This window comes from Ornithodoros turicata, chromosome 1 (assembly GCF_037126465.1).
Source record: "Ornithodoros turicata isolate Travis chromosome 1, ASM3712646v1, whole genome shotgun sequence".
Lineage (NCBI taxonomy): Eukaryota > Metazoa > Arthropoda > Arachnida > Ixodida > Argasidae > Ornithodoros > Ornithodoros turicata.
This window is the reverse complement of record NC_088201.1, coordinates 3,949,472-4,092,348: the sequence shown is the minus strand read 5'-3', so window position 1 is coordinate 4,092,348 and position 142,877 is coordinate 3,949,472. Positions and strand designations below refer to the sequence as shown.

The following is a 142,877-nucleotide window of genomic DNA, read 5'->3' as shown; positions in this document are numbered from 1 at the left end:
CATCTTGCGAAACAATCGGCCGTTTTCTTCTTCTTTTTTTTCCGAGATCGTGGATTCCGGGAGAGCCGGAAAAAACGTCCCCGGAAAGAATGTCCCCGGAAAAAATGTCCCCTGTGGAAAGGCTACCTAAAAAAGGGACATTTTTTTCCTACACCCGATTCCGAGATGGGTCCCCTGTTGCTGGTTATTGCAAATTTTTCCAGCTCTTATTAGAGGATATATCATTAATAACGGCAGAAATATTCATAACAATGTTCAAGTTTTGCGTTGCATTGAAAACAACGTTGTGTCGCCGTTAAATTAACATTCGGCATATTCCCTCTCTAAGCCTAACTATGATTGATTTTTTGGCAGTGTTTATTTTGCGGGCGTGGATTTTTCAGCGATTTATTTCGGCGTGCACCTTTATTTTTAGATGACAGTGACACATCATTTCGTGTTTATATCTTAGTTGAAGGTTGATTCTGGGACGAGCGAAAACACTGGCACAAAGGAACTGACAAACCTGTCGGAGAGTTCATTGTCCAAGAAGGGAAAACAACGCCACTCTTGATGAGATAAAAATACACCGTCAAGGGCGCCTATATACTGTTCGACACCGCTTTCTTAATACGTCTTTCGACGACTGCTATACTACAGGGTGTTATTTATTTATTTATTTATTTATTTATTTTATTTATTTACACTACCTTACTGCTCCACCTAAGTGGCAAAATTAAGTTTCAAATTAAGTGTTCAAAATTAAGCTTTCACTAGCACACTATAAATAGGCGAACAAAAAGAAAAATGGTGCTATTTTTCTGTTCCTTGAGTAAGAAACAGGTGCTACATAATTAGCAACACCTGTTTCTTACACAAGTAGCGCAAAGTTATCGTTCGGTTTCCTGTCATCGCTGTGTTTGCGTAGCGCTCGTGAAAGCTTAATTTCGAACACCCCGTATATTATTGGGTACAAAAACGCGGATAAGTTGTGATAAGCGAAGGCGTCCACAGCAGCAGTCGAGAGCTCAAGAATTTCCATGTTTCAACGAGTCTGCTACCTCGGTGAAAAACGTCACCACCACGTATAAGGCAACGAGGCTGTCCTGCGCGGGAAGCAGGTTATCTTTATGAGACAGAATGGCGGAAGCTGTTTAGATATGCTGGTCGATAGGAGGCATTTCGAGCAACTGAACGAACTCGTCGACTTTTTATGAAAACTGCATCTTTACGGAAGGTGTCGCTGTGAGCCCAACCTAGGTAACGTTTGTAGAAAGGAACGGGAAATGCACTTAGCTGCTCAGAGATACTAATTTGCTGATATAATTAGTAAAACCTCCCTACCTCGGACACCTCCCGGTGGTGGTGGACACCTCCCCACCAAGATGGATGGTGTCGGATGATGGATGGTGTCGGATGTCGGACAAGATTTCATTGCACGGGCAGGCTCCCATTGAAATTCTCTATGTCGGAAGTAGGACAGGGTTTTCCTTGCTAAGTCGGACTGAGCCAAATTATCTCAATCTCAGGCCATCTTTGCACCAACTTGAAGGACCCAAAATGAGCCAATGCCCTTGACTTTCACCTTTTTTTTTTTTCCTATGCTGGTCTCATCATTTTGTTCTCTTAGTTTTTCGAGAGGGGTCAGAGAGCACTCTTAAAAATGAACTTCACCGCATGGCACGGTCCTAGCCAACCATAATCTCGAATGATATAGTTATCTGCCTTGATTTGCTGAAAACGGGAGGCGTACGCCTTTTTTATGACACTTATGCTGTTCATAATTGTCACAAAAAGGCGTACGCCTCCCGTTTTCAACAAATCAGGGCAGATAACTATATCATTCGAGATTATGGTTGGCTAGGAGCGTGCCATGAGGTGAAGTTCATTTTTAAGAGTGAGGGGTACTATATCAGTCTACATTGTAACCATTCTTTAGTGTAAGCACTTGTCTTCGTTTTGTCTCGAGCCTTTGAACGTGCACTGCACCAAGGCAATGAAAACTGAGCTGTATACACTTGGGAGACAAGTCCTTGAGTGGGTTTAAGCACGCTGCTCGAAAGGCTTCAAAGGCCATTGAGTGGAATCCGCACGGAATTGAATCTATCAAAATCAGCAATAATTATCGGCGAAGAGTGGATATAGACAGGTACAACTAATGACCACGAATTGAAGAAGGAACACATTTCTGGCAACACAGCTATGTTCTTTTCCTTTTCTTCTTTTTTTTTTTACCCTTGTATTCTGTAAGTCGGACACCTCCTTAAGTATAGGACACATTTCGGGAGGTTTCACTGTAGTTTTTCAGATGGATAGTTGTTTGTCGTGGCCCATTGATTTATCCAGACCCACCCCCCTACACCCCCCCAAATGTTCAGTGACACCCCCTAACTTTTTCACCTATGTACCCTCTACAGGGGGTGCCATTGCGATATTTCAACTTTAGACACATGTCGGTAAGGATATGTTAAGCTGTAATGATGTAATTATAATTGAACCTCTGTATGCAATAAGGGGATAAGTCGATTTATCCCCTTTTTTTTGCAATTTTTGCTGCAATGACATCTACATACCAGTATATGTACCTGCCAAAGAAAATTTAGGACCGTATTGCAATCTAATGGCCCGCTACAGGAGGGTAAGAAACGGGAAATGCATGCGTGTCAATGGGACGGACAATCAGATCAGGCCTCTTTTCTCGGTTTGGGATTTTTCGACTTATCCCCTTATTGCATACAGAGGTTCAATTATGCCCCCCCCCCCTTAAATTTTTTCCTACAGCCCTCGATGCTTGGGATTCTGGATAAACCATTGCCGTGGCCTGCTGTGGAAGTCGTCTTCGAAGAAGTGCACGAGCAACAATTTTATCGGACCCAAATGGCAACCCGTGTTTATACGCCTAACCCGATACCAGCAGGAAGGCACGAACGCAATCACGTGGGAAAGTGAAACGTGCCTTTCAATACACAGTGCCGTGTCGGTGCGTGGGCAACTATATAGAGCTGCCCTTATCGGGTCACTCAACAGGAGTCCGTTGAGGAATGACGAAACGGAAACTGGATGCACTATACCCGAATCTTACAGTTAAGTTTTGGGTTGACGGGTACCGTGGAACATTGGCCGGAAAAGCTGAGACAGAATCGTGAATTGAATATATCGTCCGTTATCGGAAAGGGGAAAATATTTTATCAATCGGCACCTCGAAGCTTAGACTGATGTGCCACTATGCTTTACTTTTCTCACTTTATGCAGCACCTATGATGATCCACCTTGACGAATAACGGCAGTATTCATCCAGATGTTTGTTGGATTGATAACCTCAGTGTGAAGAAGAAAAAAAAAAATCCAGTTTTTGGTTATTAATTTTTCAGGCACATGACACGCATGTGGCAAGATTACTTTTGGAAGTCCCAGGAAATATCGGATCAATTCCCATTTAGTGGCTTCCCGGAAACTAGAAACAAAGACAGTTTGATGAAAAGGACCGCCATTGTTTAATCCGCAACCACAACTGGGTGTTTCCTCAGCCACGTTACAAAACAAGCAAGTTGAACTGGAACCTAGCGAAGAAGCGTATAGTAGCGAACTCTGTCAACATTTGTCTTATCGCGATGTAAACAAACAAACACAATGAAACCCTGGGGTGAACTTTGCCTTCCAAAAGGTCACAGTAGCACCTAGATGGTCCTGAAAATACCCTACGGTATATGCTGTGTGCCGAAATTACACTGACGATAGTTGCGTCGCAGATTATATCATTTGCAGACGACACCTCGGAGGCACTCCAATGGCAGACGACAGCGTAAAAGCGTCGTTGCTCAACGCACTCCGAAGTAAGCATACGTGGGTAAATTACTTCTAAAATGTAATTAAATTACATTACTCCAGTTAGAATTTAATTAAATTACATTACTCCAGTTAGAATTTAATTAAATTACATTACTCATTATTGCAATTGAAATGTAATGAAATTACATTACACTGACGATAGTGGCGTCGCAGATGATATCATTTGCAGACGACATCTCGGAGGCAGTCCAATGGCAGACGACAGCGTAAAAGCGTCGTTGCTCAACGCACTCCGAAGTAAGACTAACATCCACTCGTCCAGTCAGTGGCATCTCTGCAAACAAATGCTCGGAATGCCTGATCGCTTCTTACGGGCATGCCGAAAAGCACGCTTCCTTTTCTTTACACGGGACGATGTCATGTCGCGAAATTCCGTACATGTCAAAACGACGGGGCAAAAGTCGTTTCGTCTGCCGGGCTTTGCAAAGAGATGAAGTGAAGTCATTGAAAGCCACCTGGTAACATTCCACGTCATGTCAAGCATGAAGATGCTCTGTATCCAATAATGTGTTATTCCGTCGTTAAATAAATATCCGTCGTTACACAGTCGTTGTTCCTACTTTAGAGAATTGAATGCAGCGATATGTGTACTATTTACTGATTTAAAAAAAAAAAAAAAGGATAGATTTTTCAACTTGTCTGTTTGCATTCACTCGTTCCAGGAGAGAATAATATTCATACATAAAATTTCGGAGGTAAACGAGATTTTGTATGCAGGATTTTCCCAGATAAAGTGCTACATTTGTTACCAACAGAAAAAAAAGAACAAAAAAAGAAAAAGAAATCCTGGTAAAGCCGACGTGGAAACTTAAATCGTGCAAATCATCTGCTGTTTCACTCTATAGAGGCATATATATGTACTGAAAAGTGCTTCCAAACTGTAAAAGAAGTGAACATCCAAATAAATTTTCTAACAAAGTTAACGATGCTACGAAATGTGTCTTTTTCAGGAACAGACCTCTTCACTAGTTGGGCGCGTCAGTCGAGACTTTCCCGAGATCGTGTCGGCGTCGTCAGCATTCGCATGTCCGCACAAAACTCTTATCTCATCGTTATCTCATCTCATCCCAGTTTACAACCGCTATCGATGGAAAGTGAGATAGCTGAGTGAGGTGGCAATGACTTCAACTTCTATCACGGAAAGGCGAATATCGACGGAACTTTGGAGGACGAATTTCATGGACTGCAAAAGCACCGTCTAACGCACCATCACTACGCAGAGCGTAGAACAACTGTAGACTAGCCCCACTCGTTGACACTCGCAGCACTAAATGTACACTCCGTACAGCTCCACGCAGAAGACGTTGCACAGGACTATGGCCTCCGTAAGACATCACTAGGGCCCGGAATGCCCGACATTTTCAGGGTTGCTTGCCCCTTTTATCGACTCTATTGAATTGTAGCCTTTTTGAGCATTTCTAGACGCCATAACGGCCTTCTTTTTTAGAGGCGCAAGTGCGAGTGCAACCTTTCAGTCTCACGCTGAGTTCTGTATTTCGCTTTTCGTTTCAGTTTTTTTTTTGCACCTAGTGTCACTTTTTTTTTTTTTTTTCGTTTGGTTTCCTTCAGTACTTTGGTTTGCTGGAAGGGGCTCATGTATATTTGAACAAAATATTTGGCCTTTCGAGAACTTCGAGGGCGGAGAACTAAAAGTAGTATTCAGTATCGCGTAGTTCTATAGGCCGCCTCAGCATTCGTGTAGGAGTAGTCAAAGCATGAACGGTACCGTAGCCTATTTTCCTGGATGGAGCATTCTGAAGCACCAACAAAGTCAAATAGTGTACCGGATTAACGGGCCTATTTTTGTGTTTTATTGCCTATTTTGCTGCTCTTGAGGGCCTATTTGCCTGTATATTTCTACACTCTAAGAAAAAAAGGAGTACTTTTACTCCTTTTGGGGAGTAATTGCATTGCCACAAAAAATAGTCCCTTTCGAGAGTAAATGCACGGGAGTAAATGAATGTCACAGAGTGAAGACCGCATTTCACGCGCTGTTGTAAGAGTCCCAGGTACATAATTGGTGCGCATGCATGAAAATACTTTGAAGCAAACCGTCAACCGTGATATATCGAGCGATATAAAATCTCGCGCCATACTAGGGCATAATTTGCGAAGAAAGATGCGCTAACTGTTTCTTACTCTCTGTGGCTGGAAAATTGTTACGTTGTCCGAGTTATACAGCCTTATGTCGTTCAAATTGACCAAGGGCACATATTTACGTAGACTGTCGCATTCAGGAGACCATTCGCAAAGTTTAGCGACAATTTGCAGTCCTGGGGAGTAAATGTCGGGACTAAATGTCGGGTCAGGGGACTAAAATGGGGAGTAATTGCAGACTAGGGGAGTAGAAGCTGCAATTACTCCCCGTTTTACTCCTTTTTTTTCTTAGAGTGTATCATTTTGAAATTTCCGGGCCCTAGTCACATCACTTCTGTGTCTTTCCGAGACGTGGACGAAGAACGGAGAGACCGAGATAACAAGTCGACGGCTTCGAGTGCTGCTGCGGGGCGCGTCGCAGTGGCAAGGGCAACCGAGCGGCCGGAGTTGCCATTTACCTGCGCGCCGGAGTAGAGCCCTGCGCGGATGAGTTTTTTGGCATCCGCATCCGACCCGCATCCGCGCAACCGTTACCGCATCCGATCCGCAAAATCCGCACGTTTCGAAGGACGCGTAAAGACCGCCGGAAGCATATGTTGGTATAATTTCGGATGCCTCCATGCTGTCACGGAACGACTCACGACGTCAAGCAAAGGTAAACATTTCAACAAACGCGTTACGGAGAGCCTTCTGTAACGCGTGGAACGCTACCTCGTCGGTGCTAGCGCGGTTCGAGACGCCAGAATGCCTTCTCTCCCGTCTTGGCCGTGCATGGTCAAAGGTGAACCCGAGCATTCGCTCGCTGTCGCAGCGCAATACAAATAAATTGCTGGTGGAAAAATTATAGCACGCGGTATATCCGCATCCGATCCGCTACCGATCCGCTGCCTTCGTATCCGCATCCGATCCGCATCCGACCTCGCGCCATCCGCATCCGATCCGCACACCGCAGAAAGTTCTGAATTTTCATCCGAATCCGCAAGCATCTTGCGGATATCCGCGGATATCCGCTTCCATCCGCGGATGGTGCAGGGCTCTACGCCGGAGTACTGGCTACAGCACTTGAAGTCATCACCCTTCCTGGAGACGACGTCGGAGGCATTTGTGCCGTGCAGCCTCCCACAGGGCCCGTGGTGGCTACGTGCTACTTCTCGCCTTCCGCCGCACCGGAACGCATCCGCGACTTTATCGTGTATGTACTCGCGCCTTACCGCACGCAAAAGCTTCTCGTCTTCGGAGACTTGAACGATGGCGTTTAACTGGCCAAGAACACCACTTTCCTGAGTGATATGGCCGAACAACTGGGCCTTCCGCTGTGCTCCGACCACGACCTACTAGATTATAACGACCACGTTAGGCGCACCCCTCCCATGCGCCGCATTTTTGGAAGGCAGCGGTGGCGCTTCTGATCGTCCTTGTTATTGCTTCCTCAACTTCTACAATACTTTGTACTTCAGCTTACCTTAGTATTTCTGTACAAGCTGTGGACTTCCACAGATGTTTAATTCTGAGGGTGATTATTATCATCATTCTACGCGTTTTCATAGGAGCTATCGCTGTCGTCTGCTACGGTTGTCGTACATACGCTTCTGCGAGTTCAGAATTCAAATTTCCATCGTCCAATCGTGCGCCAGTCTGCCAGGGCGCGTCAGTAGCGCCCCTGGCGGATCGTGCGGACAGGCACCTCATAGGGTTTGCTGATTGTGACATGGTCGTTATAATCTAGTAGGTCGTGGCTCCGACATCCACCAACCCCCGACTACACTTTAAGAAGAAAAGAAGGAGTACTTTTACTCCTTTTGGGGACTAAATGCATTGTCACAAAAAGGTATATAGTCCCTTTCGGGAGTAAATGCACGGGAGTAAATGAATGTCACAGAGTGGAGACTGCATTTCACGCGCTGTTGTAAGAGTCCCAGGTTCGTGTGCATGCATGAAAATAGTTTGAAGCAAACCGCGAACCGCGATTTTATAAAATCTTGCGCCAGCACAATAGGCGAAGAAAGATGCGCTAACTGTGTCTTACTCTGTGTGGCTGGAAAGATTGCTACGATATGCAGCCTTATGCCATCAAATTGACCAAGGGCACATATTTACGTAGACCGTTGCATTCGGGAGACCATTCGCGAAGTTTATAGTGACCATTTGCAGTCCTGGGGAGTAAATGTCGGGACTAAATGGCGGGTTAGGGGACTATAATGAGGAGTAATTGCAGTCCAGGGGAGTATAGAAGCTGCAATTACTCCCCGTTTTACTCCTTTTTTTTTTCTAAGAGTGTATTGACGTGGCTCATGCATATAGACTCAGTGTTCCAGAACAGCCCCCTTCGTTCAGGACACCACTCACTTCGCCAACCATTTCAGTGACCACAAATCAATACTCACCAGTTGGTGTTAGCCAAGCTCGTGCTGAAGACTTGGAGGTGCTGGGTTCGAACCCTGTCGTCGGATGTGCTGTCTGAGGTTTTTCCCTGGGTTTTCCGAAGACTTTCCGGACGAATGTCGGCATCAGTTCCCCCTGAAGTCGGCCCAGGACGCACACTAATCCCCTTGTCCCCCACTCCTTCCCGCTGTCCTCTCTCCGCCTGTCCACATCTATACGCCGCTCATAGCCATGTTTGATGATACTATGATCATCATTGTGCATACATATATATGCAGTGAAGTCTCTTTAGTCAGAAAGGCTTAGCTCAAACAAACTGTGATGCATCATATACTGTAACTCAATCATAAAGTGCCATGGGCCAAATTACTGCCTAAGTCAAACAAACCACCCTGGAGACTGAGTGTTTGAGTTGAACGTACGTGAATTACGTGTAAAGGAACATCCTCAGAAATTTAATTGAAGAGCTTCTGGGAAGGGGCTGCCCTCCTTCGGATGTGTGCCCCCCCCCCACCATATCACCTAAACAAGGAAAAGATCATCCAAAATTTCCATGGATGATTGATTGATTGATTGAAAGAAAGAAAAAAATGGGGATTGTAGCCCTCATCACGAGGGCCGGCTACCCCAGATCACCTAAGGAAAGGAATTCCAGACACATCCACCATCACCCACTGGAGATGTCGCGAAGCGGCGACGAACGCCACAGACAGGTCATAGCCCATCTAACAGCTTGGTGTCCCTTAAAAACTGTGTAACGGCTCGCAAAGCTGGCAGTTGAGTGCTCATTGGCCATGGGCCCAGCACCTTCTGCACTCCGAAGGGTCGATTGTCAACCCGGCCTAACGCGGCTACAAGTCTGTCACGACACTCAGAGTATCTTGGGCACGTAACTATAATATGTTCGACGTCTTCGATTGAGCCACAGACTGGACAATTAGGAGAGTCCGCCTTCCCAAGCCTGTACAGGAGTCTTGCACTGTATGGTACATTGAGCCGGAGCCTGTGAAACAATGACGTAATCTGCCGTTGCATGGATGTTGGGAGGACCAGAGCTAGTTCGGGATCAACCCGGTGCAGAAGGGAAGATCCAGCCTCGCCACAAAACCATTGATCTTTTGACAGCTTATGGCTCAGAGACTTTAAGGCACTCTTGGCGTCCACCTTCGTGAAGTAAACACTGCGGAATGTACTATTTCCATGGATGTTTATTGCCGTCTCACTCATTTCCTCATCGATTTGGTCGAATCACTCCACAATTCTTTCAAACATGCATGGGTATACACCTATAGTGGTGAGTATTGGTACCGTTGGTGAGTTGGTGAGAGAGAAAAAAAAACGTATACACCTACGAGTAGTACACACATATTTTGACATACCACAAGTGGCAGTATGGCACAGAGGGTCCAGTTGTAATTTCTACGTAGCAAGTACAACCCAGCTGTTTTGTTCGATTGTGGTATTTGAAATGCGACATTCAGGTAAAGACGTGAAGGAAAGAGGTGCTTAGCATAAGAATGTTCAAGTCCCACTACTCCGCTATGTACTTGCGTTGCATTTTGGAGCTACATCTTACCCCTGGCCTATATACACAAGAGCACTATACGAGTATTAATTATGTGCCTGTTCCCCTGTCGTGTAATATACAAGGGCCAGGTTGTCGCTCACAACAAAGAAACTGTCTGTACGTGAAACAACATAAACTTGGAAATGCCTGTCAAACTCAACACTCAGCACTTGACGTATACTTCGAAGATGATCTCTCTGTCGATGGAGTAGATGTTGCAGATCTCCACGAACTTGGGTAGGTCATCAACAACGTTATTTTGACTTTGGAGAGTGCGGAGGTCCATCGCCAGAGGCGATACTTTACCCCATTGCTGGTGGGAATTTGGGAAATAAAATAACGAGCCCCTTCACAATAATGATCGAGGTCCGAGGCTTATATATCATATAAGATATCATATCAAGATCATATACCGGGTGTTTCAGTTAAATCCCCGGGCTAAATAATTCGCGAACGGGTGCACCAATCCACGAGCTTTCTTTTTTACAAGTATCTGTCCGATACCACCTACAAGCTGCACACCGTGTGGATTAGTGGGAGGCGCTCATTATTAAAATAAAAATGCAAATAAGTTAAGTAAAAAAGCGTAACTTCTAAAGCAGGGCGCTGTCGGCATTAAAATGGGTACTACCCCTTTTGGGACCTTCAGTGGACACCTTTTAGAGAAAAATCTGCCACCGAAGCGGGTCATTTGTTGCAGTAATTAATTGGTTTCGGTTTACGTATTTTTGTCGGGGCTTGTCGCTGCGAAGCACAAAAGGACGCTCTTTCACTCCCTTATCCATCAATGAATTACGTCCTTACACCAATGAATGACACCAATAAATTACACCAATGAAATACGCCTTTTTGCGCTTCGCCGCGACCAGCCGCGAAAAAAATACGTAAAACCGAAACCAATTAATTACTGCAACAAATGACCCGCTTCGGTGGCAGATTTTTCTCTGAAAGGTGTCCACTGAAGGTCCCAAAAGGGGTAGTACCCATTTTAATACCGACAGCGCCCTGCTTTAGAAGTTACGCTTTTTTACGAAACTCATTTGCATTTTTATTTAAATAATGAGCGCCTCCCGCTCATTCACGCGGTGCGCATCTTGTAGGCGGTATTGGACAGATACTTGTAAAAAAGAAAGTTATTCGATTGGTGCACCGGTTCGCGAATTATTTAGCCCGGGGATTTAACTGAAACACCCTGTATATTCCGATGGGGAAACTCGGGTAGGTCATCGTCACTGATGCAGGACGGCAATGTCATTCCAGGCTTGTATAAGTGATGCTGCCGCTTCTCATGGAAGTTAGCGTGGAAACATTTGTCGCTTCAGTAGTCTGTCTCACAAAATATCTGACCACTTCTGGCAGATGTTCCATCAAAACCGGCCGACTTCCTGTGGTGGAAACACTGTTCTCTTTTGAGGCTTCAGACAGGACGTAGGCATGAAGGTATTGATGCCTTATACTCCTAAAGTATATGTGACGTTCTTGAAGTTGTGCAGTTTTCGTGCAAGGTCTTTGAAGTATTGATGTTTTGACTCAAAGCGCATTGCCCAGAGGTTAATTAAGGGCCCATACTTATAAATGCATGACGGATAGTGAATCAAGTAATGTACTTTACATGGCACCTTGACCTGTGGAAACAGTGCTTCAAAGTCAAGACAAAAGAAATGAATGAGAGGTAGGGCACGTAACCACTGGGTACACTCTTAAAAATGAACTTCACCGCATAGCACGCTCCTAACCAACCGTTATCTCGAATGATATCGCCATCTGTCCTGATTTGTTGAAAACGGGAGGCGTACGCCTTTTCTGTGACACTTATGCTGTTCATAATTGTCACAGAAAAGGCGTACGCCTCCCGTTTTCAACAAATCAGGACAGATAGCGATATCATTCGAGATAACGGTTGGTTAGGAGCGTGCTATGCGGTGAAGTTCATTTTTAAGAGTGTAGCTTGCGGGTAACGAGGAGCTCTACTATCTCACGCAGTAGTGGGTACAGTTCCCACACGCTATTTCCAGACGACACGGAGTCACCCACGTACAGTGGAAAGTGTCGAGAAAAAAATATTTGTGAGGCACTGCCCTTCATTCCTTTTTTCCTTTTGAGGGCATCTCGGGATACCGTCTCTGGTTTATTCTTCCAGTCACTCACTTCATAGTTGTAGCTTTCAATATACTTGTTGGGGTGACAGAGGGAAAAGAAGCCATTGGACACCAGGTAATCAATTATGCACACCATCACAAATGGGGTCACGCCTTCCAAAATGTCATGCATGATGTCAGGTGCACTCTAAGAAAAAAAGGAGTAAAACGGGGAGTAATTGCAGCTGCCACTCCCCTAGACCGCAATTACTCCCCATTTTAGTCCCTTAACCCGACATTTAATCCCGGCATTTACTCCCCAGGACTGGAAATTGTCACTGAACTTCGCGAATGGTCTCCTGAGTGCAACAGTCTATGTAAATATGTGCAATTCGTGATTGTGATGGCATAACGCTGTATAACTCATCCAACGTAGCAATTTTCCAGCCACAAAGAGTAAGAAACAGTTAGCGCATCTTTCTTCGCAGAGTGTGCCGTATGTATGGCGCAACATTTTATATGATTCGATATATCACGGTTGACGGTTTGCTTCAAAATATTTTCGTGCATGCACACGAATTATGTATCTGGGACTCTTACAACATTGCGTGAAATGCAGTCTCCACTCTGTGACATTCATTTACTCCCGTGCATTTACTCCCGAAAGGGACTATTTTCTGTGGCAATGCATTTAGTCCCCAAAAGGAGTAAAATTACTCCTTTTTTTCTTAGAGTGTGGAAAGGTTCCGTTGGATGAAACCCAGTGAAGTTGAAAGTGCAGGGCTCCCGAACACCATACAATGACAAAGTATAGGTATGCCGCTCTTGAGCATATCGAGATGATGAAGGTGGCCTTCTGGAGTCAGCTTCGAGGTGCTTATTACTGACCCCATGCCGTAGTGGCAAACACAAGCGGCATATTCTTCCTCCGCCGAAGTTCCACTTGAAGCCCCCGAGTCTGTGGCATGAGAGATTGTCTCCAGTCACTATGAAGACCGTTACCTTCAGTGTTTGTCCATTCACTGTTAGCCCCCTCATTTTCCAGTGATGCAACATCCTCCATCAAGGGAGCGAAAACTCTGGCCAGGCCATAGGCTGAGGCATGCTACACTCTAAGAAAAAAAGGAGTAAAAAGGGGAGTAATTGCAGCTTCTACTCCCCTAGTCTGCAATTACTCCCCATTTTAGTCCCCTAACCCAACATTTAGTCCCGACATTTACTCCCCGGGACTGCAAATTGTCACTAAACTTCGCGAATGGTCTCCTGAATGCGACAGTCTACGTAAATATGTGCCCTTGGTCAATTTGAACGACATAAGGCTGTATAACTCAGACAACGTAGCAGTTTTCCAGCCACACAGAGTAAGAAACAGTTAGCGCATATTTCTTCGCAAATTGTGCCCTAGTATGGCGCAAGATTTTATATCAGTCGATATATCACGGTTGACGGTTTGCTTCAAAGTATTTTCATGCATGCGCACCAATTATGTACCTGGGACTCTTACAACAGCGCGTGAAATGCGGTCTTCACTCTGTGACATTCATTTACTCCCGTGCATTTACTCCCGAAAGGGACTACTTTTTGTGGCAATGCAATTACTCCCCAAAAGGAGTAAAAGTACTCTTTTTTTTCTTAGAGTGTACAAGTAGCACAAGGTGAATCCGCGAAAGTGAGGACCTTGTTCTTTGGGGAAGGTTCAGAATGGAAAAGTAAACACCAAGGAGCTTATGCTTTCCCCTCTCGCTTCCTGAGCGATCGCACGTCTCGAATGAATTCATCTGCGTACAGCTGTATGCAAATCATTTGTTCATCGCCCTTGAAGTATATGCGTGATCGCGGAATGCTGTCCCGTCAAAAATTGTTTTGAGGTAGCCATCTTCCCTGTCTGGACAGCACAAATTGCTGTACATATCTGGGACTTCTAGCAGGTTTTTCAGGACTTCAAGTATCGGAACGTAGTGGTTCATCAGTTCCACTCACTATGGTTCGAGGCTCCACAAATGGCAGGCAAGTGCTCCAGTAGTCAGTTCTGTCTCCCTTTGTAGACAACATCTCCATGCCATCGCCAACAGAAGACAAAATTTCTGCCCATTGTTGTGCTGGTTTTCTTGATAAGGTCTTCTGTAAAACCCTGGACGTAAGAGATGACATCATTGGAGATCTTATCAACGGTTCCTGAAACTTGAGTATAACGGTCATTACAGCTGTTAACGGTTATTATTATAACGGTTACATAGCAGATGTAGCTGACATTTTTACTCTCAACATCACGCAGCCGAACAAAAATGCGTATTATAGTAGTGAATGAATGAATAATTCAAACATTATCAAACGCGCAACGTGTCAACCTCTCAACGTGCACTGGATCGTCCCGTGTGGCAGCGGGATAGCTTTAATGGAGCTCGATATGTTCAATGACCATTGTTTTCAAGCAATGAGGAAAGAATCCTGAGGCCTTTCCCCACCGCAGGGAAATGTGGGAGAAGCGACTTCATTCTGTGCACTATACCAATGGGGAAAGCGCGGGGTCGAGGAGCGACCGTTGCGCAGCACGGCGCAAATATTCTGAGAGGCGGGCGAAATTAACGGAGCAATCGCTCATGATCCTCGTAGCAATTTTCTCTCTTTTATAATGCGCCAGGGATATGATGGCAAGAGGCAGCCCAATAGGACAGCCTTGAGCAGCTCTCCCATTGTTTTGCGAGATGAGCTCAAATATAGAGCGCTCAGACGGGTTGGATGGCGGTCTGAATGACGCATATGAATGCCGTTATAGAACGGCATCCTGGGTGGCCTTTGGCAGTGATTAAGTTACAATGAACGCTGCATATCTATGATGGATTCGTTAACTCACACGTAACTGTGACTCGTTACTATTTTTGGTGCAAGTAACTGTAATTCATTTCCTCAGACAACACATCACACATCAATGTCCGAACGTCATTCTTGACAACTCTTGGACGCCATTTTTTTTTTCTATGGAAAAGGACTGGGAGCTTACTGACTTGGAATTGTGAATGTATGTGCTACAATAAAAATGTTCAGAGTTGCAGTTGCTTGGCTTTAGTTTCTTAACAGGTAACAGTATGACTAGCTTCACTTCAAAAAGGTTACTATTTTCCATGGATGGGCAATATATTTAAATACGTTGTAATTGAAATACTACATAAAACGTAAATACGTGTATTTATATTTTGTATTTAAATATAGACTCTAAAAATGCGTTCATAATTATAGTTTAAATACCAATTGTTCGGTATTTATCCTTGTAAATACTTTATAAATACTCCTAAATACAGTATATGCTGACTCATATCTTAAAGTTGCCCTGCATTTGATCTTTCGGGATGAAGGGCGAATTTGGGGTGCAGTTATGCCATGTTTGCTCTAGCATGCGCATGCGACAAACCATCTTATAGGGGGCAAGTTTTTCACTGTTGTTGCGGACAACGGTCGTGACCACCCAATTACCTTGTTGTACGAAACATCTTGGTCAAATTTAATACAAGCATTTGTTCATCGGCACCTGTGGAGATGATGTTCTCCCTTGCGAATCTGATTGTATATATACGGCCGAACAGAAGATGTCTAAAAGATCCTGTCTTCGAGAAACTTCTAAAACTTCGAGAAATCGCCACGATAATCTAACAAATAAATGCTATTGTTCCTCGCTGATTTGTTGTTACGATCATCGTTATTTCCGTAAATCCGGATGACATTTTCCTCACAATATTTATGGTAGTAAGTTACGGTATTTAAATACTGTATTTTTATTTTCTATTTAAATACGAATGTTGAATATTATTTATGAAGAGTATTTAAATACCCTTTTCGACAAAGTATTTCGTATTTATATTTAAATACTCAAAAAAATGTATTTATGCCCATTTCTGCTATTTTCACGAGCAATCTTTGACAAAATTTTGTTACTCTCTCAAATAACTTACCCGTGGCTTGTAGACACTATCGACTTTTTTTTTGTAAGAGCTTTTAACAAGCTGCATACCACACTAGCGTACAGTGTGTTATGCAGCCCAGTTCCTTGTTTTTTTGAGTACAGGGAAACACCCAGAACCCGGGATCCCTCCCAGTGGCATCCCATTGTGTGGACTTGAACCCAATGAAACCCCGGGGATAGTAGGTGCAAACTTGTCAATGAAACTCCCACTGTTGGGACTACTTTCTGTGTCGGCCACAGAAAAAGTGACGTTAACCGGCCTCGATGGCTCAACAGTGATCCCAATATTCCCGTTTTGAGCCGACGACGCCAGATGATGGCATCTTCTGCGAGGGTCTCTCAACAGCATGTGCTGAATTAGTGGCCTCGGGTGAATAAGTGAATCCAGGTAGACTCAGGCTACCACTGTGCGTCATAGTTGTCTCCTGTCATCCAGAGTTATTAATCAATCGGCTGCGTTCTATTGACGCAGGTTTTGCGGAACCTGAATTCCTCGTATAACTGGTGTCGTCTCTAGAGATGGTTACGACTGCTGGGTCTTGTACGAAGGTTCCATGTCTACATAAAAGAGTGCGGCCATCGTGTGAAGCCCTTTCGATACTGACGCCGAAGTCTTCAATAAATTATGACTTCTTGCAGCCTTTCCACAAGTGTCACGGAGAAGGACAAAGAAGGACCTGCTGTGAAGTCAATTGACGAACAAGCGTGCAAGATGACGGGACTCCAAAAGGCCTATAGACCAACAGAGCGGCACCACTGACACCCAGATGGCGTAGTGAGTGAGTGTGTGTGTGTGTGTGTGTGTGTGTGTGTGTGTGTGTGTGTGTGAGCGGGGTATACGATGTTTCCCTTTACCTCCATGTTACCACCACGAAGCAAGTGTTGCTATTGACATATGGATTAATTTTGATGAGAATGATATGAATGATGAGATGGATGAATCTTGGAAGTGACTACTCGTTTTTTGGGCACACGGGGAATGTGTTATCCCCGTGGACAACGTCATAATTTTGGGACATCTTTGGGACATCTTCCGGAGATGTTGTACTTGCGTATTCTCCGTGACGTGGCTTTCATTAAACGGTGCACGTATACGGTCCCACTCGCGGACATACGGCGGCCCAGTCGGTGGTGGTGGTGAAAGGGCTTGCCGTTGTCGGCCTCACGTATGTGGGCAACGTCACGACGGACGCCCTGGGGAAATGTGCGTCCTGGGCCGACTTCTAGGGGAACTGTGCCGACATATGTCTGAAAGCGTCTGAGGAAAACCCAGGAAAAACCCCAGACAGTACAGCCGGCACCGGGGTTCGAACCCGGGAACGGCGGCCCAAAGTCCTTCAGGCGGCAAAACTACCCTTTGCAGTTCGGCATCTCCCATGAAAGAGAGGACACAAGTCGATAGATAAGATGTGCAGTCATATGGCTAAAGGCATCGTCAGTGTTGTCCGTCTTGATGATCGCGTCCACGGGAAGGAATTCTGTGCTCGCGCGCGTGCACGTGAAGTGGCGTGAAGGCTCGAAACTGAGCCATGCCGGACATGATTCGCAACTGAAAGGAAATTGTATCTAAAGGTAAACGTTCGTTAAAGAAGATCACGCTTATGACCAAGAGGGCTCTCTGCAGGCGGTTCCTGAAAGACGAGGATGGCCTTACCTCCTCCCCCGGGTGCCCCGGTGATCCCGGGATCTCCTGGGTTACCACGGTCACCTGGGATGCCAGGAGCTATGGGTTCTCCGAGACCAGGGTTCCCTCCCGGACCACCTGGCTTTCCACCTAGGCCCATGTCACCGGGAGCTCCTCCAGGTACGTTCCCGTCAACTGCCGTTTGCTGTTTTTCTGACTCACTTTTGTAGACGAGCGCATGAGGGTGACTGTCGCGTTTGTCACATCTAAAAACCTTACATCCACTCTATACAAACACGTTTAAACTTAATTCCACAAGTTCCGTACAAGGAAGGGATTTCCTGTGGTCGTCAACGCATATGTCACCGCCCTCTGAAAGTGTCTTTTGTTTGTAACCAAGTATGTGTATCGCCACCGTCTATATTAAACGTGGCGTTTGTTAGAACTAACGTCATCTCTAGGATAGTCCCCACCGCGAGGGTCAGATACACGAAATCATTGGGTTTTATCCTTTTGGGCAGAGTTGCGCGGAGAGCCGTCTGTAACAGCAGACGATGGTGAACGCTACCGTCTGCAACGATGTCGATATCACATGTGACGTGCACACAAACACACATTTTACAAACACGTTAGATTCTGAGGCCACATGCCCCTGGCTGTGTAAAACGTAACATATCACACCGGATCCGGAAGTAGACGTGACCAGGACCCCAAAAATCCGCACAACATGGGGGAAAGGCTATACACCATGCTGGGCCATCTTGAAGAGAACCCATTTCTGTCCAGTCATGTCGTCCAGCGCTCTTGATTTGTGTCGCTGGTGGTAATCTGGGAATGTCCCTGTGCCACAACGTGGAAAACATGCACCGGAGTGTTTTTAAATGAACAAATGAACATATTTTTCGTGTCTTGTAAGCTTATCACGTTGGCGCCCTTCAAACCGGACTTCCCGCCTTTACCCCAGGACCCCCGAGCGGCTTGGGAAGTCCCAGGCCTCCAGGATTCCCTGGATCCCCCGGTGGAGCCGGTCCTCCCCCTCCACCCCCCGGTGATGCCGGCGCTCCTCCGCCCGCAGGTGCATCCCCCGCAGGTGCTCCACCGCCAGACGCCGGTGCAGCACCACCCCCCGACGCTGGTGCAGCGCCACCCCCCGACGCCGGTGCAGCACCGCCACCAGACGCCGGAGCTGCGCCACCAGCTGATGGTGCCGCAGCGCCGCCACCACCAGACGCCGGTGCCGCACCACCACCGCCACCACCAGCTGCGCCACCGCCGCCTCCGGCTGCGCCACCGCCGCCTCCAGCTGCGCCCCCGCCTCCCGCAGCACCGGCTCCCGCGCCAGCACCGGCTCCCCCGCCAGCACCTCCGGCAAAGGAACCCGAAAAACCGCCCGCGGAAAGCAAAGCCAAGGCATCGGATTCGAAAGAGCAGTTACAGGGCTTGATGGACAAGAAGTTAAAGTACTGGGACCAGATGACGCTCTCGAAGCTTGAGAACGAAAGACTAGAAGCCCTTAAGAGAATCATCGAAATTAATCAGAATGAACTGGAGCTCGCAACACGTGTCGGACCGAATGAGAAGCTGTTGGACCTGGCGGACACCAAGCGTAAGCTTTCCAAAGAAGCTCCAGATGTTCCTGGTGACGAGTGGGAGATGGGCGCCATGCACGACCTGAGAAATTTAACAAAGATGGAGTCTGAACTAGCAATGCGGCTAGCAAAGAGAGGAATGATGCCACCGGAGGACGAACAAAAGAAGCTTCGTTCCATCGTGGACCGAGAGAATGAGCTGACAAAATCATTGCTCACGTCCGCTGAAGGTAAGCAGGGTGCTCGTTCAAAACTTCAAAAAGTTAGCTTGCTGGAACTCGAGGCTCTTGGTGGTAAAGAACCCAAAGAAGGTGGACAGCCCTGCGACGATAATTTATTGAAACTTCACGAACTGGAGTTCCGAATTGCGAACGACATGCTGAAGGGCAAATATAAGGGCAAGAAAGGTCGTGATTTCACTCCGAAAGAACTCAAGGAAAAGTTACGTAGGCTGTGCGAGCTTGAAATCCAGATCGCCGACGAGCTCTTTGGGCATGAATCTGAAGGATCAGCTTCGATTGAAGTCGGGGAAAAAGAGCCACCATTACCCTTACCTCCCGATGAGCCAGCAGGTCGAGATGATCGCAGGAGCGGGCGACGAGACAGCAAGGACGATCGGCGAGATGATAGGCGTGACGACAGGAAGGACGGCAGAAGGGACGACAGGAAGGATGACAGAAGGGATGACAGAAGGGAGGACAGAAGGGACGACAGAAGGGACGACAGGAGGGACGACAGAAGGGACGACAGAAGGGACGATAGAAGGGACGACAGAAGGGACGACAGAAGGGACGAGAGAAGGGACGACGGAAGGGACGACAGAAGGGACGATAGGAGAGATGAGAGACGGGACGAGAGAAGAGATGACAGGCGGGAAGAACGTCGCGATTTCAGACGAAGCGACCGTCGACCATGTCGTGAGAGCCTGGAGGACTACCCGATTCGAGCTGGCTATGATCCTCGGATGCCATTACCCCCAAGTATGGATGAGTATACCCCGAGCTACATGGACGGTCGTGGGGATTTACAGATCACCATGCGACGCATGCCACCGATGGGCCGTATGCAAGAAAGTCTGGAGTATTCCCGTAGAGATAGCATAGATCCCCGAATGATGATGCCGCCGCCGCCTCCGCCGCCCCGTTACATGCCAGAGATGATGCCACAGCCACCTCCGCCGCTTCCTGTTCCGTCGATGCAACCGATGCCGCAGTATTCGGCACCGCCACCGCCTGCTCAAGAGAGCCCGTCTGACGTAGACAACGAGATGGTACGGCATCATGAAAATTTTGAAGTCTCCGGTGACGACAGCTACCCTGCTGTTCAAGTTGTGAAGCACATTACGCGGTCTGAAATTATTCAGGATCCTCCGCGTCCTCCCGAGCCACAGCAGAGCGGCGGTATACCGTCTAAAGCAGTTATGATTTCACCTCCCGCGAGCACGGGTTACACACCGGGAGTGATGACGGTTAAGTCGTTGTTTTCTGAAGAGAATGTGGATCCTTCTCGAAAGCCTATCATAACAACGTTCGAACAAGTTACCGAGGATCAAACAACAGTCGTCAAGCTAAAGACAGCGATCGACATCGAGATCATTCCACAAAATGGGAAGCCTCCCGATGACGGAGATAATGGCGAAGAGGACAATAATGGCGACCAGGCTGAAGAGGAAGAGCCAGCTCCTGAAGAAGCACGCCCTCAGCCACCGACGCAAGTGAACAGTCAAATACTACTCGTTGTGAACGAAGCACCGCCTCCAAGACGCGCACGTGTGACGCTACCCCGAAAACCACCTGAAGACGACGACGGCGATGACGAGATTCCAGAGGACGACGTTGGCGGTGCAAAGCGTCATGAACTGATAGACCGTCGTGTAACTGTGGACGAAGACATCCCTCCGGGACCTTCCTTTTGGCAGTGGATCTGCCAGAGCATCTACACGCCTCGAAAGCAAGCCGAACGACGCTCTGAACGACAAGAGCACAAGCACCATAAAACTCATCGTGGAAGGTCGCGAAGCCGAGACCGAGAAACCCGTATACTGGAAAAAGAAGAGGAGTTACGCCAGCTTATAGAGAGTGTGATTCGGGTGTCTCAAGACGTCATCATGGCTCGACGTGCCATTCAGCTCGGTGGGATAGGCGAAGAGCGCTGCGTAGGGAACATGCTTGAAGCCGAAGGGAAACTTCGTAATCTCATCGACCTCGAAGTGAAACTTGCGAATGAGCTAAACAATTTTCGCAACTCCGATATGATTATGACCGAAGAATCTCGCATGAGCGTTCTCAATGCCGAAGAAAAGATTCGGAAGCTAATCGACGTTGAAAACAGGTTAGCTGAAGGGATCAGCGCAGAGCGAAAGTCTTCTGTGAAATCAAAAATTGACGATGCGTCCAAATCGACGTTAGCGTCTGGACATGCGCCCAGAGCTCCACCAGCTCCTGGAGCACCTGCGTCTATGTATCCAGGAGCTGCTCAACCAGGATACGCTCCTCCAGCGCAACCAGGAGCTGCTCAACCAGGATACGCTCCTCCAGCCCAACCAGGAGCTGCTCAACCAGGGTACGCTCCTCAAGCACAACCCGGAGCTCAGATGCCGCCGGGAATGCCTATGCAGCCTGGCGGTATGCAACAGAGGCCTATGCAGCTTGGTGGCATGCAACAGAGGTCTATGCAGCCTGGCGGAATGCAACAGAGGCCCATGCAGCCAGGAATGAACATCCAACAAGCAGCAATGGCGCATATGCAACAACCGCCATTCGCAGGTACAATGCAACAGCCAACGCAACACCAGCAACCGATGCAATTTCCACAAATGCAGCAAGTGCAAATGGCTCAACCACAAGAATCGGTACGACAACGGAGGGAGCCCAAGAGATCGGATGATGGAAGCCGGCGTAGCGCAGGACCTGATGATTATCTCCGGGGCCGCAAAGCTGATACCTACATGGATGACATGTCTGTTGTTACAGACGTCCGTCACATACGGCGCAGGAGACGCGGTGACCGTACTCCAGACAGAGACGACTCGGAAAGCCGGAGGAGGTTGTCGGACGACTCAAGTCCTACGCGTGTAACACCAGGTCGACTCGCTGGTGTGCGAAGACTACCTCCAAGCGGTGACGACGGGTATTCCGAGGACTCACGGCGCAGGACACGAGACGATTATGATGACAGCCCGAAGCGTGGCCGCAGGGGTCGCCCTCCGCCACAGGAGCCGCCCGATAATGACTCATCGCCCCGTAGAGGCCGTAGAGGAACTGGCGACGGCGCACGGCCGTTTCACAGGGGTCGCCAAGATGATGATTCTTCACCACCACGCAGGGGGCGAACGGAGGACGACGGCCCTCCGAGACGCGGACGTAAAGACGAGGAGAAGTCACCCGAACGGCGAACGAAGAAGAAATTCGTCCTCGAACAAGAGTTTGAAGAGAGAAAAGGTCCCCTTCGCGGAGATGATGTACCTCCCGAATCACCTCGCCGTCCTCGCAAAGCTCGCGCAGTGGACGCTGAAGAATCTTCCGTTGTCCAACGAATTCGCAGCACGCACCGGATTACGACCGAAGAAGAGAGACCGAGTGACCGCGTGACCGAGCGACGGCGACGAGCGCGAGACGTTACTGACGACGAAAACACTTCGCCGCAACGACGACGAGGACGAGGCCGCACGGAGGACGAAAGCGTCGTATCGCCCCAACGTCGACGAGCGCGAGATAAGCGGGACCAGACAGACGACGAAAGCGTCGCAACGCCGTCACGAAGGCGTGTTCGAGACGTCGCAGACGACGAAAGTGCGGCACCAGCTCAACGACGACGAGCACGGGATCACACAGACGACGAAAGTGTGGCATCACCTCAACGGCGACGAGCGCGGGATCACACGGACGACGAGAGCGTGGCGTCACCTCAACGGCGACGAGCGCGGGATCACACGGACGACGAGAGCGTGGCGTCACCTCAACGGCGACGAGCGCGGGATCTCACGGACGACGAGAGTGTGGCATCACCTCGACGGCGCACGCGTAAGAAGGCAGCAGAAGATGGCGAGGACACTGATCAGAAACGTAAGGGTTCGAAAAAGGCAGACGACGCTGAACCTCGAACGAAGGTTCGAGAGCAGCAGCAGTTAATACGCGTACAAGAAGGTCTTCCGGTGAAGATAAGTCTAAGTGGCAAGGTGATTGGCGCGAAAAAGCGCATGTCCAAGTCCGGTGAAACGTTCACGGAGGTGCTGTCCGTGCCGGACACGTCGCGAAAGAGTGGCGTGTCTGTCACCGAACTCTCGTCGTCGTTGTCCGTGAGTGAAACTGTCACAGAGGCAACAACTATGGTACAGAAATCTTCCAGTGATGGCACTTTAATTGGTAAACGGTCTATTACGTTTGGAACTCCACAACGCAATAGGCGATCTCAACAGTCTCCGTCTAGCGGAGCGCGGAGCAAATTCTCTAGCAACGTATCCGTGTCTGTGAGTGTGAGCGATAGCGAAGACGATGCTGCCAGTGAACGACCGAGACGTAGCACTGGAATGTCATCGAGCCGTCGACGGGGGGCACCACCTTCTACAGTGCGTTCTGCCAGCGTCATAAAGTCGCGCACAGATAGCCCTGTTCAGTGGTCACGGTCACGATCACGTGCACGTGATCAGCCTCAACATCCATATTATGAGCCAGCGACTGGATCTTGCAGCCGCCACGTTAGCTTGGGGCGGCGAACTCAGCCTTTCGGCTCTCCACCCGATCGTCCTTTCTCTCGAAGTCCACCTCACCGAGGATTTCCTCAAGTTCCTCCTCGAATGTATTCGGAAAGCCCTACCCGTATGCGAACTCCTTTGCGTACAAACCCCGCTAGTCCCCAAGCAAGACGACCAGTCTTCGAGGTCGTCGATGAAGTCGCGTACTATGCCGAGCCCATCACCAGAGACAGGGCCCGTTTTTTACGGCGAGAGGACCAGCGGTTCCAGATGAGTGGCACCGCTGACAGGCCCGCTGGACGTCCTACTCGAGACAGTAGTGGTGGGAAATGGCAAGCACCAAAGCTAAAGATAACATACGCACATAAGATGTCGTCGAGTGAGACATGTAGCACAAGTCACACGTCGATGGAAAGCCTGGGATCACGAACTATATTTGAGTACGAACGAGGCGACGACGAGGCGGAGTACCATTTTTGTGATGCACCAACAGGTCTTCACCGATCGCTGTCTCCACCGCCGCCACGGCCTCCGATGCCGCCGCGGATTCCACCTCCTCGAGGGTTCATGCTCCCAGAGACGTCGGTGTCATCTTTCGAGTCCACCTTCTGCACTCCTACCGCGTCGCTTTCAGCTCTGGCTGCCATGCAAGAACCTGCCTTGCAGACGTTCCAGCCTCCCGACCAGATCATCCAAGTCTCTCCGGAAGCTAACATTATCGTCCACATACCTCCGTCAGAAATCGGTGACGGTGAGATTATGTTACCGGAAGTGCTCAAGTTTCAAGAACTTCATCAGGAGACCCCACATATGGCAACGATTCAAATTCACAATTTTGCTGAACAAATGGGAGACCAACCGGAAGCGTGTTCGTCTGAGTCGGAACATTTCATAATCCAAATACGGAATATGCTGGATCAGAAGGGTATGCCGGAGAAGGAGGCAGAACAGGTCGTGATCCAGATTAAGAGTGTGCAGGAACAGGAAGGGATCTCTCAGCAGGACAAAGAAGAGCTGTTGCGTCAGATTGAAAACATGGGGGACCAGAAGCAAATATCTCACAAGGAACAACTTGTAATTCTTATTCAAGGATTGAAGGCGAGATCGAGGCAGGAACAAGTGGCTCCAGTAGCGAAGGAACAGTTCTTCGTTCAACTCCAGAACGTACAAGAACAAGGTGTGCTGTCAGCGGCTGAGAAGGCAAGACTTTTTGAACAACTCCAGAACTTGCAAAACCAACGTGAAATATCTCCGACTGAGACACACCAGCTTGTGATTCAGATCCAAAACTTGCCGGAACAGCAGGGAATGCCTTCGGTTGACAGAGAACGGTTAGACCGAGTTGAACTTCAACTCCAGAACATGCAGGGAGACCGAACGCCGTCTCGAGACCAAAAAGAGCTACTTCAAATTCAAGTTCAGAATTTACAAGACCAGGTACTCACGCCTTCTGAGAAAGAACAGCTTATAATTCACGTGGAAAACGTGGATGACGAAGTACTCTCTCCCCCGGAAAAAGTGGAGCTTCAGATCCGCATACAAAACATGCCGGAGCAACAACGAGCAATGACTAGTGATGATCAAGAGCGCTTACAGAGAATGGAACTGATTTTACTTCACCTTCAGGACATGCAACGACAGCGCGGCATCTCTGCCGCGGAAAAGGAACAGCTTTTACTGCAGATCCAGAACGTGCAGGACGAAGTACTCACCCCTGTTCAGAGACTGAAGCTCCAAATCCACATACAAAATATGCCGGCGCAACAAGAAATGCCTGCTTACGATCGAGAACGCTTCGACAGGATGGAACAGATTTTGCTTAAACTCCAGGACATGCAGGAAAAGCGTGGTATGACTTCCGCGGAAAAGGAGCAGCTCTTAATCCAGATTCAAAACGTGCAGGACGAAGTACTCTCCCCAGCTCAAAAAATGCAACTTTTAGTCCAGATAGAAAACATGCCCGAGCAACAAGGAGTGTCTACTGGCGACAGAGAGCGCTTAGAAAGGGTAGAGCGGATTTTACTTAAGCTCCAGGACATGCAAGAACAACACTGCTTGTCGCCCGCCGAAAAAGAACAGCTGCTTATCCAAATTGAGAATGTGCAAGAAGAAACACTGGCCCCTACCGACAAGGAGCGTCTCCTGATTCAGATCCAGAACATGCCAGAACAACAAGGGATGTCAGCAGCCGAACGAGAGCGACTGGAACGTGTAGAAAGGCTCCTAGCCCAACTTGAAAACATGTTGCAGCAGCAGGGCGTATCTTCGGTTGAAAAAGAACGGCTCCTGGTTCTAATACAAAACATGCAGGACAAAGAACTGGCTCCCATTGACAAAGATCAGCTCATTGTTCAAATCCAGAGCATTCCCGAGCACCATGGAATGACCTTAGTCGATAAAGAGCGCTTAGAAAGAGTAGAACGACTTCTGAGGGACATTCGAAAAGTCCAGGAGGCGCAATTGAGGGCGTTGGACGAAAAACAACAACTAATGATACAGATCCAAAACATAACAGAAGAGCAAGCTACAGATCGCCTCGAAATTCAGTTTCAGAATATGCAAGGAACCACACAGATGGAACAGGTCCTTGAATTACTTCAAGACATGCAACAGGAACAGCAACGGAGGGCTTCAAGAGATATTGAGCAGTGTCTCATTCAAATAAACGTGCCAGAACAACAGCCTATGGCTCCCGCAGACAAAGAACGGCTTCTAATACATCTTCAAAACATGCAGGGGCAACAAGGAATGTCTCCAGAAGAAAAAGAACAACTCCTTCTCCAAATCCAAAACATAGTCGAACAACAAATAATGTCGGCGCTTGACAAGCAACAGCTATTAATTCAGATCCAGAGCGCAGTGGAAGAGCAACCACTACCTCCTGACGACAAAGAGCACCTACTCATCCAAATCGAAAACGTGGTCGAACAACAACAGATACCTGACAAAGACGACCTTCTCATTCAGATCCAAAATAACGTACCAGAGCCACAAGCAATGACTCCGTTGGGAAAAGATCAGCTGTTACTCCAGCTCCAGAACATACTGGAACAGCACCGCCTGCCCCCACAGGAGAAAGAGAGACTCCGAGTCCAGATCCAGAGTATAGTGCAGCATCATGGGTTATCTCCGCTTGATAGACAGCTTTTAATCCAGATTCGAAACATGCAAGCGGAGGCAGGCATGATGCAGCAACAAATTCAGATTCGTCAACGGCAGTTGATTAGCCGCCAAAGAATGTTAGAAGAGCAACAGGGACTTGCTCAGACACACATGATGACTCAACAGCAAATGCTGGAGCAGCAGCGAGGAATGGCTCAGCAACAATTCGATTTTGGCCAGCGTCAACAGCAGCAGATGGACGTTGCACATCGGCAACTGGGAAACCAGCAACAGCTGCTGAGACGAATGCAAGGTAGGACTCAGAGGCAGCTAAGGACTCAACAGCAAATGCTGGATAGACAGCAGGGGATGGCACAAAAGCAAATGCAGGTGGGACAAGAACAAATGAAGCATCAGCAACAGCTCGAATATGAACAGCAGGAACTGAGAAACAAGTTGCAGACGTTAGAGCGACAGCAAGAGGTAGCTGAGAAGCGGGTGGAGCTCGAGCTGCAGCAGCTGAGTAGTCAACAGCAGGCCCTGGAAAGGCAGCAGAATGCAGCTCAGCAGCGAGTCAAGTTCGAGCAGCACAAACTGACGGTGAAACAACAAGAGCTAGAAAGACAGCAAGGATTAACTCAGCAGCAGCTTGAATATGAACAGCAGAAGTTGAGGAGCCAGCAGCAAGCTTTAGGAAGGCAGCAAGGTTTATCGAAGCAGCAGATGGAGTTTGAGCAGCAGAAGTTAAGGAACGCGCACCAAGTCTTAGAAATGCAGCATGGTGTTGCTAAGAAGCGAATAGAATATGAGCTGCAGCAGCTGAGGAGCCAACAGCAAGCCTTGGAAAGACAGCAAGCAATTGATCGGCAACAGCTGGAGTATAAGGAGCAGCAGCTGAGGAATCAGCAGCAGGCCCTAAAAAGACAACAGGAAGTCGCTCAGCAGCAAATGCAGTATGAACAGCAGCAACTTAAAAACCAGCAGCAGCAATTACAGAAACAGCAAACTGAGAATCATCAACAACAAATGAGGGAGCAGCAGCTATTGAAGAATCAGCAACACGCCCTAAAAAGGCAACAGGGAGTTGCTCAGCAACAAATGCAGTACGAACAGCAACAACTTAAAAGTCAGCAACAGCAATTACAGCAACAGCAAATTCAGAACCAACAGCAACAAGCGAGGGAGCAGCAGCTGCTGAGGAACCAGCAACAAGCGCTAAAGAGACAACATGGAATTGCACAGCAGCAAATTGAGAGCGAGCATCAGCGACTTCGAAACCAGCAGCAGCAATTACAGCAACAGCAACTCCAGAATCAAGAGCAACAGATCAGAGAGCAGCAGAAACTGCGGAAGCAACAGCAGCAGTTGTTAGAACAACAGCGGGGGCTGGAGCAACGACACCTGCAGCAGCAACAGCAGCAGCTCGCGGAGCATCAGCAACTGTTGCGACAACAAGAGCTTCTTGAACAACAACTGACGCAGATAAACTTTCAAGAACCCAGAAAGCTGTTTGAGCAGCAGCGACTGAGGCAGCAATTGCAGCAACTCAAGCAACAGCTTCTGCGGAAGGAAAAGCTGATGGAGCAAACCAGGACAGAACAAAATGAAATGAGACGTCAGCAACAAATAGAACATCAAAAATTACTGCAAAAGCAGGAACTTGTACTGCAGCAACAAAAGCGAATCCAGCAACAGCAGATTGCTCAACAGATGCAGATCTCTGAACAACGTCGCATTATACAGCGCCAGCAGCAAGTGATGCATCAACAACAGAAGCAGCTACGGCTGCAGGCTGACATGCAGGAAGAAATGGCACTGGAACGCAAACCGTCAGTCACCGTGCAGATTCAAGAACAGGGGCGAAAGTCGCCGCCGCCGCCGAAACACATTCAGTTACGCATCCCGCAACCGGCGCCGCCGCCGCCGAAACACATTCAGTTACGCATCCCGCAACCGGCGCCGCCTCCACCTTCTCCGCCACAACAAGTACTTCTTCAGGTGCAGCCTCCACCTCAAGTTTTCCTCCAATTACCACGGCAGCCGACACCATCACCTAAGGGTTCAACTCACTTACTCGTACTCAGGCCGCCTACGCCTCCTCCTCCTCGCGGCTCAACCCATGTGCTGGTACAACTTGCTCAGCAACCTACTCCTCCACCGCCGCCTCAGGGGCCCACACACGTTCTTGTTCAAGCTCCCCGTCAGCCTACGCCACCTCCACCTAGGGCTTCAACACATGTCTTGGTACAAGTACAGCCTTCTCCGCCCCAAACCCCGCCGTGCGCTTCACCAGGCTCACAGCAACCCTTCGTAAGACTGCCTCCACCAGCGCCCTCACGTCCTGCGTTTATTCGAGGTCCACGTCCGCCACGTTCCCCTTTCCAACCGCCACGTCTTCCACAACGGCAGTCTAGAACCCAGGTACTGTTTCAGGTCGAAACCTCACCGCGGGGACCAAGGCCACGTCCAAGTCTATTGCCAACTCCCAGCTGCAGTCCGTCCCCAACGCCAGGTTCCACGCCGGTTTCAATACCCGCTGTATCGCCATCACCTGGTCGCCTTCGAGCCCCGGTTCGCGGACGGTCATTCGTGTCACCAGTGTCGCCACCTCCGACTAGGGCCCCCACTGCTCGCATTTCTCCGCTCTCCCAGTCGATTACACCGTCCCCGATTCCCGCACCTGCTCCCACACCAGTACGCGGGCTTAAGCCCGCGCCTCTTCGTATGTTCCCACGACAACCTCAGCGTCCAGTGCTACCAGTCCGTCCTTTTACCACGCCCCAGGTACCTCCTCCAAGGCTCACGCGTGAACCGCCGCCAGTTTTTCCGCCGCCAATATCGTCACGGCGAACAGCTTCGCCGCCACGTGCTCCACGTCCGCTGCCCCTTTTCCGACAACGGCCTCCCGTACACCGCATGACTCCATCTCCCCCGCCTTTCCCCACGGTACCATTTCCCCCACAAATGCCACCGCCGCAAAAGTCACTGACGCAAGAGCCAATACGTGGCCCGCAAGTACCTTTGCGACATCCCGTAGTAGCACGCCCAGTACCTCCAGGAATGCAATTTCCGAGGCTTACGCAGCAGCAGGCGTTGTTCAATGTTACACAGACGGAGGTCATACAACCAAAGCCACCACGCACTACCGAGATTCTACCACGCGTCCCCGGTGGAACAGCTCCAAGCCTTCGCGCGCAGGGACCGCAGTCGCCACAACAATTTCCACCTTCTCGACCGCAGCATCTGCCTCGACAGGTCACGCCGCTTATCTCTGTGCATGTTCCTTCTAGGCCGCCCCAATCAGCACGTATGTTCTCCCCACCACCAGGCATGGGTGTACCACGGATGCCTCCACAAGTACCACCACTCATACCGCAGCGAATATCTCCGCCAATGTCACCCCAAATGCCACAGCAGACGTCTCCGCCGATGTCGGCGAGACGGTCTCCACAAATGCCTACTCTGCTACCAGGAATGCTTGGAAGAGTGTCTCCCACACTGTCACCGGAAATGTCTTTGGGAATGTTGCGACCGATGTCCCCGCGAATGTCTTCGCAACTGCAACTGGGAGTAAGGCATGGAAAAATGTCTCCCCCACTGTCACCACAAATGCCTTTGGGAAGGTTACGTCCTCTGTCACCGCGAATGTCTCCGCAACTGCAACCAGGAATGCAAGGAAGAATGTCTCCGCAACTGCAACCAGGAATGCAAGGAAGAATGTCTCCCACATTTCCACCGCGAATGTCTCCGCAACTGCAACCAGGAATGCAAGGAAGAATGTCTCCCACATTTTCACCGCGAATGTCTCCGCAACTGCAACCAGGAATGCAAGGAAGAATGTCTCCCACATTTTCACCGCAAATGTCTCCGCAACTGCAACCAGGAATGCAAGGAAGAATGTCTCCGCAACTGCAACCAGGAATGCAAGGAAGAATGTCTCCGCAACTGCAACCAGGAATGCAAGGAAGAATGTCTCCGCAACTGCAACCAGGAATGCAAGGAAGAATGTCTCCGCAACTGCAACCAGGAATGCAAGGAAGAATGTCTCCCACATTTTCACCGCGGATGTCTCCGCAACTGCAACCAGGAATGCAAGGAAGAATGTCTCCCACATTGTCACCGCAAATGTCACTGGGAGCGTTACCACCGATGGCTCCGCGAATGCCGTCACCAACGCCGCCGCAAATGTCATTGGGTATGTTACGACAGACTTCCCCGCTAATGTCTCCCCCAACATCACCACGCATTTCGCCGCGTATGTCTCCTCCACCAACATCGCCGCGTATGTCTCCGCGCATGTCGCCGCGTATGTCACCACAAGTTTCAATGTTGTCACCGCCACAACTTGCTCCAAGATTGCTGCCCAGGATGCCACAACAGACGTCGCCGCCGCTGTCGGCAAGACCATCTCCGATGCGTCTACAGGCTCCGCAACGCTATCCATTTCAACAACCGGCTGAAACAGCCCTACAGCAGCAGTTAGAGCTACAGAAAAGATTGCAACAGCACCTGCTCGACGAGCACCGAAAAATGCAGCAGAGGCCCAAGATGGCTGGTGACGCTTCTGACATGGCCAGCACCATCAAGATAGATATCCACGGTCGAGGTTCCCAGCAGTTTCGTCGACGTTCTGCGTCACCGCAGTCCCGACCGTCGTCTGCCCTCATGTCACCATCACTGATGTCTTTTCCTGTAACATCACCGCGCAGAAGATCTCCATCTCCGCCCATGTCGCGTCCAATGTCTGCATCGCCGCCACTGCTCCAAAGGCGTCCAATATCAATGTCTCCTCAACTACTGCGCATGCAGGCCCCTCCCATCAACCCTCCGCAACAGCAACAAGTCTATCAAGCCCGCGCCCAGCTCCAACAAATGCAACGCATGCAGAGTGCTCGGGACACACAACAACAACATCACTTGAACGAACAGTTACGGCGACAGAAGATGTTGGAAGACAAAGTGATGATGCAGGAACGCGAGCTACGCCAACAGGGACAATTGCTACGAAGACTTGGTAGTGCCGGGAGTAATAGCACTGACCGAGTGCGTAGATTCGCCATCCGCGGCAGAGGGGTTCGTGGCACTGGAAGTGTACCGTCAATTCCAAGAGTTCCTAGATCACCTTCACGGTCACCTCAGGAGGCAACATCAGGTTTAAGAGAGCGTAGGTCAGTTCCAATGTCCCCTTCGCTGTCACCTCCGCCACCGCCATCAGGTCCAGGAGGGCCCAGATCAGCGCCAAGGTCGCCATCGCTGTCACCTCCAGTAGCATCGGGTCCGCCTAGGTCACCTCCAAGGCCTTCTTCTCGGTCTCCTCTGAGATCTCCAATAACAGCTCCTCGTCTACTACAGGGGAGGTCCACGCCGAACCTGAGCATGCCGAGCAGTGGAGGGGATGGCCTACGGAAGCCTCCACGGAAGCCTTACCGTCACACGGCCATCGAGACGCGGCTGCGAAATTCTCAAACTGAAATGGTCGTCTACTTTGTCGTCCTATTAGCCACGATAATCGGCCTATGGACTGTTCTGGACATCTATGGACGACGCCTCAGTACACGCGGTGCAAATGGTTCCATGTTACTACCGCCATCGGGCGGAAACGCCAGTTATCGATATAACGCTCGAGGAGGAGCTTTCGTCGTTAACAATTCCCATCCACCAGGTTTTCGTATTTGCAGCACAGTTACCTGTCAGCAAGAAGGAAACTTCGTGTCGCATCAGCTCAACTGGAACGTCAACCCGTGCGAGAGCATGTACCACTTTGTCTGTTCCAACTGGCGAGCAGAACATCCGACGCTAAGGTCCGTCGACGAAGCCATCGCCAATCAACTGGAAGGCTCGCTTCTGAAATCACTGCGCTACTCGAGCGATACCTCTCTCGGCTTCTCCGTGATGCAGCAGCTTTGGAAAGAGTGCGTCGATTCTCAATCGCGCAACAATCTTGGCTGGAGTCCGCTGAAACATCTACTGAAGGCAGCAGCGGTGTCGGACTGGCCGTACGTCCAGTTCACAAGCATGGGCGAAAGTGCAGTGTGGGAAGCCGCGGCGCGAGCGCTACGATTCCTGGGTCTTTCCACGCTGGTAAATCTGGAGATGATTCAACATCCAATCAGACGACAGCACATCGTTCCTGCTCTCGATAAACCTGAGCTCTTGGAAGCACCTTACCAGTCCAACGATTCTCGCAGCGCATGGTACTATGACGCAGTAACGCTCGCAGTGTCCGCAACAACGCACAAGAATATTGCATTCCATTCCGTCTCCATGGAGATAGTCAATTTCGCACACCATCTAGCAGGGATCGTGCAGTCGCCACGGGCAAGAAGAAATTACAAAGTGGAAAGACTCGCCAGCTTGCCTAGGTATCAAGCGGTGTTGAGCAAGTTTCTCGAGAATTCCAGTCGAGTGGACGAGGACACAGAGCTCGTGCTGCGGTCGCCAGAATACGTTGTGCGTCTCACCTACTTACTGGACGACACACCACCGCATATCGTACTCAACTACATTGGTTTTCGAACAGTGGTTCATGTCTCACCATTTCTTCCGGACCGCGTCCACAAGCTCACTGTAGTGCGGGGCCGCCAACTCGGTTTCCATAAACAAGCCACAACGGAACAACTTTGCTTGCGCATAGTTGAAGACGTCCTACCGGTTCAGTTCTACCGAACCGTTTATGAAACTTCCCGCGACTCTCTTCAAGCAACTGCGGAGCTCACGGTTGGCGTACAGGAAGCGTTGCTTCATCGTCTGGAAAAGCTACAGTGGATGGATCATGAAACACGGAGTACGGCTGGAGAGCACCTTCGAAATCTTCAAGTCCGCCCTCTGGTACCAGCCGCCTCGACAAGTCAACTTCAAGCTTCCCAAGTGGTACAACTTTTGCCACGAGTCATTCCCGGAGAGGGACTACGGTCTTACGCACGCGTCACGCGGTATTTGGTCCAAAGACGGATTGCGGAAGGCTCCGAGCCGCGTCCTGCACCTTGGCCAGACTCGAGCCATGACTGCAACTTTGACCTACCACGAAGAAATTTATATCTTCCTCTCACTGCCGCCAATACAAGCGCTCCAACGCAAGAGCCCCTATCCCTACTGCAGCTGTCCCGATACGGGGTCCATGTGGGACGTTGTTTGATACGGTCGATCCTCGACGGGTCTCTGCAACCTCAGAGCGTGGATGACCCTCGTTTTTGGTGGTCTGCTACCTCGCGGCAAGGGCTGGCAGGTCTTCAACGGTGCTACACGATGCAGCATAAAGGAGATGAGGTAGCTGCAAGAGCAGCCGCTGAAGAAGCAGCAGCACTGGTTGCAGCTCACACGTCCTTCAGAGACAAGTTACCGCCAGGGGTGGACCTTCGCCTTGAGAACGCAGTCAGTATGTCACTGGACCAGCTGTTCTTCATTTACTATACTCTGGGTCAGTGCTCTGACGAACCTCAACGCACACGAAGGGTGGACCTCGCTCTAGTCAACTACAAGGGCTTCCAGAAGTCGTTCACCTGCGATCCCGGCACACCTATGAACCCTCGGAAGGCATGCGATTTCTGGTGATTTGAGTCAGCCTTGCTAGAAGGGCTATTTTTCAACATTTGTCATTTCGGGGTGCCAACAGAGAGAACCCTAAATTGAACTCTTGCACATGACCCAAGCCTGCTGTTATATGTCTGCTGTCAAAACATGTTGAAGCTGGACTTCTGAATGAATTATGTGTTGCAAAATCGTGCTGTCTTGCAGAGTAGCTTTACGTTAAGTGACAGTCGAGAATGTTGACATCATATTTTGGTTTATATGCATCTTAAACCGTGTCTTCAGTTGTCTGGGTTTCTGAGGTAGCCTATACCTGATGGCATACCATCCACAAACGCAATGCTGTCTGGGTTAGTAGAATGGACAAGACGATTAATCTAGTTCAACCCAAGCCGGGTTAATACAATCCCATCACGGGCGAGCTCGCTGGTAGCCTGGTTGGTTCAAATGATTCAGTCATGAATGGTGGTTTGGGTTTATTGATGCAAGTCAGGAATCTGAAACCCGGACAGAGTGACCCTGTACGTCATGGAGGCCCACAGGAACAGTACAGGAACTGACATACCAATTGAAGAAATATATAGCTACCTTCTCAAATGAAAAATATCGGTCCTTCTCATATGACTGGCTGTGTTCAGGATGGTAATGATTCTTTGTGGTCAACCGGCCGCAGAACGGATTGCGGACACTTATTTGAGACCCCCTGATGTACAAACTAAGCTGGACTAACACTGATAAGGCACGACAGCCGCTAGGCATCAATATCTCCCGTCCAGCATTAGTTTTGGCAAAGATAATTCTGCGCGCCTATACGCTAGGTATATGCACCGACCGGAAGTTTTGCCATATTCCGAACAGTGTTCTGAAAGACCTGCTTAATACCTACTCTCGCCGCGGATAAGTCCAAACCCATGTTTTCTGTGGCTACCATTGGTTGCAGCTGACTTAGTCTCCATAGCTACGACCACTGAAAGTGTGGCTCTTACATGAGCCGTGGCACATACGTCACGTTGACTAGGGCCCGAATGGGGTTGAATGTATGCTGCCTTCGTTGTCGTCTGCCGCGCACATCGATCAAAACTCAAGGGGATCTACCCTATGTTGACGCGGGATATGTTTTTACCACTTGTATACTCTGGTACATTGGCTAGACGGTGATATGTGCATTACGCTGTCGTCTGCCAGGAAAAAAATGCTGTCGATGACACGAATCTCTACACTGTAAACTTTTTCACACCTTTAAAGGTGTGCGCTATGCACATTCAACCTGGTTGCGTAACATTGCATCTCCAGGATGATATTTTACAAAATTCGGAAAGCATTACTAAAGATCAAATGTCAGTGCAAATCTTGCTTTCGTTATGTCTTGGATATCATAGGTACGAGCTAATGCATATATGCATCGCTATCGATAATCGAACACGCGCAAGTGTCTACAATACTGTTGAACAATGTTGAGATGTTGCAAGACTGAATTTTTGGAGGACAGACAACGCTCGAGTAAAGAAAATTTGTGCGAAACCGTGCTCCATTATGATGTTACCAAAATTACACCTAAAAAGGAGTGCGCCATGCACGTTATTACACCTTTAAAGGTGTGAAAAGATTTAGAGTGTATAGTGTGTACTCTGACACAGTTTCCTGAGCACCAAACGCAATCACCGGTGTCAGCTTTGCAGCAATCGACATCAACCCGTGAATAATGAAGAACGCGGTAGGGGCAACCGCTAAGGGCCGCGCAGATGACTTGACTGTCCGCTCGGAAAACAAGGTAGCCGACGAAACTGGCAGCGAGGAGAGCACAGAATCTACGGAAGAATCCTCGGAGACTACCTTGGCAGATGTCCGTACGCCGTGGAGCGAAAACCGGCAAGTGTTCGCCTACCTTCTTACCCTTATGGCAGTCTTAACTGCCGTCGTCGTCGTCGTTAGTAACGCCAACGTCAAAAGCGTCACCCCTGTGGTGCTCGAAACTCGCCCGCTGCAACGCAAACCGCGACGTGGACCTGCGCTGCCGTACGAGTTGTGCGTTTCTCGCGCGTGCCAGGCGGAGGGACGGTACCTCTTTGACTTGCTCAACTGGGACGTGGACCCCTGTGACGATTTCTACGGCTTTGTGTGCAAGGGCTGGGGTGCAGCTACGTCTGACCAACTCTTACGTGATGAAATGGACAGTAAGGTCGCTCGACTACTGGGACGAGGTGCGGCCATCCCGCGTCCTCTTGCGCCGCTCCAACGACTTTACGAGCAATGTCAAGACGTACGAACGCTGGCTGATAGCGGCCTGGTACCCATCCGAAAGGTGCTCGACCTCGTGGGGCTCCCTCACTGGCCATACGTGATGCCGGAGAACCGATACGTCCCATTATGGACGGCTGCAGCACGAATTCTCCGGGCTACGGGCGCAGAAACGCTCGTGCACGTCCAACCAGGAGGAACACACCGGAGCCGACCTGGCCACTCTCTCTTTATCCTGAAGGCTCCGAGACAGTTGGTCTCCGTTCACGTTCAGGAGACGACCGAAAAGGCCTATCTAGCTGCAGCTCGGGCGGCGTTAGCAGCATTTCGTGACAAGTTATCTGCATCGCTTCTGGCCACGGAGATATTGAACTTGGAAAAGAGGTTCGCCGGAGCGACAGCTAGAGAAACGAATACCACTTTGGCTCGTTTGGGAGAGTACCCCCAGCTCCTACAGTTTCTCTCCCAACTTACGGGCAACGGTGTACACGAAGGAACGGAGGTGCTAATGTCGCAATCGTTTAACGCTCTCATAACCGTGGTGGGTGCGGAACCTGCCGACGGCGTACTCAACTATCTGGGATTTCGAACTGCGGTACAGCTCGCCGACTTCCTGCCGGACTCGGTCGGTCGCGAATTGAGTGTCCTGGCGTCCCTCGTCCGGAACGGTGGACCGCTGCCTCGATGGCGTACCTGTCTGCGAGCAGTGGAAGACGCAGCCCCGCGGCGGTTCCTAAGAGCCGCCGCCATGGCTCTCCGTGCGGCAGGTACCAAACCAGCCGCCGCACTTTTCGCAGAATCCATACGAGACGGCATGATGTTCGCTCTGAACCAAGCACCCTGGCTGGACAAACACTCGCTAACCATGTCCCGTCAGCAGTTGTCTCGCGTCAGGTTCCGTCTCTTTCTACCCGAGAACGCGAGCTTGCTAAACTTTGACACGACGTCCGAGAAGGGGCTGCTCGCTTACTCGGCAATCCACACGGCATCGTTCGACGCCGGTCTCCGAGCACCGCATCCGTGGCTCGGATCTGCGCTCGATACCGATTGTACGATCGATGTTAACACCAACGCAGTTTTTATACCTCTACTACTTTTCAATTTTTCGGCCTTAACGCTGGATGAGCTCCTCAGTTTCCATCTGCCACGTGCAGGACTGCGACTCGCCCGATGTATGGCCAACCTTTTGCTAGCACGGAAGAACCGATGGAGCGAGGCAGGAAGGGAAGGGTTAAGGCGTATTGAACGCTGCATGTCGGTTCAACACGGCTCGTTGAAACCACGTTCCATGGCCGTTGCCGACAGCCTAGCCCTCGGACCGGTCCTGCGTCTTTTCCGCGCTAACGTCCATCGCAGACGTCGTCAGGACGTAAGGCTCCGCAACGCTGAAGACCTCAGTGCTGACCACGTGTTCTTTGTGTACTACGCTTCGGGGTTCTGTCGACAGGAAGATGACGTCGTCAGCGTGAATGCTCCCCTGTGGAGCTCAGTAGCGTTTCAACGGGCGTTTGAATGTCGACCAGGATCTCCAATGAGACCTGATCGTGCTTGTCCTCTTTGGACATCAGTTACTTAGGGTATTAAACAATATCCTATTCACAACTCTTCACAATCACCGAGCCCAACAATGACATTCTTTTTTTTAGATAACCACAAAGCTTCTATTGTAGACACATCGATGATAACAAAAGGCATAAAGAAAAGACGTGTGTCACTTGAACTTTTTTTTTTTTCGTTTGCTGATGAAGCGTCTGTTAAGAGATGTGTGCATTTCACTTAGCCACGCGCTGTTCCTGCGAGCTTCTAGTCTGTTAATATGGGGCTTTGTTCCAAGCTTTTTCGTGGAAGCAAAGCACACAATGCCATTGTCAACACCTTGTTTTCTTGTGTTCTTGTTTTCATCTAACGTCGCTCGAAACCCTGCCTTATCCGTCAAGCTGTCCACCAGAAGTTACCATGCAAAATATTTCCGCTCTGCGGTGCGTTATAGCTGTGCAATCGAATTTACAAAAAAAAAAAAAACTGTCGGAGAAAGCAACCGCGCGGGAGGGCGACACGATGCTCTCCTGACGGCTCCGTGCCTTTGTTTCTTTGTTTTTCTTCGCAGCGCACGCGCCGCTTATACAGGGTGTGTGCAGAAAAACGTGACCCGCATTTAGGCACATAGCTTGTTGCCTACCTAACTAACGAACTTCCGGTGGCGCACGATGGCGCATTTATGCGTGCGAAATCTGTAGAAAAATAGTGGAAGCCATACCCAGATTAAAAAATAAACGGAACAACGAAAACGTCGGCTTCCGTGCATCAGAATAGGGCAACATGGTGGACAACAGGGTATACGTGAAAGGGCAACATGGTGCACGTAGGAAAGTTGTGTTCAAGTACCGCTAGGGGAGCTATCGAAACGAAACAATGTCCCACATCCCGCATGGATGCTCATCGGCAGTACCCCTAGCGGTGCCTGCACATAACTCTCATGAGACCGAAATGCACTACCATGCACTGTCATGACCGCCCTATTCTAATGCATGGAAGCCCATGTTTTCGCGCTCTGTTTATTTTTTTACACTGAATATGGCTTCCAGGATTTTTTTGTAGCTTTCGCACGCATAAATACGCCGTCGTGCGCCACCGGAAGTTCCTCGGCTAAGTAGACAACGAGTTACATGTAAAAATGCGGGTCATGTTTTTCTGCACACACCCTGTACATGCATGAGCTGTGTCACCGTACCTTACTGGTCACGTGAGGGGAGCAGCATACGTCACGACGTCTTCTTGCGATGCGCTCTTTTCACGAGGAGAAGGATTTTTCAAAGGTGTGCCGAACGGAGCGCTCGCTCCGTACGTCACCTATACTCATCGTTCTTTCGCAGGAACTCCTGTTAGTATAGACCTCTCCCTGTTTGTAAACAAATGACGTCATAGTGTTCAACAGCGCCATCGGTTTGGTAGAGCTGAACTATGCTCGAAGCTATGGGGGCGGACAAGGTCGCGCCCGAAAACCACGGTTTGAGGGGATTCATTACGATGATCCCTGAAAGGGACCCAGCCCTCCTCTTCCGATTCGTTTCGGTTTCAGTCTGTCTACCAACGTCATGATGACGTTTCTCAGGTAGAGGTTTATTCGTTGAAGAACACTCTGCACCGAAAAAGGAAAAATAAAATAAAATCGGGAATCACCTCGGTGCTCTTTTAAACATGTTAGTAAAATGCACCATGAGAAGTATTTCACCCCAGCGAGTCATAATTATCGCAGAAATGGAATTTCAAGTGCGCCACAAAAAAAAAAAATAATAATAAAATAAAGAAACAAAAATAAATAAACGGCCGTGCGCGACAGTGGTGGAGAGCAGTTACAGCTTCTGACGTTGCGCTGACGTTATAATGTCAGCGCTCGCTGATTGGTTCAGAGAGATGTCGTCTGCTACTCAGCTGTTCAGGGCTCTGAAGAAGCATTGCTCGTCGTTCGGTCATGATTTCCAAAAGTGCATAGTGCCATGTACTACGAAGCATTGTTTATCGCCGTCACTGGCACTAAGATAGCGACAGCGGGTGCATAGCAGTGCAAGCGTTGCTGTAATACCGGCCACAGCGAGCTTTTTTTTTTTTTTTTCCTTATTGTCGTAGACGTTACTTTGAAACAGACGCATATTTTATTTTGTTCGTGTCTATTTTTGAACCTGAATTTTCTCTTCTAGTACCTGAAAGAAACGGGCTTCGAAGAGATTTTACAGTAGACGGATCACGTCTTGGCCGTATAAACACTAACACGGCCGTCGCTCAATCGTCGGGTTTCGGCCAGTTTAAAGCACTACGGACTAAATCTCGTGTCTTCAGAACCCTACCAAAGTTACGTTACTGAAATCTTCTTGCCTCACTTTACATTCCTGTAAAATATTTCGGCTCTACGTAATGCGAAAGCTAGAGTAAATTATTATTATTATTAATATTTGTTTTCTTTTTTTTTTTAACTGTGACGTCATGTTAGGCTCCAACGGAGCACCCGGCTCTCATCTGGCAACGTTGTTGCCTTTTCGCGTCTTCCGAGTGGCTCACTTTTTGTACACCGTTAGCCCCACGTGACATACCCAAAAGACCGAGCTCCGACCTTCGAGAGAACACAAGGAGGGAGAAGCCATCTCTCCCATTTTCCCCTCTTTGGATCAGGGTCACGTGACTTCTCCACCACGTGGCCCTCCCGAACGCCGGCGTCGTTGCTAGCAGACGAGTGCCCTCTTCAGAACGTGACACCGCTGCAATTTGTGGGTTTATAATTACGTCGCCCGCTCCCTGCGTGTGGAGGCTCAGCAGACCTTCGAAAATTGACAGAAATGCACAGCGTTCGTAAACAGGATTGAAATTTCGCGTATAGAATCTTTGAGGCACCTTGTTTTCATGAACTAAATAATACAATGGGAACAAAAATAACAATGGGAATCGGTGCCTTAAAAAGCGATAAAAACCGGGCTGTTTGGTGGTACATCTAAAAGCGATAAAACCCCGGTGCAGGGGACACGAAGAGACAACACAGACGAAGCACTGACTGACAAAGAACTTTAATGGCAGGGACACATCTTAAATATACCAACTGCACACCCGACCCCTAGTGGCAGCCAAGGCCGTCATGCTGTAATCGGTGCCTTGTCTGACACAATCCGTTGCAATCCTGCGCAGTGCCTGTGTGAACAGCAAGGTAACCAGCGTCGGCGGACGAAACGGACCGCATTTTTGTCGCCGTCGCAATGTGCCACGGTAAGGACCAGCACGGACCACGTGGCTCAGGTTGATAGGACAGTCGCTGTCACGTGGTCGCCGGCGTCACAGGTGCGTCGCTGTACGTCCGACTACTAGTATTTTGTACACTGCATCTCTGCAGTGTGGCGCATTTTCCGAGGGGAAAACGGCAAGAGATGCCGAAACTCCGGTGGGGCCACGAAATCCTCCATGCGCACGGTCACTCCTTTAATCCCGAATCCCTCCGAGGGAACCGGTTTACACCGGCTACAAAAAGGATCAAGCCCTCGAGATAAAAAGAAAAAGACAGGCGCTGACATTATGGAATCATCGGTCACGTGCGTTCTTCTCGCCCTCGTTACAACCCACGGCTGAATTTGGGAGCGTTTGTTTCTTTTTTGTTGTTTTTTTCTGTAAGAAATTTACATACGTCAAAACCTTTCGTTCTATTCGGCAAATTGACGCACACACTTTCATCGGACTGTGCTCCATCAAGCCCGGCCTTCTTCGTAGTTAGCGTCAATTAATTAATCGCGAAAGGGAAGTAAAGACGACGATGTCAGTGATAATGGACCAAACGATGGTGGAACATATAAGCCCTAGTTAAAAATAATATAGCTTTTTGTGGTTTGAAACCAGAATGAGCAAGTTGACGGGGACAACCGGTATGAAAGTTCCACATCCTACGAGGGCTTACCGTGTATTCACACGAGCGACATCCTCGCGGAATATTCTAGTGGAAGAAAAAGCGAAAACACTGCTCACAGAGCCGAAGTTCCCTCCCGTGTTATGTTAAGAATTCACACGGTGCGGAATATGGGGGGTGACGTACTGCGCACTTAGCAGACGACACCGTCAGCGTGTTTTCCTGTCGTCTGCTACGGAATATCTTGTGGCTGTGAAGCAGGATATTCCCCACGGCTAGCAGTGTACGTGAAGACACGGCTTTGAGCGCTCACGCGACAGCAGAAAGCTATGAAGCTTTTCGCATCTTCCGCTTCTGGGGGAATGTCGCTCGACTATCTCGTCGCCAAGTACGCTTTCCTTCCACACAGACTAGGCAATGAAAACAACCAAACGACTGGAAGGCCCAAAAATACTATTTGGGACTCTTGACGGGGAACACCCTCGTGACATCACAACTGGTCTATTTTAGCCAGCTGGGAAACCCTAAATAGCATCCGGTTAATCTCGACTCGTATTTGTCAAGAAAGTCTGCCAAGCTTTGCTTCCAGGCTGTCGTTGTCCCGGTTGACGTAAAACATTCTTCGTGTGACGACAGTTCGCCCATTTTATATACTCTTCGCACGTTAGCAGCACAAGGTAACTGTAGACAGAGGGGAGTTAGTATTTTCAGGGAGGACCGTCTGAAAAGCGTAGCTGAAGGGATGTTTAAGGAACCACAGTTCGAAGCAGAACAGACGTCTGCGCGAGAAACATAAAGGAGCAGACGGAATTCGACGCCGCAGCCACGTGAACGACTGGACGAGGCGAAAACAAAACGGGCTGTGAAGTACCCGTGCATCCGACCCGCGGCAATAATAAGCGACGGCAACCAGTGTGCAGCCATTTGGTAGGGGAGCCCCCCCCCCCCCCCCCTTCCAAACCAAGTCATTCATCAAGCGCACCGATCGACGACCCCCCAATTTTCTGCGAGGCAGGAGACGCCCCACTATCCATGCCCAGAGATGGACAGTAACCACTTTTTTTTTTGTAGTTTAACTACGACTACTAACCACCCCTTGAAATTGTAGTTTAACTGCTAGTGTAACTACATCATAGCCCCAATAGTTAAAACTACCTTGTAACTACTGGGACGTAGTTTAACTACATTTTTAACTATACCTCGGCATTTTTGTGCGCGGTGTCCTGTGTCCAGCCTAATGTATATACGTGAGCCAGAACTGCTCGATAGAATTCAGAGCCCTTTGTTTTAGTCGCCTGTTTTTGTGTGTCCTTTTTTTTTTTTAATTATCCGGACATTTTTATTGCTTCATACGATTACGTTGCAAGTTTTTGTTTATATTGACTTTAGACGCGAGGTGTAAATTAGAAATTTGTAGAGAGGGCTCCAATTAACGTAGCCAAAGAACGACAGCCGGGTTATCTATCGGCAATCTTTGCAAGTCTAGTTATGGAGTACCAACAAGCTCAAACGTCCACTTCGCTAAAATACATTTCTGGTACAACGGGACATTTCGAAGTTGCGTTAGCGCCTGTCTTCCTCTCTTCTGTCCGTCGTTAGCGAACATCGTCGGAACATGCCTGTTGCCTGAACACTATACCGGACGACACTGCCTGACAGGAAAGGAGGCTCAGGCCCTTTTGCTCTGATTCGCCGTGTACTCGGATGGACATAAGATACGTACATGTGTGTCTAAGACAAAAAAAAAAAATATATATATATATATATATATATAAGTTCAAAAAAAGACGCGGAAACAGATTTTAGGGAAGTTATAAACACTAGTTTATTACATGGGGAGACGTTAAAAAGAAAAATGGGCAAGGGGTCGACGTTTCGACAGTGGCACTGTCTTCGTCAGGACTGACTTCGCCTTTTTGTCCTGACGAAGACAGTGCCACTGTCGAAACGTCGACCCCTTGCCCATTTTTCTTTTTAACGTCTCCCCATGTAATAAACTAGTGTTTTTAACTTCCCTAAAATCTGTTTCCGCGTCTTTTTTTGAACTTCTGTAAAACTTCGTGGCCGTTTGATAATCCTTTTACCTCACCCTATATATATATATATATATATATACGTGCAGCCATAGAAGCCATCTTAACTGTAAGTTTGAATTTCAAACACATCTAGCGTCATTTTTCTTATTTTTTAATGGCTTTTTTCCTCTCTTTATAATTCACTGGCTTGCACTGTGGTGTTGAGGAGTGCTCAGTCACCCTCCCAGGTGTATATCGCTCGCTGAGTGACCCCTGGTTTGCCAATCCCGAACGATGCGCAGCTACCCAGGGCCGACGAGCCGCAAACACGGCGAAACACGTGTCCTCTGGTGCTGTCGCATCGTTCCATGAGTATCTGTTTTTCTACGTGCAGCCATAGAAGCCATCTTAACTATAAGTTTGAATTTCAAACACATCTAGCGTCATTTTTCTTATTTTTTAATGGCTTTTTTCCTCTCTTTATATATATATATATATATATATATATATATATATATATATAGCTGAAATGAAAATTGAAACACAGACTACGAAGGTACGGGAAGTAAGAAAAAAGGGATAATTTATTTACATTTAAGATACTTGGAATGCTAAAAGAATGCTTTTAGCATTCCAAGTATCTTAAATGTAAATAAATTATCCCTTTTTTCTTACTTCCCGTACTTTCGTAGTCTGTGTTTCAATTTTCATTTCAGCTACATATATTCGCGGTCGTCCGAACCCCATTCACCAAGTATATATATATATATATATGCCAGCACGCCACGCATATAGTGTTTACTTTTTTTTTTTTTTAACAATCGCGGAGAGAGCTGCGAAGTATAGATTGGAGACAAAGTCATAAAAATGCGAAGTAGTTGTAGCCCGCAGAAACCAAACTACACTGTAGTAAACGACAGAAAAACTGAGTCTAACTACTAGTTGTAATTATATTCCCAGAGATAATTTCTCACTACTTTTTAGCTACTATGCAGTATAACTACCTGCCATCACTGCCCGTGCCTATCATGCACGCCAGATAAAGCATGCACGTGGGCACCCTTGTCACGATAAAGAATCGACATGCAGTCGTCTAATTTAGATCGCTCGTTCGAGTTATGTGTGGGCGCCTTTGTTAAGCGAAATACTCGAGTGATGGAGTCGAGCCCTACAGCCGAGGATGATGGCCATCAATGGGTATAGTATACTACAGTCAAACTCTTTTATAGCGAACACCTTTTTAACGAAAATACCACTACAGCAAATTTTTTTGCGGTCCCGCTGGAGCCATATAGGTCCAATAATGGCCAAAAATTCCAAAAAAAAGGTCCAAAAATTCGCAGTAAAGGCATTTTCGTTAAAAAGGATTTTTAACGAAAATGCCTTTACTGCGAATTTTTTTTGCTGTCCCCTGGGTTTCGTTGTAAAGGAGTTTGACTGTAGTTGCTTTTGGAGACTGTGCGGTTTTAGCCAGGGATCGTATAGCAAGCACTGAAGCCGAACCGAAAACCGGAAAAAAACGTTTTTTTTTTACGAACCCGAACCGAACCGAAAAAAGATTCATACCGTTACCGGTTCGGGAATCGGTTCAGAGGTGAAATAATTGTACTGCTGACCGGCCTTTTTTTTTTTTTGTCTCTCCTGAAACGGTTATCTCACACCTTTCTCTTACAACCGTGCACGGTGAGCATAAACTCGCTTTCATATAGCAAAATAAACTGCCCATGAACCGGTGAAACCCGGACCGAAAAAAAAGTAACGGTTCGAATCCCCGTAAATGCCCCGACCGCTGACCCATTTTTTTTTTTGTCTGTGTGTGTGCGGGGTGATCTCCCTGAGCCGATCCCGAACCGAACCGATATATCTGAACCGGTTCAATCTGGTAATTTCGGTTCAGTGGAGCTAAACCCATAAAAACGACCCATGAAAACGTCATAATTTGAAAACTATTCAAGAACGCTGCTTATATATAGATAGATGCCAGCAACAGCAAGAACTTTCGCGACCGTCACACGCTGGATCTCCATGCGTCCCCCCCCCCCCCCCATATTTTTTCCTCATCGGATTAGCACGATTTTTGCGTGGGTCGGCCCATGATAGGTAGGTATGGGGGGGGGGGGGTCCCTGTGGATACGGCACAGCTCGCGACACACTAATTTAATCCCAATATCACCCAGAATTGACCGTACGATGGATAATGCACGAGGCTTGGAAGAAACGTTTATTTTTCGCTTTATTTATTTTCACTCGAGCCGAGACTGACCTGATCGACATTTTCTTTTTTTTGGACCACCAAACTACTGACGTCATTTACCACCGCAGAAAGGAGGGTGTTCAGCGACATCAGATACATTTCGGAGATAAGCTCCGAACCTTATTTTGTGTTCTTGGTCGGAAAAGGCGCGCCATTCTTTCTCTCATCATGAACATTCCTCGGGTGGTTCATAAACAATTTTTCGCTTCTAATATGTGATGTGACCCACTTGGCCTATATCATGTTTTCGGAACCGTCACCTTCCGATCTGCTAAAAACTGGCTAAGGCCGGCTTCACGCGAACGTCTTTCTTGAACCGCAAATCAATTGAGGCGTAATCTCATAAAATGAGTTCATTTAACAGTGTAGGCTCTTAGGACACATCACAACTTTCGCCCCAATCACGCTCATAGTTTGATAGAAAAGCAAAATTGAAAATTCCGGGCAACCATCCGGGCAACACTGTGCCGAAGTAAATCGCAACAAAAAAATGCTGGATACATGAGCGCCAGTGTTGCCCGCTAAAATGAGGTTCAGCTAATGCCTTCTAAAACGGGGCAGGTAACATAAGGTAACACAGGAGAAATTTAGACGGGCGTCCAGATTACATAATAATATTATTATTAATAATAATAAAAGGAAAAGAGAGGTGAAACAAGGGTGTGGGCTTGGCTTGGTTCCTGTTGTTTCGGTTTCAGTGGTTGATCGGGAATCGTTGCGGCGTTGGCCAGCTTCCTCTTTGGAAACCTGTGATTTTCACATCACTTACATACATACCTTTGGATGGCCGCTTCTCATGATTATTTCACACCAGGCGTCGCCTCGATCAATTTTATCGCAATTTTATCCAATTAAAAATTTCCGGAGCTACATATGACGTGTACGAAATGTACACTGCTTGCTTCACCGTACCTTTGTTAACGGACCCATTGGAACCTATAGGGAGCTCGATTGCCTTTAGGTTATAATTTTGAAGCAAACAGACGACAAATACGGTCGCGTGAAACCGGCGTAATACCCAAGAACAAGGACTTTCCGACATTCACACAACTCAACAAGGAAAACGCACATCGGAGCACTTAAACGAAGATAAGAGCACGGAGTAAACAGTACAGCGTCGGTGAGTTTGGCGAACGCCTCTTCCGCGTCGCCGACAAAATTGTACCAACCCCTGGTACCAACGGGCTTCGCAGACGACAAACGAAACGCAGACGATTTCGGAACGGGTAACGGTTATTAATTTTACCATTTGCTGTCACGCTTTTGTGGAAACTTTCTTTTTTTACGCAGTATGTTTGCCGGATTCGTATTTTCCATTCGAGAATGAACAAAAAGTGGAATGAATGAAACTGCTTCGCCTAATCTGTCATTCCCGTTTTTCTGGCGGTACCAATGTTCTAAGCCAGAGCGCTCCTAGCTGGAGGCAGAAAGAGGAAAACTGTTGTAAGAGCGCTCCGTTTTCACCAGCCCAAGATAGAGCTCGCGCTCCAGAGTGAGCGATCGGTGGCTGCCAGTCGATGATGCCATTAGCGACCAATAACGGTTTTTTTTTTATCTATCTCGACATCACGAACTTGTTTCTTTCCGAACACTACCGCGTTTTCTTTTTTCCTTCTTTACCATGTTTAGCGGAAACTGGAGTTCCTTCAGATTGCGAAACACTTTATGCTGCAGAGCGATTGCTGAACAGCAAGAGCGAAAAGTAATTGTGCAATGGAAACCATACCTAGACCCTTTATGAGTACAAGACGCAACGACTTGGCAAGCTGCCCACAACTATCTTAGGGCTCCGATTGCGTGCTCATGGGCTGCCTTACTGATACCGGAATGCATAGTTGTAGATCATACAGGTGTAGGGTTATACATTACTCCTTCGCTGGAATTCTACAGCTTCCATAAAAAACACAGAGATAAAAAAAAAACGAAAGCATCCACAATGTTGCAGCCATTTTGCAGCATAACAAACTTCCGGAGCAGCACAGATTAAGGAGAGTCTGCTCAGATGGCCAAGTAAGTAGAAACTCCTCCAAAATTTGCTTTTTCGAGAGATGTTTCCCTTCCCTTGGTCTCGATCATTTCAAAGCACTTTATGCGCATTCTACCATGCAGGAATATGACTCGAAGCTGACAGGAAAGTGGACAAAAAAAATATCTCGTTTATTTACAACCCCTGCATAAAACATCAGGCGTACATAACGTAGCTGAAAGACAGCAAGCATTGTACTTCCAGCATCAGGCCTCTCAGAGTCTAAAACTCTGCCTCGTCCTCTCACAGTAATGCGGGCCCCCCCCCCCGCACGCGTAACCCGCTAGGCGGGGGCGCGTGGGGGGGGCGACGCCACCGAACCCTTCGGACACATCAGACGCAACCGAAACTAGAGAGATAGAGATAGATACGACGCAACTCTAGCTAACACTGTATGGCACGAGTGGATGGTGAGACATTTAGAATAATCACAGAATACACGCGAGGCCGATCAACCTCTAGCAATGTGTAAATAGACTGCCCCTGTAAGGAATACACGCTCGTATGTACAATGGAAAACATCCTAAAGCAACCACGGCCAACAATCTTCTTTTTTTTTTCTTTTTTTTTTTGTGTAAAGCTCAAAGAAAGTTCTCCCCTTGGCACTCGAACAGCAGGTACTGGGTGTACACACTTTCTTCCACCTTTGCAGATCCAGACTAGACTTTTCCCCCTCCTCCAGGTCCCCCAAAAATGAAACGACACCGCCGGACAGTCCCCCCTCACCAGTACGGACCCTCGGTTATGAGGTTCCGCCAGCTTGCAAATTCAGTCCACGAGTCCACTTCCGCCCGCAGGGGGTCCGTGAACCGCCGGACCGGCTGTGGGGCCTGCGGTGGGACGTTCTTGCACAGCAGGCGGTAGTTCTTGCCCCCGTTACTGTCCCAGTGTTCCGTGCCGTTGTGTCGGAAGCACGCGCACATCTCAACGGTTCCGCCGTGCTGAGATGGGATCGGCACAGAGAACGCAAAGGTGTCGAAGAACGCCGCCAGGTGGCCGTTGGGAACGTAGCTCGCCGCATAGTCTTGTTGAGTCTTCCAGGCGTCGAATGTGACTCTCACAAACACTTCCTTCTCGAAGCTTACGTTCTTGACTTTGATGGTTCCGGTTAGGGAGTTCTCCTGGTTTCGAACAATGACGTTCTCTAGGCAGACACAGTTCGACTCCAGCTGGTGCCGGAAGGTGAGGTAATCCGAGGCTGGCTGGGTGAAGGTTGCCTCCCAGGTCGGGCCCGGATCTGGTTGGACGTCAGCTCGGGTGATGTGGGCCACGAACTCGTCGGACCAGCGCGGCGGACAGTCGGAAGGCTCGACCATGACCCGCACCTCGGTTAGCGCCAGTCCTCTGTCATCGGCGAAGGATACACGTCGTTGCTTGCCGCGTCCAGTCGGACTTGTGGGCTCGCTTTGGATTTCTTCATCTCGAGGCGACATGCACGGCTTTATGGGCGGTACGTTCGTTGACGCGCGTCTGAACCCATTCTTTGCGATTCGAGGGTTGAAGAGAGCTCTCTGCGGTGGCAGCACACAGGCACTCAGGCGGCACTCGGAAACATTGCTGCCGCCCGAAAAAAGTGGTGGCCCGGCTGACAGCAACATGTCTAAATCTGTTGGCATTACGGATGGAGGACAAACCGTGTATCTGCGAAACAAAAAAAAACGGGCAACTGTCACAAGATGGAAACAAAAGGAGAAAGCAGGCAATGTGTCAAAGTGTCCCGCTTTTCAACTGCACACGTCGCTGCACAGTTTGTCCACGGGAGACCCTGACACTGAATGATCAAGCAAAGCAGCAGACGACATCTGCTCGCGCCTGTCAAGGCGACGAGTAAACGTCGTAATAAACACAAGTCCCTGAGAGAACTGTCCTACAGCTGGCTAACCTTTTCAGTGACTTTCATCTTTCATCGTTAACAAGTCCCTGTCCAGAAACGCCACAACATTCATCGACCACGATTATGTCTCGCCAATGCCGCAAGGAATAGCGCATAAAATCGATATTCAGGGAGTTAAGTTCAAGGCTCTTGGACGACGTGAGTCGGTCAGTAACGCTACCACGATCGATGCCAACGACAACAAACGAGCAATTCCGAGTGGAAACTCTAAATATGATCACATTCACCCCAAAGACAACGTCGCGTTCTCCGTGCGCGAGGCGGCACGCTCAGCTCTCCAAAACAGACAACGCGGAGACCCGGCACTTCTGTTTGGCGAGAGCCGGTCAAGCGAAAAAAGACAACTTACCTCGAACTGAGCTACTGTAGTACTGATAAAACGTAAACTGGCCGTGTATTCTTCCTTCGTTGCGCATGCGCTGCGATATCTTAGAACCGGTCGCCAAAGTGGCCCAGTGCCGTTTACGAGCAGGGATCGTTCCCAAGAGGGGGTCCTCGCGTCGTCAGGTAGTGTTCACGTGCTGTTGGGATGCCCGCCAATCGTACGAGAGTGATGCCGGCTGAGCGAATCGTCCCGCAGGATAACAAGCTTGATTGTGAGCGCAGATAGTGCGGGCGGCCGACGACTGGCAAGAACGCAAAAAATCTAGTCCACGCATCGGTTGAGTACGCTCGCGCCGCAAATTGTGAATACGTACATTACTGCAGACGACCATTCAAAGAATGATCGCATACAGTAGACAACGCGTCAGGGTAAAATTACTAAGATGACGCATATCAAATACAGATACGTGCGCTATTGACATCGAGATTAGACGCCTTGAGGGGGGGGATACGAAAATCTGTTCCCAAAAATATACTCGCACAGAGATTGTGGGGGAGGTCAATACCTCTAGTGGCGAAGACAACGCTGTGAAGGTCCAAGGCCGCGACCTTCCGTCCGCTTCAGAGGCTCGGGCCAGACTGACAATCGTCCGTGTGGCGCCACTGCTCCGCTATTTTGCTCATTGAATTCTAGACCTCGACTTCGATCGCGCCGTACTCCAAAGGCCGCTGAATTAAATCATGCGAGGCTCGTATTCACAGCGACTCGAGTAACCAACCGCCTTCGAGTCCACGAGCCTTTGGATTGCGATTCATGGATGCGGGAAGTATATTGTTCTCGGGAATCAGTTTCACAGAAGAGACTGCGGAAAGCGCCGGGTGGGGCAGGACGTACGCTATTTTTTTTTTTTATTCCTATTTATTTCGGCTGAGAGGAGCGTGCGATGTCTGCAGAGGGATATGGCCCAATTTCCGGGGGTTTTATTTTCTCTCTCTCTTTGAAATCGAAAATACATAAAAGGGGCATTTTTACACGGGATAAAAACGGGGGGGGGGGGGGGGGGGGCATACAATATTAGTAGCACGTTGCTCCCTTCTGACTCAAGTTCATTTAACCCACACGGTAAAGGTGTACTGTACTAGCTGGACATACTATGAGGCAGGATGATGCAACACTGCTGGCAAGTTCCCTCATAATAACAATGCAATACATTTTGTCTTACCAAAAAAAAGCTGTGAAATGAGCCACCGCTCTATTCTATCTGCGACGAGCAGCAGCCAGCGCGCTTTTAATTTTCTATCGCAGTGATATTTCTGCGCTCCTGCGCAGGGTCAAACATAAAACAACAGCTGTCGTCACCAACCAGCTGTGTGATAGGATTTCAAGGGCTGGATAATGTGCAATAGAACAGGAACACATGGATGGAGCATGTCTGGGATGGAGCATGTCTGGGATGGAGCATGTCTGGGAATTGCTGCTGACGGCACATTGCACTTTTAATGAAGGGTAGAAACATGGATCAGATGTAGAAGGCTCTTTTATAGTTACGGCGAAGCAACGTGGTACATTTCATCATGACGCACCGGTTGTTCGAGTCCTTTAGAGCACCAAATATCTTCCGCACAATTTAACGCTACTGTTCCACATATGTGTAACATATATCATCACCATCATCCTACGCTAAATCACATCACGGTTGTTTGCAATGCCGTCAATTTAGCTACGTCTGGGCCCCATCGAGGCAGACATACTGCTAAGCACATATGTAACGATAACCCTGAATCAGTGCCTCATCATCTAAAACATTTAAAGTGCAGCAGTATAGGCGTTTCTTCATGAAGGAGGCAACATTTCGTTGAGTTTGAGGAACACGGGTATTGAGGACGACACATTAGTAAAGTCTTGCGTCATCCTGTGTTTTGTATCTGTGCTTCCCATGCTCAACGGCTCGCTTGTACCATTTTAGTTTGTGCTACGCAGTTCTAAATAATTATGTCACAAACACGTGTTTTGTGATGCAGCTGAGAGCTCCCGGATTCTAACTATGCTTCTGTACATGTTGTGTACATGTTCAGGAGCCAGCACAAAGCTTTTCAGATATATATATATATATATAGGATAGGACCTTTCTTTGCATAAAACCTCATTCAACCCAACATCTGCCATCCAAATTCATTTTTGGCTCGGTTAAACCTGAGTCCCCCCTGCACTTTTTGGCTTTCCAACTCCTGTTGGACCAACAGAGCATAGGAGCATAGACTACAAACAAATCCTAAAATCACTGTATAGTGCCCAATGTTCCCAAATTGAATCCATACACAACAGATTTTATCATGAGATGACTGATGTTCTGAGGCTGGAACGACATAGAAGGGACAAATACATACAAAGCCTCAATTTGCCTAAGAAATTAATGATGAAAGATGAAAGTCACTGAAAAGGTTAGCCAGCTGTAGAACTCGAATCCGTCGTATGAATGTGTCTATGAGTGAGAAAAAATGTAAGAATGAAAGGAGGATGAGTGAGAGAGAGTGGCTGGTTTGTCCCTTCAGATGACGCACCCTTGGAAGTCACTGAGGAGGCGTGTTAGCTTAGCTCAACTGGTAGAGCCCTGGACCGGCAATCCAGAAGATGTGGGTTCGAGTCCTACAGCTGGCTAACCTTTTCAGTGACTTTCATCTTTCATCGTTAGATTTTACCATATTTGCACAATGTATGGGGTCACATGCAATGTTGGTAAAAACTTTTTTTTTTAACTTTAGCCCATTAGCAGCACCCAATTTTTTTTATCCCTAAATTTGTAAAAAGCAGTCCGCCTAAAACGTTCCAGATGAAACATACAAGGTTTCCTACCTAATGAGCTGAAGGAACACTTTTATAGATGCAGTCCTTCGCATCATGACAGAGTATAGAGCACGAAAAGTATTATGAAAAACCCACAGATCATAGCTGACAAGATAGAAACCCTGGAAGAAACTGGCATGCCAAGCTCTGAAGTCACAGGAGGAGTCAGCCATTTCCTATTGGTTCTACTGGCATCATGTTGCTGTCGTACCAGTTTCAACAATTATGGCACATTTTTTTTAAAGTGTCAATTGTCTCCTTCATTGTAAAACTTGGTGCTCTACATTTATGTGGCACAACCCCTTTAAGTTGACGGCATGCACAGGCAAAGCATACGTAAGACAGGATACTAAGTCACAATACATGAAAGTGAACCGATAGTTACTTTGGTATGTTGCGTTCCAAAGTAGTCGTAGCAGACCAAGTACTGGAAAATCCAGAAGTTGCGCTTGCGTATTTTGCGGGGGATCAGTTTAAAACACACACACACACACACACACTATGGTTTGCTGGAACACCGTTGGCATCGAAGCTCCTTGATCAAACGTGATTCGGTCCAACACAAGTCAGATGAGTACAACCGATCCGTTCCTGACGTAGGGCGCGACGGGCCGATACATGAGGAGGTACTGGGACCACTTATCGAGGTCAACAATTTCACTGTCCCTGCAGGGAACAATCCATTCATAGTATCAACGTTTAAATTTTAACAAATCAATTTAAAACTCAAACAGGCTACCGTGCTACCTATCTTTAGAGTGTTGCTTCAATTTGCATAAGAAATACGAAGTATTCACATAACATACAAACAAAACATGTCCTTCAGTTAAAGTAACTTAAAGAAACAGTCTGATGAAAAAACAGAACCTGATTTTCCCACTCATACTGTCCAAGCACATGCAGTTGCTTGGGTCATGAGGTCATCATTAAAAGCTATAAAAACAGACAAAATTAACTACACGACACAGAGCGCCTGTGTCGTGTAGTTGTTCTTTTTGTCCGTCTTTTCAGCACTCTTAATGATGGCTTCAGTCGATTATCAACATGCCGAAAGCACAGTTTTTAACCCTTCAACATGTACTAAAAAAATCGTTCAAGAGGCGGGCTTCCTCGCGTTCTAAAGCTCTGGAAACTGATGTGGGCAACATTACCCAAGTATAAGACTGAGAATTTGGGCTGGTTGGTACAGAGTTAAAAGCGTTAAAAACCCCCCAGTGCTGGGCAAGACAGTTAAAACGACGCCAATAAAAGGCACAACCCAGGCACCGAACTCCAACCAAGGTGAAACCCTCTTTCGTCGACCGTTTTCGACTGACCTCCCGTCTCCGGTTCCTTCCTCCACCAACAGCCCGGTGATGTTACGTTCCGCTCGGAGAAATACCGGCCGATCCAAACGGGGTCCTCGCCCTGTAAGAGAACAACTCCCTCCTCAAGCGGCAGCAAACTGGCATGTTGTTACCACGACCTGCTAGATTATAACGACCGTGTCATGGCACCCCGTTCCCAGCGCGGCATTTGGAAGCTAGCGGTGGCGCTACTCATTGGCCCAGTTATTGCTTCCTCATCTTCTACGATACTTTGTACTTCAACTTACCTTAGTATTTCTGTACAAGCGGTGGATATTCCGCGGAAGATGTTTCATTCTGAGGTTGTTCACCATCACCGTTCTATGCGTTTTCATAGGCGCTATCGCTGTCGTCTGCTACGGTAGTCGTACGTCCGCTTCTGCGCGTTCAGAATTCAAATTTCTATCGTCCAATCGTGGTGCAGATCTCACCTGCCGACGCGTAGCGCCCCTAGCGGACCGTGCGGACGGGCTCCTCATAGGGGCTGCGGATTATGGCGTGGTCGTTATAATCTAGTAGGTCGTGGTTGTTACACACATGTACACAGTGTCATGTACAAAAGTAGCATAGGCGTTGAATGGGAATCATGAAGGCTTCAGCAGCAGAGACAGACAGGTTTCTGTCTTTGCAGGTAATTTAATCTGGCTTTCATGGTGCATATCATGGTATATTTCTCAATAACATTTCTCAATATTCAAGAAAATTGCATAAATTACAGGAACACGTCGCCATATTCGCCATATTTCACTGCATTTTTGCAAATTTTTATGTGCCAGCCAGATGGTGAGCGTCTCGAGAAAATAAAGCGAGAAGTAGGATAATTTGCGAGGCACGTGCGTGAAATGTGAAACGAGCAAGTGATACAGCTGCGGGCACTCGAGCGAGAACAAGGACCAAGACAAACTGTGGACTAATATTGTCCTCTTTCTTAGCCATATCACTGACCGAGGGTGCTCAGTTGCAGTGCTTGCTGGTTCCGAGGCATGTGTGCAAGTGCAGCACCACGCAGGTAATCCTCTATGCTGGTCACGTACCTGCAACATTAGAAAGGTACTGTAAAACCCTTAATGTTCACGATCAGTGTGCTTCGATATACCGGGCGTTTCGCGAGGATCCCCCGGATGAATAATTCGTGAACGGGTGGTGCTAGCGAAAAAGCTTTCTTCTCAGTTGTCATCCGTGAGACATCGGCCAAGACCTGAGCAAAAAGCGGCTCGTTTGCATATGCTCATTAATTAAATAAACCCCGTAACGATTGAATTTTACTTCGCACGCTTTCGGAACCTGTTTTCCCGATCGGAACATTCAGCGACATCTATGCCAGGAAAAAAAAAAAAAAAACGCATCGACACTTTGTGATTTTTTTTTAAAAGTAATTAATTGGTTTCGGTTCACATATTTCTTTCATGCAGCCACTTACCACTGCGCTCCTTTGCTCCGCTGTCCGGTTGCCAATTACGTGTTCATCCGCCTGATTCACACACGGGAGTGACGGAAGATAAGAAACTGACAAAAGAGATGCTGCATCGCATTCGTGGTCATCGAGAAGAAGACACGCTCCGCGGTGGTTCCTTATCTTCCATCACCTCCATATGTGAACCGGGCAGATGAACACGTAATTGGCAGCCAGATAGCTCTGCAAAAGAGCGCATTGGTACTCTGCTACATAAACCGAAACCAATTAATTACTCTAAAAATTACCAAGTGTCGACGCTGTTTTTTTTTTCTGGAACAGTTTTTGCTGAAGGTTCCGAAAGAGCATGGGGTAAAATTCGAAAGTCGGGAGTTTTATCTAATTAATGAGCGTATGCAATTGAGTCGTCACTGCTCAGTTCTTGGCTGATGTCTCAGGGGTGCTCACTGAAAAGAAAGCTTTTCGATAGTGCCGCCTGTTTACGAATTATTCAGCGAGGGTGTACCTCCGTGAGACACCTGGTGACCACTGGTTACCAATTCTAATAATTAGGATAGGCAGCACTATAATTAAGGCGCGGAAGTACGGTAAAGATGATCTCGCACAATAATAAGCACAAGAACCTAACACACCTACGCTAAATATCCTCATACCCATAAACTTTCTGTAATAAGTAGAAATATGACACAGAAGAGTAGTGAAAAGAAAAAAATTTATAAAATAAAAGCACTCAATAAAGCTCACTCAATAAAGAAAAAATCATGCAAAATTTTTACTGCAATACCCATACACTTTCTATAGTAAATAGAAACAGGAGGACAGTGAAAAGAAAAAAAAATGATAAGATAGAAGTACTCAATACAGCTCACTAAGTAGAGGAAAAATCACACAAAATTTACTACAATTTTTTTTTAGAATTGAATTTAAGAAGGAATTTAATTATATCCAAAAAATACCGTGACATTGTAACTGTTTACGCTTGCATGTTCTCAACCCAGTATATTTTGGGACTGTTAAAGCAAACATATACCTTTCGGATCTTACTCCTTCACCGTTTGAGCTTTGTACCTAACAGGTCCGTTACGACTGGCGTCTAAACTCTTCCAGGGTTCGTACAGATAATTTGGGAATTTTTTTAAGGGCTTCCAGGCGCCTACGCATGCTTTTTAGAGCAATTTCTCTGGGCACAGAACTGTCTCCTGTGTGCTCTACTGCTACAGCTGCGCAGACGTTATTCAAGAAATAGCTAGCGCAAAATATCAACGCGAAGTAACTGTTACAACACGTCATATCCATGTTGGCCATTTGTGGAGGGCTGTCGTTTAACTTACTTTAACGTGCACTTTACACCAACGTCAGAGCTTTCAGTAAGGATAGGTAGCATTAAACAAAAAGCGCACGGTGAACACGCAGACGCACGTGGGTACGGACAACGTTTGTACAAAGGGTTTCCAGATTATGTTGACAATGCTATCAGGCAGGACTAGATGCGCTAGGAGATAAACAAAAACAAAGCGCTGGGGGATGCCAGTGTGGCCAGACCGAGGTCAGTTAGCCATAGAAATTTTTTGGGCTGGGCATAAAGCCATGCCTACGACCCGATGACAAACTTACGCCTGCACGTATTGCTTCTCTTCCAATGATAAATAGTCAACATGTTCATTATCTTCCAGCTGTCTTTGCAGGAAAGCTGCCTGTTTTTCCACCTGAAAGAAAATATGAGAAAGAGCATCGCAGTTTCGGAATAAGCGAAAATCCTTCACTTACCTTTTCTAGACGCACCTTGAGATAGCTGGTGAGCACGTACTGCAGTCGATCGAGCTGCGTCGAAAAGAACACCGTTGGCACAACGCTTAAATTATTTACCGAAAATATACGTCAACAGTACTCCGCAAACACGACGCAGTACGTTTCTCGAGGATAATTCCACCGGGCAAAGTCCCCCGATAGGTTCATTCCCGAATGTGCCACGAGATGTTACAAACATGGAGATTGGCTCCAACCGCATAACTACAACTACTTTTTCAAAAATACTCGCAACTACAGAAGTGCGTGCCACTTCACAAGTGTTTTTACTCCCAGTAATGTTGTCGAGAAATACTATTTGATACTGAAATGATACTGAACGCTCCCGACATAGAAAGCCTAGCGCGACTTGGACCGTCACGTATCAGACACTCGATGCACATTATGCATCCTTCTTCGTCCAGGTGATAAATGATTGGAATAATCTGCTGCAAGATGTTGTCGTAATCAAAAACAGAACATACTTTCTGAACAAACTACATTCTTTACTGTTGCCATAAACTTCAGAAAGGGGTGGGGTGGGGCGTATTCTAGTGTATTATCTCTCTTGTTGATACTGCCGATTTAAACGTATGGTACAGACTTCAATTTTCTGTTGTGCTGTGTTGTATGTAGGTTGTGGTACAGCATCAGAATACCGTAATTAGTGCTGTCATCTATATGTTACGAGTGTCAAGGTATGCACATATTCTCTTTGTTTGTTATCTGAAATTTGCTTGTTGTATCTGCCCTTCCCGCTACGCATGCCGATTGGCAGCGCATGCGGTATGAATAAACAAATAAAATACAATAATAATATACTAACCTCCATTCTGTGTATGACCGACCTAAAGTCTGCTCTGCTCACGGCACGAAGGTTTTCCTCCATGTGATTCAGCTGATCTAACAGGCAGTCGACGATGCCTTCTTGATAAGGCAGCAGCTCGGGCGCAAAGGTCTCATTCATCCAACACTGCAATGCGGACAAGAAAGCCTCGCGCTAAGTACAAAAAAAAAAAAAATTCGATACTAGTACAATTTTTCAAACACCATATTACTTCTGCCAGACAGTTAAGCAATACCATTTTATCTAATCTTATAGCCACCCGAAATAGCTCGATTGTGCTGCCGTCGTCCTTGATAAAAGTTCCAGGATGAGACTACATAGCTTCGTGCACCCTGATACGGCCTCTAAAAGAAATTCCCTATTTATGCGCTTCATAACCAGGGAGTGACTTTTTCCTGTTAAATGCCCTTCTCAGATTCGGGGGGGTTAAAAATCGGGCACTATTCTGTAATTCGGGAAGAAATCGAGCGATAATTGTGCCTTCGGGTATTACCGGGTAATTTTGTTTCTCCTCTTGTCCTTTCCTAATCGCTCTACAGTAGAACCCCTTTGTAGTAAACTCTCTGGGACCATGATGAAATTTTACTAGATCAGGAGTTTTATTACATCAGGTGTGCCATTGAATGTATGGGATTCTATCGGGACCGCAGTTCTCGTTTACTATAAGCAGAGTTTTACTACAAGAGGAGTTACTATAAAGAGGTTCTACTGTATATCTAATCGTGTTGCACTCCTCCGAAGGCAACTCAAGGTCTAACTCAACTACTCACGGCTATTTTGTGTCCGAAGTAACTTGAAAGTAACTCGTTCTTTTTTTTTTTTTTTAAGTAACTCCGTAACTGCGAGTTACATTTCAGGCGCAAGAACTTCGTTATTAACATAGTTACATTTTTCACACGGTAGCTTAACTCGCAACGAGTTCTTTTTGACGGGTAACTTCTCGATCTATGGGTAAAACACTTTGTCAGGATGATCATGCCGGGAGAAGTGCATGGAGAGGTGAGCAGCTAGTATAGAGCATAAGGGTGAGAATATCTGTAGCAAGTTCAGAGAGAAAAAAAAAAAAAAAAAAATGAGACCCCCCCTCCCCACGAGGCCATCTATCTAATGTACAACGGTGGAAGAGAGAGCTGTTTTTTTTACGCCCGTTATGCTCAGGAATGTACTATAGTACATTTTTTCAGTAAAGTATGTTAGTGACAACTCCAAAATTCTTCCAACTTTTGCCCCCAAGCAACTGTTAGGTTGGACTGTATCTTAGAGAGCGCAAATTACCGTAATTTCACGCGTATAAGCCGCACCGCAGATAAGCCGCAGGACGCGTTTTTTGGGACGTTTTGAAAATTTTCTGGCAGATAAGCCGCGGGCAATACGAGACAACTGATTTGTGCGACAAAGGAGACCATAGAGAAGGCCATAAACCCTGTAATCCATACTCCGGGATCGGCACAGTGTACAACAGAGGAGGTCAGTTCTGGAGTTCTACCAGGATCGGATTGTGCCCTTGTCGGGTGTTTTTCGTGGGCTGATGGGTCAGTGATCTTCCAGAAGACGTGAATCACTGTCACCACTTTCCTTAAAGCTGCTTGGGGGAATGCACCAGGAAGATCAATCTACTCGAATGTGGACCCGTCCCTGTTACGCACTGTTCATGCATCGGCAGGGCAGTGCTGTTCCAGAGATACTGCCGGCCCTTTCGTTAAAATCGGCGTATGGGGAAAATACCAGGAAAAAATAGTCATCAGATAAGCCGCACCGGTGGATAAGCCGCAGGGCGCCCGTAAGAAAAAAAAATTGCGCATAAGCCGCGGCTAATACGCGTGAAATAACGGTAGTTACGTTTTTCACACGGTAACTTATCTCGCAACGAGTTCTTTTTGACGGGTAACTTCTCGATCTATGGGTCAAACACTTTGTCAGGATGATCATGCCGGGAGAAGTGCATGGAGAGGTGAGAAGTATAGAGCATAAGGGTGAGGACATCTGTAGCAAGTTCAGAGAGAGAGAGAGAGAGAAAAAAAAAGAGGAAGAGAGGGCTGTTTTTTTTAAGCCCGTTATGCTCAGGAATGTACTATAGTATATATTCAGTAAAGTATGTTAGTGACAATTCCAAAATTCTTCCAACTTTTGCCCCCAAGCAACTGTTAGGTTGGACTGTATCTTAGAGAGCGCAAATTATTTGCGTACGAAAATGTCCTACGTAGAAAAGTCGCGGAGCACACGTTGCACGTGAAAGAGCTGGCACTGCGACAACTCCTTCGAGTTCCTCAGAGCATTGCAATGGTTACGGCAATTCTCTCGCGAGAAGATAAGGTAGGAACCGAGAGGAAGATGACGGGATGTCTACACTCCATTTCGTTGCAGGTCGGGTTGAACCCAAATTGTACGTCGCGATGCTCTGCTCACGTGTCGCCAGACAGAGTTGAGTTGAAATCAACTAGAGGAATTTCCACGAGCGCGTGCTTTTACGCTTCATGTTCGAAGTCGAATTTGGCAGTTATTTAAGTGAAAGCCACGGGTGATACGACCAAAAGGTCGAATGACCGTGGAATGTGTGAAAAGTTCAATTTTTCGGGAATTTTTCTCTACGAAAAATGTGCGAAAAATAACAAAATTAATCGGGGAGTTAGGGTGGAAAGAGGTATAGTTTAGTGCATGCAGGTAATTCGGGTCCACCCACGGTCCCCAAATTTTTACCCTCAAGTCGCAGAACCCACGCTCCAATCTACATATTTTTTTTATTTATTTAGGATTACATATGGACTCACACACACTCATTACACCCATACTTGGACTTATCGAACACAACTCATTTTCCTTGTGTGTGTGTGACAGACAATGTCATGCCGGTAACCCCCCCCCCCTTCCACGTGACCAATATTGCTGCTCTCGTGGCCCGCCTGTCAGGCACTTATCGGGGCCAGGTCACTGAAATAGGAGGTTCGTTAGTAGTGATGAAGACGGTACACGATTCCTCTTGCACGTGTAATGTAACTGGCCAACCACGTGCCACCCCGGGATGGGCAATATTTACATACGTTGTAATTAAAATACTATTTAAAATATAAATACATGTATTTATATTTTGTATTTAAATACAGACTTGAAAAATGTATTTATAATTATATTTAAATACCAATTTACGGATATTTATTCCTGCAAATACTTTATAAATACTCTTAAATACAGAATATACTGACTCATGTCTTAAAGTTGTCCTGCATTTGACCTTTCGGGAAGAAGAACGAGTTTGGGGCGCAATTATGCCGGGTTTGCGCTAGCATGGGCATGCGACAAACCATTTTAGATGGCGAGTTTTTCACTGTTGTTGCGAGCAACAGTCTTGACTACCCGATTACATTGTTCTACGAAGCATCTTCGTCAAATTTAATACAAGCATTTGTTCATCGGCACCTGTGGAGATGCTGTTCTCCATTTGCGAATCTAATTGTACGGCCGAACAGAAGATGCCTAAAAAGAGCAGACTTTGAGAAATTTCTAATATTAAAATTGCCATGGTAATCTAACAGATAAATGCTATTCTTTCTTGCTGATTTGTCCTTATGATCATAATTATTTCAGTAATTCCAGATGACATCATCCTAAGAGTATTTATGGTAGTAGTTACGGTATTTAAATACCGTATTTATATTTTGTATTTAAATACTCATGTTGAAAACTATTTATGAAGAGTATTTAAATACTCCTGTCAACAAAGTATTTTGTATTTATATTTAAATACTCAAAAAATGTATTTATGCACATCCCTGGTGCCACCAATACGTTTCTTGTGGTTACGTCTTAACCAATGATACACCGGCAGCGTATCTGCCCAGCAAAATAGACTTGGCAAGAATTCTGCCCGTCTCGTTATCGTTGTTGTGAGACGATACATATACTTGACACGAAAGCCTCCTTATCAAATACGGTACTGCTTATTTTGAGACGCACGCGCAGTGATTAGATAAAGATAGTATCTAAGACGCTTTTCCCACACACGGCAACCTGCGCGGAACGTTAACAGATATGACGGTCGTCGATTTTCGAACGAGCTGGAGACGTCCCAAGCCGCGAGTGGTGCGGTGTTTTGATGCTCGCCGGTGCAAAGTTTCGAGGAGCTCGGCATATATTGTTCTTCGAAAGCCTCTCTTCTGGGACGTGAAGAGAGCTTTATCTCGCTATTGTGCATTACAAAAGGTCGTGAGGGGACCATAAAATGGCAGAATCTCCATCATTGTGTGCCGCGACTATCAGTACAGGGTTGGCCGATTGTCAACGAGCACCAAGCAGCTCGAGGTGCGTGGTTCACGAGCAATAAGCGCAAAAGAACCGCCGCGAGCTTGCTGAAGAGGAGGATCAACAGAGGCTCCTTGGCATATCACTCGTTTGTATTATTTTTGCAGTATTGAACGCTATAATGCCAGTCTCGCTCTGCAGACCATCAAGTGCCAGAAATCTAAATTAATAAATCAATCAATAAATAAATAATAGAGACATGACGCCACCTTTTCAAAAATAATCAAGGAAATCGAAGATGGCAGTTTTGAGAATATTTAGATGCAACATTGGCAATTTTCGCCTACCAAATAACTAATCTAAATTAAATAAATAAAAATAAATCTCACAGTTTATTCGATCGATTTATTTATTTTTTTTCAATTGTGCACGTAAAACGTGGGATAAAATCGGAAAAAATATGTTAACCTACATGCATATAGCAGCTCTTCCAATTCACATCAACTACCTATGTTGTCCCGGTACCAAGGAAGCACTTGGGACAAATTTGGATGCTCTGATTGCCAAAGTTGTATGCGAAGACGCAGTAATGTGATGCATTGGGCCGTGGCATTATTTTGACGGAAAAGCGAATCAGTCAGTTAGCTTTGCAGAGGGTGCTCCAAAAATTGGCTCCCTTTTTCCCTGGAGTGCATCACTTTCACTGTGAAGTGTGTGCCTTCACATTAATGTTCTGTTTTTGAAACAATATAACCCACTGCACAGTCACGACTCGATGAAATTACTCTACGTCACTTTCCTCTTCCATTGTATCACTCTCAACTGTTACAAGTAGTACTAACACTCTTAGTAAAAAAAATGGGAAACAGTCAACTGAGAATTGTACGAAAAACACGTTGAAACCGCTTAAAATCATTGCGATAGCTTTTTTAATAATAATAATAATAATTTATTATTCATCACAATTTTTTTACAAGTCAAAAACACCTGTTTAAGCCAAACGGCTTGTTTGCAGGTTGCAAACAGGCTAGGGTTCTGCTAGCTGCTTCGCTTGAACGGCCAAATCATGTAGTGCTCGGAAACGTGAAAAGGAGTTGTGCTGTTCTCTCACACGCTTCCTTATTATCTGTGGTGGCGTTTTCCCAACACTGTGGATACAAAGGTACACTAGGTTGCCCGCGGGAAACACTTTCGGGCTCTACTACATCCAATATTTTCAAGGAAAAATGCAAACGCTGCAGGTGTATCATGAACAACTCTCTATACTTTCAATCTGTTTCCTGAAACTCCGTGCAGAATGAAACCCAGGTGTCAGACATACACGTTGGCCCCCTTCTAGAAATTAATTCCAAATCGCATTGTGGTGGGCATTACTCACGGCCCATCACGTCGACATCATTCGACTTGAACTTGACCGCAGTCGTGAGCACAATTTCCGACCTATCGTGCTGACGTTTTACTACTATACACTACTATTTACCAGTGATGGCCAGTAGTTAACTACAAGTAGTTAAACTACTAGTCAAACTACCCGATCGTAGTTAAAAAGTAGTTATCAACTACTTGCAGAAATGTAGTGGCAACTACTAGTTAAACTACTGGCACCACTTGCTTCGCGTCGTAAATTCTCCCGTCTTTGTCTTTTTCATAAGTTCATACATTCTCCACCATTGAGCAGCACATACATCTCACCTGCTTCACACATCTCTCGGCGTCGAGATCACCCTATGAAAGTACAGCTGCATGTCGCCCACACGTCATACTTCCTGGAATCTTTCTTCCCCCGCAGCAGCAAAGATTGGAATGACCTTCCCAAAGCCTTGGCCATCATCGATAATACAGACACATTTCGAAATCATCTACGTACATTTATGTTCTCCTGATGTTTGCTGTGCATCATTTCATTTTTTCCATATGCCAACTATGTACCCTCATGTAATGCCCGCAAGGGCCCTTGAGGTATTATTAATAAATAAATAAATAAATACTATTTTGAGTAGTTATCTACAGTAGTTATGTTACTGCAGGCGCCAACTACTTCCGATTTCGCCGCAAGCTTTACTGCGAAATAATTCTGCAACTTAGTTTATCGAGCAGGCACAGAAAAAATCCCGCTGCAAGCTTCGTATTTAGGTGTCCAAGAACACTACAAGGGATTGACGTTGATGGGTTAAAATACGTTGCAGTAGTTAAAGACGTAGTTTTAACTACTCCCCTGAAAAGTAGTTGACCTACTAGTTAAACTACTCCATTGCGAAGTAGTTAGTGGCCATCACTGCTATTTACTAGTATACTTCAACGCAATACAAAGTGCTGTTACCCATAGGCAACATCACAGGATTGCACCACGTACATTGTTAGTGGCCACATTCTAGACTAACTAGAAAGGTCGTAGCTATAGAACTCTACCTATTTGTAAACAAATGACGTCATAGTGTTCGACAGCGCCACCAATTCGGTAGAGTTGAACTACGCTCGAAGCTAGTGGCGAACAAGGTCGCGCCCGGAAGCCACGGTCTTGAGGGGATTACGATGGTCCCTGAAAGGGACGCGACCTTTCGGTCCTACTTTTCTTTCAATAGGAGGCTGGGAACAAGTGCCCATTCGCGGTACCCTTCCGATCTGTTTTGGTTTCAGTGTGTCTACCAACGTCATGATGACATTTCTCGGGTACAGGTTTATTGGAGAGTTCTCAGCTTCAACTCGTCAAAAAATTCTGGGACAACACGTAGCCGCAGGAATCCTCCGCAAAGGAAAAGAGAATGCGCCGTAACCATGCCCCAGCTTATACATGACATATTGGACCAAGTGACCACCGGCTCAGCAGCGAGCCGAACTTACCGGTCTAAATACGTGTCACAAATTCCAGTACCCACCCGCCCTTTGTGGCAGTTAATTCAGTGCCCTTTTGTATTGTTCCTTCTTGCTTTTTTGTGAATTATTTCAATTAAACTATCTATTAATCAATTCAAATATTTTTGTTGTTTGTTAAGTGTGTGTAGAGGCTCTGTGTGTTTGAGTCACACCTTGTTTGTGCCTGCTTCTGCTCTTTGTCTTTCATTCGGGATCTCAAGTTCCTGCCATTAGCCCCGGTTACATGAACCCGACAGAAACGGGTCGAGTTGACCTATCGCACCTCCTCGCATCGATGCCCCCTAGAAGACTGGTTGACACGTCCTGATGGTAGAGGATAAGACCAACTCGACTCACTTTGGTAAACCTTTGGACAGCATGAGCCTACTCTCGCTTGATTTGACGTACAATCCATCTCACTCTGAAGCATGAAAGCAATGAGCCACAAAAGACATGAAACTTATTAACAGCAAAACTTGCTCACACAAAGACATCGCCACACTTCGAGCAGGCAGTTGTGAATTACAATTAACATTTAAAACACACAGATCGCACATGCACGCGTACACTTTTGTCACACAATGTCACATGTTGCGAGTGACGAAGAGCGAAAACGCCAACACACCAGTTTTTCGCTCTTCGTCTCCCGCTTTGTCTGAGAGCTTCCTACGCTGAGGTGGCGTTTAGTTTCTCGTAAGTACTGATAGGTTGCAAAAATCGCACCTCTTGAAGTTTCCGTACGACCTGAGCCGTTGAAGAGTACTCTTCATCCTGACCTTCCAGGAACTCAAGTTCTTGCGAAATATCCGAGTCAATGAGATTGTTGGCCATCTGCTAGACGAAGAACAAAAGTTCCGAGCACAGCAATTTTGGCGCCCCTTTTCGCGGCTCTGTTGCGGTTGCGCTGTCCTTGGTGAAAGAAGAGCAAGGAGGAAAGAAAGTGAGAAAGCAGAGAGAGAGTACGTCAGAATGGCGGTAAAGAATACGTACTTCAAAAGTCACGTTACCTTTAGAAGCGAATCGTGTGCGCACATATGTCTCGTTGCGCAACTTTCAAAACCATTCTTTGCTGGCAAACCACACTAAAAGTTGCTCCATCCCTCTACTGAGCCACCTTGATCCACATACTGTTCTCCGATTAGTGGTTTAAAACGGCTACGACTTGGCACGTCTGGATTTGGCTTAGAAACTGAGGATGTAGAGTGCGCTGCAATTGCGGTCGGTGAAGACATCCTGCGGTCGAGAGTATAGATTGCTTCTGCAAGGGAAAAGTGGTGCAGTTGTGGGTTGTGGTATCTGTAAAGGGGTGATTTACTTCGATTCACGTCCATTTACCCTAGCTAAAGATGCCTGATAGCAACGCGAAAGTTGCCGCCAGTAAAGAGCACGCCCTTGCAGTGTCCAGGGATTACATCTCACAACCTCGTCTTGGTAAGAGCTTTGTAAGCGATCGTGTGAATGTGACAGGCATTCATATGTTCCTTGTTTGCGTTCCCCGAAAGGATGGCCCAGTATTTCTGCTGTAACCACACCTGATCTTACCCTGTTGCGTATACTTCGATTTGTAAAAAGAAGTTTCCCACCTCGAAGCGCACGAAGGACTCGCCCGTGTTTTTCGGATTAGCGCTACCACGGAATCCATGGATTTTCACTTATTATGGGGGGAATATACAGTCTGCTGATATTGATACGGCAGCGTATAGGGTATATGCTGGGAATGTAAGGTCGGGAGTGTAATAATATATTAGATTCTTGGTATTACAGCACGAATGCACCATTGCGTGGAAATCATGTGACCGAGTCATGTGCCTGCTTTCCGCCGGTCACTCCCGAGCAGACCCGTCGGTCCTGTCGTCTTCGTGGAAATTTTAAGTGGGGATTGTGTGACCCGATTGAGCCGCATTATCACACCCCCAGCGCATTTACACCCCAGCCTTTTTTTTCTTTTTTTTTATTCGGCTCTGGTAAATAAGTTAAATCTGGATAGTTAAAAATTGGGCGGTTTGGTAGTACTTTCTAAAAACTAATAAAAACCCTCAGTGCTAGGGTAACACGAAATGATAAACACAAGTCAGAGCACTGAACTACTTTCTTCTTTTTTTTTCTTCTTTTTTTTCTGTCTGTCCTGTGCTCTGTCTTGTGAAATATGGCAGTCATCAAAAAAGCCTGACAGGGTTTGAACCAGGTATCTCTCTATTACTGGTTGGTGGCCAATTCGACTATGCCGCCATCAATTTTCGGACGACTTGCCTGGGGGGGGGGCCTCTGTTTGACTGACGGGACACTCATTCCCTCGCACATACATACGACACAAGTACCAGGCACGGCATCTACTGAACATGCTCTGTCATGTTCTGTTTTGTGCTTTTCCTTTCGTCTTACCCTAGCTCTGTGGGTTTTCATTGTTTTTAAATTGGAATTAAGACGGGGGAATTTCACTGAACCCGTAAGCCACGCATCTGTCCTCGATCCCCGAATGCATTGACTGCACGTCGTGGTTCGCCCATGTTTGTGCACTTTGTGCATGCTGCAATGTCAAGCTAGCCATTGTGACATGTATACTTCTGTGTACAACCATAAGGCTTCCTGCCGTGTGATTTACGTATTCTGTTAGGCAGTCAACTTTCGTCGTAGTGATCCTTCGTGCAGATAGTGGTCACGGGAATGTGCTACAATCTGTTATCTGTAGCTGCAGGATCGGTACGCATCAGTACGAGGCATACCTGGGTAGTAATGTCATTGCTGTAATGAATTACTTTTCCTGATAATTTGTAATGTAATGTATTACTTTTTACATTATGTAATTTGGAATGTAATTTAATTACATTTGGGCAGTAATTTTAATAACATTACCGTATTTTCACGCGTATTAGCCGCGGCTTATGCGCGATTTTTTTTTCTCACGGGCGCCCTGCGGCTTATCCACCGGTGCGGCTTATCTGATGACTATTTTTTCCTGGTATTTTCCCCATATGCCGATTTTAACGAAAGGGCCGACAGTGCCTCTGGAACAGCACTGCCCTGCAGATGCACGAACAGTGCGTAACAGGGACGGGTCCACATTCGAGTAGATTTATCTTCCTGGAAGATCACTGACCCATCAGTCCACGAAAAACCCCCCACAAGGGCACAAAACTATCTTGGTAGAACTCCAGAACTGACCTCCTCTGTTGTACACTGTACCGATCCCGAAGTATGGACCACAGGGTTTATGGCCTTCTCTATGGTCTCCTTTGTCGCACAAATCAGTCGTCTCGTATTGCCCGCGGCTTATCTGCAGGTGCGGCCTATCTGCCAGAAAATTTTCAAAACGTCCCAAAAAACGCGTCCTGCGGCTTATCTGCGGTGCGGCTTATACGCGTGAAATTACGGTACTCGTTACTTTTTGCAAAAGAATCGGGTGTGTTCTGTGTTTGCACTTTGCAGAAAGATAGTTGGGGACCGGCGAGTTAAAAGAATTCCAACGCCCACGATGAACGGTGACGCCCTCAATCGGCACGGGGAATGTCAGTTGCCTTAGTTAGGGCACCCACAAACAAACGTTCTTCAGGTGAACGTTTTGTAGCCTCGGAGAACCATTGTTTGCGGGCCCCATCCTCCAGAGAATCTTCCCGCGTCGCGATACCTTGTGTCATCTTCGTCTCTACGTTGTGGAACGATACGTCACACGTGGTACACTAGCCCGACACGTAGAAGAGACAAATGGAAGAGTACGAGCTAACTGTTGTTACATTGCCAGCATACACTTCCCCGAATTTCGGGGAAGGCAAGTTTCGTCAACTTTTGCGTTTTTTTGTCCCTCGTGGCTTCCACGAAACTCGGGAACATGTGTGCCAATAATGGCAAAGTAATGACTTTGTAATGTCATTACTTTTTCGTAGTAACTGTGATGTAATTTCATTACATTTCAGTTGCAGTAATGAGTAATGTAAATGGTTAAAAATTGGGCTGTTCGGTACAGCATACTTTAAAAGCGATAAAACCCCCGTGCCGGGGAACAAGTCAACAGACGACACAACACACAGGCACAGACACAGGCACTGTGCTTGTGTGTTGTGTCGTCTGTTGACTTGTTCCCCGGCACGGGGGTTTTATCGCTTTTAGAGTAATGTAATTTAATCAAATTCTAACTGGAGTAATGAGTAATGTAGTTTAATTGCATTTTAGAAGTAATTTACCCAGGTATGGTACGAGGCGTCAATGGGGAAGAGCATGTTAACACACTGCTTCTTTTTCCCAATCTCCACATGCTTGAGACGAAAAATGAATTCAATGTTTTGGGATCTCACAGGGTCCCAGGACTAAAACCTTAAAAAGCAGTTCATGCCGTAGTCATTCAGATTTGATTAATTCCAGCGGGTAATTCAGTTATTAGTGCGGTGATAGTAAAATGATTAATTTTGTATTGGTGATAGAGAAATTTTGTGCGTCTACACGGTCTGTCTCCAAGGATGTGTTATTTATTGTCGAAACCCAAGGTGCATCGGACGGGCTCAGAAAGAGAGAACAACAAAAGCAATTGCGATCACAATACACTGCACGTAGCTGAGAGGAGAACACTAAATGCGAGTAGAAGTGAAGTTTAACACGAGGAAGCGAATATGAAAACAAAATCATGTGCGCTGTACAAGAGATAAACTGATGTTCTGAGGCTGGAACAACATAGGAGGGACAGATACAAACAAAGCTCTGTCCCTTCTATGTTGTTCCAGCCTCAGAACATCAGTTTATCTCTTGTTCAACAGGTGCCGCTTGCGTCGATTTCCGTCGTATGAATGTGTGTATGAGTGAGCAAAAATGTAAGAGTGAAAGGAGGGTGAGTGAGAGTGAGTGGCTGGTTTGTCGTCCCTTCAGATGACGCACCCCGAAAGTCGCTGGAGAGGCGTGTTAGCTTAGCTCAATTGGTAGAGCCCTGGACCGGCAATCCAGAAGATGTGGGTTCGATCCTTACAGCTGGCTAACCTTTTCAGTGACTTTCATGTGCGCTGTGTTTGTTAGGGTGAGACAGTGCTGCGGATTTGAAGGATGAATGATCCCGGATGGATACAACAGGTTCTGGCAAGGAATTCCATAATTTGACGGTGCACGGGTAGAAAGAGTGAATAATTTGCTTGAGACAAAAGCGTGGCACAAAAAGTGACAAAGTGAGGCAGAAAAATGGTGTGACGCGCCGGACAGATGTACGACGTGAGCGGTGTAGGAGAGTGGTAAAGATTATGAAACAAAGTAAGAGTTTGCATAGTTCGGCGGGGTTGAAACCCCAAAAAACGGATTTCAGACTTGTGACGCTAGTATAGGAGGAGTGATCACTGGCAATGAAGCGAACAGCACGGCTTTCAACAGATTCAGTGGCTTTGGGCGAAAGACTCCACAGGAGGATTTTGCACTCCAGTAGTGTCGTCTGCTTTTGATCGGAATACATTTTTGCTCGATCACCCCACTATTTTTCTGCACATCTAGAGGCGCCCACACGTACTTTATCCTCGTTGCTATGACCGTTGGTCACTGAACCGGTGCTGACCTATAACAGCCAAAACACAGGACCCGCTTTCGAGGTGACTCATGATGCCCCTATCTGACATGCTTAAAAGAGCAGTGTCATATGGTCATTGTGACCTGCTGCAGTCGTACGGCATTCATCGATCGTGTCTCAGAAGTGCAAACGAACGAAGCTCACTGGCATCTGGTAACGCGTGGTATTCGTTAACGTGACATTTCGGACTTAATCACCAAAATTCGCGGGAATGGCCGTGGTCATGTTAACGAATTTTGACTGTAGTCTTTCACACTTGTTCTAGAGAAACCTGGATAGTTTAGTGTATTGGGATATCTTACGGATCACACACGCTCCACTGTCAGCTTTCTGTGTTATTCAATCAATCAATCAATCAATAATTTTTTGTTTCGTTCATTCACATAATAATGAATAATTAGTTACTTTTTTGAGAACTTGGTGGAATTAGTAGGAAAGTGTTGCACATGAATTGCATCCAAAACATAGGATAATGCAATTATGTTTTGTCTTGTCATTGTAAAACACTTTTAAAAACATACGTACATCTATGAGAGATGCTGTTTTGTGTGTGTTAACTTTCAGGTAGTACTACATAATGTATTTGTTTATGCGTGTAATTCAGTGTAGGTTTGTAAGTAAATGTCTTTTTATTGGGTGCTGCCCCTGCCCTGTACCTTGCAGCCCGGGGTTGTTTTCGGGCTACACGACAGTAGCTTTTTATCCGGGGCTGCTGCCATCCCTGATGGCAACTGAAAAGAAAAAAAATATATATACCTGCCACATCAGAGATCTGTCATTTCAGTTTACAAGACAGTCTGCGGAGTAAATGGCCCCCTGGTGATCTTGGATGAAGTCAAGGTGAGCATGGAGTGGAAACTGGCTGCCACGGGGTGTTGTGTGACTTGTGCTTGCTGTTTCAGTTCCCAAAATATGCGGAGATTGTACAGCTGGTTCTGTCTGATGGCACAGCCCGCACCGGACAGGTTTTGGAAGTTAGCGGAGCGAAGGCTGTGGTTCAGGTGTGTGCTTGGTTTTTTTCGAGTATATATTCCTTGCAAGTGTGTGCAAGAACCCGTTGCTCGTTTTTTTTAGCTGGGACGGGCGGCAAAAACTGTTGTCCCGAGACTTGTTTACGTGCAAGCACAAAAGATATGTCCCCTAAGACCTCCGTGATAATGCGAATGCAATGCATGAAATTGCTACACATGCTGCCACCAACGAAGAGCGATGTGGAGGTTGATCCTACAACTGGCTCTGACGCTTTCCTGTGGGAGTTTACCCCGATTCCTTCCTATTCTTTGTTATCCTTGCACCAGATAAATCGAAATCACCGACTCTCCTGTTCTCCTCTATCTGTTCACGTCTATACGTTCTTCATGGCCACGGGTTTCTTTTAATCAGAAATGGTTGTTTGATTGCAGGTTTTTGAAGGCACGTCTGGCATTGACGCCAAGAACACAGTATGCGAATTTACGGGTGACATTCTACGGATTCCAGTGTCTGAGGATATGTTGGGTAACTGTCTATTGGATTGCTTTGGCATGTTTAGCACCGAGCAAAGCCAATACGTGTCTTATCTTTATCGCAGGGCGAGTTTTCAATGGTTCTGGAAAGCCTATAGACAAGGGTCCACCTGTTTTAGCCGAGGATTTCTTAGACATTCAAGGTAATTACGGTCAAGGCCGTCAGCGTCAAAGCAGAAAGTACTTGATTGATAGGATGGTCACGCGAAAGAAATTTTTAATTTTCCCCCCGCTTGAAAACTATTCAGGTATGCCCATCAATCCGTGGTCCCGTATCTACCCGAAAGAGATGATCCAGACAGGCATCTCTGCCATTGACGTGATGAACAGTATTGCTCGAGGTCAGAAGATTCCAATTTTCTCGGCAGCTGGTCTGCCGCACAACGAAGTGAGTCACCAATCGGCGATAATTTCCTCTACTGTGCATTGTATACATCGCTATACTGGTTTGCTCTTGCAGATTGCTGCACAGATTTGTCGGCAAGGTGGCTTGGTCAAGCAGCCGGGAAAGAGCGTAGTTGACTCTGGTGAAGACAACTTCGCTATTGTCTTTGCTGCTATGGGAGTAAGTTGTTTATATAGTGTTGAGCGGGGTTGCCACCTGTTTGGATTGCACTAGTACAGTTAGGAAATTCATTTTGTGTTCACCGTCTGGGTGAAAACTGCATCCAGATGCATGTTACTCGGAAACAAATGGAACAAAAGTAAAAAAATATATAGAATATCTATATATATTCTATATATTGTTTACTTTTGTGTCTGCACACACACATTGAGTTAGTGATAGCAACAGAAATGTACTTGAGCTAAACTTTGAATTAGCTAGTAGCATTCTGTCCATTCAGCTCTAAACTATTTTCTAACTCTAAGGATGCCAGGCTACATTATGTAAAGGCTGAAGCTCAATGCAAATTTTTTGTTCACAATAACTCCCCCCCCCCTCCCATGCTCTGTAAGTGGTGAAGACAAAGCTGGCAACCCTAGTATCAGTACACCTTGGGAACAGTCCCAAGATCATCATCATCATCATCATCATCATCTGGCTATGTCAATGCCTCTTGTCAAGAAGGGAGTGTTGTTAGGAGGTTAGGTAATAATAGCGTGTTCCAGGTGAACATGGAAACTGCTCGGTTTTTCAAGCAAGACTTCGAAGAGAACGGGTCTATGGAGAACGTCTGCCTCTTCCTCAATTTGGCAAATGACCCCACGTGAGTTATTTTCTGCACCGGCGTTAACTTTGCTTCGGGTGATGTTGCGGGCGGTGTCTTCCCAATATTCTGAATGTCGTTGCGTTTAGGAAGACTGAATAGTTCTCCGATTGGGGGTTCATATGTGGCCCAGGATATCAGCAACTTGGTGGTATATTGGTACAACGTGCTCCTGTACCTTGTCCTCTATGAGGAATATTAAATGTGTCCCACATTAAAGAACCCTCTGACGGGCAAAAATTAATCCGCAGCCTGAACGTTGAGGCATTGCTTGTGATCATGCTTGCTCGGCGATGTAAAGGAATTATTAATACTAATAAATATTAATAAATAATATTAATAAGGAATGTAGTGGTTCTCCCAAAGAAAGTACAACATACACGAGCAATCTGATTTTCTAAGTGCTTTCACAATTACATAGCGTAATTGGAATCTTCAACGATCTGTAACTATGACTTGGGCGTATGTAATTAACAAATATTGTCTGTATGGCACGTTGTCAGCATAAGCCCGATATGCAGGGTCTGAATTTTTCGACTTAAGCCCGCCGGGTAACCAGCCGCATCTCAGTTTGAAATGTGAATGTTTCATTTGTTCCCCACGAACTTCTCATTCCCATCAATGTAGTCCTTTTCTTGTCCGATACCAGCAAGGCGCGCAAGTTACCAGAACTCGTTAAGTGCGAAACGAAGCAGCTTATACCGAGTAACCGTATCTGGCTCGGATATTCTTCCTTACCAAGACGGTCGTCGGAGGCCATTGCCCGCGAGGCGAACTAGAGCACTGGAAAAACAAGTTTCAGACAAGATTACCTGTGCCAGACAATCCTGGACAGTGCATAAACTATTGTGCGTACAGATATACGGGCATAACCAATTTCAAAGCAAAAAAGGACCTCCTAGGCAGGGACAATCTAATTCCTTTCTTTCTTTTTTCTTTTTTTCTTAATAAACATATACCCCCCAGTTATACAATAATTTGATTTAAAGACACAGACGTCAGACTGTAGTATGTATTTTAATCAACAGGGCTAGTGATCTGTGGGAGCATTACATGTGCAAGAGCTAACCAAATGAATAAATAAATGGAAGGGTGGAATGGTGGATCACGGTCACGTGGGTGGATTCGGCCAATAACGATCGTGGCGGCAAGGGAAAAGGCTGGCGGTACTCTGAGACTTGTTTTTCTAGGGCTCTAGGGCTAGCACTAGAGCGTGCACGTATAAAGTCGCAATGTCGTCTGATTCGGCCAGCTTCCCGCGGCTACCAGTGATGGTTTGCCTCTACAGCTGTGACACCTGCCTACCACTAAGAGAGAACCACATGGCTGAAACTGCAATAGTTGCACTCCACTAGTGCTTTTTCTCACATAGCATTGAACGCATCATCACGCCACGACTGGCACTGACGACGGCGGAATTCCTGGCCTACCAGTGCGAGAAGCACGTGCTGGTGATCCTCACGGACATGTCCTCGTACGCTGAGGCTCTCCGAGAGGTGTCCGCTGCCCGAGAAGAGGTGCCCGGTCGCCGTGGTTTCCCCGGTTACATGTACACGGACTTGGCCACCATCTACGAAAGAGCTGGGCGAGTGGAGGGTCGCAACGGCTCCATCACACAGATTCCAATCTTGACCATGCCAAACGACGACATCACCCACCCCATTCCCGATTTGACGGGGTACATCACGGAAGGTCAGGTCTACGTTGACCGTCAGCTCCACAACAGACAGGTACGGGGTTTGATAGTAAAGGCGCAATGATGCGGACAAAATGTTTGCAGGCTGTCTAGAGATACCTTGCAGATTCTTGGCTTCCTCCAGTGTGTACTTGCTTAGTTAACTACATGTAGTTAAACTACCTAATTGTAGTTAAAAAGTAGTTGCCACTACATTTCTGCAAGTAGTTGGTAACTACTATTTAAATTACTATTTCGAGTAGTTAACTACAATAGTTAGGTCACTGCAGGCGCCAACTACTTCCGATTTTGCCGCAAGCTTTACTGCACGATTGTGCTTCCGACTTTTACCTTGAGCTGCTTGTTTGATGAGAACGGAGGTGCAGAGCGATTGTGCCGTGCATGTGTACTAAACCTTCACTTTTATCCCTGCTTGTGATTCATATTGAGGTGTCCAAGAACACTATAGAATGGGATTGGTGTTGATGGACAGTAACGTTAAGTAGTTATAAATGTAGTTAAAATTCATTGCAGTAGTTAAAGAAGTAGTTTTAACTGCCTCCCCTGAAAAGTAGTTGAACTACTAGTTAAACTACTCCATCGCAAAGTAGTTATAGTTAAACTACTGTAGAAGTTGTTCGTGGCCATCACTGCTAAAGATGATGACCTCTTGCGGGACCTCGTAGAAACTCGTCCGCGTGAAGCCATGATCGACCATTTTTGTGTGAAATCCAACTCTTAAAACTCTTGAGCTCCCTTCGCGTTTTTCCCACCGAAGTTAAAGCAGAAACGGTGACACATCGCAGGAGGCAACGAAACGACAAAGTTTTGTTTCGAACGTGACACTGCATGTTTACGGCCTGACTTTTTCGGGTTTTATTTTTGGCCAAATTCGGGGGGTAAATATCGGGTGATATTTTTCATTGGAAAATTCGGGTGTATTCGGGTTAAATCCTGTTACGGCATATTCTGTCGTCAGGAATTCGGGTGTATTCGGGTGATTTTTTATTGTTTAATAAAAATTTGTCTTAACGTGGAACTAATGTTTAGCAATGTTATCAAACTTTATTTTAATGCACGCTTATGAGTGTGCCACGCGACCCGGATGTTTTCGGGTAGATTCGGGTTAAACCCGAATTTTACAGATTTCGTTCGGGGGGTAAATATCGGGTGGATACGGGTTTAACCCTAAAAAGTCAGGCCCTATGCATGTTTGACCTATAATTCATCCGCAGGTGTACCCACCAATCAACGTGCTGCCATCGCTGTCCCGATTGATGAAGTCTGCCATCGGAGAAGGCATGACTCGCAAGGACCACGCGGACGTTTCCAACCAGCTGGTGAGTATGCGCGCGTGTAGGGCGTGTGATGTCACGTATATACGACGCCACGTTTCAGTATGCTTGCTATGCCATCGGAAAAGATGTGCAAGGCATGAAGGCTGTGGTGGGTGAAGAGGCTCTGAGTCCTGAAGATTTGCTCTACCTGGAGTTCTTGGGCAAGTTTGAGAAGAACTTCATCGCACAAGGTGAGTAGTGCGGGCAAGTTCGCCTTGGCCCGAATCTACAGACTTTCCTGTAGATTCTGGAGGCGATTTTATCGGACATCCCTGGTACACAAGAAGAAGGATCCAGGGTTTCTGTAAATCGTGAAGAATCAGAAAATGCTGTCTCCTATGTACTGTCAGGGACACTTCTAACTTTCTACTCGTTTCCGTGGTCTCGCTCAGATAAGCGCCACGCTAGCGGGCAAGGTCGCAAACAAAAAGTGGACTCGTCCGGGGGTGGCCGGGTGCCGACGAGGTATCGCATTTCCGCACGAAGGTGTTGGAAAGAACGTGTAAAGACAATAAAGAAAAACTTAACAAAAGGAAAGCAGACGGGGTGAGAGGGAATTATATCACTATCTTAATCTGTTGTCACTTGCCGTGCCCTGTTTTGTAAGGAGCAAGATGATTGCGCTTTGTTATCGCGTCTGCTATCCCTTGTTACGTTTTACTTTATTGTTTTTTACTCGGTCCTTCCAACGCCTTCGTGCGGCAATGCGATACCTTGTCGGCACCCGGCCACCCCTGGACGAGTCCACTTTTTATTTGCGACCTTGGCCGCTAGCGTGGCGCTTATCGGAGCGCGGCCACGGAAATAAGTAGAAAGTTAGAAGTGTCCCTGACGGTACCTCTGTAGGAGTCACTGTTGCTGTGAAGTTAACTCCGAGAGGCACGTTTGCTAAACGTGAAACAGGTGCACGTAATAGCCCTGTGGCACGGCAAATTGAATGGCAAGGAAGGCTTAACACTTTTTCAGGACTACTCTGCCACCTTTAGAGGCTAGTAGTGGCCACGTGCTTATGTTTGTCAGCTTCCGAATGTAAACGACACGAATGTAAAGTATTGCCTCCTTAAACGGGCACTAAAGTGTAAAAATTTCTACTTGTGGAATGAGAGATGCCATTACTAACGCAAAAGGAACGACATAATCCGTCGCTCTTGATTTATGAGCGAAAGAAACTTTCCTTCCTTCTCGAGAAGACCGACAATGCGGCCCCTCGTTGATCTCCGCAAATGATTTCTCGCGTCGTGTCTGAAATCGCTTGGGAAGACCAGTCTGAGGTCCCTCCGCACTGTCGCGTTTCTCCGGAGGGAAAACGGACAAATTTTGCACTTTAGTGCCCCTATAAGAACCCTTTGCTTTCCACCACCTTCTCTCCTTAAAGGGACTATCGCATCCGGGAACGTATGTACGATATCGAAAGGGTAATGTTCTTCACCACTTCAGAGTCAACTTTGCCAAATTTCTCTTCTGAAAACAGCTTACATATTAAGTAAACGAGTTTTAAAGATCCGCGTTCCATCTGCAGCCACGACGATGATGACGTAAGCCAGGCGCACGAATTGGAGCGCAGCGCAGGCGATTGTCTCCGAGATCGTCTGCTTGTCGTTCGCATCACAATATACTGAGTGAAAAGTCCTCGGTAAATACGCTGACTTTTGCTTACCAGTATGAGTGCAGACGTAACCATGTTACGTGAAACACGGCGTTGCGCTCCTGGCTGTACGAACACGTTCAACGTTAACCAGAAACAACATTCCACGAGCCGGTAACAGAGAAGACGCCGTCCCCCAGCATTCCGCCTCGCCCGCCCGCCTGTCGGTCGGTTGCCAAGGCTACCAAGGTCCCTCCAGCCGCTGCGTGATTGGTATCAAAGTATGTCAAAGGGCGCGCAGTGATTGGCCTCGTCCGTGTGACGTTTCCAGAGAGGGAATCCAGGAATGCGTCGTCTGCTCTTGCCAAGTTTTATATCAAACTACACAGGAACAACGCTGCCAATTCGCGTCGGGTTTTCGGCGTTATCAGTGATGAACGCGGAGTAAAAAAGCCTTACAGTTTCGGAATCCAGCGGGACGGATGCGATAGTCCCTTTAAGGGGTTGGTCGCATCCGTTCCAGTCCATTTCCAAACCATAGTGTCGTTTTGTTCCTCGTGGACCACTGACCACAGTATCTAAAGTCCCACGCGCAAGAGGGAGGCGCTGGATATTGAGCGCGTGCCGGAATTCCCTCCCTGGATAAAACGAGAAAATGTCTCTCCCTAAGAACCAATGGGGGGCGTCTGGCCTCCGTCTTACTCCTCCAGTTAGGGAATGAGGTCACGACGCTGCCGGGGTCTCCGCAGCTGCGGAAGCAGCGCTGATTTTTAAAATTTAATATCTAAGCACTTTTCGGACAAAAACAAATAGCCAAGTAGATTGTGGATAGCCGATGCCGAGCATAGTGTGGTATCGGTTTGCTAGATGGGTTTCCGTCCCTTTAAAACTTCATCCGAGTGGTCCGGGATTTCCCTTCAACGTCGTTGCTCTTCTTTGCAGGAAGCTACGAAAACCGTACCATATTTGAGTCATTGGACATCGGCTGGCAGCTGCTCCGCATCTTCCCCAAGGAAATGCTCAAACGTATCCCGCAGTCGTTGCTGGCAGAGTTCTACCCGCGTGATGGAAGGCAGGGAGCGGACGCAGCCGCCAAGCAGTGATAGCCCCTGGGCTTGGAATTGTTGTCTTTCAAGCTGTCCTAGCATTCCAGAGGCCGTACCTTAAATATTAATTGTGTGTCTCGTCCTGGTGCAATGTCCGAGGGAAGAGCCGTTAGCAGTGTCTGAGCCAAGCTGCATGCCTGTAAAGTTATTCACGGCTTCTAGATCTGCCGGCATAGGCTGGTTTTATTCTGGTCATTTGAGTTATTATTCTGGTGTTCTTCTGTCCCTCATGGCATTAAAGTGTGCATGTGAAGTATTTGTGAGTGTATTTTTTTTGGGGTAGGTACGAACAATGGGTGCTGTATTCGGGGTTCCCACTGGTCGTTGAAACCTTTAAAGTTGCACAGCAGTCATTTTTTAATACCCAGTTTTCTTCCTATAAAACTGTTAAGTAGGCCAGTAAGATGCACCATGCGAAGTAGTTCACACCAGAGAGTCCTCATTATCGCGGAAATTGGATTTAAAGTGCGCCACAAAAAGCGACTGTGCGCAGCGGCGGTGAAAAGCAGTACCAGCCTGTGATCTGCCCGGAACCTCGCGCTGACGCTATAAGGAGAACGCTCGCTGATTGGTCTAGAGAAATGTCTGCTGCTCATCTTTCGTCTGCTACTCGGCTGTTCGGGGTTCTGAAAAAGCCTTTCTCCTGGCTCGATAATGATTCGGCCGCTCCTCCTATCCCCAATTCTCCGGGAGAACTGGCAAAACTGGCTTATGGTGGCAAAGGGACAAGGCGCTGACCCCCACTGACCGGCGAACCAGAACGAGTTCTCTTTATAACGTCATCGGTGACGTGGCATTATACCTTGTCCTCGTAATACCCGGAGTGGCAAGTTAAGGGTGAAGGCGTGGACCCATATTTATGCGCGTTTTTTTTTTTTTCTGGGAAACAAATTGCACACATCAAAACCTTTAGTGCCATTCGGTAAAATGGCGCACACACTTCCATCGGACGTCTTAATCTGCAAATTTTTTGGAAGGCCCTCTGTGCTCTGGAATTCAGAAATGTTGTTTTGAAGTTTGGGAAAACCCTGCCAATTTTCCAGTCCTATTTTGCGTCTTTCTTATCCACGAGGATCTGCAGTGCAAATTCTACTTATCCAGAGACAGAACTGTAGTCTCAAAACATCTGTTAGCAGTCAGTGCAATAGAAATCAGTAGTGGATACCAGAAGTGCGAAAAACGAATGGTGCTGTCCATTGTATTCATTAGCCTTTCTTTCCATCCTATCATCTAGGAACATTCAGGAGTTCTGAATCACATTTGTGAATGGATCGCCACAGCACAGTGCCCTTGTATTCTGATGTCCGATACCTGAAGCGTATAAATATTGAAGTCCTGGGTGTAAACTGTTTTAAAAGGTCCTTGAATTGTACCAAAATTGAGTGTGAACTATATTCTCTCCCTATTATATATGTATTAATATGAATATAATATAAATATATGATATATATATATATATATATAAATATATATGATATAAAATAATATGAATTATTACTATTGCTGCCCACCCCTGCAACCAATGTACTTCCACTTCCAGTATTTCGGACGGTTTCTTAAAGGTACAGCTTGATTTTTCGCACACATTTTGTCCAGAGCTTGCTTCGATTGAGGACCTACACTCTCCAAAAAGCCAGAAGCACCGCAAAGCAGTGCGCTTCAGACCAGATAATTTGGATTGCTTTACCAAGGGAGTCTCAGACTAGGCACAGAAGTGCAGCTCCTTGAAATATGGAAGCTTATGTACGCATGCTCAACTGCTCCGCTACGGGCAGAAGGTTCGGGGCGCCAACGGCACAGATGAGGATGTTCATGCTCCCCCGTCAATCACGGAGATCCTTGCAGCCGTCAGCACATTTCTGAATCAAATCAAATCAAAATATTTTTATTTTGAGGATTTATTTGGAATGTGTACAGCGAGAGGAACACTGACAGAAATTTGCTGCGATGCATTGTCCCGTGTTTGTGCAGCAAAGCAAATGTACATTTTCTATTCATTTTTTTTTACAATTTCGAGTGTTCTTAATACTTCAGAAACAAAGTGGATGTTTGACATCTAAAAATTCGGAGTGCTCGATAATTTGAACTTATTCTGTGCTTCCAGAAAACCCTAAAAAAATGGACGGCAACCGTAATTTGTCTTTACCACATTAACGAAACTTTGCGCACACAACGTGCATGTTTTGGGCCAGCTGGGCCACGAAAATGTCAACCGAGAACTAGTGAAGTTTACATTGCATTGAGACTGCACGTGTAGTACTATTCTGACTGTGAAATGTCAACCGGCTGCTTGCAGATATGAAATGGCACTGCACCTGCAGTGATGGCCAGTAGTTAACTACATGTAGTTAAACTACTAGTTAAACTACCTGATTGTAGTTAAAAAGTAGTTATCAACTACTTGCAGAAATGTAGTGGCAACTACTAGTTAAACTACTATTTTAAGTAGTTAACTACAGTAGTTAGGTTACTGAAGGCGCCAACTACTTCCGATTTTGCCGCAAGCTTTACGGCACGATTGTGCTTCCCACTTTTACCTTGAGCTACTTGTTTGATGAGAACGGAGGTGCAGAGCAATTGTGTCGTGCATGTGTACTAAATCTTCACTTTTAATGCTTGTCTAGTGAAGCCTCATTTGCTGTGAAATAATTCTGCAACTTAGTTTATCGCCTAGGCACAGAAAGAATCCCGCCGCAAGCTTTGTATTTGACGATCGTAGCAATGGCTTGAGCCAAAGTTTATTAGCGCTTGTGATTCATATTTACGTGTCCAAGAACACTACAAGGGATTGGTGTTGGTGGACAACGTTAAGTAGTTATAGATGTAGTTAAACTACATTGCAGTAGTTAAAAAAGTAGTTTTAACTACTCCCTGAAAAGTAGTTGAACTACTAGTTAAACTACTCAATCACAAAGTAGTTAGTTATAGTTAAACTACTGTAGAAGTAGTTGGTGGCCATCACTGTGCACCTGTAGCAGTCAAAGTTTCAGTTCGAAATGAATGCTCATCTCCTAATTATATTGCGGCTGTACGCGCGCCTCCCGGTGTGGTCACGATTGAGTAGTTAGCTCTGAGGACAGCCTACTTACGTTTTGAAGGTCTGCTCTAGACAACACAAAAAAAAAAGAACTTGGTCAGACATTTCTTGATTGAAGGTAGCAGACGTTGGCAGCAACAGTTTCAGAGTTCTTTAAAGGAGTACAGAGGGCCATCCAAAAAAATTTTCAGATTAAGACGTCTGATGAAAGGGTGTGTGTCTTTTTACCGAATAGCGCGAAAGATTTGGATGTGCGCAATTTGTTTCCCAGAAAAAAAAAAAAAACTCGCGGCTCCGCGCGTTCTCCCATAACTCGCCACTCCGGGTATGACGAGGATGAGAAGGTACGATGCCACGTCACCGGTGACGTTATAAGGAGAACTCGTTCTGGTTCGCCGGTCAGTGGGGGTCAGTGCCTTGTCCCTTTGCCGCAGTCAACCAGTTTTGCCAGTTCTCCCGCAGAATCGGGGATACAAGGAGCGGCCGAATCATTGCAGAGCCAGGAGAAAGGCTTTTTCAGAACCCCAAACAGCAGAGTAGCAGACGACGGCGGAGTAGCAGACGTTTCTCTAGACCAATTAGCGAGTGTTCTCCTTAGGGCGTCAGCGGGAGGTTCCAGGCAGATCACAGGCTGGTACTGCTCTTCACCACCGTTGCACACGGTCGCGTTTTGCGGCGTACTTTAAATTCCAGCGATAATTATGACTCTGTGGTGTGAATCACTTCGTACAGTGCATCTTACTGGCCTACTTAACAGTTTTATTGCAAGAAAACAGGGTGTTAAAGATGATTGCTGTGCTACTTTAATAGCCATGGCCTGTTGAGAGAATTTGCGCTGGTGCATCGTGAACGGCGGAGGAGGATGAACGACGGGTGCCGACACTCCTTGAAAGGGCATGTCAGTGGCCGCTTTCTCGGGAAGTTTTTGTGAATACACCACAGGGGAAAACTACTGTGGCTCGATCAGAGGCTTTCGATGCATGTTGAACTGGACGGGCCACAAAACATTTTGTGGCACCAACTGCGCCATCTAATTTTTCTTTTTATTGCGTACAGATGTGCTGCGAATATGCTGTTACATGTAGACTACATCTATTTTGCTGGGGCGGGGGCAGATTTTTTGGGCTTTGCCCAGTGGTAGAGTCCAAGTAGCGCAATAGAGGCATACGTTACTTTGGCAATCTGCAACGAAACAGTTCAACTGATCAGTACTGCTCTTGATACATTCAGGTAAATGCGGTGGACAGGCTGTGTAGTATTGTGGTTCATTTAACTAAAACAGGCAAAATTGAACCTTTTACTCAGATAACTTATAATTTAAAAAAAATAGAAGGGCTCTAACCTTGGAAGGAGACAGGGCATTGAGAAGCTTAAGCATTCCATTCAGCCTTCCTATATTTCATTAGCCCCAGCTAGTAAGTCTTAACTACAGCTTGAATGATGCTCGTTGGGCAGTATTTGAGTACAAGGGAGCTATAGTGAACAGTGTTAGTCATGCCTGAAAGGGTTCAATTTTGTGTCTGTGCGTTTCGATGAGTAACACTGCCCAACGAACACCAGCCATTTACTGGGACCGTCACAAAGAAGGGATTTCAAGTTTTTGACGTTCAAGTTCGGATACCATGTTTGCCGCAGTATAACATGCACCCCTAAAAGTCGGCAAAAGTTTAAAGAAAGGTCTGGCGTACAATACGCACCACCGGGATGAGAATACCAGCACTAATGGAACACACAAAACCATAAAGACTACGTGGCCATAAGCGTCCACCGTAATCAAAGCCGTCAACTATTACTTTTTATTGCATCTATGATTAACAAAATCTTTGTTGAAACCCATCAAACTCCAATAGAGTCTGTGTCATAGTAGGCTCAGTGTTGGCATTCATTTTAGCACTCATTTAAAACGACTTATTAAAACGGTTTAAACCGATACTCCTCCGACTTAGTCGAGTTAGTATGCGTTCCTGGGCCGACTTCAGTGGGGAATCGTGCCGACATTCATGCTCCATGCATTTTGTAAGCACCTTCGTATAAGGAAGACTAAAAGAACTCGATTGCAATGATCCGTTTATGATTAACAGCTCAGTTGCTGCTGTGGAAATTTTTAAAAAAGGAGGAAAAGGAATCAATGCTTTGCTCGATATTGTTGACCGGTATTACAGCCTATATAAGGAGGCTCTTTTAATAATGGAAGCAGGAGGTAATTGTATAAGCGCTCCTTCCGTGATTGTTTCGGGCAAAGAGGAAAGGCTTTTATCCGGGAGGTAGGGTTCTCGACTGCTCCGTATGTGGTTGCTTTTTGCCTTTATCAATGACAGATGCTAGGGTTGTTGACAGATTGTAGTGATGATAGTTGCGGTAACAGGTATCTGCTTTGACTCGTGAACTCAGGGCAGGTTTTTGCACCACTAACGGCAAAGGGCATTGGTGGGCGAGGTTTTATAAGCATGTAATCTACAATAAACACTGGTTGTTAGTTCAGTGCCTTGTCCCCCCAAGCACTGGGGGGGGATGTCCGATTTTTAGTTATGTTCCACCAAACTGCCCGGTTCCTCTACGTAAATTAACTCCCGGAATAAAACACCACACGAACGTTTACGTACGAAGAAAAAGTACGCCACTCGCGTGTTCCGTAAAGTTTTGTCCCAACCTGTACAATGAGGATGATACGGAGCCTAGTTCCTGCTCAACAGTAAGGAACTGGAAATTGCATGACTGTGGTACGCATTATCCAAAGGTGCGTGTTATGCACCAAACTTTCTTCAATTTTCGCCAATTTTAAGGGGATGTGCCTTATACGTCGGAAATACGGTAGGTTAGTTACATTTAATAGGTGACCATAACTGAATTAGATTTCGGTTTCGGTAACGTTTCCGACACTTTAATTGCTTGTGTTGAGCTTCTCACAGCTCTGCTCCGTGGTGCCAAGACTAGATAAGATAAGCCACAACCCTATGCACTAAGCTGTTTGTTAGTTTTCATGAGCATGTTATACCGTAGCACACGATACAAGTTTGTAGAACCTACATTTGCACGTCCCCGAAATGTCACAGCGTTGAAATATTTGGAAAAACCTTTGAATTGGGCTTCTTCCGCGGAACTGCTTGCTCCAGCCATTTTGTCTGTTATACCTGTTTTTTTTTTGTGGATGAAAACAAACCTGGATTAGGTACACCAGCCACGTGCGTATCTAGGAGGCATCTTTACAAGTAGCCCCTACATATGAATCGTTTAGTGTGGTTCAGTTCAGCAACATTGGCCCTTAAGCTCTAATATAATGCTATGAACATCTGCAAGAAAAGAGGAAGGCCCCATATAATCTGTCAGGGCACAACCGTGATACGCTCACCAAGGTTCAATCGTGCACATCGGTAAACACACGTCTTGGAGCCTTCTAGGCAGTGTGAGTTCAAGTATTTGGGACATTACTTAATCTCAATGGATTTCACGTATTTTAATATAAAATTTCGCCCTAGGTACGTACCTAAGAAGAGGTTATTACAAGGTCAGACTCGTCCGTCCGTAATGCGCCCTTTTACGTTTTCACTTCTGCAATTTGCGCTTGCAGCGACACCACAGGTTGCAGAGAGAACTCTTTGGAGTGGTAACTTGAATTTTAAAATTCGGTTGCTTCTTTCCGTATTTTCGATTTTATAAAATCTGCCGTTAGCTAAACAATCAATTTTGTGTGCTTGGAATCTCCATCACTGTTATCATGACTATGTCGCAAATGTCGTCTGCTATACAAAAGTATAACAAAACCTCGGACCAGCACGTATACGCCATATTTTTTCTAATATTACTTCCGACACACAAAATAATACCTGGACTCTAAACATGGGGTGCAGACAAGGATTTATGCTCACCACACCACAAACCCTATTGAGCAGAACCTCCCTCCCATAGCCACGCACACAAAAGGGGGAAAAGAAAGGATTCAGCATAGCTCAGGTGGCTGGGTTCGAGTCCTACAGCTGGCTAACCTTTTCAGTGAATTCCCTCTTTTTGTTCTTAGGCACTTGAGCCTTTGTGTGTTGTGTTGCCTAGCGTTCCAGCCTCAGAACATCAATCGTCAGGGGTGTTGCTCGTAGGAGCTTCTGACCACTACTAGCAACCCCCCCCCCCCCCGCAGAAAAAAAGTCGGCAGCATTAGTTTTCCCCTTCTCCGGTTAGGGGCTTCGAGAAAGAACCCCTCCTCAATGTGAGGTTCTCTATTCACACCTGGTCCTTAGTTGGGTCAAATTGCAACCTGCAGATCATGTACACTACACCAAGCTATTTTATTGCCTTCTCCAAACACAAACAAGACATGAAAAAGGTAGACAAAAATATTTGTATTCCTTACAAACGGCATAGCCAGAAAAATATTTTGGGTGGGGTTCTACATGGGAAGGATTTCACTCCATTTTCCCTTTCCCAAATGTGTGTGTGTGGGGGGAGGGGGGGGGTTAAACACCCCCAAACCACCCCCCTGGCTACGGCAGTTCCTTTCTCACCAGATTGACTGTGGATATAGCAACATATATGTCCTTGAGCCTGCGGAAAGATGAATGAGGAGACAACCACTTGCTTGCTTGCTACCTGTTTGCTAGACCACGGCCCCTCGATCGAGAGGCCGTGGCTATAAGCACAGTCCTATATCTCACTTCTTTCCCACATTCATTCAATTCTTTGGCACTGCTGGATGGCATAGAACAACCACACGTTTGCATTCTTACATACAGACTTTCATCTGCCATCACATCCCCCAGCATTCAGCTTCGTCTCTGAACAAAAAAAAAATCACTGTTTCCGAATCTTCTCGTCTGAATGTTCCCATTTGGGCTGCCTTTTCTCCTTGAAAGCTGAAATGCCTTCTTGCGTGTCCCGATACGAAAGGTTATGCAACATTACCTCCTCTCCCGCTGTGTACGCTTCCTGAATCGGCAACTGAACCTGTCTGTAGTAGAATCTCTTTCCTAAAGCCAACACGGACCTGCTCTTGGCCCGGATGGCTTCCACTATCTTCTCGGTCTCTTCCTGGAGTTCATTCGCTGGGACGACTTTGCTTACCAAACCACTGTACAAGGCTTCCTGAGCACTTATCGGAATACCGGTCATCAACATATACGCTGACATCTTGGTCGGTACGCAACGCGATACAGGTATGCCCGGCGTGTGACAGAAGAGGCCGAAGGACGCCCCGGGCAGGGAGAACTTAGCGTTGGCCGTGGCTAAGACTATATCGCAGGAGGCTACCAGCTGACAGCCAGCTGCTGCCGCTAATCCATCCACCTGAGCTATAACTGGAACAGGAATGTCTCGTACTGTTAACATAACCTTGCTGCAAAGTTGCAGAATGTCTCTGTGCATCTCAGTACCGGTGTCCCTGTGGAGTTCCTTGAGGTCGTGTCCGGAGCTGAACACTGGCCCGTCGCCTGCGATTACGACGCATCGGAGATCCGAGGCGGATAGGCATACCTGGAAGCAGGCATCCAGTTCTTGTAACATCTGTAGTGACAGAACATTTCGTTTTTTAGGGTTGTCAAAGGTGATGCGACGAACGCCGCCCTGGTCTTGTATTCGAAGGAGGCCACTAAAAGCTGCACTCGAAGTGCGTAGTGTTCGGTTCGACCGGTGCACAGTGGTTAGTCTTCCGATCGGGTATGTCTTGTATTGCTGTTGGAGAAGGGCGCTGATATTTCGGAATGCCATTTCAAAAGTTGTCGAGCAAAAACAACGTAAAATACAGCCGTACCGTGGTACCGTTCTCCCAGCAAACACGCACCATACGATCGTTGCGTCTCACAGCGGTGAGTAACGACAGCGTACAGCGTCGAGTGCTAGTGTTGAATGTCTTATAAAATGTAGCTTGCTTCCTAACACACAGCATATGCAAACTACGAAGATTTCGAAAATTTCTTTATGTGTAGGTTGTTCAATGGCTAATCTTGGCGGAAGGCTTTGCGAATATTACTAACAATAGCCAACAAGATCGACATCGTCATCATCATCTAATCCAAGACAATCCAATCTGTTGCACTACACGTGGTTTGTGTTGCGATGAGCGGTCTTTGGCATCTTTAGTGTCTTTTGTAAGTTTATTATAAGTCTGTGTTACATGTCGTTTTAAAACATTGGGCCACGGTGCCGGCAGGTAATACACGTAAGTTTGCTTGGTGTTGAAAGGTGGTAGAAGACGAAGTAAAGACTTTGTTACGCAGTACGACACAAACAGCTTTTACCGTGTCTTCTGCGAATTCTTGCAGAGCGATCGTCGTTAGTGTGATGCGCGTATTATTTTAAAACAAATTGAAGGTTAGTCATAAGGCATGTAGATCTGTATCGGGACCATTGTTTTTTTTTTTTTAACGAGAGAAATTGAACCGAAAAAAGACATTAAGTTTACCTGAAAGATGAACATCGTATGTTGTGTGAAACCCACAAAAATTAACTTTTGTCGCCGGTTTGTTCAAGGCAGCACGCCATGTTCGCTGAAGAGCCAACGGCACTTTGGTAGTCAGATGTTTCAATGAATGTCAGAGTTTCAATGAAATATCCTCTCTGCCAGAGGATGTTTTATTGAAAGCAGTATAGCAGGTGTTTCAGTGATTAAACCAACCCGTATTTGCGAAAATAAGCTTTAAATACACAGCTAGCTCTGCAAAACATGGTCATTTGCCCCTTTTCCTGTCACCTGACATGTGAGCACGTTGTGAGCCGAGAACCAAACGCCTTGAAACTATTGACCTCCGGTAATGCAATCTTGACTAAACCTGATTTGCTTGCTGCCGGCTCTCTCTCTTACTTTCGACACTGCCACACGGTGTCCCGGTGTTGTGTGCTACAGCGACCACGGATTACAATTTCATGACTTGCAAACAAAGTCGTCTGTTACGATTGGCTTGGTGGGCAGCGGAAGGCAGCTCGTTTCTTTGGATACAGTGGCTGGAACCAAGGCTGTTCCAAAGACACCAGCTCCCGCGGCATGGTTGTAAGAATGATCGCTTTGACGTGGGCTCCAATCAGGGTTGTGGAGTTGCCACTCCGGAGTTGGAATGATTCCGGAATCATTCCAGATTTAGCATCGATATTTATTTATATTTTTGATACTGTCGATTGTAAATTTAAAACAACTAGCGCTAGCCAATTTATCGATAGTTTTTCTGCGGTGTCTGAGGTTTTCCCTGGACTTTCTCTGGCAGACATTCCAGACGGATGTCGACACAATTCCCCCTGAAGTCTGCCCAGGATGTATATAACCCCACCCCCCCATCTGTCAACGCCTGTATGCCACTCATAGCCACAGTTGCTCCGCGGTGCTCACACAGAATTAAAAACAAAACAAAAAACATAAAAATTGCGGGACGAATATAGACCCATCGTTTCAAATGGCAAGCAGGCTTTGGTTTAGTTTAAATGGCATTGCCTCTGCCCGCGTATTCCCGTTGATAAATGTTAGCTGATGTTATGAGAAAGAATATTTTGCATCGTATTTCAAATCGTTATTTTAGGCAACATGGCGACGGAAGAAGTGTGCCTGCCACGTGGAGGGCCACCCTGTCCTTCAAGGAGGGCAGAACATCCTTCCGAGAGACAGAAGAAGAAGAAAGAAACACTTTTTGGGGTAAGAACATTTTTTTGCAATGGCACGCACTGTTAGATTTTGAGGCTTTCTATTACAAGGATTTCACCATTTTGTAGCATTATCATATACTGCTATATATACATTATATTATATATACAATATATATATATATACATTATTACTATATATATATTATTATTATATACAACGAATCATACTTGTCTGCAGTGTAAGAGCTGTGGCCTCACGTGCTATTCAGGAACTTTCGTTTATGGTTACGGAGTGCAAGTACTGCAGACTGGCATAGCTGTGGTTTCTGCACTGTGATGTATAAATATTCACGCTGCAGTGAAATTAGACAAAGTTTCTTTTGCCTTCAAACTTTATGATAGTCCTATGACTTCTGCCTGCCCTTATCTCAGTGTTGTCGGAGGAAGACTGCTCTTGTCAGAAGAATTTTACATCTAGTTTGTTTTTCTTTTTTCCCTCAAAACGGAAAACAACGCTTGGTAAGGTTACAAACGGCACGGGCAGTGCAGGGAACGCAGCCAAAGGTTGTGCTCGTACATTGTTGGTGACCGTTCGTATTCCTGGGACGCCTAGTGAAACAAAGCTAATATTTTCTGGTTGGCTTTGTGTGTCATTCCGCATTTGTGTGTGTTTCTGCTTTCGTTGCTACTGGAATGGTTTTACACTTCTTGCCAAGAGTCCTATCCTATGAACTGGTTGTGGTGGCAGCACTGTGCAGTACCAGCTAGCAGACGACAAAATTCTTCATTTTTTGTCGAGGTTCTCACAAAGGCTACGTGTAAAATTTTGCTTGGATTGTGATCACTAAGAAGAGATGACCGGCTTGACACTACGTTGTCCCCATAGAATGCCGTGTATTCGTATGAAGGGAAACAAACATTTGTATAAATTCAACCAAGTACTGCGGAGAGTTGAACAAGGTGCCATTCCATGCAGGATCTCTGGTAGTATTATCTGTGCAACGTTTGACTCTGTTTGTAGAGCTGTTTCAGCGATAACCTGGACAGCGCGAGCCCCATAGACTACAAAAGGCTATAATGATAATACCAGCAACAGATAGTATTGTTAGTATAATAATACTATAGTACGACTGCAAGTGGGACAGGTAGTATAGTAACAGATAGTACTAGATAATAGTGCAACTAAGTAATGTCCCTCAAGGGACCTTTGGAGGTATATATATTGAAATAAATAAATGATATAGTACTGTAATTCCAATACTTATAGGGAAGCACAGCAGTAGCACAAAAGAAGCAAAGGCGCAGACACAAAGAACGGCGCAACGTTGAAGACGAACCGAAAGAAGAAGCGTTTGTGATCAGGCCGCTCACTGCACACTCTATGACCGAGGGCGTCGTGCTGCTGGGTTGCGTACAGCTTGTTCACGACTTTGGACTCAAGGTGTCACTTCCGTACGGTCTCGTGGGCAACGTCGCCCTGAACGAGGTGTCGCAGATATACACCGGTCTGCTGCAGAAGTTTGCGCATGGGGTAGAAGACGACGACACGGTAAGAGACGCGGTTGTGAAGCCACAGTTTTTCGAGACGAGTTTTCTGCTATGCGGTGCACCCTCGATATCCGAACGGCCTAAAATTTGTCAGAGATCCATTATAAATATACAGAGGACTCCCACTAAAATGAAACTCGGTTAAACGGAAATTACGGATAAACGGAACAATAGGGCCACCCTTGCTTGGTTTCCTATACAGTCAAACTCCTTTATAGCGAACACCTTTTTAACGAAAATACCACTACAGCAATTTTTTTTGCGGCCCCGCTGGAGCCCTATAGGTCCAATAATGGACATCCTTTTTAACGAAAATACCTTTACTGCAAATTTTTTTTGCTGTCCCCTGAGTTTCGTTGTAAAGGAGTTTGACTGTATATGCAATGATAAAAATCATCGGGTAATTGAAACAACCCGCTTTATGTACTTCGGGTAAATGGAACAAAGTGGGGGGTACCGAGATGCCGCCGAGCCTGGAAGACTACCATTCGCGTCTGCTAATTTGATTGCCAAGGTCAATGCTGTCGCCATAGTAGGCCGTGCATTGAAGGGTGATGTGGATGATGCCACGTGATGCCGACAGGTAATGCCGGAAACCTGGACGCGGGAAGTGGATGCGCAGTTTGCCCGACAGAACAGAAAGCTAAGCCTCATTGTAGGCGCTCGAGATGCGTACGAAATTTTTTTCCAAGCATGTATATTTTATAAACAAATCGAAAAATGCGAAGAGAACAGCTGTTAGTCCTTTTTTTTTTTTTTTTTTTCCTTGCTACCTGCAGTGGTGTAAGTTGATTATCTTGAAATAAAGTTGCATTTCATGAAATCTGCGTACTTTGCATAAATGGAACTTCCGATAAATGGAACAATATTTCCATTCCCTCGGAGTTCCGTCTAAGAGGAATCCACTGCAGAGGGATTTGTAACTGAAGGTTCTGAACGCTATATTTTCAGCACAGTATAGCTATTGAGTTTGCAGTGTCTCCTTTTCACTCTCGATGGGATCAATCGTTCCGTGCATTTTTGTCCCAGAAATCCGAGTCCCCGTTCCTGCAAACACAGGTTAAGGGGGAATCGCTTCTTCACGAATCTATGGGCGATTTTCGTTCACACAAGACGCACGAACGCTCTAAACTATCATCATAAGAGCAGTACTGGCGTGTTCTCTTAGCTTTTCTCTAGTCAATGACGTATTTTTTAGAGGACAAGGTTGAGCCGTCAATTTTTAATAAATTAAAGTTTGGCGCGTCTCGAACCTGTGCTGCCATCTTGATAGAGTGTCGCGCACTAAAATATTTTTCGAATTCGGGCTCAATACAAATCGACGGATAGCCCTGGAATTCTACAAAATGTGTCATCGACGAGGGCAAAGCAAGGAGAACACGCCAGTACCTCTGTTTTGACGATATTTTACGCCGTTTCTGAATGCTGTGCGAACAAACGTTCTCTATTGTCTCGCGCAGAAGTGATTCCTCCTTAATCCGCTCATCATTCATCAGTCGAGGTCCGAATGGCTCGGGTACTCCAGGAAATGGGGGGAGAAATGTCTCGTCCCGCTAGGTACCGTTCGTAAAACAAGGAGGAAATAAGTCTAGTGTTCACGGTGCACGATCTGCTCACTACGGGACATAATTTTTGTTCTTTTTCTTTGACATGCCGGCGAAGGCCGTGGTCCGAATGAGCGCCATGTTTCGCGTGGGCCAACCCGTCGTCTGCAAAGTGCTGTCGGTGTCCCCCGAGATGTTCGGCTCTGGCCGTCTGAGCCTCACGCTCGATCCGCAGAAGGTCAACTCGGGCGTGGTTCCTGCCGCCGTATGCGCGGGAACGGTGAGCGGTTTTTGTTTTCTGCGAGCCCATTTTGTAGTTTTAGACTGCAGTAAATGTTGTAGCAAACTGCTTTTAGACGCTCGTTTGACCCGGGGCAACCTTTGCCGACATACAGGTCATTCAGTGCGTCGTGGTGAGCAACGAAGATTACGGGTACACCATGGACTGCGGCGTACGCGGACTGGAGGCCTTCCTGCCGCACGACGAGACTCGCAAGTACTTGAAAGTGTGCAACGATGAGCAGCCGCTGGCTGTCGGACAGTTGCTGCGCTGCCTGGTGCTCTCTGTGATGGGGCGAACGCTCAGGTTATCCGTTAATCCGAAGCGACTCCAGTCGCCACAGGTGAGTGCCTCGGGGGAAAATCGGGGAAATCAACCTGTGTTCTAAATTCACACAAATTCGGGTGGAAAAACTGCCAGTATGCTAAAATCGGGGAAAAAATCGGGCTCTATTAGTCATGCGAACTGTACCGCCTTGGTGCAAACAGTGATGTAATTGAGTTTGCTGCCAAACAAGCTAGTGTCCATTCCTTCAGACACTTTGGCGAGGGCAACTTGCCGGGTAAAAATCGGGGAGAGCACCTACAGTTCGGGGTGTAAATTCGGGGAAGTAAAAGGTGTAACCCTAAAACTTCAGGCTCTACTTATAACGGAGCTTAATATCGGACACAGTATTGCGCTTGCAGTGTGAGCAAAACAGTTGTGCCCTGGTCATTTTCACACGACATCATTTGTAGAGCAGAGTGAGTCTTCTTTCTGTGTTTCTACAAAAATACTGTTTATTATTATTTTTTTTTACTGGAATTAACATTATATTTTCTCGTTACAATGCAGGACGTGGAAGAAGCCAGTCTTGATTCCCTTTTGCCCGGAATGCGAGCCAAGCTTACAGTAACACGGGTACGTTACGTTTGGCTCCTGCGGTTGTTTGTGGGAATATAAAACTTTTTTTTGTTTTGTTTAAATGACGTAAACAGCGAGAATTGGCCGAGGCAGACGTCGTTCACAAATCGCCCTGCCTCGTATGTGAACGAGAGAGTGAGTGAGAAAGATGTAAGAGAGAATGGGGGAATAACGTGGTTGGTTGGATGGATTTATACGGCCAACGACGTAGGGCACGGCTCAGCTGGCGTGTGACAGAGAGGGATCACTTAGTTGGCCATAGAGTGAAGGTAACCCGCATTACCCGCAGTCGCATTTTACCTGCTACCCGCATTTTACCCGCTTCCCGCAGCGATCGCGAATGTCTACCAGCATTACCCGCGGTCGCATTGCGGGTACACCCGCGTTTTACCCGCTACCCGCAGCGATCGCGAATTTCTACCCGCAAATTGCGACGATGTGCGGGTACCCGCGGGTATCCCCGCACCCGCGCTCGGGTCTATCGATAAACACGTGTGCTCCGTAGTCGAGGTCATGCAACGTCTCGTGGATTCCCGTCTCCTGATGAGAACATGGGTAGGGGCGAGAGCAGCCCCACCTAGCGCCACCTGCGCGAGGTTAGCCGGCGACACTGGCCAGCAATCGCTCTACCGCAAGTGGGAACTAGACTTGAGGCTGACAAATTTGCACACATCTCTGCGTAAAAGCTATATGCATTCCTTGTGGCGAAATCGGGCTCGATTCGTGCAAATATTAGGTCTTAAATCATTTTTAAATGTTATAGCCATTCGCAAGTCAAAACTTTTGCCAAAAACAAAGCTTGCTCGTGCACGCTTTGCTAGTCAAGGGGCCTTGGTGAGAGCATGTAATGATGAATCGTCGTGATACTGACGACAATGCTAAGTGGAAGAGCAAGTCGAGTGAACGGAGTTCCTCCTTCATATCTGCTCAGTTGATCGATTAATCATATTTTAAGACTTGCGATTTGAATTCCCTGTAATATGATTCCAGGTGAAGCCCAATGGACTCGGCGTCATGTGGCAGACCTTCGAAGGCTATGTGCACAGGACACATCTCTCTCAGACATGGGACCTACCACCAAACTATTCCGTGGGGCAAGAGGTGCGTTCTCGGGGTGTGGGGCTACTATAGATTGCGCGAGAAATATCCTCTAAGGACTCCGAGCGTAAGTTACGTAACTTTGGAGGCTTCTGTAGCCTCTCGGCCTTTCCTTCCTCGCGAGACTTATGTTTTTGCTCCGCTCGCGCATAAATTTGGTGAGCCGTAAAGTGCGGTTCACCTCAGTGCGTCCGCCCGCTTTTAATCGGAGCCGTGTCTTCACCTCTAGGTGGTGGGCATTCTGTTGTACGTCCATCCCAGCACTCGTGAGCCCCACTGGACCTTGAAGGCCGTCGGACGGTGGCAGCCTCCCGAGGGACTCTCTGTCGGTGCCCTGGTAAGAGACGCCCAGGTCGTGGGGGCGGACACCTGGGGAGCTCACCTGGAACTGCCGGGGGGCAAGGTGCGAGCGCTAGTTGCCCGAGCCCACGCGGCCGAAACGGAGGTGGACGACGCCCGGAATGCAGTGACTGTCGGTCGCAAGTGCAAGTACGTGGACCCTTTTCTCGGCAGAGAGAGGGGCTCAAAAAGTCTAGAACCTAGAGCTGGCAAAAGTATGCTGGCATGGACCAGTGCCGTATTTTCTCGAATCTATCCGTGTGTTCACACGAGCGACATCGTCACGGAATATTCTAGCGGAAGAAAAGAGGCGCAAACACTGCTCACAGAGACGAAGTTCCGTCCCGTGTTATGTTGAGCATTCACACGGTGCGGAATATCGGGAGTGGCACTTAGCAGACGACACCGTCGGCGTGTTTTCCTGTCGTCTGCTACGGAATATCTTGTGGCTGTGTAACAGGATATTCCCAACGGTTAGCAGTGTACGTGAAGACACGAAAACACGCACAGCACAGCAGAAAGGTATGAATCCTTTCGCATCTTCCGCTTCTGGGGGAATGTCGCTCGTGTGAATACACGGTAAGACGACCTCGAATATAAGACGGCCCCCGAGTGTAGGGTACAAGAATTTTGAAAAAAAAAAAAAAAGTAACCGGTGATTGGGAGGCAGTATAGCAATTGGAATCAATTCCCCAATACCGTTGATTTATCGTCACTTTCCACGCTGCTGTGTTCTTTCTTGCTAACTGCACGCAGCCCATTGTCCTCCATTCCGTCCAAAATGCAAAACGCAAAAGGCAAACGTCGTCGACGTCGTCAGACACATTGCACCTAGGGTTGCCACCCTTCGTAGTGAAAAATACCGGCTGAGGGAGAGGAGGTGGAATAGAGGGAAAGGAGGAAATGTTCGCGGGAAAGTAGGTGAAGGGTGGAGAGTATACAGAGAGAGAGAGAAAGAAAGAACGAGCGTACTCGCTCGAGACAACAGTGATAATAATAATAATGAATAACTAAGAAAACGACTGGTGACTACGGAGTTGGGTCTGTGCTCCAGATTTATTCGAGCTGTGGTGGAATGTTGAAGGGAAAGCCCCGTAAAAGCCCCTATGAAAGGTGTTGAGCCACAAATACCGGCAAAAGGCTGCCAGTATCACCTTCCTACCGGCAACCGGCAGAGCGAGCAAATAACCGGCCGTGCCGGTATAATACCGGCCCGGTGGCAACCCTAATTGCACTGAGTGTCCAAGATTCACTGCGCTGGCACAATTCTTGATCTCTCCCTGTTGTCTTAGCCACCTTGTAACACTTATTTCCGATTACTTGAAACTGCCTCGCCACCGCTAAATCGTTGCTGTATTTACAAAAGTGTTAACTTTTCGTGGAAATGCCAGAGTCCGACGCCATAACAGAGAATGAATGCCGTCCCCATTGTACCCGTATTGCCGTATTTGCATCGCGCCGACACCGCAGCACGCGATATCGGTCGCGCCGCGCTATTGGCCGATCCCGTCACCCGCTCCCGCCTCTCTCGTGGTCTCGTTGTGGCGCGCATATTCGAATATAAGACTACCCACGACTTTGGAACGCTGGATTTTGGAAGAAAAAAAAGGTCGTCTTATAATCGAGAAGATACGGTATTTTATAGGACCTTCTCTATGTACATTGCGCATATTCTCTTATCTCAAACTTAGCTCAGATTAAACTGCATGAAGTAGCAACTGTGATATCGGCATGCCGAGCACCCTCGAGTTATTGTTTAATTTTCTCGTTCCAGGTGCCGGATAATAGCCTACAACATGATAGACTGTGTTGCCGTGGCAACGTTGAAGAAGTGAGTGATGGAAGTTGCTTCACTGAGCTTAGCCTGAAGTTTTCGGGAAATATTTTTTTCTAAATTCGGGGGGTAAAAATCGGGTAAATAAACATGTGCTAGCAAATTATGCGAATTCGGGTGGAAAAACTTCCAGTATGTTATATTCGGGGAGAAATCGGGCTCAGTTCCTCAAACTAACAGTACTGGTTTGGTACAAATGCTGATGTAACTGCATTTGCTGACAAATAAGTAAGTTAGTGCATTCCTACAGAGATCCCAGTGAGGGCAATTTGCCGGGTAAAAATCGGGTTTCACCCTAAAGATGCAACCTTCAATTCGGGGTGCAAATTCGAGGAAGAATAGGGTAAAACCCTAAAATTTCAGGCTCTACTTATACTGCATTGATTGTTAATTTGGACTCCTGCATCATGAATACATGATTAAGGCCGGATCTTTGGGCACTTGCCTGTAAATGCCTAAAGGTGCCTAAACGTGGCATTTTCCCAGCTTGCCCGCCTTTTTCTCGATCTCATTCCATGATTGCCCCTTTTTAACCTTGCCAGGTCCTCTTTGTGCATCCCTTCACGCTTATGATGTATATATTGGCACGCAAAAACTCAGAATGAGTGTGCTAACTATGCTCCATTTTTCGTGCAACGTGCTCTACGTTGCTCGAGTGGAAAGCCTGATATTTGCCTGGAAGTGGACCGTATTGAGGCTAACCTCCACAGAGCAAATGTACAGCGAAAAAGCTGCAAATTTTGTTCGGCGTCGGACGCCCTGCGCAAGGCGTAAAAAATGTGAGCGTTCGCCGGAGAGCTGCACATGCCAGATATTTTCGACCGGCGTCCGCGATTCGGAAGCGTCAACTGCGGATGAACACGAGGCTGGCCAATCGAGGCACTCTTCCGCTACGAATCTGCGCCAGCTGCAATGCCATGTCGTCTGCGTGCGGTCGTCCAGCGTCGTGAATCGCCTTCTCCTATAATAACCGATGTTGGGCTAGTTGGTATACCGGTAGAATAGGTTGGTATACCGCACAAGCTTGAATGGTCAGAACTGCAGATGGTCTTGTTGTAGACATATGGCTGGGTGCTTTAAATAATGCGGTCATGAGTAGCGCCGCGTTGATTACTTTTGCTTTCCCAGAGTTCTGTAATGTGTTCTGTACCCTTGCCGCGCAGGATCTAACGTTTAATGTCCCTCGCATACGACTTCCTATCTGGACAACATGCACCGTGCTGTTACATTGCTTGCGCACTCTGCCAGATTCGAACCTGCAGCTTGAGTGGACCATTGAGTGGACCTGGTCAACAATGATCCCCCCCTAAGGCTGACCTAAATTACCAACCTTAGACTCTAACAAGCAATTTCTGTTGGTTGACAGTTGTCCACTCCATTTGCAGATCGTCCCTCAAGGGAGTTCACTTGGCGCCTGACATGCTAACGCTTGGAATGAAGCTGGAGGTAGGTTAGAAGCTTTGAAAGTTGAAAAGAAAGATAAAGGGGCTACTGTATCTCTCAGTGCCGTAGGAAACCCTCGTGTCCTGAAGTCGGACGAGTTATTCGTCAAATGCCGACTCACAGCGCGGCGATTTGTGCTTGTGATTAACGATCCATTTTGAAAGCTGAAACGAAGAAAACAGAGATCAAATTCTTGTCTGGATTCTGTGTTCCTTTTATGTAATTTAAGCAGCGGATTATCTTTCGAGCCTTTAGAATGCTCAGTCGCAGTCAGTTGTCTCGAAATGAACCTACGTTCACTCCTGCAGCGCAGCGCATAGATGCGAATATCCTCGGACCATGTGTTTTCAGGGCAAGGTGCACAGAGTGCTGCCCTCTGGAATTGTGGTAAGCATTGGCCCCTGGATGCGAGGCTTCGTGGCCCAGGTCCACCTGGGCGGCCGTGCCTTCGAGGTGGGGCAGCCCGTGCGCTGTCGTCTGCTCCAGGTGGAGGCGCATTCCGACCCTCCTCGCCTGTGGTTTACCTGCCACCGTGGCCTCCTGACCTCCCGCCGTCCTCCGCTGTGTTACTATTCGGAAGCGGTGCCAGACAAGATTGCAGATGGTCTTGTTGTGCAGGCGGTCCCCGCGGGACTCCTGGTGGCCTTTTACGGACACGTACGGGTAAGTGTGCGAAGGCTAGTTTCCGAGGACGTTTAATTTATGGTGACGTAGCTGGGACGGGTGGGCGACACTTAATGGAGCGAGGAGGTGACGTTTTGACGCGGCTCAAAACCCTGTCTCGTTCGTCAAGCAGTCCATCAGGAGTCCCCACGCAAAATATTTTCGATCTGCGCTGCATTATAACTGTGCAGTAAAATCTGCAAAAGCAGTCTGGGAAAGCAGCCATAGACATGATCCACTTATAACTAGGGCCTGACTTTTTCGGGTTTTATTTTTGGCCAAATTCGGGGGGTAAATATCGGGTGATATTTTTCGTTTGAAAATTCGGGTGTATTCGGGTTAAATCCCGTTACGGCATATTCTGTCGTCAGGAATTCGGGTGATTTTTTTTGTTTAATAAAAATTTGTCTTAACATGGAACTAATGTTTAGCAATGTTATCAAACTTTATTTTTAATGCACGCTTATGAGTGTGCCACGCGACCCGGATGTTTTCGGGTAGATTCGGGTTAAACCCGAATTTTACAGATTTCGTTCGGGGGGTAAATATCGGGCGGATACGGGTTTAACCCTAAAAAGTCAGGCCCTACTTATAACGTGCCTTTCTTCACTAACGTCGACACTTGGGGTAGTAGGTACGTGGCTGGAGAATATACCGGCACAAAAACACCACACTGAACTTCCAACTGATTTAATGAACAAAAGGACACTCGCAGCTCACAGATCCTGCAGTCACACGTGACCAAGGACAGGTTACACACCCGTCAATCCAAAATCCGCACGTTTCGCAGGACGCGTAAAGACCGCCGGAAGCATGTTGGTATAATTTCGGATGCCTCCATGCTGTCACGGAAGGACTCAGTCATGACGACAAGCAAAGGTAAACCTTTCAACAAACGCGATATGGAGAGACTTCTGCAACGCGTGGAACGCTACCTCGTTGGTGCTCAGGCGGTTCGAGGCGCCAGAATGCCTCCTCTCCCATCTTGGCTGTGCATGGTCAAAGGTGAATGCGCTCGCTGTCAGCGCGCAATACAAATAAATTGCTGGTGGAAAAATTACAGCTCGCGGTATATCCGCATCCGACCTGGAGCCATCTGCATCCGATCCGCAGACCGCGGAAAGTGCTAAATTTTCATCCTAATCTGCAAGTATCTTGCGGATATATGCTTCCATCTGCGGATGGTGCAGGGCTCTACTCTGCGGTGCATTCCTGCGCCAATTAATTCAGCGGATGCTGAGAGGTCATTCAGCCAGCATGAGGACATTGCGTGTAAGAAGCGCCACTCACTAACCAATGAAGGTACAAAAGATTCCCTGATGCTGAAGCACAACTGCTGCCTTCACCTGTAGGTCTAGTGGTTGCTTATCTAGTCCATTGTTTGTATCTAATGTTATCTTTTGTTTGTCTTTTGTTAGTTTGATATAATGCTTTGCTATTCCTCTTCTTGAAAAAAGTAAGAAAAAATAAAGCGTATATCATTTGCCCCTTGTATCCCTTGTTGAGTTACAACACCGCAGAAGCATCCTGCATATGCCACAATTTTTATCCGCGGATGCTTGAGGATGTATATACAGCTTAGCTCGCTGGAAAAAAAAAATTCCACTGCAGAAACTCTCGTTTTACTCCAGGGGCTTTACTCGTCCACAGTTCCGGTTGCATTATTGCGTAATTGCCCCATGTACTTCTACGATGCTTTATCACTGCTCGTGGGTTGTTTGTGTTATATGTACTTTTTTGTGGATTGAGAGTCAGCTCACTAAAGGGCTGTCCCATTTTCGTGACTCTCCAGTTTGTTGCACCGTCAGCCTCTATCCTCTGTTGTCAGCAAGTATCAAAAACAGGTTTTGAAGAAACATGTCTGCATGTGTGATTACAGGGGTGGGTGCCTGCGATGGAGATCCATAGGACTCCTGTCCCCCTGGTTAGGCAATACAAGTTCGGACAGCTGGTGACCTGCCGAGTGGTTCGATTTGAACCAGACTCCGAGCGATTGACCCTTTCACTGAAGGTATGGTGGACAAGTGTTTTTGCACTCATAAAGAAGTATCGTATGGAACTGTTGTGTACTGGCCTCAGTGGATCGGTTGGGTTCGGTCCCAGCCACCAGCAACTTGGCGGTAGGGTGCAAGTTGCTCAGAACTTCTGCGTGGGACGTCCGAGGTACCGTAAAGTAGTAAAGCTGCAATCTCAGAAAATTTATGTATCCGCGCTTTCAGGTACAATTACAGTCACGGTTTTAGTCACGGTTGTGCTCAGTTTGTTATAAAACTAAAGTTGTAAATTATGGGCAACCCTGTGCCCAAGTCACCACCCACTGCGCTCTGCTCGTCAAGTATGGCGGCAAAACTACTTTGAATGCGCATAACACTGGGTCTAGAACGAAACAAAGTCTGCTACTGGAGATGGCATTCCTTGAGATTAGAGTGGGCCGGGCTGGGCCGAGCCGGGTAGCCCATAAATTTTTCGGGCTCGGGCCAGGCTTGGGCCGAGATACTTAGAATTCTTCGGACTTGGGCCGGACCCGGGCTAGATATGCAGCCGTCGGGCCGGGTCGGGTCGGGTCTGGGCCCAAAAATACCGTCCGTGCAGTGCTCTACTTGCGATTGAGGGAAGACAAGGACAAACAAGCAGCAGCAGGACAAGTCTCGTATCCTTTCCACCATATCTCATATAATCCCATCCCATCTCATCTCATACTCATCTCCAGATTATCACCAGCCCACTCGCATCCTCCCTTTATGTTGACGTCTGCTACGTGCCGGCTATGTTGTCATCGTGAGCAGCAAGCCAGTCGGGGACTTGCATAACTGTTGCTTGACAAATTGCGAGTTACATTTCCCACCAGGAGTCGCCCCACGCTGTTTTGCCGCAATTTTATTAGCAAATTAAACATATTTAGTGTCCCCTGTCACATGAATAACTCGTTGTGCTCGGTTTACAACAAACAAGCTGTTCAACTGTGCCACCAACGTAACCTCTCTGCCTGCTGCTTTATGGTACCGTTAAATATGGTGTTCCGAGATATTCGGAAGGCTTTAAGAGAGCCCTCAGGTGCGCAAAATAATCCGCAGGCCGTCGCTCTTGCGCTGGCGTCTTGTGACGCCACAATTTATGTTGTGCGCATGCAGCCGACTTCCAGCGTATCAATCATTTCAGCTGAAAACCAGAGATGAAACTTCGGAGGAAACATTGTCGGCGCATGCTGCAGAGGAAGCCGATGATGCTCTTCAGCAACAAGAAGGAAGAAAAAGAAATTGGTCCGAAAGTGCAGATAATCAAGAAACTGCTTGGGTCGGAACAGAGGAGTAAGTTTTCCTTCCGAGGCTAGTCGTCTCCTATAAATACAGCTTTACCAAACTAACACGTGCATGCATACAGCACCACAGGAGCGCACACTTCGGGGGCTGAAGCAAGGCGTCGGTCGGTGCGACTGCTAAAAAGGAAGGAGGTGCCCGTTGACGTGAGTGTATGTCTTATTCGTAATTCGGTTGTCTGCAGTGTTCCTTAAAGGGGTTGTGACACTTCGATCGGCGTGGTTCAAAACATCGTGCACACATTGTGTTGCGCACCAGAATATTGAGGTGAAATGAATTATTTTTCCATGCGTCGCACTTGGCGAGATATAAACCTTGGAACACACATGCTGGTATCAAACATGCAAGACCCGTATGCCGTTCTACGACGTGGAATTCTCCACCCTTCCGTAGCAGGAGTTTGAAAGTTTTATTCGGTCCTTTCAAGTTGTGATAAGGATTGCAATGTGTTAGTGAAATGAGAATCAGGGAGCTTTACAGGGGGGGGGGTAAGTACCGTAATTTCACGCGTATTAGCCGCAGCTTATGCGTGATTTTTTTTTTCTCATGGGCGCTGTGCGGCTTATCCACCGGTGCGGCTTATCTGATGACTTTTTTTTGTCAGGTATTTTCCCCATACACTGATTTTAACGAAAGAGTCGACAGTGTCTCTGGAATAGCACTGCCCTGCTGATGCACGAACGGTGCCTAACAGGGATGGGTCCACATTCGAGTAGATTGCCCCATGCAGCTTTAACGAAAGTGGTGACAGTGATTCATGCCTTCTGGAAGACCACTGACCCATCAATACATGAAAAGCGCCCAACAAGGGCACAATCCGATCTTGGTAGAACTCTAGAACTGACCTCCGTTGTTGTACACTATGCCGATCCCGGAGTATGGACCACAGGGTTTATGGCATTACTCTAAGGTCTCCTTTGTCGCACATAGGAGTCGTCTCGTATTGCCCGCGGCTTATCTGCCGGAAAATTTTCAAAACATTCCTAAAAACGCGTCCTGCGGCTTATCTGCGGTGCGGCTTATACGCGTGAAAATACGGTAGTCTGAATTCATACAGGGTAGTAACGGGCACAATGTTGACTCGATGCAGATGTGTTCACACCAAGTAGTCACACACATTGAAAATTGCTCCCATGGCACTGATTACAAATTGCCATCGATTGCATCTCATTTGCCACTGTGAGAAAATGTCCTTAAAACCGCCGTCGCCCAAACAAAGCCACCGCACCCTCAGTCTGTGCACTGCGTGAGAGGAAGGACAACATTAAGCGGCATTACCGAGAGAGAGCAGTGTACAATGCCCCAAAGCTGTTTTTTGCTATTAAGTGGCTGCTCCGAGTGTCTTATACCCCTCCTTTGGGTGCACCAAAAGAGGGGCGCCTACTTAACGCACCCATTTTTCACTTCGGGTAAAACATGGTTATCCGTGAAAATAAAACTGCCAATGAGGAATTCAGTCACGCCTATGGGCACCGGAGCACGCTCAGTATCGCATCTGAAACGTGAGCCTATTTTGGAAAAAAAAGAAAACTGAAGACACAAGGCTTTATGTTATTAGAAAGACTAAGACCCCAGTGCCGAGGTTAGATTTTTTCTAATATGAGGTGCCGAGTTGTTAACCCTTTTGTCTGTGTATACCTAGGGCCCCGTGTTTTCGGGTTTTATGTTTTTTGAAAATTGGGGGCCAAAAATGGGGCGTTGTTTTAGGGGCCATAAAACCGGGCAATATCGGGTGGGAAAGCAGATTTTCAGGTGGAAAATAAAAAAAGTTATCCCGTTTTACATGAACATAAGATGCGGAACATAGCGTTCTCTAGTGCCGGTGCATTGGTGGCTGAATTTGCACTTTACCAAGTTAGTTTTCGGGTTTTTTTCAGGTTTTATCCCAAGTGATGATGATGCAAATCGGGGCGTAACAACGCATGTATAACTTGTTGTGCTCGGTTTACAACAAACAAGCTGTTCAACTGTGCCACCAACATAACCTCTCTTCCTGCTGCTTTATGGTACCGTTAAATATGGTGTGCCGAGATTTCGGAACGCTTTAGAGAACCCTCACGTGCGCAAAATAATCCGCAGGCCGTCGCTCCTGATCGAAGTTGTATTGCGACGCCACAATTTATGTTGTGTACATGAAACCGACTTCCGGCGTATCGATCATTGCAGCTGAAAACCGGAGATGAAGCTTCGGAAGAAACATTGTCTGCGCATGCCGTAGAGGAAGCCGATGCTCTTCAGCCACAAGAAGGAACGGCTGGGGTCGGAACCGAGGAGTAAGTTTTCCTTCCGAGGCTAGTTGTAGCCTATAAAAATACAGCTTTACCAAACTGACACGTGCACGCATACAGCACCACAGGAGCGCATACCCCTAAGGCTGAAGCAAGGCGTCAGTCGGTGAGACTGCTAAAAAGGAAGAAGGTGCCCGATGATGTGAGTGTATGTTTTGCATAATTTGGTTGTGTGCAGTTTTTCTTAAAGGGGTTGTGACGCTTTGATACGCGTGGTTCAAAACATCGTGCACACATTGTATCGCGTATCAAAATATTGAATTATTATTTCAATATTATATTTATTATTATATTATACTTATTATTGAATTACTAAACTAGAATTATTTTTCCATGTGTCGTACCTGGTGAGATATAAACCTTTGAACACGCATACGCGCCGAGCTCTGACGTCGGAGCTCCGGCCATCCCCATTGGCCCTCATAAGCACATGACCTCTCTGGCGCCTTCTCACTGGTGGAGACGCCTGCCGTGGCGTCATGGCCGCACGTTTTTCAGTATTCGCGGTTTGCTACACTCGTGTCTATTGACCTCTATACTAAAACGCAGGACCCCACAGTATACCCGTTTAGTTCCCTCTTCATTTGGATCTGCCGTCACGGTTCGCGACGTACTATTTACAGGACAAGTCGGCGCAGAGGAATGGTGGCGCAGACCCGGAGGACACACCCAAGACGCTCCCAATGTCTTTTGTGCCCGGAGAAGAATCTGAGGCAACGTACGGGAATTTGTGTACAACGCGCGAGAGCTCGTGGCTAACCTCATTATTGTTTTTTGCAGCGTGGTAGCCGTCGAGAAATTTCAACTGAAAGTGAGCCTGCCGGGTGGCATCTCGGCCCGCGTGCACATCACGCTGGTGGAGGAAGCGCCTGCGGAGGTGAGGGCACGTTGCACCTACTGTATACCGTCAAAACGCTGCTTCATTAATCGAGCACAAAATATGTGTTTCGACTTCGTGTTGTGTCTGTCCCTTCGTGTTCCTTAGTCTCGGGGGGTTTTTACATTATGCATCATCTTCACCAGCTCGCTTGCTTCCTAGCCATTTTTTCATTGACAAAATATGTTTTTGTTTTGTTTTTTGTTTTTTTGCGGAACGGTGTCTCGCACTACGTAATTTATAAAATCAACCACGACCTTGAAGGTCCGGCATAGCAGCTGCTAGAGTCACTAAACAGGGAGCAGAGTAGCGACACTGAGCCACACCGGAGAGAGAGAGACCACCATCTTGGGTCTGGCGCGGCTGCGTCGCTTAGCAACGGGACACCAACCTCCCCCCCATCTCCAGCGGAGGAGAGCGTGCAGTCGAACCGGCTCGCAATCGGGAAACCGGTTTTGGATGGAGTGGACTCAACATGGGGGCCGGCGCGTTCTTGGAAGGAGAAACCACGTGACGCGATCAGCCCAGTCGCGGACACACCGAACGGTGGCTCTGGCGCGGAAAAAAGATGCGATACTCTGTACCCCAATTTAGTGACTCTAGCAGCTGCGAGGTCGCATTTCACGGTCATCACGCAGTTAATTTATTTTTTCGGTTTATTGCCGCCCGAAAATCCCCGTAGAGGGCGTTGCGTGGGTGGCGTTATCACGGTGTCATTCGTGTGCAAGAGTGCGCGTTGTGGTGCACAAATGCGTGGCTTTCCCGGGCGCACCTCGGTTGTCCCCAAACAGTAAAATCTTGGGCTGATTAAAAGCCTTCACGTAGCTTTTTGGTCACCACGCTTCCTTGTTTCCCTCATACCCACAACCTACTAGATTATACTGGCCACGTCATAATTTGCAACCCCTATGCGGGAACGAGACCTCCATCATGATTGGACAATGGAAACTTGAATCTTGAACTACCATAGCAGACGACAGCAGCAATTCCCATGAAAACTCTTGGAATTATGATGATTTACAATTACTATTTACCAGTGATGGCCAGTAGTTAACTACATGTAGTTAAACTACCTGATTGTAGTTAAAAAGTAGTTATCGACTACTTGCAGAAATGTAGCGGCAACTACTAGTTAAACTACTTTTTCGAGTAGTTAACTACAGTGGTTAGGTTACTGTAGGCGCCAGCTACTTCCGATTTTGCCGCAAGCTTTACGGCACAATTGTGCTTCCGACTTTTACCTCGAGCTACTTGTTTGATGAGAACGGAGGTGCGGAGCAATTGTGCTGTGCATGCGTACTAAATCTTCACTTTTATCACTGCTTGTGATTCATATTTTGGTGTCCAAGAACACTATAGAATGGGATTGGTGTTGATGGACAACGTTAAGTAGATGTAGATAGATGTAGTTGTGTTAATAGATGTAGTTAAAATGCATTGCAGTAGTTTGAACTACCTCCCCTGGAAAGTAGTTGAACTACTAGTTAAACTACTCCATCATGAAGTAGTTAGTAGTTATAGTTAAACTACTGTTGAAGTAGTTAGTGGCCATCACTGCTATTTACAACTTTAGCAAGAACGCATCTCCCGTCGGGCGTGCTCCGTTTGTACAAAATTACTGAGGTGAACTGAGGTGTACGAGGCATCGTAGAAATTGAGCAAGCAATAACTGGGCTGACAAGTAGCTTCTAAATGGAATAACTGGGAAGGGGTGCAAACAGTACGATCTAGTAGGTTGTGCTCATACCGCACGGGCAACGACTTCGTGTCTTTAAAACACCTGCCGGGTTAGTCTAGTAGACGTTACACACTTAAACTGCGTCGCAAAAATGGAAGACGGGGCTTAGCCATCTCGAGACTTGGCAGGCTGGTAGCAATTGTCTGAAGTTTTGTTCCAATTTTTTTTTGTGTGTTATGATCCTATAGAAGAAGAATTAAAAATCCGGCAAAATGTCACTCTATGCATTTTCTATGGCCTATCCCTACTCAAAAGCCGTCTTATTCCCTCATGTGCGCTTCAGTTTCATTGCACCACACACAGGTGGTGCCAACATACAGACGAAGAGGATTAGTGCATAACGTCAGAATGGGCATGTCACATTCCTGTGGGCAGCTCCGCCTATGTGAGGTGATGTGCATGTGAAACAGACATATGAAAAAATTGAGTTTTTTTTGCGAGATAGGCCATTGAAAATGCATTAGGCGAGATTTTGCTTGATCTCTAATTTTCTTACTACATTAACAATGGTTTACTTGTTGGGTTCACTTATCTGTACAACCTTTTTATGTGCACCCGAATGATAATATGGGAAGATAATAGTCTGTAAGATGATAAAATTAGTGGCAGATGGGATTGATCGCCTCTGTGTGCAGGGTGTGAACCCCATGCAGCAGTTCAACGTTGGAGACAAAGTTTGCATTTATGTGACCTGCCTGAGGACGAGGTCCAACTGGTACGTAATGCCAATCACCGACAACAAGACCCGTATTCCCCTGGAACTGAGCCTCTTCAAGACGTCGGGCATACGAGACCTCCAACCTGGAACACCCATCACGGGCTTCTATTCTCATGTGAGCTCCATTCGGTTTTTGTTCGAATTTCCTATTACAAGTCAGCCCTCGATTTATGAACCTTCGAGTTGTGAATTTCCTCGTTTTATGAACACGAGCACGAGGAACCTCGTTTTATGAACCTCGATATTGGAGTAATGAATGGAATATCTGGGAACCAACTTGGAGTTGTCCAGCGTTTTTGCCCTCAATTTATCAACGGATCGTTCCGAGGTCAACAAAATCGAACAAGAAACAGGTTTTCCGGGGTCGCACCAAGTGTCCTAACCCCAGCTGATGAACAAGGTGGCCGCTGTCACCCGGAGATTAATAAACGGAGGTTAAAAATCCCGGAGGAAATTCGAGACCAGTCGAGTGCGAAAGGGCTGACATCTCTTCCTTCCAAGATTGACACAGCGGAAGGCATAGTCCAAAGCAAAATTAAACAATTTAGTATTGCATAATAAACGAAGTGTGAATGCCCTAACGTCTGTTTGTGAGATTGATACAGCAGAAGGCATGGTCAAAAGCGATATTACACAATATATTGCATTATGAACACAATCCCAACTCGGAAATACTGTTCCATTTGCTCTATAGTACTCACTTAACGGAATTTTCGATTTGTGAATCCCTCGATTTATGAACGATTTTTCAGGAAACCGATGGTGTTCATAAATTTTTACGTGTGGAAATGATTGTTTTTTTTTTTTTTTTTTTTTTAAATCAATGTTAGCATTGTTTGCATCTGCTACAAGGACAGGACCCAGCAGCGTGCATAGAGTGTAGAGCTGACCTGTCCATTTTGCATTTGCCTATTAGCTATCCTTTCCTCGAGGTACATCGACATCATCAACGCCGTTTTTCTTTCCTCTATGAACGCTGTGTACCTCTCCATCCCACACCCTTTGAATATTTGAATACATTTCTTATCCTTTTAAAACGATCAGCATACTTTTAAATTAAATTTATTTTGCACATCAGAGTTTTGGCACATGATCATCATCATCAACTTTGTGCTGTACATTGGAGGTGTTGACAACCCCCGTCAGTAGAAGTAACAGTAGAGGTGTAGAGTGCATTAATCTCTGTGTTCCAGTTCGCAGACAACTGTATCTACTTAGTAATCTCCACCGACAGAATGGCGAAGCTTCCCATACTGAACATGGACATCCCAGCATCGGTGAGTGTATCCGTGCTCCGTGTAACCGGAGCGTTTTTAAATATGCTGTAGATTAGTCTGTTTCTAACTGTACTTTTGTTTTCTTTTGTCAGAAAATTCCTTTTGTCTCCAAGCAGTACAAGAGGGGTCAGGCTGTAATGGCCACAGTGTTTGAGGTGTACGGCGACGGTACAGTGGAGTTGTCTCAGATAGGTAGGCTCCCAGGTTTCAAATCAGTAGTGCACAGGACTGTTCCGGTATTAATGACATTCCTGTATTAATGATTCAGTTTTTGTCATTAATCATGCAGTATGGGATTAATTTAATTAATTAATTTACTTACATTAATTCAATTAATTAGACGTAATTATTAACGTAAATTAAGTGTGTAAAAATGTAAATACATTAACGTGTTGAACCCCATCGCTGGCTCTGCAGTGGCAGCGATAGTGGGAGCATGTTTCCCGGGGCAGCTCCCATCACAAAAACCAATCATGCCAAAGTATTTGGCATGGTTGCAATTCTTGATTGCAGAAAGTTCGAACGAACACACCTGAGCCCATTTATTCTGATCTTCGATATATACCGGTAGCTCTGATATTGCTGGTTCTCGTCAGCTCACTCACTGGACCAGTGTGAAACCTTGTCGCGAAGTACAGTCAAGCAAAATTTTTTTTCCTGCTTTCGAACGTGCGATCGTGGCTCTTGGACAAACACACTTACACGCGGCGTGAGGGAGCTGTACGTCTCACATCCCCTGACAGCCTTGTGGAATAAAGTCTTATTTGCCGTTACTCGCTCGTGCTAAACGTGTTGCATGTTTCAGGCATTGACGTCCTGCAGCCGGGGCAAATTGTGAATGCTCTAGTGGCGACCGTTCGGGACACGAGAGGTGCCATGCTCAGTCTGCCCCTGGGATACAGGGGGCAGATGGGACTCACAGACTTCTGCGACGATTTCACCAAAACCGCCTCGGTCATGGAGGACCTCGTAGAAGCGCGGTACACAAAGTGCCAGATTGTGGGCTTCAACCCGCAGACCATGGAATATTACGTCTCAATGCGTAAATCCCGGTGAGTTCCTCTGTGACAAACGTGCACAGATAGCACGTTGGCCGACGTCGGCGGTGAAGTGACATAATGGGACCCGCTCCCGTTCGTTTGATGGAGCTGTCTGCCGGGAGCGACTACGCAAAATATTTTTACTCGACAGTGTCTCGACGATGCTGAATTAAAATTAGCCTATTAGCCTAGGGGAAAGCCTGTCGTGAAAAGTCGGGTTTAACCCGAAAACGAAGGACCCTACTTATATTGCTTCTCTGTAACTTTTCACGTGAGAATCTGCACTGCCCCAGGGTACCCTTCGAGCTCTAGAAATAATCGCCGTTCATCTTTTATTTATTTATTTATTTATTTTGCCCCAAGGGCCCTTACGGGCATTACATGGGGGGTGGGAAAAACAGTTACAGTATACATACAGTTATAGTTAGGGCCTGACTTTTTCGGGTTTTATTTTTGGCCAAATTCGGGGGGTAAATATCGGGTGATATTTTTCATTCGAAAATTCGGGTGTATTCGTGTTAAATCCCGTTACGGCATATTCTGTCGTCAGAAATTCGGGTGTATTCGGGTAATTTTTTTTTTGTTTAATAAAAATTTGTCTTATCATGGAACTAATGTTTAGCAATGTTATCAAACTTTATTTTAATGCACGCTTACGAGTGTGCCACGCGACCCGGATGTTTTCGGGTAGATTCGGGTTAAACCCGAATTTTACAGATTTCGTTCGGGGGGTAAATATCGGGCGGATACGGGTTTGACCCTAAAAAGTCAGGCCCTATATATAAGATATAAAAAATAAAATACTGAACATCTGCATGATGAAGAGAAAAGGAAAAAAAAAGAAAAAGAGGACATAATACAGTACACCAATGAACAACCCGAACATACTTAATACAGTACAATCTTGTCACAGCTTGCAGGGCTCCACCGAGGTGATTGACCGCGAAGTCAAGACCGTCGACGACATAAGCGTCGGAGACACCCTCCGAGGATTCGTGTGTTCCCGCAGCGGGATTGGCTACTTCGTAAACGTCGGATTCCACGTGGACGGCCTCGTGCCTCGGAGCGCGCTTCCCGCGGTGGGCACGGACGATTACCGAGCCCTGCACGTCGGCGCCCTCGTCGTCGTCAACGTGGCCAGCCTCTGTCGACGGACGGGGAAGCTGGCGTTGACGTTGATCAAGACGCTGAGCTCGTCGTGCGTCTACCGCAAGAGGAAGGTGTCGGAAACGGAAGACCCGACAGCTGGTCCCCGCAAGAGACGGGCGTCCGAAACGGAAGCTTCGACCGAGCAGCCGAAGGAGCCTCCGAGGTTGGACCTCGCCGAGGGTTTCACGTGGGACGTGGCTGCGACTCCCAACCTCAGCGAGCTGGCCGTCATGGCACCCAACACGAAAGATGAGGACAGCGACGACGAGGAAGAGAAGCCAGGGCGCAGAAAGAGTCGCAAGGAAATGCGCGACGAACGGCAGAAGATGGAGGCAGAGCTGCGACAGGTGAGTCTGCGTTTGTTCTCTGGAATATGGCCAGTGCAAAGCGACTTTGTCACTCCCTCCAAAGCTTTGGCCACTATGAACGATGAATGATGAAAGTCACTGAAAAGGTTAGCCAGATGCTTGTATGCATTCGTCCTTTCTATGTTGTTCCAGGCTCAGAACATCAGTTCTCCCATGTTCAACAGTTGCGGCTTGCGTCGTTCCCGTCGTATGAATGTGTGTGTGTGAGTGAGCAAAAATGTAAGAGTGAAAGGAGGATGAGTGAGAGAGAGTGGCTGGTTTGTCCCCTCAGATGGACGTGCCTTTGGAAGTCGCTGGGGAGGCGTGTTAGCTTAGCCCAATCCGTAGAGCCCTGGACCGGTGATCCAGAAGATGTGGGTTCGAGTCCTACAGCTGGCTAACCTTTTCAGTGACTTTCATCATTAATTTCTTAGGCAATTTGAGGCTTTGTATGTATTTGTCCTTTCTGCATGTTGCTCCAGCCTCAGAGCATCAGTTCTCTCATAATTTAGCCAGTATGTTTGGGAAAAATTGTTTCGTGCAGCAACTCTCATTCCAAGCTGTTGCCAATCTTTGCAGTGTAACTGGTGCCGATGAAATGTTCAAGTAAGCCCCCGTAGCAGTTGCGTATCATATTTTGTCATTCTACCTGACAGCTGATGAATGAGCAGACATTTGATGGTGAGGTAGAAAGTTGTAGAGTGCCTCGAGAAAACGCCGGACAGAGGTGTAATCAACAAGGTACACTTGATACGGCTGTTGTGGAGGTACACCTAACTAAGGTGTCTCCATATTCTAAGAGTTAGCCGACTACTTAATTGGGCACAAAGACCCACTACTACGATACACAACTGCTTTCATTTGCTTAGAGCACCTCAACCTTTTAGTTTTAAATGGTAGTTGAAGGTGGCACCTTTTTTTTTTTGTGTGTGTACGATCTACCGAACGGATTTTGGTTCTAAAAACGGCTACGATATCAGTTCACCGAAATGAACAGATGTTCTCATTGGTACAACTTTGTAGCTTTTATAACTAAAAAGTTAATTAACGATTTTTAGGTAATTAGCGATTTGACGGTCGAGCAACCTATGGCCAAGAACGTCCGCCGGCCCAGAGGGTGATAGAAGTGAAAACGGCATGTCTACAGCCCTTATGGGCCTGTTGCTCTGGGCCAGGTGGCACGAGTGAGCAGCAACATCACCGCCCCAAATCATGCAACAATCCCCAGTTTAGCAGACGACGTGGCACTTTCAAGTACACGGTTTCGAGTTGTTCGCGCTTTTCAAGAAGCACCGCTTTTTCTGTTGAGTTCTTACAGGTTTTGTAGCTCCTTGGCACCATACCGTTTGACACACCATGCAAAACCCGCTGATGGAACTCCTTACTGTTGGGATCCGCGGCCGTTTGGGCCCGAAATGGCTCTGTGCAAACTTCAGTGCAACAGGCCTATAGTTTTTTTTTTTTTTTTTTATGAGAAGTCTGTACATATCGCCTAAGAAAAGACACCCCGTATAATGTGCACAGCTGACACTCGTATCCATTGGTCCGCCTCGATACAGTTTCACCATGTATATGTTCTTCCATGCTGCACGCAGAGGGAGCGTGCTCTCATGGACCCGACGCGCGAACCGGAAACGGTTGACGACTTTGATCGGCTGGTGCTGGCATCGCCCAACAGCTCCATGGTGTGGCTCCGGTACATGGCGTTTCACCTACGGCAGGCCGAGGTGGAGAAAGCGCGGGCGGTCGGTCGGCGTGCCCTGTCTGTTATCGGCTTCCGGTAAGACATCGACAGGCTTTGTGCATCCAGTGTGATACTGAGTATAAGTAGGGCCTGACTTTTTCGGGTTTTATTTTTGGCCAAATTGGGGGGGGGTAAATATTGGGTGATATTTTTCATTCGAAAATTGGGGTGCATTCGGGTTAAATCCCGTTACGGCATATTCTGTCGTCAGGAATTCGGGTGTATTCGGGTGATTTTTTTTTTTTTAAATAAAAATTTGTCTTAACATGGAACGAAAGTTTAGCAATGTTGTCCAACTTTATTTTAAAGCACGCTTATGAGTGTGCCACGCGACCCGGATGTTTTCGGGTAGATTCGGGTTAAACCCGAATTTTACAGATTTCGTTCGGGGGGTAAATATCGGGCGGATACGGGTTTAACCCTAAAAAGTCAGGCCCTATGTATAAGTAGGGAACGACTTTTTTCGGGTTAAACCCGCTTCTTCCCCGAATTAAAGGTTGCCTCTTTAGGGTGAAACCCGATTTTTGCCCAGAAAATTGTCCTCACTGAAACGTCCGTAGCAATGCACACTAGCTTGTATAGCAGGAAACGCAAATTACATCACTGTTTGTACCAAACCGGTGCAGTTCGTTCGAGTAATAGAGCCCGATTTCTCCCCAAATTTAACGTATTGGAAGTTTTTTTCGACCCGAATTCACATGAATTTAGAGCATATTTTTATTCCCCCGATTTTCACCTCCCGAATTTAGAAAAAAATATTTCCCAAAAACTTCAGGCTCTATGTATCAGTAGGGAGCGACTTTTTCGGGTTAAACCCGATTCGGCCCGGTTATCCCTGTGTATAGGTAAAAAATTCTTCAACGATTGGCGGTGGAGAACGTCCCCCGGACCGAGCTAATTTCGACGGTTTCAAATGACATCTGTCTGAAGTGTATTGTTTGAGCATCTCCTGAAACTGAATCGGTCTGCACTGCTAGGAAAGATGTCGCCATTCTTCGTTGAAAAAGCCCGTATCAGCACCACCAAAAATATAATTAAAATCAAGAAAATGAGATCTGATGACTTGTTGCTAGTGTCGGAACTGTAACTATATATTCTTAATGCTATGCACTTCTCGAGCGCAGAAACAACACAACCTTTGGCTTATGTGGTCCGGAAAACTGTATCTGACGAGATTGTTGGGCAAGTTCTCCCGTGTCTTTTCTTGCTTTATTTTTTTTACCGTTCAGCGTGGACAACAATTCGAAATATCACGGTTTGGTAGAGTCAGGTTCAGCCGTGATGCCCGACTTTCGTGTTCCAAACAAAAACACAATCGCGCAATCATTCGTGATAGAGTACGTACTCTCTTGATTCTGGTGCGCACCAAACTCGAGATGGAACAAAACTCGTGTATTTCCAAACAACGCCCCGCAAGAGCCAACCTTCTTTCCTTCTTAGGGAGGAGACAGAGAAGCTGAACGTCTGGAAGGGACTCCTCACATTGGAAAATACGTACGGGACCAAGGAAACGCTCCAGGAAGTCTTGAAGGAAGCTTTGCAGTGCAACGACTGTCTCACGGTCTACAAACACCTGATGCAAATATACGCCGTGTCAAGCAAAAACGAGGTGAGCCTCATGCCTTAAAGTAGCACGGAAGTCATTTTTAAACACCCAATTTTCTTCCTATAAAACTGTTAAGTAGGCCAGTAAGAGGCACCGTGCGAAGTAATTCGCACCACAGAGCCATAATTATCGCAGAAATTGAATTTAAAGTATGCCACAAAAAGGGACCGTGCGCAACGGTGGTGAAGAGCAGTACCAGCCTGCGATCTGCCTGGAACCTCGCACGCTGATTGGTCTAGAGAAATGTTGTCTGCTACTCCTCTGTCGTCTGCTACTCGGCTGTTCGGGGGGTTCTGAAAAAAGCCTTTCTCCAGATTCGGCCGCTCCTTCTATCCCCAGTTGGCAAAGGGGCAAGGCGCCGACCCCCACTGACCGGCGAACCAGAACGAGTTCTCCTTATAACTAGGGCCTGACTTTTTCGGGTTTTATTTTTGGCCAAATTCGGGGGGTAAATATCGGGTGATATTTTTCATTCAAAAATTCGGGTGTATTCGGGTTAAATCCCGTTACGGCATATTCTGTCGTCAGGAATTCGGGTGTATTCGGGTGATTTTTTTTTTTGTTTAATACAAATTTGTCTTAACATGGAACTAATGTTTAGCAATGTTATCAAACTTTATTTTAATGCACGCTTATGAGTGTGCCACGCGACCCGGATGTTTTCGGGTAGATTCGGGTTAAACCCGAATTTTACAGATTTCGTTCGGGGGGTAAATATCGGGCGGATACGGGTTTAACCCTAAAAAGTCAGGCCCTACTTATAACGTCATCGGTGACTCAGCGTCATACCTTCTCCTCCTAGTAACGCCCGGAGCGTCGAGTTAAGGGTGAAGGCGCGGACCCACGTTTATGCGAGCTTTCTTCTGGGAAACAAATTGCACACATCAAAACCTTTAGCGCCATTCGGTAAAATGACACACACACTTTCATCAGGCGTCTTAACCTGAAAATTTTTTGGAAGGCCCTCTGTACTCCTTAAAAAAAAAAAAAAAAACGAAAAGGATGAGTCGCACGTTTTCTTACGTTTGGCATTGGATAACACCTCGTTTAGGAGGCGGAAGGGCTGCTCAAGAAGATGCTCTCAAAGTACAAGTCCGACGAGGTGTACCTCCTCGGCGGGACGTTCTACATGAAGTGGGGAAAGCTGGAGGAAGCGCGCGCCCTCCTGGAACGGGCTCTTAAAACCTTGGAGAAGCATGAACGTAAGTGTCGCTATAGTGTATGTGTGCCTCCTCGCTGCCGTACATGCACACGTACACGTGCCGTTCTACTCTTGCGTTCCAGATGTGGGTCTGATCTCCAAGTTTGCCCAGATGGAATTCAAGTACGGAGACCCCGAACGGGGGAAGAGCATGTTTGATACCGTTCTCGTCAACTACCCCAAGAGGACGGACCTGTGGTTGGTCTACATTGACCTTCTCATCAAGCAGGGTGACCTTCAAGGAGTCAGGTGAGTTCTTCCTTTCGCAGGTCAGACGTGGAGCTGCAAGATGTGTCCGGTCACGTGGGCTCGCAAATTCCTAGTTAATGAATAGTGCCCGGGAGTTACTGCAAAGTGGATATTTTTATGACGCGTTCTGATGGATATCCCAACGTTTCTCCACACGGTAACAACATCAATCTACAATGTTTTGTGCGTCATTTAATTAAGTCCCTTTGTTTGGGGGTTTTATATATACCTATATGTTTTTTTGTTTTTTGAAAATCAGGGGTAAAATAGTATCTGATCTTAGAAGCTGTAAAACACGGTAAAATTGGGCGATATCGGGTGGAAAAGCAGGTTATGGGGTAGAGAAAAAAAAACGCTTCTCGCATTTTAGATGATAATCAGGAACGAGGCAGCCACGTTGAGTGTGCAGTCCTTAGCACCTGTCCTGGCGGCGCTGTGCCAGTGCTCCATATGAGACTCAGCGGAACTTCAGTCCTGTCAGCAGCTTTACTTTTCCTCCCACTAGAATATTCCGCAGGGATGTCCCTTGTGTGAACACACGGTTATAGTGCATAAAAGCACCATGGATTAATTCACCTGTAGGGTTTTGTACAATCAACCAGACGCAAATAACCCTCGTTAATGTGGCCACCACAGTTCCCGCAGGTTTTGGTCATAAAGCGAATTGTCAGACTAACAAGAAACGCACCCTCCACTGACCGGACAGACCGCTACGCGGAACAAAGGCCCTACATAATTATTATTTATTTATTTATTTTCTCAAAAGTCCGCGGCGGGAGTCAGGGCTCTGTAAAAAGTATGTAGAACCGTTTCTTCATTCCGGCTGTCAACTCGATCCTCTTCTGCTCACGGCCATCCTTACGTGCACCACAGCAGCGGCACGGTGCAACCTGCTCCCATGGTCACAGCCTTTTCTAATCACTGCAGCGCTTCGGCGGTCCGAAAAACTCCACCATGAGTAATCCGGAGGTCAACGGCACCGGGTGTCATCCCAAACCTTGGCGCTCTACTTGAACATGTGTCACCCCTGTCCGTGGGGCTACTGTGTGGGTTTTGTGATGCGGTCATAATAGTGTTACAATACGTGTTACAAAAATCTAATTGCAGGATAAGCAGATTGTCGTGCTAATGAGGAGGACTCACAAGGCGGCAAAGGGTTCCTAAGGAAAACGGTCATAAAGAGATAGTGTCACACTGTTGGGGGTCATACTTACGGGGGGGGGGGGGGGGGGGCTCACTGTATTTGACAAATGGAGCTAGAGCAATTAAGTGAGAGAGAGTGCATCGACAATTTCAAAAATACCCTGAAGTTACACTCATGAAGTGGTTGAAATATGCTGCCGGCCTGCCTCTCCGCGGGACTGCAGAGGCCGAGGCAATCTACAGTTCAAGTGGAGCAGCAGGTGGCTTGAATGATTTAAGTGTCACCGTGTGTCGTCCAGAGTTTGTGCTGAAATATAACTAGGGCCTGACTTTTTCGGGTTTTATTTTTGGCCAAATTCGGGGGGTAAATATCGGGTGATATTTTTCATTCGAAAATTCGGGTGTATTCGGGTTAAATCCCGTTACGGCACATTCTGTCGTCAGGAATTCGGGTGCATTCGGGTGATTTTTTTTTTGTTTAATAAAAATTTGTCTTAACATGGAACTAATGTTTAACAATGTCATCAAACTTCATTTTAATGCACGCTTACGAGTGTGCCACGTGACTGGGATGTTTTCGGGTAGATTCGGGTTAAACCCGAATTTTACAGATTTCGTTCGGGGGGTAAATATCGGGCGGATACGGGTTTAACCCTAAAAAGTCAGGCCCTAAATATAACTTGCTTCGAGACTCCAGTGCACTTTCATAGCTACTCTGTTTTGTGGCAAGTGAAGCTGGCTCCAGAATTTTTGTGGTGCATCAGATTTGAGCGGGAACATCAGGTTTTGCAGGAACAAAACAGGCCCTAGTTAGAAAGATGGATTCATTCTGCAACAGCTGGCAAAATATTTTTGGCATGCTCCATGTTTATTAGCAGCTCAGCTTCCTCGATTTCTTGTGCATCTGGTTTTTACCCCATCATTCGTTAGATTACGCAGGATTGCTGTACCAGTCTGTTTGTGTGTGTAAATAGCGCTTTTCCTCTTCCCAGGAACCTATTCATGAAAGCTACCACTTCAAAGTTCCAACCTAAGAAAATGAAAGTTTTCTTTAAGAGGTGGCTGGACTTTGAAAAAGAGCACGGAGAAGAAAGTTCTGTGCAGGATGTGCGACAGCGTGCAGTGAAGTACGTCGAGCAGAACTCTGCGATCGAGAACTGAGAAACAAAAATTACCTCACCTTGTCCAAGATTTTTTTATCGATCATTGTATTCTCTCTCTACTCTCATACGTCTCGGAACGATAAAATATGTGTACGAGCGCACACATTTAGATGCAGGGTACATTCTTAAGTACACAAGGAGGCATTTTAAAATCTTGTAAAGTACAACCACGTACACGGTTGCGTGTAGCGGGTGCCCAAAACTGTTGTGCAGCTCTTTCCGCATACCAAACCACGTGAAGTAAATAAACAGTTCCTTCATTGCTAGCAGGCCTCATTGTCACGAATTGTGTTTGTCCAAACAAGACAATGATTCTGGGCAGTTAGCTGCGGTTTCTGTTAATCAACAGACGTACGAGAATCAGACATGTACAAGAACGTAATTAAGATAGTGTATAAATACATGAAAATAAAAGTAATTAAGATAGAGTACAAAATACTTGAAAAAGTATTTGAAATACAATTAAGATACTATTTATCCTTGAACGCAAAGAGTCACTGGTCAATGCGGCAAGTCGCCGCTACGTGACATGGATCACCTAAACCCCGCGCACTACGCAAGCCGCCGCTGTGTGGTAGGAGTCACCTAAACACAAGTCCCAAAAGGATGACAGAGAGATACCACAGAACTCCACTAAGTATATGTGAACCAGAACAAAGCAAACTTCTAGCAGGTCCCTGCTCGGGGAGGTCAGAATTCGGCGTCACCGCGTCAGGGCACGCATAATAGAACCCTCATTCGCCAAGGATTAGTACACACGGGGCAAGATATCTAAATGGAGACCTCCAAGAAGGGCCAATGTCCGGGTCAAGTCCGAGGGACTCGGGAAATTTCCACTGAACAAGCAAGATAGTGGAAAGACGAGACACAAAGTTTGAGAGGGAGATCCAAAATATGTAATTAGAGTATTGAGTAGAAAATACCATAAAATGTATTTTAAATAGAGTACAAATACACAAAACAAAAAGTATTGAGTAGAGTATCAAAATACCGCAAATTCTATTTAAAATACAGTATTTTAAATACAATACTCCAAATACGTACAAGTCTGCGAGTAATCCCTTCACGACCCATTTTATTCAGTACGGTGGCTTCCCTACGTTACATATCAGCTCCTAAACGGGATGGGGGCTACGTTGTCCTTCTGCGAGCCCTTGCGCACCTTGGCGCGAACTTACTCTCTTCCCTCGCTGTACGAGGGGCTTCTTCTCCGGGGCCTTCATCTTCCAGACCACAATGGGAGACTGGGGGGTGGGGAGGAAGGACGTTAGTCTCAGTTTGACGTGGCTAACAAAAATGTGTCAAGTGCACAGCGGCCGGTACTCGCGGAATGAGAGAACAGTATGCGTTAGTTTGACACTTAAGAATGGGCTACAAACGCGTTCCTCAAGTATCGTTCCGTCAGTTTACAATGTCCTGCAAGTTTTCTCAGCTGGAAAAATATTACATTTAACGCAACAGTGCAGGTTTTTCTTGACAGCTGTCAATGTCACCTAAGCGTTGCGTCACAGTGGAAGGATTTTTTTTCCCATCGCCAAGCACACACCGATGCCTGCTGATACGAATCGAATATGAATATCTGCAAGATTGCCCAGCGAATTATCATCTCATAGGATAAAAGCTTCGAAGTAGAACTCTCTGCGAATATTCGAAATTTCGAATATGAAACGAATATCCGATGCTGTTCGAATGCTATTCGCAACCTATTTCCAGTATTCGAAACTTTCGTATATCTTTCGAATAGTACCGAAGCGAGGTATCGCCATTGTGCAAGTGGGCTTCGCCTCGTTACATCCAAGAGTTAGGTGAAGCTCACTTCACGTTACCGCCATTGTTCTTTTGATGTGCGGCTCTATTCTGCAAGTCTGCATCACCTCGTTACACCCGAGCGTTAGGTGAAGCCCGCTTTGCACTGTTCACAACATTCTGTCACTACAGTCAGCAAATTTTGTGAGAAAAACACCCCGTGAGAAAAAACAGCCCGTATATCGCTGATGACTGGCAGCGTATAGCAACGCAAAATGTGTCTACCACAAATCGAAACCGAAAAATCGCGTTCGAGATGCGAGTTTTGGCTGCGCGCGCAGTGGCACGGTGAACAGCGGTGTTCAGTTCAACACCAACAAAACTTCGATATTTATTCGGAATCTAACCGGACGTTAGGCCTCACTCGAATGTTCAGAATTCGTTGGCAATCCACCGAAGTCACGACTGTGCTGACGATACATGAAGCGAATCGTGGTTTCGCGTTTCACTGGGGCGGACCTTAATGGAGCCTGTATACGACCGTGTACCAGTTTTGGTTTCGGTTAGTGAATATGTAGCGATCACGACCTACTAGATTATAACGACCATGTCAGGCGCACCCCTTCTATGCGCCGCATTTTTGGAAGGTAGCGGTGGCGCTTCCAATCGTCCCAGTTATTGCTTCCTCAACTTCTACAATACTTTGTACTTCAGCTTACCTTAGTATTTCTGTACAAGCGGTGGACGTTCCACAGGTGTTTCATTCTGAGGTTGATTATCATCATCATTCTACGCGTTTTCATAGGCGCTATCGCTGTCGTCTGCTACGGTAGTCGTACACACGCTTCTGCGCGTTCAGAATTCAAATTTCCATCGTCCAATCGTGTTGTGCCGATCAGCAGCGCCCCTGGCGGATCGTGCGGACATGCTCCTCATAGGGTTTTCTGATTGTGACATGGTCGTTATAATCTAGTAGGTCGTGGTAGCGATGCATTCGCAGATGAGCGTAACAGCCGCCAAAGCTCCGCGCATAACTTTGTAGCTGTTGCACCGTACACGTTCTTCGCCGTTACCGCAATGCACAAATTGGTATGATATGTGAAGAAGTTCGAATAATTTTCGAATACGAATCAAATAACCGAAATACAGTCGCCGTCCGATTTTTCGGACTCTGCGGGGATCGCGCAAGAGTCCGAATAATCGAGCAGTCCGAAAAAACGAATTTCGCTTCAAAATAAACTTTACTAAGCCCTAGTAGGCTGGAAAAATTTGTCGATGCTTTCCTAACGCGCTTCCAGCTCTGCCTGATAACATCAGCTTCTATTTCCCGAAGCGACATTTCGTCACTGTAAGTACACTGACAGAGGCACCGCCGTCATCAAGTCCGCAAGTCGGCTTCACCTAACGCATGCGTGCTGTAGGTGAAGCTCGCTTTACAGCGCTGTCGCGCGACTCGCGGGCGGACAGCACGTGCTGGGCCGTTGGCCAAAAACGAAGACGCAAAAGCGCTACGCTTACGACAGACCTCTTCTAATCAGAGGAATGGAAAATCAACAATCATCACTGCCTTTTTTTTTTCTTCAATATTTTAGTTGGTTGATTTCTTTTGATGCAAATTTCAGATGGTACCAATGTTTTCCGTCACCCCATGAGAGAAATTCGCGGGTTTGGCAAACAGAGTCCGAAATATCGAGCGACGGAGCTGCACGGCGTCCGAAATTTTGGACGTTCTTATACACCACCTCTATGGAACCCGCGGCCGTTCCGCGAACGAGTCCGAAAAATCGAGCATGTCCGAAAAATCAGGGCCCGAAGGATCGGTCGGCGACTGTACTCGATGCGTATTTGAAACTGATTTGCCAACGGATCATTGCGAGTCTCTGCCAATTCAACATGCCGCGTGATGAGATGACCTTACACTATACGGGGCACGTGTCAGTGCCCCTTTTCTTGTCACACTCAATTTCAGGTACGCACAATCTATTGTATATGTATGTAATATGTATTTGTCCCTTCTGTGTTGTTCCAGCCTCAGAACATCAGTTCTTTCATGTTCAACAATATGTTTGCTTCTGATGTGCATTTATAATACCCATTACGCAGTGAAACTTGGTACCTAATGCTGTTTATTTATTTATTTATTTATTTATACCCTGAAGGCATAGCATTACAGAGGGGAGTGGTTACACATGGTTCACAATGATCTTATGAAAGTAATTAGGATTATACTTCGGCCCCCGTCGACACTTACTATCATGGTTTACGATTGCTTTTCCTCTCGGTCAGCGTAACTTAGCGGCAAACTTCAAAGAAAACTTGTAGACTCTCTCCATAGATGGTGCTGCCCGTCCCCGTAGTCCGCGTGCTCGTCTCCAGCAACTTCATCTTCCCTCGTTTGCGTGGCTAAGCGGCAACGTGGTTTTCGTTCGCTAATTCGAACATCTCTCTCTCTCCTTGTTTTGTTTGTTCAGGTAAGTTGTCCCTTCCTACCCTTAGGTTTAATCTCTACATTAATCTAGGACTGCTTTTGGTGGGCTATCATACTTAAGCCCTTGGGACCTGGAACCTTAGGTCCGTCGTGGACTAAAACCGTTAGGTCCGTCGTGGCCGAAAACCCTCAGGTCCGTTGTGACCTAGAACACTCAGGTCCGTTGTGACCCGCAACCCTTAGGTCCGTTGCGACCTAGAACCCTAGGTCCGTCGTGGCCTTAGGTCCGTCGTGACCTAGAACTCACAGCTCCATCGTGACCTACAACCCACAGGTCCATCGTGACCTAAAACTCTCAGGTCCGTCGTGGCCTAGAACCCATAGGTCCGCCGTGGCCTAGAACCCATAGGTCCATCGTGACCTACAACCCACAGGTCCATCGTGACCTACAACCCACAGGTCCATCGTGACCTAAAACTCTCAGGTCCGTCGTGGCCTAGAACCCATAGGTCCGCCGTGGCCTAGAACCCATAGGTCCGTCGTGGCCTAGAACCCATAGGTCCGCCGTGGCCTAGAACCCATAGGTCCGCCGTGGCCTAAAATCCTCAGGTCCGTTGTGACCTAGAACACTCAGGTCCGCTGTGACCCGCAACCCTTAGGTCCGTTGCGACCTAGAACGCTAGGTCCGTCGTGACCTAGAGCTCACAGGTCCATCGTGACCTAAAACTCTCAGGTCCGCCGTGGCCTAGAACCCATAGGTCCATCGTGGCCTAGAACCCATAGGTCCGTCGTGGCCTAGAACCCATAGGTCCGCCGTGGCCTAAAATCCTCAGGTCCGTTGTGACCTAGAACACTCAGGTCCGCTGTGACCCGCAACCCTTAGGTCCGTTGCGACCTAGAACGCTAGGTCCGTTGCGGCCTAGAACGCTAGGTCCGTCGTGGCCTTTGGTCCGTCGGGACCAGTCAATGCTTACTAATCTAATTCTTCATTGCTCCTTGCGGTTACCTTTAGGTTGCGTCCTCTCCACGCAATGGCACTTGAGAAACGACTCACTGCATTAGAAGCCATCCTGGCCGGACTCACCCCAGCTGTAAATCACATCCTGGAACAATTCCCTCCGAGGGCGGAGACGGAAGTCACTCTCTCTGAACAAGGCAGACCAGGTCCATCTGGGGACTATCCCTCTGAATGGGATCCCCGCTTTGAGGATGAGTGATCGGCTCAGGAGGAGAAGCCCAACCCCTTGACTACGGAAGGCCCTCACTCGGGGCTCTCCGTCCCTGCGGCTACAATACCGCTGGGGAACCAGGTGACTGCAGAGTCAGCTCCTGTCGCCTCCATGGCAGATGACACATCTACACCAAGTTGGTTGGGTGCATCTTCGGATTCTACTCAGCGGCAGTGTTCCCGAGCAATCGAAGAATTCATCCACAGTAACTGGGCCCTGGAGTCTAGAGTCGAACGTCGAAGACGAGCCAGACAATTGTTCAAATTGCCAGACTTGGCATGTCTCCGAGTGCCCAAACTTAACTCGGAGCTAATAAATACGGGCTTAGTTTCGGCGGGACGTCGGGACACTGCTCTCAGGGATGTCCAAGGCACCTTATCCTGGGTAATGGCTCCACTCATCGACATTTTAGATCTATGTTTTCGGGGAGTCATTTCGGGCCCCTCCGGGATTGGAAGTTTCGTCCGGTGTACCAGTTGTTGATGCAAGAAAGGAAGTAGCCGATCGGGTGGCAGCAGCAGTCGTACATCTCGGACATACCTTTGACCTCCTGTCCGAAGAACGCCGACGCTTCCTCGTCTCTCAACTACCTGCCCGCTTGCGGTCTGTAATACCTCAGGAGCCGGACGACGGTGCTGTATTCGGGCGGCGTTTCCTGTTCGCTGATGGCGTTTTCGACAGAATTCTAAAGCAAGCGAAAGCCGTGGAAGCTCTTAAATCGAGTTCTACGCCATTCAGCCGGTCCTTCGACGAACCACCATCGAAGGTGCCTCGTTGGGAACAGCCAACCAGCCGTTCTGGTGGAAGAGGTCGGGCCCCTTCCGCAGCCGGGCCACAGCCCTTTCGACAACGCCCCTCACTTCGCAGCTCGGGAGCGAGGGGTGCGGCAGCAGAGCCTGACTGTAAGTACATTTTTTTATTTTTTTTTTCCCCCTTTCACCGTGGTGCAGGGAAATTAGCAGCATGTGTCCCGTTTTGGAAAAGCATCACTTCGGACCCATGGGTGTTACAGGCAGTGCAGGGGTACCGATTAGAATTCGAAACGCCACCCGAGCCCATGATTCAACCTCTCGCGTTTTTCCCGTCGACCTGTCCCCAGGGAGAGAAGGCAGTGGAAGCATTGTTGCAGAAAAGTGCTATCGCACCCATTCATCGGGGCCAGGTGAAGTGTCTGTCCCCTTTCTTCACTATCCTCAAGAAGGCGGAGAGGTACGACCGATTCTAAATCTGAAAGCCCTGAATCGATTCGTTCGCCACGAGCACTTCAAGATGGAGGGCTTGTTTTCACTCCGCCCTCTCATACAGCCGAAGGATTACATGGTGAGGATAGACCTGGCGGATGCATACCTCGCTGTACCGATTCACCCGCTGGACCGGCCGTGGCTGTGTTTCAACTGGAAGTCCAGTCTTTTTCAGTGGACTGCTCTACCGTTCGGCCTCAGGTCGGCTCCCAGAGTTTTCACCAAATTACTGAAACCGGTTGTGGCTTTTCTGAGAGCCCAGGGAATTCGTATGGTCATATATCTGGTCAACATTTTGCTACTGCATCAGGAGCCCCAAACTCTCCTGGCTCAGCTTCACTTGACTATCTCGACCCTCGAAAATCTTGGATTTCCAGCGATTGCAGCCATAAACAGACAAGGCAGTCTACGGTCAAGGCATCTATGTGCAGTAGCGAAGAGTCTGTGGGACTGGTGTCTGAAGCAGGGCATCTCGGTTCACGCAAGGCACCTTCCAGGAGCTCGGAATGTTCAGGCGGACTGGGCGTCACGGACGTTCCGGGATTCCAGCAGTTGGAAACTCCTGCCGGAAGTATTCGAGAATATATCACACCTATCGGGCCCCTTTACAACGCACCTGTTCGCAGATTGTTCCAACTTCCAGGTCCCTCATTACATCAGTTTGAAACCCGACCCTTATTCGGCGGGAATCGACGCTCTGACTCAGACATGGGACAAACAAGGTCTATACGCGTTCCCGCCATTCTGTTTGGTAGGGAAGTGCCTTCTCAAACTACGCGAAGTACCATCGACTTTGGTCATAATAGCCCCAGTGTGGCCGACACAGCCATGGTATCCTCTTCTGCTACAACACGCTTGCGACCACCCTCGCCTCCTACCGGCGTCAACAGGCCTTCTCCAAGATCAGGACCTCCATCCCCACCCGCTCACGAAAACAGGGAGCCTAACTCTAGCAGCCTGGAAGGTGACAAGCCACCCGAAGCTGTTGACGCGCTTTCGGAAGACACAACCCGCCTCCTCAGGGCTTCCTGGAGGAAGCAGACACAATCAGCGTATGCTTCCTGCTGGAGAAAATGGATGCGCTGGTGTGGCGAACGGCACATTGATCCATTTTCTCCGTCTTTAGCTCAAGTTCTGAATTTCTTAGCTTCCCTTCATTCCCAGAATGACTTAGGAGTTTCGATCGGTGAACATCCAGCAGTTTCTCGCCTTCTGCGTGGCATGTTTAACTCGTGCCCTCCAACGCCCCGATATTCTTTCACTTGGTCTGTTGACCGAGTCACGTCCTTCCTGACTCAATTAGGCCCAAATTCTGACATTTCGCTGCGACAGCTAAGTTATAAGCTGGCGACACTTTTTGCCCTGGTTTCTGCTTCGAGGTCTTCAGACCTCAGCCTGCTGTCGATCTCTGGCATCAAACGAGCTCCCGATGGTTGGGAATGGGCTTTAGAGGGCTTGAGGAAGACCTCAAGGCCGGGTAACTCCCGTCCTAGTCTGTTCATCCCCTCCTTTCCTGATAACGATCTTATATGTCCAATCCAGTGTGCAGTGACTTACCTCCAAAAAACTGCCCCCCTTCGATCAAATACGTCTCGTTTGTTCATCACGACCCAGAAGCCGTTCCGAGGGGCATCCAAAAACACAATTGCTAATTGGATTAAACGCACCTTGGCACAGGCGGGCATTGACACTACCTACTTCTCAGCACACTCGACTCGAGGTGCCTCCACATCAAAAGCGGCTCAACTGGGCGTCACAGTCGACCAAATTCTTGAAGCCGCGGACTGGACATCCACCTCCACATTTAATCGGTTTTATAATAGACCGTCTAACCCACGGGCCGACTTTGGACGGAAGGTTCTGGCTTTGAACAAGCAATCGTAAACCATGATAGTAAGTGTCGACGGGGGCCGAAGTATAATTACCAGTTTCACAGAACGGTACTTACCTGATTGGGAAGCTGGAATTATACGAGGCACACGGAGACACTTACTATCATGGTCCCACCCACCCTCCCCACATTTGGCTATCATATTAACCACGTCTCTTTTGTCCGTTGCAGACCGCAACAGATAAATAATGACGCACCTCCCAGCATATGGACGCTGACTTTCCTCTGTGGGCAAGTTGAATGGTTGAACGTGGTTGAACGTTTTGGACTTTGAGGAGTTTTCTGGATAGTATATCGGGTGACAAATAAATGTTGGCTCAGTACTTATGTGACCTTTTAACTGATATCCGCTTGGCATACGTCCTTGGGGACGTGTGGGCTGCCCCCCTTTTCCAACAACACACTCGGGAAGATGAAGTTGCTGGAGACGAGCACGCGGACTACGGGGACGGGCAGCACCATCTATGGAGAGAGTCTACAAGTTTTCTTTGAAGTTTGCCGCTAAGTTACGCTGACCGAGAGGAAAAGCAATCGTAAACCATGATAGTAAGTGTCTCCGTGTGCCTCGTATAATTCCAGCTTCCCAATCAGGTAAGTACCGTTCTGTGAAACTGGTAATTGACACAAAAGGCTGACGACGGAAGGCTGTTCCAATCATTACTGGTACATACACTGCTACTGCAGTGCCACAAGGAAGCACACAGCACTGTTTGAACCTGTTTAAAAAAACCTGTTCTTGGGAAAGAGAGAGCCAACCTGTATATGCGCGAGTCTAACACATGCAATGAGAGCCCTCACTTTAGTATATATACCAGACGCGAGGCTTCAATAAACTCTTCCTCATCCATCTCTTTGTGAGGACTTGCACTGAGAGCCTGAACAGCCGCCTCAACTTTCTGATAGCAAAGTTGGGCATTACTGAAAAAAAAAAAAAAAGAAAGAAAGAAAAGAGGCGACTGCGTATGAAAATCCTCCAAAGAAAAAGACCATTCTTACCTTGGTCCCTTAGCACGGCCACAGCTTCGAGCACACGTTCCGTGTAGATCCCCGGCTCGTAGTTATCCACCTCTCGAACATCGCAGCGTTGAAGGCCCCTGCGGAGCGTCCTCGAATTGCTCCCGCTGGGCTATCCAGGGCGTCTGCATCGTTCTCTTCATCGCATTCGTTCAAATCTTCGAGGATGTGGCTCTCTGGTGTGGCTCTCACTAACGGAAGCACAGCCTCAGCGTCGAGCACACGTTCCGTGGAAATCCCCGGCTCGTAGTTATCCGTCTCGGACATCGCAGCGTTGCAGGCACCTGCGGAGCGTCCTCGAATTGCTCCCGCTGGGCTATCCAGGGCGTCTGCATCGTTCTCTTCATCGCATTCGTTCAAATCTTCGAGGATGTGGCTCTGTGGTGTGGCTCTCACTATCCGATGCACAGCCTCAGCGTCGAGCACACGTTCCGTGTAGATCCCCGGCTCGTAGTTATCCGTCTCGAACATCGCAGCGCTGCAGGCACATGCGGAGCGTCCTCGAATTGCTCCCGCTGTGCTATCCAGGGCGTCTGCATCGTTCTCTTCATCGCATTCGTTCAAATCTTCGAGGATGTGGCTCTGTGGTGTGGCTCTCACTATCCGATACACAGCCTCAGCGTCGAGCACACGTTCCGTGTAGATCCCCGGCTCGTAGTTATCCGTCTCGAACATCGCAGCGCTGCAGGCACATGCGGAGCGTCCTCGAATTGCTCCCGCTGTGCTATCCAGGGCGTCTGCATCGTTCTCTTCATCGCATTCGTTCAAATCTTCGAGGATGTGGCTCTGTGGTGTGGCTCTCACTATCCGATACACAGCCTCAGCGTCGAGCACACGTTCCGTGTAGATCCCCGGCTCGTAGTTATCCGTCTCGAACATCGCAGCGCTGCAGGCACATGCGGAGCGTCCTCGAATTGCTCCCGCTGTGCTATCCAGGGCGTCTGCATCGTTCTCTTCATCGCATTCGTTCAAATCTTCGAGGATGTGGCTCTGTGGTGTGGCTCTCACTATCCGATACACAGCCTCAGCGTCGAGCACACGTTCCGTGTAGATCCCCGGCTCGTAGTTATCCGTCTCGAACATCGCAGCGCTGCAGGCACATGCGGAGCGTCCTCGAATTGCTCCCGCTGTGCTATCCAGGGCGTCTGCATCGTTCTCTTCATCGCATTCGTTCAAATCTTCGAGGATGTGGCTCTGTGGTGTGGCTCTCACTATCCGATACACAGCCTCAGCGTCGAGCACACGTTCCGTGTAGATCCCCGGCTCGTAGTTATCCGTCTCGAACATCGCAGCGCTGCAGGCACATGCGGAGCGTCCTCGAATTGCTCCCGCTGTGCTATCCAGGGCGTCTGCATCGTTCTCTTCATCGCATTCGTTCAAATCTTCGAGGATGTGGCTCTGTGGTGTGGCTCTCACTATCCGATACACAGCCTCAGCGTCGAGCACACGTTCCGTGTAGATCCCCGGCTCGTAGTTATCCGTCTCGAACATCGCAGCGCTGCAGGCACATGCGGAGCGTCCTCGAATTGCTCCCGCTGTGCTATCCAGGGCGTCTGCATCGTTCTCTTCATCGCATTCGTTCAAATCTTCGAGGATGTGGCTCTGTGGTGTGGCTCTCACTATCCGATACACAGCCTCAGCGTCGAGCACACGTTCCGTGTAGATCCCCGGCTCGTAGTTATCCGTCTCGAACATCGCAGCGCTGCAGGCACATGCGGAGCGTCCTCGAATTGCTCCCGCTGTGCTATCCAGGGCGTCTGCATCGTTCTCTTCATCGCATTCGTTCAAATCTTCGAGGATGGGGTTCTCTGCGAGTAAACGCTACGACGTTGACTAGCGGGTGTGGCTGTGCAATGAATGCCCATCTAAGACTGAACAAATTGCCTCTCAGAGTGACGAAATTTGGGCTTGTTGGTGAGCGCTGCTTCCAACACCGTATTGAAACTTGTCGTATCGGCGGCTTATACACTCCTGGCCCACCTGCCAGTCGTTCTATCTCTTCGTACACGTGTCCAGGTATGTCAGTTCCCCGTCAGACAATGCAATTGAACGAACACTGACCGGCAGGCCCGACCCAGTTCCTTAATTTTTCGAGCCGAGTGGTTCTGTCTCGATTTTTTTTTTCCGATGCACGCACACCCGCACTCAGCCTCTCGGAGTGTGACACACCATTCAATCCAATCGCAACCATTGTTATAGTTAGAGCCTGAAGTTTTAGGGTTTAACCCGATTCTTCCCCATATATGCACCCCGAATTGAAGGTTGCCTCTTTAGGGTGAAACCCCCGATTTTTACCCTTCAAATTGCCCTCACTGAGACATATGTAGCAATGCCCACTAACTTGTTTGGCAGGAAATGCAGTTACATCACCGTTTGTATCAAACCAGTACCGTTAGTTTGAGTAACTGAGCCCGATTTTTTCCCCCCCGAATATAACGTACTGGAAGTTTTTTTCCACACGAATATGCGTGAATTTCGACGACATGCTTATTTACCCAATTTTTACCCCGCCAGTTTAGAAAAAAAAAATTTCACAAAAGCTTCAGGCTCTAGTTGTAGTTTATCTCTCAATTTGTTTGTGGCGATAAGCACTTTGTATATCCATGTAGCAAAGGCATTGAAGGGGCATTCCTTAGTCTGTGTGGCTTTGGCAATACCCAGAAGCATTCTACGTGGCCACGACAGAAGGTACCCACCTGAATCTGCCAAGTCGTCGTCGATTCTGGTAATGTCGTCGAGGGCTTCATTGAGCAGCCGCACGTGACTTTCCCAAGCGTCGCACAAGGCATCCAGGTTCTTCAGTGCCGTTTTTGATCGTGGATGCGCGGCCAAAACGCGGGCCGCGTCGATCACCTGCGGGCAGAGGTCCTCGAGGTGGGCCGCCGCGCACCTCACCGTTTTGACTCCGCCTTCGTCGCTCGACATGGAGCAGGCCACGTTGGCCATTCCCACCGGTATGTTGACGTGGTCGGCAAACACGGTGGCGTACCCTTCGACCTGGTGCTCATTTCCAGCGTAAGCCGCTTCGAGCAGCAAGAGAAATGGCACCTGAGTCAGCAGTATTAAATTAGTAGTAAACAGGGATGGGCAGTAATAGTAATACTTTGTATTATAATACTATTACCGTAATACTTTTGAGTATTTGTATTATGTATTATAATAGTCATTTTTTAAATGTATTTGTATCTGTATTATAATACACAAAACGAGGTATTGCATGTATTATAATACTTTTGAAGGTGTAATACTTTCCCAGAGGTCATAAGTTCGACCTGCAAAGTGTCACCCGTGCACTTTATCAGTAATTTTTCGGGCCCCACAAACATTTGAACACGAACAAGGCTCCTATTACAGTGTTCCCCTGCCCTAAATTATCCCAAAGCGAGTGACTTTGGGGCCAGAGGTTACTGGAGGTTTCCTCGCATTCCTTCTACTTCAGAATCCGTAAGGATGAGTCGTACCAGTACAAGCCCTTTGTCTTATGAAAGAGTGCGTGCAGCCAGTCACCCCTGTACGTGGTTGCACTATGGGCAGTCACAGGTTTTTGAACGGCCCACATTTTATCGTCCAGAGTGGACGAAATCAGGGCTCTGCCACAGTGAGAGCAAGTTATTCACTGCGATCGAATTGATCAGCGCTATCTGATCTTATTCGGAAAGATCAGGCCATGTGCAAAAATGTAAGCGTGAATAAAACGTCATTGGAGAATGATTGTCTCGATAAGTAATGGGCATATATCTAAGTAATTCTTCTGTTCTTTTCCTTTTTTTCTTCCCAAGTTCAGTATGTTACAAGCGTATTACAAGTATTACTCGTGTAATACACAGAAGTATTAGTATTATGTATTATAATATTCATTTTTGAAATGTATTTGTATCTGTATTATAATACCGATTTCTAGGAATTATTATGTATTAGTATTATAATACAAAATATGAGTATTACTGCCCATCCCTGGTAGTAAATTAGTAAATCAGTAAATTATTAGAGCCTGAACTTTTTGGGACAGATTTTTTTTTTTTCGAGGTTAGGGGGAGTAAAAATCGGGTATAAATGTGTAAATATGTGCTCTGAATTCATGCAAATTCGGGTGGGAAAAACTTTCGGTACTCTAAATTCGGGGAGAAATCGGGCTGAGTTACTCAACCTGACTGAACTTATTTGGTACAAATGGTGATGTACTCTGCGTTTGCTGTCAAACAAGTTAGTCTATATATTCCTACGGACATCTCAGTGAGGGCAATTTGCTGGGTGAAATCGGGTTTCACCCTAAGGAGGCAACCTTCAATTTGGGGTGCAAATTAGGGGAAGAATTGGGTTAAACCCTAAAACTTGGGGCTCTATAAATGATACGTTACTTTTCTCGACTATTCTCTAGAGATCTGGCCTAGGATTTTCCCTCTCCCTCGCGCGCCCCGCCCACCCGGAGCGCGCCAATGGGAGAACGCGTGGGCGGAGTCGACTTTCATTGCAATCTGGGGGCAGAGGTTCGAACGTAGACGGAGACGTGCTTTTCGCGATGCTACGTCCACTGGGTCGTTCCATTCACCATGGCCCTGAGTTGGCCCGTGTTCCAGAGACGGCGCTGCTCGATCTGTGAACCTAGGGACGCGCGTTCCTTGGGACCACGAAAATGGTCGGCGATAAGTACTGTGTCTGAGCGATGATCGCGTTTGTCTGTTTGTTTGTTTTTGCTTTTAATGAACGTTTTATGATGGCTTGTTTTTGTTTTTAATAAACGCTTCATGATCGGCGTCTCTGAGCGATGCCCGCGTTTGTTTGTTTGTTTTTGCTTTTAATGAACGTTTTATGATGGCTTGTTAATAAACGCTTCATGATCGGCGTCTCTGAGCGATGCCCGCGTTTGCTTGTTTGTTTGTTTTTGCTTTTAATGAACGTTTTATGATGGCTTGTTTTTGCTTTTAATAAACGCTTCATGATCGGCGTCTCTGAGCGATACCTGCGTTTGTTTGTTTGTTTGTTTTTGCTTTTAATGAACGTTTTATGATGGCTTGTTAATAAACGCTTCATGATCGGCGTCTCTGATTGATGCCCGCGTTTGCTTGTTTGTTTTTGCTTTTAATGAACGTTTTATGATGGCTTGTTTTTGTTTTTAATAAACTACTATCAACCAAACACGGGCGCAACGATTCCGCGGACGTCTTATCAAGATCATTCTAACAACGCGTGTTCCATATGTTTAATAAAGCAAACAAACGCGGGCATCGCCCAAGGACGCCGATCATGAAGCGTTTATTAAAAGCAAAAACAAGCCATCATAAAACGTTCATTAAAAACAAACGCGGGCATCGCCCAAGGACGCCGATCATGAAGCGTTTATTAAAAGCAAAAACAAGCCATCATAAAACGTTCATTAAAAGCAAAAACAAACAAACAAAGAAACAAACGCAGGCATCGCTCTGAGACGCCATCATGAAGCGTTTATTAAAAGCAAAAACAAACAAACAAACGCGGGCATCGCTCAGAAACGCCGATCATGAAGAGTTTATTAAAAGCAAAAACAAGCCATCATAAAACGTTCATTAAAAGCAAAAACAAACAAACAAAGAAACAAACGCAGGCATCGCTCTGAGACGCCATCATGAAGCGTTTATTAAAAGCAAAAACAAACAAACAAACAAACGCGGGCATCGCTCAGAGACGCCGATCATGAAGAGTTTATTAAAAGCAAAAACAAGCCATCATAAAACGTTCATTAAAAGCAAAAACAAAGAAACAAACGCAGGCATCGCTCAGAGACGCCGATCATGAAGCGTTTATTAAAAGCAAAAACAAACGCGGGCATCGCTCAGAGACGCCGATCATGAAGCGTTTATTAAAAGCAAAAACAAACAAACAAACGCGGGCATCGTTCTGAGAAGCCGATCATGAAGCGTTTATTAAAAGCAAAAACAAACAAACAAACGCGGGCATCGCTCAGAGACGCCGATCATGAAGCGTTTATTAAAAGCAAAAACAAGCCATCATAAAACGTTCATTAAAAGCAAAAACAAACAAACAAACGCGATCATCGCTCAGACACAGTGCTTATCGCCGACCATTTTCGTGGTCCCAAGGAACGCGCGTCCCTAGGTTCACAGATCGAGCAGCGCCGTCTCTGGAACACGGGCCAACTCAGGGCCATGGTGAATGGAACGACCCAGTGGACGTAGCAGCGCGAAAAGCACGTCTCCGTGTCCGTTCGAACCTCTGCCCCCAGATGGCAATGAAAGTCGACTCCGCCCACGCGTCCTCCCATTGGCGCGCTCCGGGTGGGCGGGGCGCGCGAGGGAGAGGGAAAATCCTAGGCCAGATCTCTAGAGAATAGTCCTTAACTCGCCACTCCAGCTATAACGAGGATGAGGAGGTATGATGGCACGTCACCGATGACGGCATAAGGAGACTCGTTCTGGTTTGACGATCAGTGGGGGTCAGCGCATTGTTCCTTTGCCGCCGTAAACCTGTTTTGCCAGTTTTCCCGGAGAATTGGGGATACAAGGAGCGCCCGAAGCTTTACCGAGCAAGGAGAAAGGCTTTATCAGAACCCCGAACAGCCGAGTAGCAGACGACAGCGGAGTAGCAGACAACATTTTTCTAGGCCAATCAGAGAGCGAGTCCTTATAGCGTCAGCGCGAGGTTCCAGGCAGATCACAGGCTGGTACTGCTCTTCACCACCGTTGCGCACGGTCGTTTTTTGCGGCATATTTTAAATTCAGTTTCTGCAATAATTATGACTCTGTGGTGTAAATTACTTCGCATGGTGCATCTTACTGGCAAACTTAACAGTTTTATAAGAAGAAAACTGGGTGTTAAAAATGACTTCTGTGTTGTAAAAAGGACGAAGATCATCGGACATCGTTCACGCGCGCATCTACCGTTCAGTCCTGTATCGTTCTACCATCGGTCCATTAAATCCTGCACCCTTCAGACTCCGGTTTGCCATAGTTCTCAACATTTGGTGCCGAAACCCGGGAGAAGACTTTTCGAAGAAATATGGCAGCTGGACCGTGCCTTTTGAATGGACCGCGACAACTTCGGGAGCCTGTCCGAGACAGGGTCAGGACACTCTGTTCAGAAATATCTGGGCTGCTCAACAACGCTTCCTCGAGAAGTCTCTTGGAATTCAAGGTAGCCCTTCTCATGCGCAACGCCAATGGTTTGCAAGGACTGGACAGGGAGATTTACGAAACCATCGACCTGAACGACCTCGAAAGCGACTTGGAGGCCTGCGAGGAGATCACATATCTGGTTATCCTCACTCTACTACGTGCTAACAGGTTCCTTGGTCGTCCAACGGATACTTCGATGTTCAGCACCTCGTTCGCTCCTAATCCTCCGAGCTATCCGTTTGCGAAATCTGGACAAGCGACTGCCGACAACAGAGAGGAACAACTTCCACAATCGAGCCTCGCGCCTCAGTCCACGAGCAACGAAGCGGATCTCGGGAATCGAAGCCGAGGAGTTTTTGAGCAGGCTAGTCCTGGAGAAGGGACCTCGGATTTGCTAGGATCGGTCGCACTCTCATCAGTTCACGTTTCCACGGTTCACCACCAATGTGAAGTCGCAGAAAACCATACGGTCGAACTTCCTGCAGCCACACCGAGTCACCGTCCTCACGGGGAACCCAAACTACGTCGTCTCGATATCTTTGCTGACGGCCCTTCGAGTGGCAAGGTGTGCCCCGAGGAAGAGTTAGAACACCAGACATGTGAAGAAGACCTTCAGGTTTCATGCTCATCTACACGCAATGTTTTCGATGCTGCCTCTGGTTGGGAACGTGATGCTCAGAACTGCAGCCCTGGAGGACAGCAAGATTCAGAAATGACCAGACCCAGAGAAGTTTCAGGCTCAACAAGTCACATCTATGCGGTTCGTGATCTAATAACTATACCCGATGAACCCAATGCGGAGCTTCTTTGTGGCATCCCAAGCCACCTTTATCACCGGGACACAACTTTGAATACTGTCGAGTTCCCTGCAGATGAACCTTCGACTGGGAGGGTCGACGTAACGTCTGTCTCGGATGAAATCGCAATGTCTGCGTCTGTTCGTGCCAGCGCACATCATGTTGCCAGGCATAGCCTATCAACATCGCGCTTTATTTCGAGACATCTTCACCGAAAGTTTAATGCGGTGGCACCCGTCAACTTGGGCCCATGCAATTGCCACCTACGTGAGAACTGGTCGCCAGGTACGTTTTCCTACCTCGAGGAATTCTCCTGCGACACCGGGCCTCCTTCGTAATCCTGCGTGTTTTGTTCTTTGTCTGTTTGTTTCTGTTTTGTTCCTGTGTTCTTTCGGCTATTCATTCGATCGCTTGTCATGCTTCGCATCATGTGCGGGCGGGGAGTGTGTTGTAAAAAGGACGTTCTACCGTTCAGTCCTGTATCGTTCTACCATCGGTCCATTAAATCCTGCACCCTTCAGACTCCGGTTTGCCATAGTTCTCAACATTCTGTGCTACTTTAAGACAATAATTTCGAGCTTTTATTTCTTCCTTTCGATATAGCAAAGTCCCACGCACATGTCCATACCGTAAAAAGACCCTACCGTTAAAAGCACGCACCATGAAGTGGAGGTATAATTGATTGTGCTTTTTTAGTCTGCATGATCAAACTCCTTTTAACTATCAGAGCTTTATCCAATGGTATTGTAATTGGACACACCTTTGGCATAACAAAAATCTTTGTTGAAAAAAGAACTGGAAAAAATTGAACATATACTTATTGACATTTTGTTGATATATTTATAGAGTTGCCATAATAGAAACTATAATTGTGCAACTACACAACTTTTACCAGAAATACCACAATTTCACTACAAGACATGGCGCGTCTGCAAAAGTTGGTCACTACTACTACTACAGGGTTATTCTAGCAAACGTTAGACATTTTGATCTCATTGTAAAGATAGAAGACTAGGTTTGGCTCATCCCAAACATTGCAGACTGATAGCCATTTATCTGAAGTTTCATTCGAATTTTTTGTAAGCGCTACGGCCATGCAGAGAGAAAATTAAAACTAAAGCAAAATGTCGCCCCATGTGCGTCCCCTTTTCTCCGTCGTCTGCTACGAGCGCCGGCATCTTGACACCCAGATTGCATTGGGCGTCAGCGGCGAGGTTGCGTTTTTCTCGATTTTTCTCGACAGGAAGGGGGTAAAAGCAGAATGAAGGATACTAGCGTAGCAAAATTGTCATATATGCTAGTAGAGCTGGTCATGGGTTGTAAAATATGTTGCTAATGCTTTGTAACGTTTGTCTAAACCCCAAGAACACGCTGACGTCCCTCACTCATCCTGAGGATGTCATTGCGGGACAGCAGTGACATCCTGGGAATATCCCCACATGATCCTCAATTTGTTAGAAAAGTGTTAGAATGAGACTCCAGAGGTGGTCCTCGGGACAACATCTGGGGACAAGACTGGGATACTCTCAGGAGCACTATAGGATCATGTAAAATCCACCAGTAAATCTGCTTTAATTTCTCACTTCTAGAAGTGTGCAGGCGTTTACAGTGGAAACGGACTCTCTCTCTTGCAGTTTTCAATCTCGGCCACCAACTTGTCATTTTCCGTCTCTCTTTTTTTTTTTTATTGTTTTTCGATGACGAACGATGAGTGCCGTGGCGTAAAAAGCAAAAAAATATAAAAGGCCATGTGCCACTAAGTGTAAGACTAAGAGAGCCGACTTTGAAAGGAATATCCAACAGTGGCATTTCCTTTCGAAGGTAAAACATATACTATTTATTGCTTATCTTGCAAACTCCTGCATGTGCGAGAGTCCTCCTAGCATCGCAGTCAGAACCAAGGGTGAGGTACCTAAGTTTAATTCAATTTCATGTATAAGCAACACACCAGTGACGAATTCCTTGGATGATAAGGATACAACCAAGATAACGTCCGTGTTTTCTACTTAGTTGATTTAAAACATCCACCGAAAGTCAAGCACGCACTGTAATATGCCATCACTTTTCTGTATCTTCCACGAAAATGCTCCGTGCAGCGTCCCATCAGGGACGTTGCACGGCTATTCATGGCAACACGATCACAATAAAAGGTCTAGCAAGCTATATTTTATCGCACATTGAACCCAGTGCGTGGAGTATCCATTGAAATCATTCAGTTAGTGTTTCTACCACTGTATCTTTTGTATTTTCTCTTTGTAGTATTTTTGTAGTTTATAAATGATCACCGCTGATTTGGTTGAATTTGGTTATGACAAACAAACCGAAACACTAATTAATGGGCGCAGGCATAGAAATGCATATCGCATTATTAAACTAAATTTACTTCTCCTATATATGTCCTCCGGCTGGCGGCCGCAGGACGTACGCAAATGACTATCACTGGAAGATCCCATGATGACACTCTCCGGATCTCCTCCGGACATCCCATCACGGACGAGGACGCGATGACACTTTGAGGACGTCCTGAGGATCGCGAGTGTTCTTGGGGAACTCGTCACTGCACCTGGACACGCGGTCGCGTCTCGACCAGCGAATTACAATAGTAAACATGGGCATCTGTATAGACAACAGAAATATGACAATGAAAAAATGGCTAGGAAGCAAGCGAGCTGGTGAAGATGATGCATAATGTAAAAAACCCCGAGACTAGGGAACACGAAGGGACAGACACAAACACGAAGTCTCAAACACAGCTGAAAATTTTACTTCACAAAACAGAAATATATACAAGCGGAAGGGAAAGGAACACCAGTTGAGAACAAATGACCTTTGACCATGAACAAATGAACAAATGACCCGTTCCCCCGAAATGACCTTCTATTTTGTTCTCAACTGGTGTTCCTTGCCCTTCCGCTTGTATATATTTCTGTTTTGTGAAGTAAAATTTTCAGCTGTGTTTGAGACTTCGTGTTTGTGTCTGTCCCTTCGTGTTCCCTAGTCTCGGGGTTTTTTACATTATGCAACAGAAATATGTTAATTGCAAGCAGATTTTATTATAACATCTCATTCCAAGTGCAACGCCAGCTGCCGTTGTGCTTGAAAACGACGACGTTTTACCGACATGCTCCTGTCGCAACTGCACCCTTAATCGCAGTTGTACAAATTTGCCCACGATTACATGACATAGTTCTTCTTTGTGTTGGTTACAAGTCGGAAGATTATTGTCCACGTTATTATGAATAAAAGACGAATGCCTCTTCACATTTGTACGAAGGACGCGTAAGCACATTTCTCACGCTGCCCGAAATATACCGAAGATTCATCGCATAACGTACGTGCTCACGAAGCTCAATGAGCTTGTTGTGGCCTTGCGGAGATTTAACGCAATTTAGTTTACTTTAACGTAAATGACCACTGAGCTACCAGAATACACGGTACACGCTGCAAAGGTGCTTGCCGTGCTTGCTTACCTCGCACACACACCAGCTCCTTGTTGGTTCCCATTCTGCTTACTTGCGCGAGCGAAACATCTTTCCGCTTTTTTAGATGCTGGGACGCGATAGAAACGCGCACCTTTCCGAGAGCGATTGGTCGCCCTGGCATTTCGCTGCACGACGTATCATGCGAGTAACGCGCTCCGCAGATCTCCACGAACGCTTGTCTTCGTCCACCAACGAATGTATTTGCTCAATCAACTAGGAACTACTCAAACCTCATGAGCGAACGCTGGTTCGCGACCTAGCTCTTTAGGCGACAGATCAACGACCCCATGCCAACCATACGGAGATGAACTGAGCCCTAGCAGTGGTTCATAGAAGTAGAGAAAAAAGGAGCTCTTTCATGCGTAAATTCCGATGCAAAAGAACTGTGACCCGAACGTGGTACACGCAGAAAAAAAATCTTTGGAACTCTGGTATTACCCGAGAAAATGACTCGTGGAACGCCCGATTTCCAGCTGTCATAAAGGAAGGAAGTTCTGACACGCTCGTTGCACGCTGGATTTAAAATTCCGGAGGGATGAGTTGCGATATTTGTTCCCAAAACGTTCGATTGCGCTAAGACACCGAAGAAATGCAATCACTTGCGTGTATATATGTGCCGGATGGCCGCTCGAACGCGCAAAATGCACAGCCGGCAATGGGCAGCGCGTAGAAAGTTGGGAGTCAAAATGCGCGCTCCGCGTAAGGGCGAGGAGGAAAGGCCGCGTTGGCACGGTTAAGAGGTTTAAGAGTAGCAAGCCATACCCTCTGGCTGACCACTCTAAACCCATAATAAGGAAGGAAGGCACGGTTAAAGGGTGTCTCCTCCCTGAAAAGCGAAGAAGCCGCAGCAACACATGGAGGGCTCCCTATTTCAATGGCCTATCCCACGCAAACACTGCCATCTTTTCTTGCGTCTGCTTCGGCTTCACATCACTTCACGCAGGTAGCCCGTAGCGCTGCCCACAACGATGTGATATGGTGCTATGCCGATCCTGGCGTTATGCACCAATCGCCTTGTTCTGTGTGCTGGTGCTATCTGCGTGTGGTGAAACGAAAATAGCGCACACAGCAGAAAATGGCAGCTTTTGAGCGAGATAGGCCATAGAAAATGCATAAGATGAAATTTTGCTCGATTTTTAATTTTTCTTCTACAGGACCATAATGCTCACAAAAAAAAAAAAAAATTCAGGCGAATGGCTACCAGTCTGCAAAGTTTAGTGTTGGGTAAAATCCGCCTTTTATTTTTACATGCGATCAAAATGTGAAACGTTTGCTAGACTATAACCCAACCCTGCAGCTCATCCGACGCGCCATTTCCCAATCAACGGCAAAGCCCCCGATACTAAACGCACAGTTGCTTGTCTCAAGCCATTCTCTCTTACCCCGACAATTCCCTGTGTGGTGTGGCCTTTTATACTGACCTGCGCAGTCTCCTGGAAGCAATCGGACACGTATTCCGCGGCACCTTTGCGCAATTGCCTCCGCAAGTCACGCGTTTTCCGTTCTATGTCGTCGACAGCCTTGCCTAGATTTTCATCCTTGCGACCCCCACTAGCCATGTATTCGTCGCCGAGGTCTTGCAGAGCCTGGCGGATAGCGTAACATGCTGCACCGACTCGCTTTCGCCGTTCGGCCGACGTGCAGGAAGAGTCTGCCATGAGTGCTGCACCACTGATGCTGCTCTCGAGACGCACTTCTTCTCCTTCCTCAGTGGCGCATAGCACGGGGCAGTTGACGTTCTCTTCTTCATCTTCGTCCCCCATTAGTCCCCCATTAGCCCCACGACCATTAGCCCCAAGGGAGATCGGCCAGGGATATGAGGATGTCCAACTGTACTATGACTTGACGGTGACAGTTTGGGTGGAGAATGTAATGGTTGACCATAGCCTCCTATATACTGATCAGTATATAGGAGGCTATGGTTTGACGTTCTTCCAGCGCCGGACGAGTACGCGCAGTTCATGCTTCTTCTTCTTCCCCTCAGGA

General features: G+C 47.1%; 8 protein-coding genes across 10 annotated transcripts; 4 read left to right on the top strand and 4 right to left on the bottom strand.

Moving 5' to 3' along the window:
• The first annotated feature begins 17,361 nt into the window (after positions 1-17,361).
• LOC135377329 (uncharacterized) lies at positions 17,362-34,723 on the top strand. Its single transcript, XM_064609682.1, has 3 exons — positions 17,362-17,482; positions 17,535-17,714; positions 18,499-34,723. Exons 2-3 carry the CDS (start codon positions 17,555-17,557, stop codon positions 34,467-34,469), a joined length of 16,131 nt encoding a protein of 5,376 aa, XP_064465752.1. The 5' UTR covers positions 17,362-17,482; positions 17,535-17,554; the 3' UTR covers positions 34,470-34,723.
• Positions 34,724-36,147: 1,424 nt separating this feature from the next.
• On the top strand, positions 36,148-38,259 carry LOC135379206 (neprilysin-like). The gene has a single exon (XM_064612450.1). It carries the CDS (start codon positions 36,148-36,150, stop codon positions 38,257-38,259), a length of 2,112 nt encoding a protein of 703 aa, XP_064468520.1.
• Positions 38,260-48,473: 10,214 nt separating this feature from the next.
• Positions 48,474-53,889, bottom strand: LOC135377327 (protein phosphatase 1 regulatory subunit 3B-like). Of its 3 annotated transcripts, none has more exons than XM_064609679.1 (2): positions 53,807-53,889; positions 48,474-49,999 (listed from the first exon to the last, which is right to left on the bottom strand). In XM_064609679.1, the coding sequence occupies exon 2, from the start codon at positions 49,972-49,974 to the stop codon at positions 49,081-49,083; it is 894 nt and encodes a 297-aa protein (XP_064465749.1). In that variant the 5' UTR covers positions 49,975-49,999; positions 53,807-53,889; the 3' UTR covers positions 48,474-49,080. The 3 variants fall into 3 exon arrangements, with proteins under 3 accessions (XP_064465749.1, XP_064465750.1, XP_064465748.1); XM_064609680.1 differs by lacking the exon at positions 53,807-53,889 and adding an exon at positions 51,143-51,390; XM_064609678.1 differs by lacking the exon at positions 53,807-53,889 and adding an exon at positions 50,602-51,056.
• Positions 53,890-53,979: 90 nt separating this feature from the next.
• Positions 53,980-66,833, bottom strand: LOC135377328 (DNA replication complex GINS protein SLD5-like). The gene is made up of 7 exons (XM_064609681.1): positions 66,626-66,833; positions 58,793-58,939; positions 57,949-58,002; positions 57,796-57,887; positions 55,713-55,801; positions 54,738-54,828; positions 53,980-54,087 (listed from the first exon to the last, which is right to left on the bottom strand). Exons 1-7 carry the CDS (start codon positions 66,731-66,733, stop codon positions 53,988-53,990), a joined length of 681 nt encoding a protein of 226 aa, XP_064465751.1. The 5' UTR covers positions 66,734-66,833; the 3' UTR covers positions 53,980-53,987.
• Positions 66,834-67,137: 304 nt separating this feature from the next.
• LOC135377326 (V-type proton ATPase subunit B) lies at positions 67,138-80,107 on the top strand. Its single transcript, XM_064609677.1, has 12 exons — positions 67,138-67,333; positions 72,220-72,275; positions 72,338-72,436; positions 72,839-72,932; positions 73,006-73,083; positions 73,189-73,328; positions 73,401-73,505; positions 74,051-74,148; positions 75,521-75,878; positions 77,059-77,163; positions 77,222-77,351; positions 79,688-80,107. Exons 1-12 carry the CDS (start codon positions 67,249-67,251, stop codon positions 79,846-79,848), a joined length of 1,509 nt encoding a protein of 502 aa, XP_064465747.1. The 5' UTR covers positions 67,138-67,248; the 3' UTR covers positions 79,849-80,107.
• A 7,042-nt stretch (positions 80,108-87,149) lies between these two features.
• On the bottom strand, positions 87,150-88,677 carry LOC135396686 (enoyl-CoA hydratase domain-containing protein 3, mitochondrial-like). The gene has a single exon (XM_064627791.1). The coding sequence runs from the start codon at positions 88,580-88,582 to the stop codon at positions 87,671-87,673; it is 912 nt and encodes a 303-aa protein (XP_064483861.1). The 5' UTR covers positions 88,583-88,677; the 3' UTR covers positions 87,150-87,670.
• Positions 88,678-88,895: 218 nt separating this feature from the next.
• Positions 88,896-120,218, top strand: LOC135379205 (protein RRP5 homolog). Its single transcript, XM_064612449.1, has 28 exons — positions 88,896-88,962; positions 90,382-90,494; positions 91,713-91,994; positions 93,656-93,817; positions 93,933-94,160; positions 94,652-94,717; positions 95,711-95,821; positions 96,048-96,307; positions 97,932-97,988; positions 99,377-99,437; positions 99,786-100,097; positions 101,977-102,108; positions 103,257-103,405; positions 103,479-103,566; positions 105,581-105,687; positions 105,763-105,844; positions 106,326-106,420; positions 106,483-106,579; positions 108,953-109,150; positions 110,229-110,312; positions 110,405-110,504; positions 111,118-111,364; positions 112,266-112,848; positions 114,444-114,628; positions 116,033-116,201; positions 117,250-117,400; positions 117,483-117,648; positions 119,784-120,218. The coding sequence occupies exons 2-28, from the start codon at positions 90,387-90,389 to the stop codon at positions 119,950-119,952; spliced, it is 4,449 nt and encodes a 1,482-aa protein (XP_064468519.1). The 5' UTR covers positions 88,896-88,962; positions 90,382-90,386; the 3' UTR covers positions 119,953-120,218.
• A 791-nt stretch (positions 120,219-121,009) lies between these two features.
• On the bottom strand, positions 121,010-142,654 carry LOC135379204 (uncharacterized). Its single transcript, XM_064612448.1, has 4 exons — positions 142,313-142,654; positions 132,200-132,551; positions 129,486-131,311; positions 121,010-121,198 (listed from the first exon to the last, which is right to left on the bottom strand). The coding sequence occupies exons 1-3, from the start codon at positions 142,652-142,654 to the stop codon at positions 129,495-129,497; spliced, it is 2,511 nt and encodes an 836-aa protein (XP_064468518.1). The 3' UTR covers positions 121,010-121,198; positions 129,486-129,494.
• Between the last annotated feature and the right edge of the window lie 223 nt (positions 142,655-142,877).

Coding starts and splice junctions, on each gene's coding strand:
- LOC135379204 (XM_064612448.1), bottom strand. CDS start 142,654: ATGGGGGACGAAGATGAAGAAGAGAACGTCAACTGCCCCGTGCTATGC. Junction 132,552..142,312: donor GCTTCCAGGAGACTGCGCAG/GTCAGTATAAAA, acceptor CTGCTGACTCAG/GTGCCATTTCTCTTGCTGCT. Junction 131,312..132,199: donor CGACGACTTGGCAGATTCAG/GTGGGTACCTTC, acceptor GTTTACTCGCAG/AGAACCCCATCCTCGAAGAT.
- LOC135377329 (XM_064609682.1), top strand. CDS start 17,555: ATGGCCTTACCTCCTCCCCCGGGTGCCCCGGTGATCCCGGGATCTCCT. Junction 17,715..18,498: donor GTCACCGGGAGCTCCTCCAG/GTACGTTCCCGT, acceptor CCTTTACCCCAG/GACCCCCGAGCGGCTTGGGA.
- LOC135379205 (XM_064612449.1), top strand. CDS start 90,387: ATGGCGACGGAAGAAGTGTGCCTGCCACGTGGAGGGCCACCCTGTCCT. Junction 94,161..94,651: donor AGCGACTCCAGTCGCCACAG/GTGAGTGCCTCG, acceptor GTTACAATGCAG/GACGTGGAAGAAGCCAGTCT. Junction 105,688..105,762: donor GCTGGGGTCGGAACCGAGGA/GTAAGTTTTCCT, acceptor GCACGCATACAG/CACCACAGGAGCGCATACCC.
- LOC135396686 (XM_064627791.1), bottom strand. CDS start 88,582: ATGGCATTCCGAAATATCAGCGCCCTTCTCCAACAGCAATACAAGACA.
- LOC135377326 (XM_064609677.1), top strand. CDS start 67,249: ATGCCTGATAGCAACGCGAAAGTTGCCGCCAGTAAAGAGCACGCCCTT. Junction 73,329..73,400: donor CTGGTCTGCCGCACAACGAA/GTGAGTCACCAA, acceptor TTGCTCTTGCAG/ATTGCTGCACAGATTTGTCG. Junction 77,164..77,221: donor CGGACGTTTCCAACCAGCTG/GTGAGTATGCGC, acceptor GCCACGTTTCAG/TATGCTTGCTATGCCATCGG.
- LOC135379206 (XM_064612450.1), top strand. CDS start 36,148: ATGAAGAACGCGGTAGGGGCAACCGCTAAGGGCCGCGCAGATGACTTG.
- LOC135377327 (XM_064609679.1), bottom strand. CDS start 49,974: ATGCCAACAGATTTAGACATGTTGCTGTCAGCCGGGCCACCACTTTTT.
- LOC135377328 (XM_064609681.1), bottom strand. CDS start 66,733: ATGGCCAACAATCTCATTGACTCGGATATTTCGCAAGAACTTGAGTTC. Junction 58,003..58,792: donor CGGTCATACACAGAATGGAG/GTTAGTATATTA, acceptor TTTTCGACGCAG/CTCGATCGACTGCAGTACGT. Junction 57,888..57,948: donor TCAAGGTGCGTCTAGAAAAG/GTAAGTGAAGGA, acceptor ATTTTCTTTCAG/GTGGAAAAACAGGCAGCTTT.